At 39.0% G+C, this 112499-nt stretch overlaps 3 protein-coding genes and 2 long non-coding RNA genes across 5 annotated transcripts in view; 2 read left to right on the top strand and 3 right to left on the bottom strand.

Annotated features, from left to right (window-relative positions):
* LOC115419600 (interleukin-17 receptor D-like) overlaps positions 1-3568 on the bottom strand; it is a 92228-nt gene extending 88660 nt beyond the window's left edge. The window contains 1 exon segment of the mRNA XM_030134496.1: positions 3448-3568. Coding sequence (XP_029990356.1) covers positions 3448-3567 — 120 coding nt within the window. The 5' untranslated portion in view covers position 3568.
* LOC115419610 (uncharacterized) overlaps positions 1-17142 on the top strand; it is a 24864-nt gene extending 7722 nt beyond the window's left edge. The window contains exons 2-3 of the long non-coding RNA XR_003935448.1: positions 14722-14743; positions 17131-17142. This is a non-coding gene — a long non-coding RNA (uncharacterized LOC115419610). The remainder of the gene's footprint in view (positions 1-14721; positions 14744-17130) is intronic.
* A 6322-nt stretch (positions 17143-23464) lies between these two features.
* Positions 23465-85218, bottom strand: LOC115419588 (protein-glutamine gamma-glutamyltransferase E-like). Its single transcript, XM_030134474.1, has 17 exons — positions 85133-85218; positions 84125-84163; positions 80707-80745; positions 73831-74001; positions 65406-65660; positions 60095-60213; positions 58592-58720; positions 57819-57996; positions 54184-54316; positions 39289-39398; positions 39012-39127; positions 37416-37542; positions 37112-37320; positions 35708-35882; positions 32426-32589; positions 27282-27415; positions 23465-24121 (listed from the first exon to the last, which is right to left on the bottom strand). The coding sequence occupies exons 1-17, from the start codon at positions 85152-85154 to the stop codon at positions 23965-23967; spliced, it is 2277 nt and encodes a 758-aa protein (XP_029990334.1). The 5' UTR covers positions 85155-85218; the 3' UTR covers positions 23465-23964.
* A 4101-nt stretch (positions 85219-89319) lies between these two features.
* Positions 89320-112148, top strand: ccndbp1 (cyclin D-type binding-protein 1). Its single transcript, XM_030134484.1, has 11 exons — positions 89320-89495; positions 94067-94126; positions 94990-95069; positions 95232-95313; positions 96547-96643; positions 97068-97141; positions 98044-98120; positions 101151-101407; positions 103545-103605; positions 105241-105287; positions 111401-112148. The coding sequence occupies exons 1-11, from the start codon at positions 89408-89410 to the stop codon at positions 111507-111509; spliced, it is 1032 nt and encodes a 343-aa protein (XP_029990344.1). The 5' UTR covers positions 89320-89407; the 3' UTR covers positions 111510-112148.
* LOC115419613 (uncharacterized) lies at positions 90601-106001 on the bottom strand. The gene is made up of 4 exons (XR_003935451.1): positions 105989-106001; positions 99623-99632; positions 94272-94273; positions 90601-90725 (listed from the first exon to the last, which is right to left on the bottom strand). It is a non-coding gene; the product is annotated as an uncharacterized LOC115419613 (long non-coding RNA).
* Positions 112149-112499: the final 351 nt, after the last annotated feature.

Here is a 112499-nt window from a genome sequence, read left to right as displayed (position 1 = left end):
AACCTCTAAATAATGACAACTTTTTCTCTTTCTTTTAGTGCAATAAAAACATGAAATTACGAAATTATCTCCCCTAAGGTCTGATAAAGGTTCACATTGTCTTCCAAATACAACTGTCTGATAGATAAATGAATTACCTACACTGATGAAAATATTTCCATTTACAAACTTTTACAAAAAATGTGAATAACCTGAAAAAACTGAAATTTTGTAAGAAAAATAAGTGCAATTTTAACAATATTATGCCTCAATTTATGACTTATACATGTGCATTACACACAGTGTTACACAATCATGTGGTAACAGGCAGAATATTGTTAAAATTTTGCAGTTTGGAACTAAAATAAGAACAATTTCCACAATATTACATGGCATCTTATTTTTAACACAATTTACAGATTACAGTGGATATACAAATGCACAAAACATTTAATAACAGGCAGAATATTGTTAAAACTGCACATAATTCTCTTAAGACATTTCAGGTTCATATTTGTTCAGGTTACTCACATTTTATTGTTATAGGATAGTTTGTAAATGTAAATATTTTCATAGTGTAGTGTTATTTTTTTCCATATTAAATTAAGAAGAAAAATTGTAGTTGTCAGTTATTTATAGATTATGTTATTATTTTACTAGATCACATTGGTCTGTATGTGGAACCTGAACTAAAACAAGTTTGACACCTTTGATTGTTAATACCTTCAGTGTAATTTTTGCACTTCGCAAATTCATTCCACGGGCCGCATTGGAACCTTTGATGGGCCGGTTTTTGCCCACGGGCCACATGTTTGACACCCCTGATTTAAATGAGAGCATCAGACCAGTCTTTAGCTCAGTATAGTTTTTTGACACCTTTTCCTTTTTAACTTCCTCAAGCATGCCCATTATTCCACAGTGAGAGCAGCAGCAGAGCAGAGGATCCAGGCCTGTTTACCACATCAAATAGTTCTAACACAACACACAAAAGACAGGAAACCAGCTTTACTACCTGCACTTCAGCTAAACCACAAAGGCCTGTTTTCCCACATCGGCTCATCCAACACCAAGGCCAGCCAATAACACCTCTCACTTACAGCAGTAACAGAGATTAATAACACTGTTCTACATTTTCTTAGAAAATATCTGCTTCAGATATTAAATCTGCTAAATCTTACGTACTTTAATAGGATGAATCAGAAAACAAATGACAAAAGTGCTGGTTAACTCATGTTTTCAATTTATATGATGGTGTGTTATTACACATTATATGTTGGTTTATGTACATTTATACAATGGATTTATAAACGTTCCACTAGATAGAACCTGAAAAGTGAATGTATTGTAATGTGCAGACACTTTTTTGAGGTAGATCTGGTACCTCTGAGACAAACATTCCTTTTAAATAAAACCCATTCTCTCATTAATTCTCAGAATTTCACATTTCAGCCTAACACCGTGTCTTAGAAAATACAACCAACTCGCACTTTGACTTGATTTTTCTATAATAGTGACTCACATTTGGTAAAGTTGAGCTACTTTTATTCTGGAAGCATTTTACTAGTAGACCAGTATAGTTGATCCTGGGTATATTATCGCATAAATACTGTGAATGGACCCATAGCTATAGTGTGTCAGTCTTTGAAGTTTATTTTGAACATAAGTAGAAAAAATACAAAAGTAAAAGAAAGGCAAAGAGAAACCATAAATTTAAACAGAACATTGTAAAGTATTGAAGGCAATAACAAAGGTAATGCAAGGCAAAGAACACAGTGGTGAACTACCTCATTGTGGCTCCTCAACAACACTTTAAGTCTGAAATGGAGTAGGAAGAAGCCCAGTTTATAATTTCCGATCCCAATTTTACATAACACATACAGTCCATAAAAAAGAACAGGTCAGCACTAAGTTACTGAAAAAGAGCTAATGTTATAACAAACCATAGAAAACATAAGAGTACAAAACAATCCAGCAGGATTTCCTTCTTTAAACACTTCCATTACCATCCAGGGTTAAACTGTTGTTCCTCATTCTTATATTTCTTTAATAATTAGATTTTATTTTTTCCTTTAAACTGATTTATGCTTTTACTTTGCTTTATTTCATCTGATAAACTGTTCCATCATTTAACCCCTGTGATTCATTATGTGTGACACTGCATTTTTATCTTCAGTTTCCCTCTTAGATTATATCCTCCTTCTCTCACTGAAAACAATTTCTGTAGTTTATTTGACAGTCAGTTGTGTCTTGCTTTAAATGTTAGTTGTGCTGTTTTAAACTGAATCAAATCTGGAAATTTTAGAGTTTGTAATCTTAAAAAAGTTCATTTGTGTGGTCCCTACATCCTGCCTTATTTATCAGTCTAATGGTCTTTTGTTTGGATCGTATATATTGTTTGTATATTGGTTTTATATGTGTGTCCCCACAGTTCAATACAGTAACTCAAATATGGTCAAACTAATGAACAGTATACAGTGATTTATGATAGAGGATATGTTTTGTTCTTCCCAGGGTGCCAATACTCTGTGACTTTTAAAACATTTACATACACAGGTGGCATCAAATCCAGGCTCTGTTATGGAGTTGTTATAGGGGAGTCAGGAAATGGCACCAATGGTTTTATTTTATCTTATTTTTTTTTTAAACAGGTTAGGCAAGTGTGTCCTATGTGTGTTTAACATCTTTACATCAATTTGAATGGAATATGATGTAAAATGTGTTCATCCATTCACAAACACTGAGCTGTAAAACAACACAAGTATCAGAATTATTCAAAGGATTAAACTTAAACTGTCTTAAAAACGAGCTAAAAATATTCTTCTCCTCTATGAATCTTTAAAGACACTCCCATCCGACTGTGTAAACAATTTGTGAAGCTGCTGAAATATATTTATTATTTTAATACCTCTTTTTTCATGTTCTATCATTATGAATATTGCATTATCATTTTAATGCCTTGAGATTTTTTTTGTAAATGCTGATTTATGTAATGCCTTGCCATTTGTCTCTACGAAAAACTGTATTTTTGGAGCAATAATAATAAAAAAAAAAAAAAAAAAATAATAATAATAATAATAATAATAATAATAATAATTAAAAAAAAAAAATATTCACAGGTTTTCATCCCTTAGTGTGTCTGTTTAGGAAACACAGACAATGAGTCCTTTTTAAAGATTGGACTTAGTTCTGTTCAACTGAGCCGAACCACAGATGCAGACTCAGGTAAAGGTAAAGAAGGTAAAGCACCGCCGACAAAAACATTACAACTATTATCAGACAACGACTGAACCATGATCCCAGACACAGACAGACACAGAAAACAGACCGAACCGAACCGACTGAGAAAACTGGGCTAGATTTGAGACGCAGCAGCAGGTTTGAGGAAAAATAAGTCGAAAAAATACGGATGGAAATAAGTAGTAAGTGTTTGGGTTTTTTTTGTTTGTTTGTTTGTTTGTTTTTTTTTACCTTGAATCCACACCTGTCCTGGTTCGACCTCCTGCCGCCTGAAGTTGTGGATCCGAAATGTGAAAATAAAAGCAGAAGTAAAACACCGAGAGACGTGAAGAAAGTCCGAGACGCCGCCATTCCTGCATCTGAACCGACACTGACGGAGCCGGACGCACGAGCAGAACGCACGAGCAGCACGCATGTGCACGGCGCACGGATGGACGTGCACCCGCGCCTCTCTCACGTTAAGGCAGTGGTTCTCAGTCTTTTTCTGTCGGGCCCCCCTTTGGTGGACGAAAAATCTCCAGGCCCCCCTCAACCCCAACAACATTTTGACAGTGGTGTAATTACAACTTTATTGAAAGAAACATCAATATTGAAACAATATTCAAGCACTTTTCAGCACTTCTCATTTTCTAAATTTTCCAACACAGCACCTTATTGCTGGGGTCAAATCCACATCTACAGAATACATGCTACATAATACTCATGCTTACCTTTTCACTTTTTATCACATTGATGTCCATTGTATTATATTATAACATCTAAAACTATGTTTCATGAAAGCAAAAAGTTTAGAGAACACAAAGTTTTATCCAAAAAAGGGAAGCCACCTGGCGTTCTTCAGACACATTGGCACAGAGCCAAAGATTAACCGTCATGCATGAATGAAAAAAGGATCCAGATTTTTTTTTTTTTTCTAGATTGATTTTATTACGCAAAATTAGGCTAAATTTTAAATGCATTATGAATTTATTTATTTTCTTTATGGTTTTATGTTTAACCTCCTGAGACCCAGGAAAGCACAAGCTTTGTCTCTTTTAAATTAAATAATTGCCTATATTGGAAACCTCATGATGCAACAAGTGTTCTAGTTGCATTTTTTCTTATTTTTTTCTTATTATTATTTTTGAAGAACGTCCTTTGCGATGGACTTTTTTTTTTTTTTTTTTATATAAAGCAGTGAAACTCTTGTGCACAAACGTGGACAGAAACCCTTAACTGGGTCTTAGGAGGTTAAGTTTATCTGATCACAGAGCAGTCAAACTTCTAAAACTAAGATGATACTTTCTTTCATTGTATTGCATAGGGTCTATAGAGACTGCCCCCATTTGGTTTGGAGAATATTGCCTTTATAACCCTTTGGAAAGTGAGCTTAAACTATGTGTCCACAAATGTGGATGTCATGCATGAAAGAGTTTAGATAAAATTTGTTGGAACCTCTTATGTCCAAAACGGTTATTTTTCAAGAAACTGGAAAAACGATGTATCTTCTAAGTAAATCAATGGAGTTAAGATATGTGGCCACAAGCTGTTTTCAACACTTTTCATTGGCTAAATGTTTCTAAAACCATCAGGTAAATGTGAAGACTGAACAACAGAATCATTTTATGACAAAAAAAAAAAGACCAAAAAAGGACTTACAAGGTTTCTGCCCGACAGCAACAAAATTTAGCTGGAGTTGACCTGAGAGCACCCACTAATTTTCTTTCAATTAGTGGTCTGCAGTGTTTACATGTCACATTTTAGTATTTTTTTCCCCATTTTGGAACCTTGGCGGAGTAGATACTAAAAAAACTAGTACCGGGTACCAGATTTCAGGTCCTTTTACGTAATGGAAACGCAAAAAGGCCAAATTGAGTCAAGTTGCATTCTGTTGTGTAAATGGAAAGAACGATGTCTATTCTATCAAGCACAGTTGGAAATTTTAACTACTGAGAAAACAGGTTTTTTTGTGAATTTTTAGGAATATTTACAATAAATCATATATTCAGAATGCTCACCACAGACACGTCAGGGGTTAATGGGTTAACCTATGATAGTGTATTAGTGCTATGAAAAGCACTATATAGACAAAACGTTTGATTATTATTGTTGTTGCGTCTGATATGAGTGAACTCCCTCCATAAACTAAACTGTCTACATCCATGAAAACAGCCTGTGCACAAATGTCTATGCAGAGGTCTGGTTGGTTTTGGGGAGTCTCCTCTGGTCCTCTACAGCAGGAGTGTCAAACTCATTTTGGTTCAGGGGCCACATTTAGCCCAGTTTGATCACAAGTGGGCTGGAGCAGTGAAATAATGACATAATAACCTATAAATAATGACAACTCCAAGTTTTTCTCTTTGTGTTAGTACCAAAAAAACATTAAATCATGAAAATATTTACATTTTACAAAAGAGATGTGAATAACCTGAAAAAACTGAAATTTTATTCGAAAAATGTGTGGTGTTTTAACAATATTCTGCCTTGACTTATTATTTATACATGTACATTTACACACAATGTTGCACAAACATGTGGTAACAGGCAGGATATTATTAAAATTCTGAAGTTTGGAAGTAAAATAAGAACAATTTTTACAATATTACGTCACAACTTACAGATCACAGTGGCTTTATAAATGTACAAAACATTTCGTAATAGGCAGAATATTGTTAAAATTGCACATTTCAAGTTGTTCATATTTGTTTTTATTTATTTTTTATTTGCATTTTATTGTGAAAGGATAGTTTGTTGACGTAAATATTTTCACAGTGTAATGTTATTTTTCTCACTTGCATTTTTTCACATAATTTTTCAAGAAGAAAATTGGTAGTTGTCATTATTTCTAGGTTCTAATGTTACTATTAGGGACCGAGCCCACAGGGCAAGTCCCTCTCACAGAGTGAGAGGGACTTGCCTGAAAGTGTAAAACTATCTCTGTTTACTAAGAAATAGAGGAATCAAATGTGAGGAAAGCACCAGCACCCATACACACCATACAACACAAAGTAACTCTTCCATATTGTACCTTTAATATAAATGTTTCTATTAAAATATTTATATCACAAGGTCAAAAGTAGTGTTAAATGTTCAGTGTATTGCATTTAGTGATATCTAGTGGTGAGATTGCAAATTCCTGAAAAAAATACTGAAGACTTTTCAGAGAAAATGTTTGGTTTGTTTGTTCCTGGCTTTTTATTGAGTAGTTTAGGACATAGTAGGTGATGATAATACAGATGAACATGCTACTAACAACACAAACAATTTTTTATTTTGCCTGATTATAGATTAATTCTCATATAATGATGAACAAGGTTAAGGATATTTTACATTTCTACATCTAAATCCAAATCCTAAGTCTTATATATTTGACCTTTACAGCCTGGTGAGTAATAGAGTGAGAAGGTTGTTTTTTTAACTGTCATTATATATTATTTACATTACTGGTGTAATGTGCCTTATTCAGTTTAATTACTGTGGGAATAATTATCAAACCAAAGTCCTAATTCTGTAACTTTTAAACCATCACTACATAAACAGTTTTAACACTACCCTCATGTGAATAGTGACATTGGACTTTTGAGTCCTTTCAGATTATATGGAGAAACTACAATGTTTAGTTAATTTTTGTTGTGGAAAACATTGTTTTCCATGCACATTTCACTTCATAAGGAGGACTACTGAAGCATAATTATGTGCAAATGTGTGGTGCGCTTTCTTTTCCAAGTTGAATCTCTGCTGATGTGTAGCACCCTCCTGTGGCAAAAAGTAGAAACAGTATTTCCTATGCATTAACCTGACAATGTATGGAATGTGGACTGAAACAGTAGAACTATCGCCAAGTGTTGTATGTCACCACCAGTGCTGTGTGCAAGTTACTTCCAAACTGTAATCCATTACAGATTACTCGTAACTGTTATTTAAAAGTTATTCCTTACCTTACAATATTACTGTCTCAGAATTGTAATGTGTTACATGACTCCTGTATTAATTTTGAGTTACTTTCACCAAAATATACAGAGGTAGAATGTGACATTCTAAAATGACAAAATGTAGTTCAATGCATTTTACATTAGATAGATAGATAGATAGATAGATAGATAGATAGATAGATAGATAGATAGATAGATAGATAGATAGATAGATAGATAGATAGATAGATAGATAGATAGATAGATAGATACACTATAACAAGGATACTGTGAAATGTACAGTAACTTGCTGGCAACAATTAGCAAGTAAGTTGCTGAATTACATTCTACAGCATACTTACCGTATATTAAATTACAGTACCTGTAAAATACTGTAATTGTCATTACAGTACCAATCACAGTACTGTAATTGCTATTACAGTACCAATCACAGTACTGTGATATGTTGATATATTTTGCATCACAACAAATAGTGGACTCCTGTGACAGGCCTTACTGCATTCATTTTAATAATGTAAATTAATAACTGTAAAGTAATTACATACTCTAAAATAAAGACACTGTTTTTGTCATAAACCTTCTCATTTATTAAAACTTTCAACATTTAAACATTTCAACATACATACTAAATATATTTGATTCTGTAAACAACACTATATACCAGTTGAACCTCAAACAGTGAATCTTCTTTCATCTTCATCTTTATCTGCATTCTCAAACCTGAACTGGATACTGGATACTTCCCTGCAGTGGAAGGATAAAAAGGAATTAGTTACTGATGTAGAAATTTAGAGGCAAGATTGATGGCTCTGACCATTTTTGTTGACTCCTTGCTACCCATTAGAAATACCACAATATGCTTTTACTACTGAAGACATCATACATTACCCCAGCCAAGGAGAAAAACTTGGTTGAACTGATGGTTTGGATTCTTACCCATGTTGTGGTATGTGCTGTTTCATGCTAGTGTAATATATCCACTAAGTCTGGTTGATTAACTCCTTCCCTGTCATGAACTGTGTTTTTTTCTGGTCTTTACCTACTTCATTCATTTTGGAGCAGTACACTCCTGGTAAACCTCTCGTTCTTACAACAGTGAAGGAGTTAATGGACCAGACTTGGTGGATGTACACTATATTGCCAAAAGTATTGGCTCACCCATCCAAATATGAGAAAAAATAAAGGAAGGTCCGCACAACCAGTGAGCTCCCAAACCATTTAATGGTGATGTTTCAGGCCCTTCATCAGACTGAGGACAGAAACTTACACAGGTGTTCTATATGTGGCATCTAATCACAACACGTGACCCGCGTTACACGTCATAGCAGAAAAAAATTATTAAAACTCTTCAAACATATGACCAATTGTAAATGATCAAGAGTCTTACATTTCAAAGTATCCACAAATACAAAATACACAGGTGTTTTATATGCAGTGTCCGATCAAAATAGCACGTGACATGCAATATACGTCATCTTAGAAGATCAGAAAATAACTTGTAAAGCCTAATCATATGTACAATCAATCATAAATCATGAAGTGTTACAAACGTCTGCAAATATACATGATTTTTAATGATCAAATTGCTTTGCACTCATATTTGTAAACAGATAATCAAATTTCTACAGGTCTACGTAGTTATACTGTCCATCTGAATGTGGTGACAAGCACCACAGCATGTGTGCACGGTTCTTATTAACAAAAATACAAGAACAGATTTACAAGAGCAAAAACCAAAGAAAAATTCTTTTAAAAAAAAGTTTATATTGGGCAATATAAACTTATATAAATATAAATATAATATAAACTTTTTTTTAAAAGAATTTTTCTTTTGTTTTTGCTCTTGTAAATCTGTTCTTGTATTTTTAAATGGTTTGGGAGCTCACTGGTTGTGTGGACCTTCCTTTATTTTTTCTCACGTTCTACTTTTTTGGGATCCAGCACACCTCTAATTTTGGATGTGCGTGTCGTTCACCTTTTTTCACCCATCCAAATAATCAGAATCAGGTGTTCCAATCACTTCCATGGCCACAGGTGTATAAAATCAAGCACCTTGGCATGCAGACTGCTTTTACAAACATTTGTGAAAGAATGGGTCGCTCTCAGGAGCTCAGTGAATTCCAGCGTGGAACTGTGATAGGATGCCACCTGTGCAACAAATCCAGTGGTGAAATTTCCTCGCTCCTAAATATTCCAGTCAACTGTCAGCTGTATTATAAGAAAGTGGAAGTGTTTGGGAACGACAGCAACTCAGCCACGAAGTGGTAGGCCACGTAAACTGACGGAGCGGGGTCAATGGATGCTAAGGTGCAGAGTGCAAAGAGGTCGCCAACTTTCTGCAGAGTCAATCGCTACAGACCTCCAAACTTCATGTGGCCTTCAGATTAGCTCAAGAACAGTGTGCAGAGAGCTTCATGGAATGGGTTTCCATGGCTGAGAAGCTGCATCCAAGCCATTCATCACCAAGTGCAATGCAAAGCACTGGATGCAGTGGTGTAAAGCACGCCACCACTGGACTCTAGAGCAGTGGAGGTGCATTCTCTGGAGTGACGAATTGCACTTCTCCATCTGGCAATCTGATGGACGGGTCTGGGTTTGGCGGTTGCCAGGAGAACGATACTTGTCGGACCGCGTTGTGCCAAGTGTAAAGTTTGGTGGAGGGGGGATTATGGTGTGGGGTTGTTTTTCAGGAGCTGGGCTTGGCCCCTCAGTTCCAGTGAAAGGAACTGTGAATGCTTCAGCATACCAAGACATTTTGGACAATTCCATGCTCCCAGCTTTTTGGGAACAGTTTGGAGCTGGCCCCTTCCTCTTCCAACATGACTGTGCACCAGTGCACAAAGCAAGGTCCATAAAGACATGGATGACCGAGTCTGGTGTGGATGAACTTGACTGGCCTGCACAGAGTCCTGACCTCAAACCCCATAGAACACCTTTGGGATGAATTAGAGCAGAGACTGAGAGCCAGGCCTTCTCATCCAACATCAGTGTGTGACCTCACAAATGCGCTTCTGGAAAAATGGTCAAAAATTCCCATGAACACACTCCTAAACCTTGTGGACAGCCTTCCCAGGAGAGTTGAAGCTGTTACAGCTGCAAAGGGTGGACCCACGTCATATTGAACCCCATAGACTAGGAATGGGATGGCACTTAAATTCATATGCGAGTCAAGGCAGGTGAGCAAATACTTTTGGCAATATAGTGTATTTCACTCACATGGACCAGCAAATACCACTATATGGATAAGAATCTGAACTATCACTTAAAGTTTCCATGCACAGCTGTTATTACAGTATGTCTACTCTACAACAACATTTAGTAATGAAAATCATGAGACCTTATGTCAAAATATTTTTTTTAAAATGGGCCAAAAAGATTTAAGTGAGCACATTTATGACTGTGTGAAGAATAGGAATGGGAATTTGGGGTATTTTATTAAATACTCCAAAACAAAAACAAGCACTCAACTTTTTGTTTTAAAATGATGAAGTGAAAAAAGACATGTAGATATCTGATATACGCATAAATTTTAGACTTACATTTCTCATGGAAACAAAAAAAGCCATTCTTGCTTTTCTATCTTTTCCATGGTGAGTAAAAATAAAGAACTGCTGTTTAAGGTGATAGTTTGGATTTTTTGAAGTAATGCAGTTGAGAAAATGTTATGGCAAAGGAATGGGCTGTCTGATGGCGATGTAAAAAATGGGAATATCCTTTATTTAGCACAGTCTTGAACCAATATTGATTTATTTAGGTGGGCTTTGTTTTAGGTGGTTAAAATTCGCTTTGAGCTGAAAAGAAAGATTGAAAATACAGCTGAAAAAGTTGAAAGTGTGGCTTGTTGAAGATTTCTACAATTTTACAATTTCATTTAGCAGATGCTTTTGTCCAAAGCGACATACAACATAAGCAAGAATTTAGACTTGAGGGAAAAACCCTTAGTAAGTGCAAAAACTGCTTCAAGTTTGATTGGCCGCAGGCGCTGCCATCAAGTACTAGAAGAAGTGCTGATTTCTCCATAAGAAACCATTAAAAATTTTTGGCATAAAAAGCTGAATATTTAAAAAAATTGAAAAATATAAATACAAGCACTAATGTCCTGAAGAAGCTGAACAAGTTTGAACGGTGAAAATCAGTGAAAATCGGATACATTTTGAGTAGTATTTTACTTGTGGAGTAGGTGGTCACATAACAAATACTTGTTATGCCTAGTGAAGAATATTCAGAACAAATACGTGCTTACCTCTGGATAAATTCCAGGGATGTGGCTGCCTCCTCTGGATATTCAATGTTGAACACGTAGTATGACCCAAAGATGGCAGCTAAAAAAATAAATCCCGCTCAAAATTACTGTATTTTGATTTACAGTAAAATATATTTTACTGTAGAATTCACCCGCCAATTAATTTTGCCCATGATACTTTGCAGATCTACAGCAACATACTGTAAACAGGTTCTACAGTAAGCATTTGCTCATTTTACAGTAATAATGCTGTGAAAACTACAGAAACTTGTTACAGTGTAGATAGATAGATAGATAGATAGATAGATAGATAGATAGATAGATAGATAGATAGATAGATAGATAGGAATGAATAACTGAGTTTGTGCATCTGTTTGTTCTCCTCTGAGGTCCATTGTATCATCTTCCTGATGGCATTAAAGTAAGTTTATCTTTGAGGACATGGTCTGGTTGGTTTAGGATTCTCCTGTCTGTGTGCACCACCTGCTTCTTCCATAAAGAATTCACGTCTTTTTGTTGAACTGCTATAATTGTGGATCAGACACTAATGATGCTGCTGAAACTGTTTTTGTCTTTCACAAACAACCCATTATAAAAGCAAATAAAAGAAAAGGTTAAAAGACTTTCAATAAAAGAACAATAAAAACTACATAAAATTGGTTTAGAAACGTTAAGAGTTCACCTTCCACCGCAGATGGATTCTTTGCCAACCTCTTTTGAACAGTGACTCTGCGTTTTTGTCAAATTTGAGCTGAGAATCAAACAAAGTACCGAGGTATTTGTGCAAGTCCATAATATGGATGTCTTCACTATGAATACTACTAGGTTCAGACTCAGACTTCTCCTTTCTAAAATCAATGATTAGCTCCTTAGTCTTCATCACATTCAGGTCAAGAAGGTCCTCATCACACCACTGCACAAATGATGCCAGAGCAGGGCCATGACGTCTCAGTGATCCCTGAAGAAGTGACATCAGGGCAGTATCATCTGAGAATTTCACCAGGTAACTGTCCTGTTGAACTTTGTAAACAGAAGCATGCATGTGATGAACTGTGCAGGCATTGAACAGAAAAGTGAGGGGAAGGGTCATCAGAGACAACAGGTGTTGATGAAAATGAACATCCTATGCGACCATTGACCAAATGTCAGTGAGACTTTCAGTCTCCTCATTGCTCCATGTCTGTCCATGACTCATGGCTGCTATTAGCTCTGGCTACCCATGCAGTTCCGTTACTTCCAGTGTTGTTGATTACCCACAATGCCACATGACTACAGTGGCTCGTCAAGCACAAAAAGGAGCATGGTTCCTTGATTTGTTTCGGCTTGAGGCTGGTTTCATTCACACCAGAAGTGAACCGGCCCAGAGTCCATTTGGAAACAAGTGGACCCCTTGTTTGGTTCGAATCAGAGTTCGCATGTTTGTATTCACACCTAATAAAAGTTCAGACTTTCTGGGGAAACAAACTCTGGTCCATTTTAAATGGACCAAACAAAGTAGGTCTGAATACACTCTCTGCTACAGCTGCAAGACGAAGAGGAAGATCAAGCGGTTGCAGCTGCTGTTTTGGCCCGGAAGCAGCAGAAGAAGAGGGGCATTCTAAAATGCTTAAAAAGTTTAACATAGCTTGATGCCTGAGAACAGTGATCAAATCATCACCAAAGTTCATGTGGACATCAAATCAAATCAAATCAAATCAACCTTTATTTATAAAGCGCTTTTCATGCACAGATGCAACACAAAGTGCTTTACAGAATTAAAAACAATTACATAATAAAAACAGAAAAACAATTACAAAGAAAACCCCTCCCTCCCACCCTCCATACTAGACACGCACACACACACACACACACACACACACACACACGCACACACGCACACACACGCACACGCACACAACAGGGAGACATGGCATGGCACTGAGGATCAAGGAAACGCCACCTTTGGGGCCGTCCACACTGGGAGGAGCCGCAGGCCGTGCCATCGGGGGGACCAGCACCCAGGCCCCCCGACTCCGACAGACAGGTGGACCCCCACATCGAAGGGAGGACCCCCAGCCAGCCGGGCCAAAGGGACCCAAGGACAGTACCCCCACTAGCAGACCAGACACAGCTCCCAGTGTGGAGGACCCCCCTGAGGAAACACTGGCGTTAAAAGCTAAAGACTAAAAGCATAACATAGGACTAAGAGAATAAATAAAATAAAATAAATACAGTACCAAGAGTAAAATACGTAAGATTAGAAATAAAATAGAATAGATAAAGTATCAGTGATAAATAAAACAAAATAAGAACAAGAAGAGTTTAAAAAATTAGTTAAAAGCCTGATTAAAAAGGTGTGTCTTTAATCTTCTTTTAAAGATAACAACAGTCTCTGCAGTCCTGAGGCTCTCCGGCAGGCTGTTCCACAGGTGGGGGCCATAGTGGCTAAATGCTGCCTCACCGTGGGTTTTTGTTCTGGGTTTTGGTATGGTTAAAAGGCCAGTGCCGGAGGACCTCAGGGTCCGTGAGGGTTGATATGGTAAAAGCAGATCAGATAAATAGGAGGGCGCAAGGCCGTTAAGACATTTAAAAACCAGCAAGAGAATCTTAAAATCGATCCTGAAGCGTACGGGGAGCCAATGCAGCAGACATCTCTAGTCATGCCCAGTTTCACCTCTGCAAGAATCACGACAACTCCAATTTCATGGATGTTGTCCATGTTAAGCCTTTTCCTCTCCATAGACGCACGTTATAGAGCAGGGGTGGCCAACCCTGGTCCTGGAGAGCCACTATCCTGCATGTTTTAGATGTTTCCCTCTTCCAGCACACCTGACGGTCGTTATCAGGCTTCTGCAGAGCTTGATGATAGGCTTCTCTTTTGAATCAGGTGTGTTGGAAGAGGGATACATCTAAAACAGGGGTCACCAATCCTGGTCCTCGAGGGCCGGTATCCTGCATGTTTTAGATGTTTCCCTCTTCCAGCGCACCTGACGGTCATTATCAGGCGTCTGCAGAGCTTGAAGATAGGCTTATCATTTGAATCAGGTGTGTTGGAAGAGGGATACATCTAAAACATGCTGGATTCCGGCCCTCGAGGACCAGGATTGGTGACCCCTGATCTAAAACATGCAGGATAGTGGCTCTCCAGGACCAGGGTTGGCCACCCCTGTTACAGAGAAAAAGCTTAACGTAGCTTAATGTCCGAAAACAATGGTCAGTCATCAACAAATTATGTATGTGTACATAAATATTAAGTAACTGAAAACCTTTGGTCTATTGTCCATTTCAAGCAGCCATAGGCTTTTGGTTCTGTAGAAGCCTTTATTTTACTATTGACTGAGTTTTACAACTGACTTGAAATAAGATTTGAAGAATGGGAACTATTATTTGTTATGTATTATTTGTTATGGGTAATGAGAAGCAGGAAGTTATCTGGATCAGTTGTAAAAAACAGTTATCATCCATCCTAGTCAGAGGCAATGATGGTATCAGGAAACTGGCCTAGCAAACTTAAAACTGTATATTTTTATTGGTCTAACCAAGGGTTTAGATATTTAGGGATTATTCTTACACCTCATCCCACAAAACTGTATGATGCCAACTATAATAAACTAATTGAACAATTAAGGAATGATTTGATTCACTGGGAGGTCCTCCCCCTTTCCCTGTTTGGTAGAGTTGAGACTGAATGTGTCACGACTGAACAAGGAATGATCCCAAATGCACAACTGCCAGTCAATATGTTTAATTAACAGTCTTTATTAACAAAGTACAAAAAATAAGAATCACTCATTTGAGGCAAAAGGTCAAAAAACAGCAGATTACATGAAAACACAAACTCACTCAAAGGAGGAAAAAACTAGGGGAAAAAAGGAAGATGTTAAAAAAACCTCAAAATCACTCAATTAGGAGAAACTGCAATCTATTTGGTTAAAATAACAAAATAATATTAAACAAGCACATGGAACAAGAGATTTACAAAACCTGATGAGACAAGGTGACAAGACGCTGATTCTCCTGGTATAGAACAAGACCAACTGGCAGGAAACAAAGAGATTCATGGACAATGTATACACACACTAGGTAATGGGGAACAGGTGGAAGCAATCAGGTAGTGGAAAGGAAGTCATACAAACAGGAAGCGCAAGTTGACAGAAACAGAGGGACAAACCATTAACAAAATAAAAGTCATGAGACAAAAAACATTACTATAATCTCCTGGTCATGACAGTAAGAATGAATCTGCTCCCTAGTCTCCTCTTTTTTGTTTCAATCACTACCCATAAGAGTCCCAGTCTCTGTCTTAAACATGTTGAATAAATTAATCTCTCATTTCATTTGGCAACACAAGGGCTGTATTATACTTAGCCAACTATTTAAAGAAGCAGATTTTAAGTCTTTCTCTCAACTGCAGCAACAATTTGACTTCTCATCGACAGACTTATATAGGTATTTTCAAATCAGGCATTATATCATGAACCATTAGGAGAGGAAGAGAATTACCAAGAACCCAAACAGCATAGAAGAATAATTCATCACTATTACAGAGGAAAATCAGCCAACAAACAAAAAGCATGTTTCCCACATTTATAAGAGACTCTCATCTGACCCATCTCAGAATACTTGGTACATTAAGGGTAAATGGGAACTAGAGTTAAACATTACAACAGAAGACAAATTATGAGACAATCAGTGTTAAAGTTGTCATACAGGTATCATTAGCCAACAGTGGAAAGAATTTGATTGGAAACTCAAAATCAGATATTTTCATACACCTTTTGTAATTTCAAACTTTATTGAAGACCCTTCAATAGCACAATGTTGGAGAAAATGTGGGAAAATTGGGGATCACAGCTTTTGGGACTGCCCAGTGATCCTAGGGTACTGGGCAAATGTTGAACAGGAGATTGAAAACATTGCAAAAATGGAGATACCTCCAAATCCCTTGTTTCATCTACTTGGTGTTACATCAGTTGGGGCTTCAATGCTGATCTAAAATACATACCATGCATATTATTGTTGACTGCTAAAAAAAAAAAAAAAAAAAATCATTACTGTAAATTGGAAAAACATTAACCCACCAACCATAACCAAATAGAAACAAAAGGTAAAGCAAGTGTATATTATGGAACAAATGACTGCATCTCTTCATCTCTTCAAATGAGAACAGACCAGTTCACTCAAAGGTGGAACCCTGTAAAACTGGATTTGGATTCATAATTCTTGGATTGTTGAACTAGCTCTTTAATGAAAAATACAAAATTAGAAGTAAAAAAAACAAAACAAAACCAAAAAAAAACCACTGCAAAACACATTACTAGAACACTCCAAAACAGTACAATGACAATAATTATTTACAACAATTCACCACTAAACTAAAACCGCTGCCAACAGTAGTGCCTGCCTCTGACTGTACCTGCTGAAAGGACCATCATATATTACTGCTCAAATCGAGGTCACCTGTCAGTTCACCACACAGTAAACCTGAACCTCATTGACTCAGTTTCTTTCAAAAACTTGCTCATATCCACCTAATGATTTGCGATCATCTGTTCTTTTCCTTTTTATCACCAGGATAGCGATGGAAGGAGAGTTTTGGGCCCATCTCAGAGCAATTAACACAGAGCAGAACACAACACTGTGGTGGTGAACCAGGGTTATACAGCAGGGAAAGTTTGGTGCATTCTTTGTTTGGACCCAGAAACAGGAAAACATGTGACAGTTACGTCACACTGACCATCCTCATTCATTTAACATCGTGAAGACTGACCTGACAAGCAGTTCTATTGTACAGTGACCAGAGGCTCCCTCTGTGGTTTACTCAACACTGCTGAGGAAGAAACCAACACTTACACTTACAGTTTTTGTCTTGTCCTCCTCTCTCTCAGGAAGAAGCGACGGTGTGACCGCCTTCAATTTGGCCACACGTACTGGTTTTCCCTTGGCTAGCTCCTCTTCAACTTCCTCCTGTGTCTCTGAATTGAAACACAGAAGGTAAGTCCTTGACATCAAATATATATTTTAAGGTCTGTAGTATTATGAACAATGGCTGTGACTTTATACATAGTATATGAACTGTTTATTCTGTTGCAAAAAATAAAATCTAAACTTCTAGCGTAAATGTTACCTGTCATTTATCCTTGAAGTAAATGGCAGCAAATGGTTTTGGACTACTAGCGTACAGGCTAATTCTAGTTAAGTTCACTAACTGACAACATAATTTGAAATATCTCTGCTCAACTTTCACTAACAGTATTTGGCCCTAGAAGAAATCTTCTTGCCAATGTACCCAGTACATTTTTTTATGAAGTCTCTGATCAACATCCTTGATGTAAGTTGCTAGAACAATAACTACAGTGGTGTATGAGGGCCACATAAGAAAATAAAAACACTTGACACAATGAGAATAAAGTTGTAAAATATCGAGATAAAACCCGTAATGTTATGAGAATAAAGTCAATTACAAAAAGAGTCATAATTTTATGTGTGTAAAGTTGTAATATTTTGAGAATAAAGCCATAATATTATGAGAATAAGGTCGTAGTTTTAAAAAACAACCTAATAATTTAATAAAAATAATATCCTTTTATGAGATTATAGTCATCATATTTTGAGAATTAAGCCATAATATTACGACAATAATGTCAGAATTTAAAAACAGGCGGGAAAAATATAATTTACAACAATAAAGTTGTACACACTTGTTGCATAATGGAGAACTTGCAACATTTTGTGAGGTTATGCTTTCATTTGGGGTTTACACACAGTAAAATACTGAGCCTGTTAGCCCACAATCAAGACATTAGCATTAGTCGTCTAGTACTACAGAAGTGAAAGTTGCTGCTTCACTTGTTGTGTTCGCTCTAACCAGAAACTCTGTCATCAACAAGGCTTGAGGCTTACAATTTCTAAATTCTGAATTTTTTTCGCAGTACTGTGAATTTATTTTCAAAATACTACAACTTTAATCTCATAAAAGTACAAGATTATTATTGATAAATTATGAGGTTTTTTTTTTTAAACTACGACTTTATTCTCATAATATTATGACTCTTTTTGTATTTGACTTTATTCTCATGAAATGACAGGTTTTATCTAGATATTTTATGACTTTCTTGAAGTAACAAGTGTTTTTATTTTCTTATGTGGCCCCAATACGTCTTCATAAATATCCTCACATCCATTGTCAACATGTTTCACATATGCAAACTTTTTTCAGTCACGGAAAACTGTGAGAAAAATGCAAACCCAGTCAAGTTAGGAGGGACAAGGACAAGTAAAAGCAGGAAGCGCAAGCCTCACCAAAAGTGTGTTCAATGTATCTTGGAAATTTGGAAATCAGAAAAATGTGTTTAGTTACTGTGTGCTCATTTTGAGTGATTTAAAGAAAATGCTTAAAAAATGTTTGACTTTTAAAGAGAGATATTATGGTTGAAGATGTGAACAGTGATGAGGATGTCTTCAATACTCAGCTAAAGGTTGTCTGTCTTTCCCAACTGAAATCTCTTGGTCATGTACAATTACCCAGTTTGAATTTGGAATCCGAGCTGACACTGAACGCAGCATGTTTCTATGCCTTGTTGAATGTCTTGTTTATAATGGGAACAGCATATTGGGGTTCCTGACCTTTTTCCTTGGAATTATCTATCTGAGCTGATGAGACTGTTGGTCTGACTGCGGGGGTCACAAAGTTTCAGAGGTCAAGACGGTGGGGCGACTAAATAGCTGGATATTTTTTTCAATGCAGACAAAATATTCTCTGGAACTCCTTGCCACCGGAGCTCAGAAATATCACTTCACTCCCTCTCTTCAAATCCAAACTCAAAACTCATCTGTTTAGGACCGCTTTCTCTTTGTGATCACTATTGCATTGTCCAATTTTTTAACCTGCCTTTTACTTTTTACTCTATGTTTTATTGCTTGTTTTATACTCTCCTTGTTAATTGTACGGTGTCCTTGAGTGCCAAGAAAGACGCCTAAAATAAATAAAATGTATTATTATTATTATTATTATTATTATAAATATGTTTTGAGTGGGTTCATGCAGACTTTTGATGATCTTATATGGTCTGTAAGTATTTTTTCCTTTACATGCAGAAATATAATTTTCACAATTTGTAACCTCAATGAAGACAAAGCCTTGCCCCCCCGCCTCCCCCAAGGATCTCTGGCACCCCCTTGTGGGGATTGTACACCCTAGGTCAGTGGTTCTTAACCTTGTTGGAGGTACTGAACCCCACCAGTTTCATATGCGCATTCACCGAACCCTTCTTTATTAAAAATAAAATATGATTTTTTTTCAAATTCAAGACACAGGTATATGTTTTACTGGTGCACAAAATGAACCGTGGATTAACATCACTGTGTTAAAAGAATAAAACCAATACAGTGCATGAACTCACAACAAATTACATACCTTTTCACAAAGACATGACCTTTTTTAATACTACCACACTGAAATGTTTTTAATTTTTAACCTTATATATTCCAATAATGAACTTACTACCTCCACCAAGGAAGTTATGTTTTTGCCAGGGTTTGTTTGTTTGTTTGTTTGTTTGTTTGTCTGTCCGTTAGTGTGCAACATAACTCAAAAAGTTATGGACAGATTTGGATGAAATTTTCAGGGTTTGTTGGAAATGGGATAAGGAAGAAATGATTAAATTTTGGTGGTGATCGGGGGTGGGGGGGCCCACAGGGGGGGGCCACTGATCAGCCTTGGCAGAGGTCTGCGCTCTCCGAGTGCTTCTAGTTGTATTTATGCTATTTATCATTTTTAACATTTTAACACACACCCATCACCTAATTTCCATCAGGCTACAATAATAATCAATAATAATGAATATTTACTGCAAATCAGTGTGACTTCTGCTGTTGTCGAGTGTGTGTCTTGACCTCCGGTGAACCCCTGAGACTGACTCACCGAACCCCTAGGGTTCGATCGAACCCAGGTTAAGAACCACTGCCCTAGGTTAATAACCACTGGTCTACATTATTATGATTGCTAAGAATTGGATTTGGGAATTGTGACCTATTTACACATAGCTACATGTTTAGGAATTGAGTTTTTAACTATTTAGTCAGTAAACAAATCCTCATCCACATGTGCTTTAGCAGTACAATCGCATGTATTTACTTAAAGGTAGTTTTTCCTACCACTGTCAACAAGTGTTTGCTCCTGGAGGATTCTGTTGATGTCTGTGAATTGGTTTAAGAGTCTGGTTTAGACCAGCTCTAAATGGAAAGGGTCATCAGATAACTTTAGTTATAATGAGATTAGAGCCCTTAAAAATTAGAGCCCTCTGGAAATTGAGGTTCCAAAAGCAGCACAAACACAGAATATATACATAGGAAATACAACAACAAAAAAGCAATATAAAAGCAATACAATAACATAACTATATAAATATATAAATAAACTAGAAGCACTCGGAGAGCGCAGACCTCCGCCAAGGCTGATCAGTGGGCCCCCCCGTGGGCCCCCCCGCCCCCGAATACCACCAAAATTGAATCATTTCTTCCTTATCCCATTTCCAACAAACCCTGAAAATTTCATCCAAATCTGTCCATAACTTTTTGAGTTATGTTGCACACTAACGGACAGACAAACAAACAGACAGACAAACAAACAAACAAACAAACCCTGGCAAAAACATAACCTCCTTGGCGGAGGTAATAAATAAATAAATAAATAAATAAATATTGTATATATATGTATATGTGTGTGTGTGTGTGTGTATATATATATATATTTATATGTATATAAACAATAGTGAAAAACATCTGCAATTGTACATTGGAAGGTACTAGAGAAAACAAGTGGCAAAGTTGTAGTAATAATAATAATAATAATAATAATAATAATAATAATAACAATAATGATAATAATAATAATAATAATAATAATAATAATAATAATAATAAAAATAAAAATAATGATAAGCTTAATATAATAGTATGCACAAAATGTATATGTATGATGTGATGTGTGACTATTTAAATAAAATTTGATTGATCTAGACCACAGGACTCTAACATGGAGAGAGAAGCTGACAACCTCGCAAACTCAAATGGGGATTGATTCAGCTAGAACATGATGCTGAAATACAGGGACATTGGAACTATTGTTTTTTTGCTGTACACATTATTTTTTAAAACATGGCCAATATTAGATTATATTGTGACGACAGTCCTGAACTGAACCACAAGCACAAAACCAGCTTAGTTACAAGTATTCAGATCATTTGTTTTTGTAAAAATGTTATTTAAAAAGTGAAAATACTCCACATGGATTTCAAGAATGGCACAATACTCAGAGTTCAATAAGTCATTCTTAATGTAATAGTTGACAAATTCATGGGGTGCCCAAAACCTTTTTCCACCCCTGTATGCTCTGTTATTGTGTTTTTATTACAATGATCATTTGGTGACCTGCGTCCAAAGGTTGGAAATGTCATGTACATGAACACATCAACCCCCATTTAACACTAACGTGACTGAAGACACAAAAGGCTTCAGGGCTTGAAGGAAACATTTTATTTGCACATTCAATAAAGATAAGGTAAAGTACATAGAGTGTTTTATATGTACGACCTGCAAAAAATACATAGATTTCGACTTTTAGAGTGAATGTATTGAGTGGCATTTCTACAGTTATATCTGATTTTCATTATATTTATATACCTGAACTGTATGCTTTTAACTGTACCAACACAGAATAACAACAGAGGCTTTGACATGAACACAATAGCTCTGTTTCAAAAGATTGATTTTCAGTGAAATATAATTTTTTACATATCGATTTTTTGTCCATGTCTTTTTAGAGTTCCTATTTCTCAGCCAAAAAGGGAAAATAAAGAAGCACAGTTTACAACAGAAGAATAAAGAAGACAAGTCCTACAACTACATATAAAATAGGTATATTAACCCTTTAACCCCAGACCCGTCTGTGGTGAGCGTTCTGAATGTATGATTTATTTTAAATATTCATCAAATTTCAAGAACAGACCTTGTTCTTTCCATAGACAACTGAACATGCTCAGTCCCCCCCCCCCCATCGCCTGTGGAATGGGAGGTAAAACACAGAGCAGTGAGTGAGACCGACTCACAATAAAAATAGACGGTTTGGACTTACTTTTTTACACTGTTTTCCTTGTGTTTTTTTGTGTTTACTGTTGTTTGCAGTGGGGTGATTCTATTATTTTTTTTTACTGACTTTTTACCATGTAACTGCTTTTTGGAGTTCAACCAGGTGACAAAAAGCAGCTGGATTGATTTATATAAAAAAAGAGTCCTAAACAAAAACTCCTGGGCCCAAATTGAAATACTTGTTTATTTGCTTATTTTCTTTTTACTTCATTTTAGTTTTTTTTTGTTTTGTTTTTTTTGCATGTTTTCATCTTATTTATTATTTTGTAAATATTTTGTTTGCTTTTGCTAATTTAGTTGCTTATTTTGTTAATTTTTCTACTTTTTTTTCTTCAATTTTGTTGAGTTGGTGGCTTATTTTGTTTATGTTATTTATTATTTTGTTGGGTTATTCATTATTGTTCAGTTTATTGATCACTTTTTATTGAGGAATTGTTTTTATTCATTTGTTGCATATTTTATTTATTTATTTTTACGGTGTAACTGCTTTATGGAGTTCAACCAGGTGTCAAAGAGCAGCTGGACTGATTTATTAAAACAAGAGCCCAAAACAAAAACTACTGGGCTAAATTTCAAATCCATGTTGTTCTGTTCACAGTTAATGTTCAACATCCTAAATCTCTTAGGCTACCATCAGACTGCAGACAAATGTGACACATATACGATTTTTTTGCCCATATGTGACCTGTATCCGATCTGTTAAAGACAGTTTGAACAGCACAAATCTGATTTTTTCAAATCATACCCAGAGCACTTTCATATGTGGTCCTAAATCCAATATGTATCTGATATTTTGCAACACAACTTCCGTCTGAATGGCCAGGTCATATTTATGACTTTTACGTTATTAAAATGCAACAAAAGTCACAATTCTGCATCCCAGGAGGAGGAGAGGTGGGAAAAACATATTTACCTCTGTAAACACAGTGCATACCTGCGTGGTCACGTATTACATCAGGACCTCTTTTGCACATGTAGGTCACTTCAGGGTCATATTCAGTTCATACTCAAAACTGACAGAAGTCACATTTAATGTGTAATATGAATGAGCACACAAAAAAATCGGATTTCACCAAAAAATCTGAATTGTGTATTAAGACCTGTTGTCTGAACATAGTGTCACCCTGTTTTGACCCTAAAACACACAGTAAAGCAAAACCATCGAAAAAAAGGAACACAAGCACATACTCACAGCAACTTTTAAGACACTGAAACAGACGCAAATTCACAGCAGCACCTTTACCTGGAATCATGGCTCAGGGGTTAAAGGGTTAAACTAATTATTTTAGAAATCACTGTGCGTATCACATGGAAAAGACACACACACACATACACACATACACGGTCCAAAGCCCATATGTGACCCAGCAGGAGAGTAAACGCAAGTAAAACCCGACCCCACCAGTGAACCAGTAGAACAGTAGCTGTACATGAGTGAATGGAAGTGGAACCCTCTGGTCTGCACTCTCACTCTTCTGCTTTTTTGATGTGGATTGCAGTGCTGCCCTTGATGTCTCTGAACACAGAGCAGTCGAAGTCAGCCACCAGAGTCTTCTTTCCAGCTTTGTATGGAGTAAAAGTCTGCTTGATGCTGAAGGACTTAAATGGCAGCACATCTGAAAGACTGGCAGTGCCACAAAGACAGATCATCGGTTAATAAAAATCATATTCCACATGTCCTTGTGTCTGTTTGAGAGTTTGACACTGACATTTCCTTGTTCATCTCCTATTAAAAAATGCTAATCACTTTGAGAATAGAGTTGTAAAATATTGAGATAAAATCCGTAATTTTATGAGAATAAAGTCCAATACAAAAAGAGTCAAAACTTTATGAGACTGAAGTCGTAATATTTTGAGAATAAAGCCATAATATTATGAGACTAAAGTCGTAGTTTTTAAAAAACTCAATTTAACAAAAATGTCGTATTTTTATGAGATTGAAGTCATAATATTCCATCCATCCGCTGTCTTCCACTTATCCGGGTCCGGGTTGCGGGGGTAACAGTCTAAGCAGGGATGCCCAGACTTCCCTCTCCCCAGACACCTCCTCCAGCTCTTCCGGGGGGACCTTGAGGTGTTCCCGGGCCAGCCGAGAGACATAGTCTCTCCAGCGTGTCCTAGGTCTTCCCCAAGGTCTCCTCCTGGTGGGACATGCCCGGAACACCTCCCCAGGGAGGCGTCCAGGAGGCATCCTAAGCAGATGCCTGAGCCACCTCAGCTGGCCCCTCTCGAAGTGGAGGAGCAGCGGCTCTACTCCGAGCTCCTCCCTGGGGACTGAGCTCCTCACCCTATCCCTAAGGGTGCGCCCAGCCACCCTACGGAGGAAACTCATTTCGACCGCTTGTATCCGGGATCTTGTCCTTTTGGTCATGACCCAAAGCTCATGACCATAGGTGAGGGTAGGAACGTAGAATGAACAGTAAATCGAGAGCTTTGCCTTTCAGCTCAGTTCCTTCTTCACCACAACAGACCAATACAACGACCACATCACTGCAGACGCTGCACCAATCCATCTGTCAATCTCACGCTCCATCCTTCCCTCACTCGTGAACAAGACAACAAGACACTTGAACTCCTCCACTTGGGGCAAGGACTCTCCACCGACCTTTAGAGGGCAAACCACATTTTTCTGGTCGAGAACCATGGCCTCGGATTTGGAGTCATAATATTTTGAAAATAAATTAGCAATAGTGCGATAAAAAGTCATAATTTAGAAATTGTAACCCTCAAGCCTTGTTGATGACAGAGTTTCCGGTTACAGAGAATGCAACAAGTGAAGCAGCAACTTTCACTTCTGTTGAACCGGACGACTAATGCTAATGTGTTGATGGTGGGCTAATAAGCTCAGTATTTGGCCGTGCATAAACCCCAAATGAAAGTATAACCTCACAAAATATTCCAAGTTCTCCATTATGCAACAAGTGGGTACAACTTTATTGTCGTAAATTATGATATTTTTCCCACCTGTTTTCAAATTGTGATGTTATTCTCGTAATATTATGGCTTTATTCTCAAAATATGATAACTTTAATCTCATAAAAGTACAACATTATTTTGTTAAATTATGAGTCTTTTTAAAACTACGACTTTATTCTCATAATATTATGGCTTTATTCTCGAAATATTACAACTTTATTCTCGTAAAATTATGACTCTTTTTGTATTCAACTTTATTCTCATAAAATTACGAGTTTTATCTTGATATATTATGACTTTATTCTTGTAGTGACAAGTGTTTTAATTTCTATTTTCTGTGGCCCTAATACGCTGTTGTAATATGATATGGATGCTCCCTATTCAACTAAATCCTGACAGAGCAAACATTTATCTCACATCGCATCCATTTCAGATGACAACTAACACCAGAATCTTCTGCTTCTGCTCTGTTATTCAACACTGTTGTTAGAGTCACACGTGACATAGCTGACTCTGCCATTTATTGACAACACAATACAACCTACATAACACTGGTCTACAAGAAAAACACCTTCAAAATACAAGTGCAGCTTTACTAAGAATTAAGTAAAAAATGGTCGCCTGTAGTTTCCAAGATACAGTCCTGGGTCAAAATATGAAATTCTGAGAATTATTTTAAAAAGGAATGTTTGCCTCAGATGTTTGTTATACATCTTTATCAACTTTTCAGGTCCTTGTGGAAGATTTATAAATCTGTTGTATAAATGTACATAGACCAATATATATGTGTGCGTAATAACACTGTATAATATACGCTGAAAACATGAGCTAAACAGCACTTTTGTCATGGGTTTTCCATCTCAAAGTATATAAGATTTAGCACATCGTTAGCCTCATAGCATAAATAATTACCTAACTCATCCACTATGTGTCCAAAAGTATGTGGACCCGTTGAATTCAGGCGTTTCTTTTCTAACAGGGGTCTGGGATACAAAACAATAATGACAAATGTCATCATATAGTTTTATATTGGGATAAATAATATATTGATTATTAATCTTGATGTTTCTATGTCAGATCATCGTGAACAGGACATCTTACAGCTGTAGACATGATGTGTGCCAGTATTTATGCTAATATAGTTTAAAAACATCCATATTTCCTTTAAGTTTAATTGGAGATTTTTCTTCCTCAGTGAGATGTGAAGAAAGTAGATGATTACTTGTGGTAGAAAATTATTTTTTATAGTCAGAGCAGGAAAAATATTATAAAAATTTAGAGGTAGAACATTTAAAATCATAGTCATGGACAAAAAAATCAAAAATTTGAGAGAAATGAAGTCAAAACCACCTCTGAGGCATTTTGGAAGCAAAGATAAAGATAAACCAAACTAAGCAATGCAATATTTATCCCAATATAAAAGTATATTACAACATTTGTCATTATTGTTTTGTATCCCAGACCCCTGTTAGAAAAGAAACACCTGAATTCAACGGGTTCACATACTTTTGCCCATTTGTCTATGAGTCAGTTATGATATGAGAATAATGCTGTTTAATCTATGGCAGATGACCTCTAAAAATGATAGACCAGTGTAATTTGCTCTGAACCAGTTTATGGGAAGTACAATTTGTAATTTCAAAAGCTTCCTTAATATTTTCTTGCCATTTTATGGAACCAGCTCATGTGTTCTGTGTGTTGTGAGTGTGTTCACATCTTGCAAAACCTTAGACCTGATCCTATCATTCAGGATGTAAATTAATGTCAAGCCTCATTTTTATTATTATTATTATTATTATTATTATTATTATTATTATTATTATCATATTTAATAATCATTGTGCAACACACAAATGCTACACACTTACGTGATCATTAGTTCATCTTTCCACAGTCCACTTCCACTGAAGGTCAGTGTGCAGTCCTTCAGTGTGATGTCAACTGGGTTGTCAAACGCCACCTCAAACGATGACTCATGGCCCACTGTGGCTTCACCAAAAACCTGCGAACACACAAATACACAAAGAAAGTCAAAACTACAAATAAAGTGTTTTAATGTAGATTTTAGAGAGGAGCTTCCAGTGGACCAGCTGACACACGTTTCCTCTGAACAGTCTAAGAGTATGTTTACACATAGCCAGGAATTTCACTGCTCTACTTTTTCTTAGAAAATATCTGCTTCAGGCATTAAATGTGCTAAATCTTGCATACTTTAATTAGATGAATTAGACAACAAATTACAAAAGTGCTGGTTAACTCATGTTTTCAATATATATGATAGTGTCTTATTACACATATATGTTGATTTATGTAAATTTATACAATGAATTTTTAAATGTTCCACTAGAAAGAACCTGAAAAGGGAATGTATTGTAATGTGCAGACTAGGGATGCACCGATACCGATACGAGTATCGGCATCGGCTCCGATACTCAGTGTGTGTACTCATACTCGTACTCGTAAAAGATATCCGATACAAATGCACCGATACCACTTACGGCCGTGTGACATTCACAGTTCAGTGCAGCAGGTACATGACGGTGGAATAATGTGAGGGGAGTGTGAAGAGTGTGGAGATTTTTTAAAATAAATGATGGTGATAAAAGTAACATTGACTGCAAGTAACGTTAAAGACACAGGCAGATACAGACACAGCGTTCTGTCCGTCCTCTGCGCATATTCCATCCATTTTCCAGGTGCTGGTGGATGCGTACACAGAATGAGAATACCACAGGGAGTACGGAGTGGTAGAGACCACCGCCAGCGGAAGTGAAAACGAAACTTATCACTCATTTCTCTTTTCTCTACCTGCTGAAGCTAAGCTGTTAAACCTTACCAGTGAAAACGCTGCAATATTAGTATCACATTTGTGTTACCTCTGTCGTCTCCATGTTTGTTATTACTGACTTTCTTCTTCTTCTTCTCAAAAAACTTTATCTTCTTCGTGGTATTTGTCCAGTATGGTTAATTAAGAGTGGCGCCCCCTGGTGGATTAATTGAGAAACGCTCATTCCAACACATTAAATGTCAGTAGCAGCACTTTTTTCCAGTCAGACTAATGACGAAAATAAAGCACATTTACAAAAGGAACTAAGAACTGGAATGGGATTATTAAGTACTTGTATCGGTACTCTGTATCGGCAAGTACTCAAATGTAAGTACTCGTACTTGGTCTGGAAAAAGTGCTATCGGTGCATCCCTAGTGCAGACTAGAGCTGCAACCGATTAATTGATTAGGTGCTTGAAGCGAATGCAAAAATTCATGAATCGAATAATCGACTTGAATTGATTGAAGGGAAATATTCTATTGCAGTTTTCCTGAACTGAAGCTTCTTTGTGCATCACAATAACCATCCATGTGAAACACAACAGTGGAACCAATGTTTAACAGCAGTGAAATGAAGGAAATAAAGCTTTGATTCAGGAGAACTGTGGTAGAATGATTTTTTTGGATCACTTTGAGTCGATTAATCGGTTGCAGCTCTAGTGCAGACACTGTTTTGAGGTAGATCTAGAAGAGACAAACATTCCTTTTGAATAAAATCCATTCTCTCATTAATTCTTAGAATTTCACATTTCACATTAAACAGATGGAAACGGAGATCTCGGATGGACTTCACAGTTTGAAGACCACTCTGCAGAACAAATGAAGGACTGATAAACAAAATACGTAGTATGAAGATGTGGAAACACCTCATAAAAGCCTTATTCTATATCAAGTAAATACATGGAGATCCTGTTTAGCAGATGCAGTGGGCACTTAATAGCTAAGATGCTGACACTCGCTTGCACCAAACTTCTTTATTACCTCTGCCAAGGAGGTTATGTTTTCATCAGGATTTGTCTGTTTGTTTGGTTGTTAGCAAGAGAACTCAAAAAATTATGGAAGGGTTTTGATGAAATTTTCAGGAAATGTTGATACTGGCACAAGGAACAAATGATTACATTTTGGTGGTGATGGTGGTGGTGGTGGTGGTGGTGGGGGGGGTGGGGGGGGGGGGGGGGGGGGGGGGGGCTGATCTGCCTAGAGACCACTGGTGCCAACTGAGCACTTCTGATGCTAGATTAACCACTTTTCATTCTACCACAGCAACTTTTTTTCCCTCCAAAAAAGCATCTTTGCAACAAATGTATTTACTGTTGAAATTTATTTGTAAGCTTTTCTCATCTTTGGAAAGTGACTCAAACCCTAAAAATCACCAATTTTCTTTCAATTGACCCCAGATGATTTTCTGTGTTCCAGTCATATAAACCCACAGTCTGTCTGTAGCTGGAAAAGTCAGTGTTACACACTTAGACACTTTGTTGGTATATTTAGTGATTTTTCAGAGCCCTCTAGACTCTTTATCCAAAAAGCCACTAAGTGACAATTCCATCCCCTTTTTCTGGTGTTATTGGAGACTTTTGGAGACTGTGACGTGAAAACACATATCGTTTGTCTAAAACAAATCACTGAATATAAATCAGTCCCACTGACACTGACAGTTTTCTCTATTGTCTCTTTTTGATTCATTTCGATTGTTCATTTCGACTGAAAATTACAAATATTCTGGCTGTAAATGTTCCTGTTTTACTGTGACTTGTTGTTGTTTCCTAAGTGGACCATAAGGTTAAAAACCAAACCAAACCATTTTTTTTGTCCCAGGTGCTATTCATTAAATCTGTCCAATTTATTAGCATTCCCCTGGTCCTCCCATTTGTTTGTTTTCTATTGCACTGAGTTCAGCATGGTTTTGCTTGAATGAACACCGCCAACTTAAACATTACGGTAATACTCACAATTGTACACTTGAGGTGCTTATTTTTCTGGTCAAATTTTTACATTATTCAAGTCAACAGAAGCCAGAATGATGTTCTTTTCTTTGCTTGTTGTTTTTTTGATGTTTTGTGGATCTGTGCAATGTAATTGGGAAGCCACAGATGTGGCTAGAGCAGTTCAGCTCCTTAAAAACATCCTGAACTTTTTGTTTGTAGTGTATTTAGGCTGGTTTTATTCTCATTATTTTGTCTCTAACACAGTGTTACTCCTCTGTCCTACATCCTTTATTACAATTAGATGACCATTTACAATTATGCAGATTAGGTTATGATGTCATTTGGTAACTTCTAGCAACTTTTAGGACTGACAATATATAGATTTTGCTAATTTTGTTGATTATTTTGGACATTGTGTTGGTTATTTTGTTGATTTTTGCTCATTTTATTGATTCTGTTTATTTTTGTAGATTATTTTGTTGATTTTATTGATTATGTTGAGCATTTTGTTGATTATTTTGTTCATTTTGTTGATTATTATGCAAATTAGGTAATGATGTAATTTAGTAACTTCTAGTGACTTTTAGGACAGAAAACAGATACTTACAGTGTTTCATCTGCCCTGCATCCTGTGTCCTATACGCATAAAATTAGAAAAGAACGCAATAAAATATGAACAAATAAGTCCCAGGGGATGCAAAGATGAAACAAAATTTAAGATTGTTGTTTCCCCACAAGCGGTCAATAAACATGTCTGTTCACATTTTCCTATGAGCCAGCCATTTAGTACGCAGCTAGTGCGGTCTGTGTGTACCTTGGACCGCACATCCAACTATGGTTTGATAAGGTTCGGTACAACAGCCAGTGAACTGGTCTGTTTGGACGGTCACGGATCTTGCTCTTGTGATAACCCCTCCCTGGCCACCGCTGCTTCAGATCCTCACCCGGCAGAGAAACCGTATCAATATTAGGGTGACCAAATGTCCTCTTTTGCCTGGACATGTCCTCTCTTTTCACGTCCTGCCCAGAGCGTTTGGGCGGTTTTTATAAATTTGCAAAAATGTCCAGTTTTCATTGTTTTTCACAGGAAAAACTCTTTAAATGCATATGTATCTGTGCCAGTGCAATTTCGATGACTGTGACTCTGTCACTGTTCGCTCAATTGGAAAGATTCCACATTCCGCTGAAAGAAAGGACTTTGGTCTTTCCAGTGACATATGGGACATTAGGGCAGTGAAAGGCACTGATCCACACCAGCCTGTGGATGTGGGGATGGACAGACCTGTTCATAGATGCACTACAGCAAAACCGGCTCACCAAAGGGTCCAATCTGGTCCACAGTATGAATTTGCAAAGTGCAAAAACTATACTGAAATTATTAAAAGTCAAAGGTGTCAAACTTGTTTTAGTTCAGGTTCCACATACAGACCAATATGATCTGAAGTAAAATGATATAATAACCTATGAATAAGGACTGCAAATGTTCTTCTTGGTTTAATGTGGGAAAAAAAATCTAGATATTATGCCAATACATAACTGAAAAAAAACCTTCATTAAAGTACGAAAATATTTACGTTAACAAGCTATCCTTTAACAATAAAATGTGAATAACCTGAACAAATATGAAATGAAAAAAGGACAGCAGCTTTTATGACACTTCTACAGCTAGAATAATAAAATAGTTCTAAGCAGCCTGTTTCACTGAAATATTTATGGGGGCTTGCACAGAATACTATGGTAATTACATAGTGTGTGATGAAGTATCTCAAGGCGGAGCCGAGTGTCCTCTTTTTTTTTGGAAATCAAAATATGATCACCCTACTCAATATAGATACTCAGGACAAACTCATGTAAGTTGAAGTGGGGCCCAAACAAGTATTAGGGTGGCGTTGTCTTTATATCATTTCGGAGTTAATACTGAGATATCGGGTGACACTTCACCCCACGGCCATGACACCAACTTTGTCACTGAAAGGAGAAGTAAATGCAAATAAAACAGACAAGAATAAACCATTTGACTTTTCTGCTTATTTCATCTATGGTTGAAGGTATAAATGTCTGTGGTCCCAGTGTGGATAGACCTGCGGAGGATGGGGGTAAACCACACTGGAGTCAAAATCTATCAGTAAAACTGAAGGTGGTGAACCACCAACACAGTCTCAGACCATGGATGTAATAACTGACTCTGACCGGAGGGAGTCCACTGTCCTAATAATAACAGATACAGACACATGGAGGTGAATTTGGTTCTACTGACTGTGACTCTGAGTGGGGGGTTCTCCAGCACCACGTTGTCCTCACACATGTACTTTTTCTCTGGATTTTCTTTGTCTTTGACCAAGGCTGAAAGCTTCATAGTGTCACAGTCCACCATGGCTTCCCAGTAGTCTGAGAACTTGACCAGGACAGGGATGGACAGATCTGCAGAGGGAAGGAAGGACAGACCCAAGAAAACACCTGAACATCAAAACACAAAAGGAATCATGCTATTCTGTCTTCACTAGTGTTTAACAACTAGCTGTACACATAGCTAACAGTGCTCCAATAAACACCCCAGAAGCCTCTTGCTGTTTTGGATATTTACTGTGATGACTGTAAAACTGTACACACAAAAACAAAATGCATGTTACAATCATGTATAATGTATTTTGATGAACAAAACATGTGTAGAGCTACAAAACACAATGTATTATGTGAAGTATACACAACATTAACTTACAGTGAGCTACAGTTCCAAAAACACAAAAAACATCAGTTAATGATAGCGATTAGCACGATGCTAAAATACCCTGAAAGTCCCATATACATGCTAACGCTATTAGCGTCTTCTGTTTTTGCACAAAAATAAAGATTAAACAACATAAAGAGCCTCAGCTGAGTGTATAAGTTGAATTCATATCTTATTACATGACAGTACTCACAGACAGATATTTGTTTAGGGCCATAAAACAAGTAACTGGTCTTTTAACGATAATTAAACTGATACCAAGTGGATAGAGACAGAAGGTCAGCCGTGCTCTAACCGCTTGTAAACTGATAAGACACCAAGAGTAATATGAAAACTACAGCAGGTCTGAGCAGACAAAACGCATGAACCCAGACTGAAATATCTCTCCACCAGGGGGCATCACAATTACTGTATGTATATGTCACAGTAGAGATTGAAATCCAGTAGGATTCCTAATCCTACTAGGACAGATAGGAATTGTAGTTTGTCCTAGGACAAACTAAAATCCTACAAGAAATTAGGATTTGAAGATTGGAATTCCAATCTGTCCTAGGAGAATTTACAATCCTACTAGGACAGATTATTGTCACTTAACTAGTGAGTAGTATGCAGCACATTTAAGTCTTAGAAAAAGTCTTTGAAGCTTAGCTATAGAATATTAGATTCAAAGTCTGTGTAAATTCTGAATAAAATCATGGTTTGTAAGAATACTGTTGTTTCTTTTACTTTTAACCCTACCATCTAGACCAGGGGCAGCAAAATGCCAATGCCAACTTTAACATCGTACATTTTCTGAATGGCTTGGCAACAATTAAATAATAATAAAATTGTATGTTGCCATGGCAATGGGTTGTTTACAGGTACGTTTTTCAAATTCTACCGATTTCTGAATACAAATGTGTCTCATTTACATACCAATGACAGTTACAAACGGCCATTGAATAAGGTTGGACCAGATAGGACAGCTAGCATCCTGGTTACAATGTGTGTTGACCTAAGGGCCATATACTGTATCTAAGATATGAAAATAATTCAGCTGGAATGGTGATGGCGAAATCGTAGGACAGACTGAAATTCCAATCTTCAGATCCCACTTCCAAATAGAATTACAGTCTGTCCTAGTAGGATTGTAAATTCTCCTAGGACAGATTGGAATTCCAATCTTCAGATCCTAATTTCTTGTAGGATTTCAGTTTGTCCTAGGACAAACTAAAATTTCAATCTGTCCTAGTAGGATTAGGAATCCTACTGGATTTCAATCTCTACTGTGACACATACATTTATCCTGAAGTTCTCAAAGTCCTATAACATGACACTACTTTTTTATATTAGATGTTAAATAGGGAGACCAAACATCCTGTTTAGCCTGGACATGTGGGCGAGGTTTGTAAATCTGTGAAAATGTCCAGTTTTTCCCCCTCGAACAACTTCTGGGCGAGGGGGTATTGTAATAATTTTGTCATCTGTTTGTCTGTCAGGTGATGGCTCTTGGCATGGAGCAGAAGCCTATTGAAAATAGGTGACCTTGACCTACTTTTTCAAGGTCCAATGTCCTTGTGCAGTAATAATATCTGAGTACTTTCAAATATAAATATGTATGTAATGTGTGTAATAAGTTCCATACAAAGACAATCTAATCTAAATTATAGGGCAGAAACTTTCAACAGAATCTTACACTATATTTGGCCAAGGGGGATTAAAAGTTAGGTTTACATGTTACGTTTGATGACTGTCACTGTTAGTGCCATCAGAAAAGTTCAAAATCCCATTGGAAAAAAACCCCTGCACTTTCCAGTGATAAACAGGAAATTACAGTAGTTTTATTTCATTTATTTTTTTATTAAACCTTTATGTAACCAGGAGTCCCTTGGGATAAAATCTCTTTTTGGAGGGAGACCTTAGCAGTCAAAGGTACGGAGCCTCTGAACATCCAATGGGTCATATCTGATGACCATGAAAAGATATTAACCCATAAAAACCCAGCACTACTTTTGTGTTAGCTCCCAAATTACATTTTCTCTATATTTAACCGCTCTGAAGGGATTTATTATCATTTACTCTAATATTATCTTCTGTATTTTGCATTTCATCAGTATAAATCAGGTATTTTTCTATATTTAATTTACTGATTATGTGGATGTCCAAAAAAGCTCATATTAAAGTTGAGCGTTACTATATCAAAAACAGGGAAAACTGCAGAAAAAAAGTGTCTTTTCCAGTCAAATCTCTCATTAATTGAACATAAACCAGTGTCTCCATCCACTGTCACGGATCCAACTCCATTGGTTTTACTGGTGAATCAATGTTGTAGAAGATGACGGTGTTTCCACGTTCACTACAGAGCCTCTGAATGTCCAAATGGGTCATATCTGATGACCACGAAAAAATGACAAACTGCATTTTACACCATTTACATGGATTGATAGGATTAGTGGATCAACAGGTATTAAACAGTTCAGATCAGTGGAAGGTTTTGGTTGGTGATGGATGTTTGGGTATTTATGGGTTAAATATTACAGTTTGTCTGTTTAGGCCTAATTCTAAAACAGAGTAATTGTTAGAGTTCCCAGAGAAGAGTAAATGCTCTAGGTCAGGTGGGTCAACTCATTTTAGTTTAGAGGCCACATTCAGCCCAAAGTGATGTCAAGTGGGCTAGACCATTTAAATAGTAGGCATAATAACCTATAAATAATGAATTTTTGATTGGAGCAGGGTTAGGGTTAGATCTGCTGTGTGACACTGGGGACAAATTATTTTGTAAAAGTCAAGTAGAAAATGTTACCTTATAACAGGAGATGTTTTAATGTTTACCTTCTCCAGGCGGCAGGTCTTTCTCCTTCTCCTCAGACTGGATGTTTGTTCCTCGTGATCCGCTGTATGTCTTTGACTGGACACTGATGCTAATGGACAGAACCTGCAGATCTTTACTGTTACTGCGAATGACCAGGTTCATCTCCACATCTTTACCATTTAAAGGCTTGGACACCTATTGCAGCGGAACATGTCAATGAAGACACACAAGGACATAGAATGGAACAAACAATCACAACACACTTTTGATTCAAGTTTAGCCATTTCTTTATAGGTTAACCCTTTAACCCCTGACATGTCTGCGGTGATCATTCTGAATGTATGATTTATTTTAAATATTCATAAAAATTCAACAATTTACTCAATAGTTAAAATTTCCAAATGTGCTGATAAAATAGACTTTGTTCTTTCCATAGACATCTGAGCATGCTCAGTACACCCCCTGTCGTTTGTTTAATGGGGATTAAACAGAGCAGTGAGTGAGACCAACTCACTATAAAAACAGATGGTTTAAGCTTTTTTTAAAACACTGTTTTCCTTGTGATTTTTGTTTTTATTGCTGTTTTCAGTGTTGTGGTGATTTTCCTTTAATTATTTATTTTTTTTTTTACTGTGTTTTTACTGAGTTTTGACTGTGTAACTGCTTTTTGGAGTTCAACCAGGTGTCAAAAAGTAGCTGGACTGATTTCTAAAAAAAGAGCCCAGTACAAAAAGTACTGGGCCCAAATTCAGATCCTTGTTGTTGTTGTTCAGTGTGTTCCAGTTCACAGTTCATGTTCAACATCCTAAATCTCTAATTGATGTACATTCTGAGTGACTGATTTAGTCAAAATCTGTCAAACTTCAATTCCTCTCTTTGTCTTTTTCTGTTATTTCACCCTGTTTTGACCCTAAACACACAGTAAACCAAAACCACTGAAGAAAAGGAACATAAGCACATACTCACAGCAGCTTTTATGACACTGAAACAGACGACAATTCAAAGCAGCACCTTTACCTGGAATAATGACCTAGGGGTTAAAGGGTTAACAGCCCCAAATAGCACTAACTGTAAAGGTCAGGAGAATTTAGGAGATATGACACCACCAGTAGATGACCCAATGACCTGTTGGCATCAGTCAATGAATCAGGAATTAACTTGCATATTATTATAATTTAGAAATGGTTGACTATATGAGCTAAGAAAATATAAAATGTCACCCTGTTCGATATTTGAATATGGAAATGGTACATGCTGTGGCTTTGATTAATTCATTCCCACATTTTTACAAATTCCAGGTTCTGTCTAGACTTTTATCCATTACTTGATAGGAAACAGGAGATGGATGCTGAGAAATGAGCAGTCAAAATAATTGCAAGAATGTAAAACCAAATCTTTAAGAGATAAAAAATCAGGGATGGAACCTCTTCAAAGTGCATGGACAGTGGTTTCTGAGGTGGAGGCTCGTCCACAGTGTCTTCGGTTCCAGTTTCAGCCTCCACATCCAACTCCATTTCATCTGTCGGCTCATCCATCCCACTATCCTCCACTGCGTCATCTTTATTTTCATCCCGCTCTTTGGACTTGAGTTTACGCTTTGCCTTTTTGAAAATAGCCTTTGCCTTTTTTGAACCTGTAAAGGTTGGAGGATAATCACAACTTGCTTTGTGTTTTGAGCTCCAGATAGACAGATGGATGGATGGATGGATGATGGATGGATAAACCCACCCTCTTTGTACTTGTATTTGTTGGTGATGTCCATTCTTTCATCTTCACCAACAGTCTTGGTGGAGATTTTGTTTCCAACTGTTTTTGTGTCCCTGGAGAGCAGTACTGTCGAACCGTCTGGATTCATCTGACAGGACACACAAAACCAAAAATTAGCAAAAAAATGACCAAAACAATGTGACTTAACATGTATAGGGGAGTGTGCATTCTTCATGGTAGACTCAGCATCTGTGAACACATGTATGCACAGGCTCTAAATGGTATTCCTTGTTTCCAGTTTGTCATTGGTCAAGACACTAGTTGCTTTTCCACTGGACATAGGCACAAAACTTTATTGATATTTACTAAATGTCAAAAAAGCGGAAGTGTGTAATGTTGCTTGTTCCATTAAATCACAAATGCGATGATTTGTTTATTTATTATCAAGAGATGTAATGAGAAGTCATTCCATAAACATGGTGACGAACATAAATATCTGTTGTTTTGAATCTAGAATGTGTGTTACCCCTATATACCGTACTAAATTAAAAAATGATTCGGTTTCCTTTAGTCTCCACACATACCGCGCCCTGTTTTTTTTAAAACTCTTCTTCTTCACTTGTTGTAACATTCATCAACATCTGATTTTTTTGTTCATGTGACTCTAGTTGCGCAAAAAGGTCTTTCCATTGCAGTTTGCACTATATACCAATTTCGCTATGCCTGAATGCCCACCTCTTGGAAATGCATAACTTTTTCATTGAAAAACAAGAGTTTTGGAGCAATTGTTGTTTTTCCATTTGGCAAATTTTTATGCCCAAGTTGTACGCAATTTGAGGGTCAATGGAAAAGTGACAAGTGACTCCAGTCATTACTAATACAGACCCCCAGCTCAGACCACTGGGTGTACAGACTGTATACGATCTCAATGGTATGTATAGTATATAGACTCACATGTCTGATGTTTAAACCCGGTCAGAAACCTATTTACACTACTCACTTTAATGTCATTCATGCACCTGCTCCCCACTAAAAATGTCCACTTTAACTTTGCACATTACAGTTTATTGTTGCACCTTTTGGAAAATGTGCTCTGGACCTCATTCTATCCCAGAATAATGTGCTCTATCTGAAGCCAACTAAAGACAGTAAAGCTACAGCAGTTAAAGAATCTTGTTGAATAAATATATTTATTCATTTTGTGGAAAAAACAAAAACAAAAACAGTCTTCTTTGAGGTGTATAGCTTGAGTTGTGTCAAAATACAACAAATTTCGAACCCATCTGATGTTAAAACACCAGTCATAAACATATCCACTATGCATTTTACTGTTATTTATGCATCTCCATCTCACTAAAAAATTCCATTTCACTTTTCCACATTTCATTTATTGTTGTACCTTACTGTTTGATTGTCCAGATTTTGACCAGTTCTGTTTTTTATACTTGTAATTTATTATGTATAGTGTGTTTGCTCTTGGGTTCTAGTTCTTTTTTTATTCCATCCATCCATCCATCCATCCATCCATCCATCCATCCATCCATCCATCCATCCATCCATCCATCCATCCATCCATCCATCCATCCATCCATCCATCTTTAAACTCTGCATACTCACCAGCCAGTCAACACAGTCAGCATTGACCTCAGCAAAGACAAATGGAACATCATATTTCAGATCACTGTTTCCATCTTGTATGGATTTGACTGATGCTGGACCGCAGCAGTACAGACCTACAACACCACAAAATAAGAATATGTACATACAACGAACCTCATTGAACGGATACGTGGTATTCATTGACCATCCAAAATGAAATTAGCATTTATGTGGAGCTCATTTATGCTTTTTAAGACACCCAAAACGCCTTTTCTCTATAAGTGAGGGTAGATACCATCACTGAGCTCCTGTGGCGTTGGATCCACAACTTGCCATCCGTCAAATTTTCCATCTTCTGCCAGGTCTGGTCGTGTCATCCACGATTCTACCCACACATGGAAGTTCCTAAAACACACCACAAGGTTCAGATTTATTCTAAAGCAGGGCTGTCAAACTCAGTCTAGTTCCGGTTCCACATTAAGCCCAGTTTAATCTGAAGGGGGTCGGACCAGTAAAGTAAGAGTATAATAGTCTGTAAATAAAGAGAAATCCAACCTCTTCTCCTTGTTTTTACATTTGCAAAACTATCCTTTAAATAAATGTGAATAACCTTAACAACTTGGAATTTCATAAGAAAAGTAAGTCCAATTTTAACACTATTACGTCTCAATTAATCATTTATGCATCTGCATTACAGATCACAGCAGATACAAATACACAAATCCTTTAGTGTCAGGCACAATGGTGTTCCAATGTTAGAGTGTGGAATTTGGAGTTGTCATTATTTATAGGTCATTATTACACTGACAGACAAAGGTGCCATTTAATACATGTTTGTAAGTACTGCTTTTATATAATTTATAATGTATTTATTATTACACTGGTCATGGGATACACTTTTCATTCCTCCATGCATTTTTTAAATACATTTGAATGACAATAAGGTATCTGATTCTGAATTTTCATTTGTTTTCTACTCCTGTGTTTGTGTCACAAGAAAGAATATATAAACAGCATCAGGTATATTTCAACAAAGGTGGAAAAAGTGTTCAGATCCTTTACTTAACTAAAAGCATCAATGCAGTCATTTAAAACTGTCCTCCATAAAGGAAACATCTGCATGAAAAATCTTACCTGAGCAAAAATGCAAATACAAGATGTAGTTAAAAGTTTCAGTGAAATGACATTTTTTTTCCCCATTGAATGATATTCTTATTATAACTGTCACCAATACATTTTATAAATAAATAAATAAATAAATAGTTTTGCACCACTGACTTTGGGGCGGAAGGTTGCCGAATGAGCGTTACAATATGTAATAGAGTCATACCGGCTCGGACATTGCCCGGGATAACAAAGTCCGTGTCAGGTGTTGGGGAACCAGGACATCCTCATGTCAAATTGGCTACTGAAACAAGACATTCATGGAGCAGGGCAGAAAACATGGTACTGATGGAGTGTTACTACAGGAGTAACCCCAACGAGAGAGGGTAGATGCAAAGGATGTGGGAGAAATGGGTGCTTTGAAACCCCACATCCTCACTGACTAAGAAACGGCTCTTAGCTCAGTGTTCAAATATCTGCAATAAGAAGTTGCTATCACAGCTAGAGATTGATGAGGTACAGTGTTGTACCTCATCCATGGTACAAAGATGCTACGGCAAGGGGGAGCCAGGACAACAGGTCAGCTAGGGGGTGGTTTCACCATCACCCCCAAATATCAAGATTGGGTACCAAGCCCAAAGACAGACAGACTGAATACAAGGGCAGCTGACCTGAGAGAGAGAATCATGAAGTCCTGGGGGAACTCAACTACCTCCTTGCCAAGGCTAAACAACAAAGTACCAGACCAATCTCTACTGGAAGACTAGTACACTGCACTCCTAACTATCCCTACTGATACCATCACTGAGACCAATCGGCTGATGTATGCAGCAGCAACAGTCATCCTAGAGATGCTTGGCTACTAGAGGAACAGCATGAGTAGTAGCCAGAAGGAGCGAATTGCCCAATGGAGGAGAAGGCTAGAGGCAAAGATCGTGGCGGCACGGAGAGAAGTCAGCCTTCTAATAGAACTAAGCAGAGGTGTGAATCTAAGGAAAGAGCTGCCCAGGAAATATAACAAGCTGTCCACAGCTGAGGCACTGGAGACTGCTAAGCAAATGCTCACAGCCCTAGGTACCCGCCTAAAGAGGTATACAAGAGAAGTAGAGGCAAGGAGAACAAACAAAGTGTTCTCCACCAACCCAGCTAAGGTCTACTCTCAATGGCAGGATAACAAGGTGACAACAGACCCACCCAGGGATGAGACTGAGCAATACTGGAAGAGCATCTGGGAGAAAGAGGCAGCACATAACACTAACGCCCAATGGCTGATATCCTTAAAGGCAGAGCACAGCCAACTTCCAGAACAAGATCCAGTAGTCATCACCGTAGCCGACATCCAAACAAGAGTGTCCAAAATGAAGAGCTGGACAGCACCAGGGCCCGACATGATTCACGTCTACTGGCTTAAGAAGCTGACTGCACTGCATGAACGCCTAGCAGCACAGATGAACCAGCTGCTAAAGTTGGGAAACCACCCAGAGTGGCTAACCCAGGGCCAGATAGTCCTCATAATGAAGGACCCCCAGAAGGGAACAATACCATCCAACTACCGGCCTATAACCTGCCTCTGCACCAGATGGAAGCTCCTATCAGGCATCATAGCGGCTAAGATGAGTAGGCAAATGGAAGCAATACATGAGCAGAGCACAGAGAGGAATCAGCAATAACACCAGAGGAGCCAAACACCAGCTACTCGTTGACAGGGCAATTGCCCGAGACTGTAAGATGAGGAACACCAACCTGTGCACTGCCTGGATTGACGACAAGAAAGCCTATGACTGAATACCATACACATGGATACTGGAGTGCCTAAAGCTGTATAACATCAACAGGACACTAAGAGAGTTCATCCAGAACTTGATGACGCTATGGAACACGACTCTGGAGGCCAACTCAAAACCAATTACGCAGGTGAGCATAAGATGCGGTATATATCAAAGAGATGCTCTGTTGCCCCTGCTGTTCTGCATAGGCCTAAACCCCCTCAGCCAGATCATCTCAAAGAGTGGCTTTGGGTACTGGTTCCGAAGTGGAACAACCATCAACCACCTTCTCTTCATGGATGACATCAAGCTGTATACCAAGAATGGGCGTGACACTGACTCCCTGATCCACCTCACTCGGATCTACAGCAAAGACAATGGGATGTCATTCGGACTAGATAAATGTGGGCGGATGATATCTAGAAGAGGAAAGGTGATCACAACTGAAGGGGTTGAGCAACCTGAGGGAACATTACAGACATGCAGGACAGTTACAAATACCTGGGGATCCCACAGGGCGAGAAGAAGATTTATATATATATATATATATATATATATATATATATATATATATATATATATATATATATATATATATGTATATACAGGGTGGGGAAGCAAAATTTACAATATTTTGAGGCAGGGATTGAAAGGCAGTGTATGACCAATTAGTTTCTTGAAAGTCATGACAATTTATTTGCCACAAGAAAATTTACATAATAGAAAATGTTTTTATTCTATGTGTCCTCCTTCTTTCTCAATAACTGCCTTCACACGCTTCCTGAAACTTGTGCAAGTGTTCCTCAAATATTCGGGTGACAACTTCTCCCATTCTTCTTTAATAGTATCTTCCAGAGTTTGTCGTAATAGTTTTGCTCATAGTCATTCTCTTCTTTACATTATAAACAGTCTTTATGGACACTCCAACTATTTTTGAAATCTCCTTTGGTGTGACGAGTGCATTCAGCAAATCACACACTCTTTGACGTTTGCTTTCCTGATTACTCATATGGGCAAAAGTTTCTGAAAAGGTATGGATAATAGTGTTAGATGTATGATTATGACATCAATATATGTTTGGTTTCAAAACAATTGACATAGTGCCTGCTGAGAAAAAACAACTAAATGTTCATTGTAAATTTTGCTTCCCCACCCTGTATATATATATATATATATATATATATATATATATATATGTATACACATACATATTTTTATTTATTTATTTATTTATTTATTTATTTATTTATATTAGGGCTGGGAAAGTTAATGCGTTATTACCACGTTAATGCATTCATTAAATAACGCTGACAATTTTTAAAATCTCCTCTTAATGCCGTTCTGTCTTAGTCTTAGTTCATTTATACATACGGACTCTTATTTTGAAACTCATGCTTTTATTTTGGCGCTCCACACGCACTTCAGAACCAAACGTCGGTGCCGGTGTAGCTGAGAGGAGAAAAACCAGCAAACTTTTTGAGTAATGCTGAATCAAACTTTGTGTAACCCCTGCAGAAGCAATGCTTGTATGTATCAATCATTCTGTTGTTTGCTAAATAATTTCACATGCAAACGTGCTGTTAGGAACATGTTTATGACGTTATTTTGGATGTGTTTATTACAATGTGTTATTAACACGTTTAAGCTAATTCGTTTATGCTAGCAGTCAGAGATGGGTTGCTAATTCTTTATGCAGGCTCATGTTAAGTTTATGTAAATTCATTGGTTGTGTTTAGGTATAATATGCCAGCCTTTGAACTAACCTTTACTTATTTAAGATGTGATTAGCTCGATGCTAACTTGAATGGGAAAATCCATAGACATGCTAACGATTAGCATTTACAGATTAATTTAAGATAAACGTCTTTTTATCCAGCAACAAAGGTTCACATCAGAGATATTTTCTGCTATTCATTCTTACAACAACTGAACATAAAATACTCACAGGCAAATGTTTTTGGGGCCATACAAACAGAGTGAAAGAAACGTGTCTTTTTATGTCCAAACTGACTACGGTAACACCGAAAGGACAAAACATACGTTAGTGCAACTTATTCTGACCACTAGAGGGCCCCCTCTGCTTGCTTTTACAACTGAACATCACATATTATTGGGCTTATTAGTATTAGTACTTATTAGTGGGCTTAAGACTCCTGCCAGTCACTCACAAGCAGAAATAAACTGGTGTGGACATAAACATGGAGAAAAATAGCAGTCTGTTCCATGGACATTTTCATTTGAAATGTCTTCAGATGGTGGGGTTGAGAAGGACAAAGTTGTTTGGAAGCACTGCAATGTGGAATTTTTTTTTTTTAATCACCGGAGTACTTCAAGTCTGAAATATGACTTAAAGGCACTACATGCTGTTGATGCCAGCAACCCCCCCCCCCCCCCCCCCCCCCCCCATATAACTATGCGATTAATCGCAGAAATCCACGCGATTAATTGTGATTAAAAATTTTAATCGCTGCCCAGCACTAATATATATATATACACACACACACACGCACACACACGTATGCACACACACACACACACACACACACACACACACACACACACACACACACACACACAGTGGATGTAAAAAGTCTACACACCCCTGTTCAGTTGCCAGGTTTTTGAAAATAGAAAAACAAACTGAAATCTTTTAAGGGGAAAAATAAAAAAAACTTACAATAACTTGGTTACATAAATATACACACCCTCAAACTAAAAGTTTGTTGCATCACCTTTGGCTTTTGTTACTGCACTCTTTTGGTTAGGAGTCTATCAGCGTGGCACATCTTGATGTGGCCATATTTGCCCACTTTTCTTTAGTGTCAGACTGTGAGGGCATCTCCTGTGTACAGCCCTCTTCAGATCACTCCACAGATGTTACATCAGACTCAGGTCTGGACTCTGGCTGGGCCATTCCAAAATGTTGGGTTACAGTGTAACCCTGGTTCTCTGAGAATAGAGAATATCTCTCCACTACATATAGAATATATGTTATGGGATTTACTGACATCCCCGCAGCTGACGTGAAAACTTCTTTAAGACACACCACGCCTACAGTGGCTTCCTCTGCACCTTATAAATAGACCCAGCTGCACAGGGAACAGCTGATTCACTCAGATTTGAACGGATCCCGAGCGGCCTCGATGTGGAGAGATATTCTCTATTCTCAGAGAACCAGGGTTACACTGTAACCCAACGTTCTCTGTCGTATGAGAATATCTCTCCACTACATATAGAATATATGTTATGGGCTCTGTAAGACACACCGTGAGGGTCCCAAGGAGACAGAGCAGATGCCGCTCCAATAGCAACCCCATGAGGTAGTATCGAATTAGACGTCACCACCCCAAGTGCACAAGATTTACAGTGTGTACAAAATCACCACAGAACTATATACAAAACGTACACATATAAGGTGGCGACACCGCAAGATGCTATGTGCCACCACCAGCTGTACGTGATCCTTGCATACCCAATCCTGCCAGACGCAAGGACTGGGTACAAGGAAGAGGTCACTCAGATGGCTCGCACTCTGCAAGGCCACTGACTTGGATCTTGACATCACCCTGGCCAGGCCCGAGGTCAACTGGCCAGGGTTACAGTGAATCAGTGTTTAGGTTGACATGGCCCCCAGCACATGTTCCCCAAAGGAGGTACTGGTGGACACATTCAAACTAGAAAATCTGGCGAAAGCATGTGGCGTGGCCCATGTGGCTGCTGTGCACACGTCTGAGAGGGCAGCTCCCCGGCACAAGGCCCAGGAGGTGGATACGCCTCGTGTAGAGTGCGCTTTCACTCCCTCTGGTGCCAGCTCACCTGTCTCACTGTGGATAGCCTCCACCACCCAGTGAGAAAGCCTAGCCTTAGACACCGGCTCTCCCCGATGCTAAGGCTGGAAACAGATGAACAGCTGATCGGTTTTCCTGAATGCAGCTGTCCGTTGAACATAAATCTTGAGTGCCCTAACCGGGCACAGCGCTGACCATTGTGGACCCCTGCCTGCCCCCTGGGAAGGCCTAAGGGCTTGCAGTTTCACTGATTGATTTATGTGAAAATCAGTGAGCACCTTAGGTAAGAATGCTGGGTTCGGATGGAGGATAACCCCTGCATCCTCTGGAAGGAAGTGGCAGCAACTCTCCTGACAGAGAGAGCATGCAGTTCCCCTATCCTCCTAGCAGATGTGATAGCAAGGAGGATAGCCAGCTTGAGTGACAGCCACTGAAGGCTCACAGTTCCCAGGGGCTCAAAGGGCGCCTGTCCCAAAGCTGACAGGACCCTGCCCAGGTCCCATGTTGGGATGGTTGGCCTATGGCGAGGCACCAGCCTCTGTGCCCCCTTGAGGAATTGCACTATGAGGCTAGCATCCTGTGCCATCTTAGCCTCACCAACACGAGAGGCTTTTATGGCTGCTATTACACCCCTCAGGGTGGAGCTAGATTTACCTGACTCAAGGAGACCTTGCAGGTATTTGAGTACCTCCGGAGCCAAGCATGACATTGCGTCGACCTGGTTGGCCTTGCACCATGACACAAACAACTCCCACCGATAGGAGTATGCCACCCTAGTCGATGGAGCTCGAGCATTCTGCAGGGTATGAACCACTGAACCAGATAGTCCCATCTCTAACAAGCCGGCCCTCTCAGTGACCAGGCCCATAGATTCAGCCCCTGCGGAAAGGGGTGGAACAGGGTCCCTTGTGCCTGGATCAGCAAGTCCCGGCGAACTGGGAGCTTCCATGGTGTCCCGTGCAACAGCGGTGTCACCCATGAGAACCATGTCATGTGTGGCAATCCGGTGTCACCAGAATCACATGAACTTCCTCCTGACTGATCCTCTGCAGCAGGTTTGGCAGGAGGCTGAATGGGGGAAAAGCATAGAGCAGCCCCTGAGGCCACTGGTGCGCCATGGCATCGCAGCCCAGGGGAGGCGGATCTCTCTCGATGGAGTAATACAGTGGGCAGTAAGCATTCTCCTTCGAGTTAAACAGGTCGGCCACCGCTCTTCCAAAGGAGTGCCAGATCTCCTCCACCACTGCTGGATGGAGCCTCCAGTTCCCTGGATGCAGTCCCCTCCTGGAAAGGAGGTCCGCCGCCACATTCACCACACCAGGCACATGCATTGCCCTGAGTGACAGGAACTGCTTGTATGCCCACGTCCACAGTCTTTGTGCTATCCTGCTCAGGCGAAGAGAGCCTGTGCCTCCCTGCCTGTACATGCGGCTCTCCTGCACATGCAGGAGAGCCTGTGGCACCATCTGCACAGCAGTGGTCAGGAGACCTAACAGGCGAAGACACAGCTTCCATGTGACCCTGGTCCCCAGCGGAAACTGCTCCAGACATTCCCTGAGGGAATCCTGTCTGGCCGGAGTCAATGTCACCAACCCAATCCTGGTATCCAGCCATATACCGAGGAACTGAATGGCCTGAGATGGCTGCAGATTGCCCTTCTTTTCATTGATGTGCAGACCCAGATACTGGATGTGCATCAACAACATCTGGACATGGCAATGACACTGCTCCTCTGTCTGAGCACATACAAGCCAATCGTCCAGGTAATTCCTTATCCTGAGACCCTGCCACTGCAGAGGCCCTAGGGTCGCATCCATGCATCTGGTAAATGAGCGGGGAGCCAGCGATATTCCAAAGGGGAGGACACAGAATTAGAAGAGTTTGCCCTCGAAGACAAACCTGAGGAATCTTCTGTGGTCTTCCCATACTGTAATTTGGAAATATGCATCCTTGAGGTCGACTGTTGTGAACCAGTCTCCCACAAGGGCCGCTTGATTCACCCATGGTATGGACAATGTCTTGCACCCCAGGGGCTGTAGAAACTTGTCCAGGCCCCTGAGGTCCAAAATGGGCCGGAGTGTCCCATCGCGTTTTGGGATCAGAAAATAACACGAATTGAACCCCGCCCGCCTGTCTTCATGCCCCACTTCTCTGATGGCCCTTTTGGCCAGGAGACTGGACACCTCTGAGCGCAAGATCTCTCTGTGTTGGTGATCTGCTTCCCTGATGGTAAAAGCAGGTACTGAAGACACAGGGGGGGGCGCTCAAAAACTGAAGACGATACCCCTGAGTCATTCTTGAAACCACCCAGGGGTCCACCCCCAGGGACTCCCATGCTGTATGAGGCATCTGAGGGTTTGGGTGGGCAGGGGGAAAAACAGCGTCAGGACTGGGACTTGGGGCCCTGGGGTGCTTTGCCCCCACGCCCTCTTTGTCCTCTCCTGCCTCGCCGCCCTGTCTCCAGCCGGACCCTCAGATCTGGCTGGGCCTGGCTAGCTTGATGCTGCTGTCGGTGCACCTGCTGTGGCTGATGCACCTCTTGCCAGCCCGTGGTCTGCGTCAGGGCATTTGACATTTCTCGAGCCGTACAATGAGCCTCCTGCGCCTGCTGGATCATTACTGTTGCATCTGGCCCAAACATAGCTGTCGGCTCTACAGGCAGCCTGAGCAGACATGCCCTATCGTCAGGCTGCAACTGGGACTGCGACAACCACAGATGACAACGCGCTTGCCAGAAACCTGACAAGACCTTGCCAGCAGCCTCCTCTTGCTCTCTCATAAGCTTGGGGAGAAGTGAGGAGACCTGTTGCAGCTCCTCTATGAGCTGCCCCCCATACTCCTCTGAAAGCTGCTGGACTAAGTGCTGCTGATACAGGGACAATATGGCCGCCGTGTTAGCCAGTTTTGTCTGGACTGCCATAGCCCCATGCATTTTTTCCAGCATGCCGTCCATCACCTTGCAGTTCTTGCTCTGGCTCTTCCCTTTCCCCAGAACTGACAGTGAGGGAGCCACCAGAGCTGCCAATGCTGCATCCACAGAGGGTGGCGGCCCACAGCCGATCCTCTCTGGAGTGTGAACTGCAGTCATGGCCCGACAGACCCCAGACCAGTGACCCATTGCCTGTGGGGTCCTAAATTGCTTCCTGACCACCTCCTCAAAGTCTGAGAGGAGGGGCACCAAGAAGTGCGTTGAAGGTTGAGACCCCCCTTTATCATCATCAAAACGTGATGGGCCCAGCCCTTGTATAGGTGGCAGTTTCAACCCAGAGCCGCTGTTGCCCTACTAATAAGACCTTGAAGAGGGGAGACCGCTTCTCATCGAGCTCCCCCTCCTCTTCCTGGTCCACAGCGAACGTATCCTCCCCTTCCGAAGGAAACAGGTTACCATCCTTGTCATCCCCCTCCACATCTATAAATGGGGATGCGGGGCGTTCCTCATATGAGGGCCCTAGAGGAGAATGTACCACCTCGGCTGGGCCAGACCTGGACACAGACCGCACCCCCCCCACTGTATACACAGTCAGGGGGCCAGGACTGGAGCCCATGCCAGCCTGTCCAGTTTCTACAGCCATAGGCTTGAACCGCTTGGTAGCTTGTAGGCCTACAGTAGGGGTCTCCCATATTGTGCCCTGTTTCTGAAACAATGGGCAACGTGCTTCCCTTTGCCTTGCTGACATGCAAAAGCAACTCATACATGCAGCAGGATCCTCCCTTGCTGCCAATGCATGCTCCTCTCCCAAGCAATAAACACATAAGTCATGGGGATCATCTATGGGGATCTTCCCCCCACAGCCCAGGCACAATGGACTCTCCCGGCTCGTCACTGGGGTGACGTCACCGTCACGTGACCCGGAAAAGTTTATGGCGTTTTGTTTTGCTAAGTTTGTTAGCTTCAAGTTTGTTTCCTGTGAGTCTTTGCTTTTTCACACAAATCGACTCATGGAATGGGGGTGGGGAGAGAAGCGTTTTCTTTTGGACGCTGTTGTGCCACTGCCGACACAACACACAATATACGAGGAAGCGTTTGTCTCTCTTTTTTTTTTTTATATATATATGGCAAGAAAGCCATCCCGGAGGAAAGTGCTGGCCGTGCCCGCGACTTGTCGCATCTCTGGCCAGCTGCACCTATATGGCACAATCCTCCTAATGGACAACTTCCCCACGCTAAAAAGAAAAAAGGGGGAGATATGAGAGAGGATGCTGGCTGCACCCGCGACTTCATCACTTCCTCAGACCAACTGTACGCTCAGTACCCTCAGCTCAACTTCTCCAAAGAAATAAAAGGGAGCAAAAAAGGCAACTTTTCACCCTGAGAGGAGTCTAACGCAGACCAGCTCTCTACCTGAAGGTATGTGGATCGCAGAAAAAGTCACCGTTCGTCTCCATCTTTCTCGCTCTGACGTTGTCTGATCTGCAGTGAAAATCAGAGAATCAGCTGTTCCCTGTGCAGCTGGGTCTATTTATAGGGCGCAGAGGAAGCCATGGTAGGTGTGGTGTGTCTTAAAGAAGTTTTCACGTCAGCTGCAGGGATGTCAGTAAATCCCATAACATATATTCTATATGTAATGGAGAGATATTCTCATATGATAGAGAACCTTCATCTTCATCTGGTGAAGCCCTTCTTTTGTTGATTTGGATGTGGGCTTTGGATCACCGCTAAAAGATGAAGTTCCTCTTCATCTTCAGCTTTCTAGCAGAAGCCTGAAGGTTTTGTGCAAACATTGGTATACTGGTATTTGGAACTGTTCAAAATTCCCTCCACCTTGACTAAGGCCCCAGTTCCAGCTGAAGAAAAACAGCCCCAAAGCATGATGCTGCCATCACTGTGCTTCACTGTAGGTATGGTGTTCTTTTGGTGATGAGCAGTGTTGTGTTTACGCCACATATACCTTTTGGAATTATGGTCAAAAAATTCAACCTTGGTTTCATCCGACCATAACAAATTTCCCCACGTATTTGGGAGGCTTAAAATGTGTTTTTTAAAAAATGTAACCAGGCTTGGGTACTTTTCTTCACAAGATAAGATTGGGTATTTTTATCCCTTATTTGCATGCTTGTTGTGCGATTACCCTAGTTATTATTTTTGCTGTGATTTATTTCATTTGAATTCTGTCGCATGTGTTTGGTTTGTTCTCTTTGCTTTGTTGTGTAAAAATCTATATTCTAACCTAAGGTATTGAGTGTAGACCACACCCACTACCTGGGAGTAAATGAGAGGGAGAGACTGGACAACTGGTTGAGCGCCCCTGCTGCCAATTAATGCAGCAGCATGGGAACGAAAGCAGGTCATGCAAAAGAACAAAAAGACAATGGGTGGAGCGTAATGAGACGGTGTGGTCCTACTGAGGCCACTGATGGGAGCTTCCTGGATTGACTGACGCAGAAGTTGGAGAGCTTAAAACAGGGGTCACCAACACGGTGCCCGCGGGCACCAGGTCGCCCGCAGGGACCACGCGAGTCGCCCGCAGGCCTGCTCTAAAAATAGAACGAGTTCAGGGTTCTCCAACACGTTGCTCGCGATCTACCAGTGGTTTGCCAAGGGTCACTAATATAAGAACACAAAGTTGATTCGTCATTTGGTAGAACAGGTCTAAATTTCCACCCAATCAAACTTACAAGTGTCCCCCTCCCGAGATGAGACAGTCAACTAGCTGTCAATCAAACTTTAGCGCTGTTTTGCTGCCTGTCATTGGAGAGGGGCGGGGCCCAGGATGAGCCAGATGCCAGGCAGGTAGTGGGTTTAGCCCCGCAACGATGTTGGCCAAATATAGTCAGGGAGTTATTTTCACCAACAATGAGACACGGACTTCTGTTTGACAAATGTGAAAGACGAGTGTGTGTGTGTGTGTGATCTGTGGCGTGTTCTGGAAGTCAGTAAAAGATGCAACGTGGAGTGGAATTTCACCAAAGTTCACAGCAACTTTTCTGGAGATTCTCCAGTGGGAATCAGCCTCCGTGAAGAGAAGGTAAAAGAGCTGAAAACTAAAGTCCAAAAACAACAGTCCATGTTCTCTAAACTGACCAAGGCCAGCGCTTCAACAGAGGCATCAGTAAAGAGGTTCACAACCTGGACCAGTGCAAACCTATGTGCACTATCTGCACATGCGCTCAGACAGCTGGAGTCGGACCTGAACAGGTGCCTCTGCGTTTTACTCCAGTGTGACGACTCAGTAGAAGTGACAGGGCGATGGTGGATTTATGTGCACAAAGTTCTGGTTTTAATTAATATGTTTTGACAAAATATGTGAATTTAGAAAAGGTCAAATCCTTCAGAAATACAGCAGCACATGCTGGTGAAGTTTTATTGTGTGAGTGACAACGTTCCTTTTCACAATTTCAAATTATTAAAAATGCACAGACAGGTGTGGTATTATTTGTTTTTAGTAATTCTACAAAAATATGCAGGATTGTTCCATTTCATAATGTTTGACATAGTATTAAAATATTTAGGAATACAGTACAGCATGCAAATGCTTGTATTTGTTTTTTTCTACTTTTGATTTTCTTAAAGTAAAATAATAGTTTCATATTAACACTTTTTAAGTATTGTAAATGTTAAAACAAAGATACATAAATAAATAAAATAAATGAAGAGCACAATGTTTCAAATGTATGATACAAAATATGTGTATGTATGAAAAATAGCTATGTAAATAAATGTTGCTAAATTAGAGTAGCCCTACAGCAACTTCATTAGGTAAAAGTAGCTCACAGAAGAGAAAAGGTTGGTGACCCCTGGTGTACAGACATGTATTTCTTTCAGTGTACAGACATGTGGGCTGTATTCTACCTTTGTATATTTATTCTTCTGTTTTATCATATGCTTTGGTTCTGTTCTTTCTATCTTTTACTGTCACTGTGTGACTTCAGTTTTAAAGGAGCTGATGGTTTTACTTGCTTTGATTGATCCTTATTCAATAAAGGAACATCATGTTACTCTTTGCGTATTTCTATTTATATGACGTATATAGTCTATGGGAAACTGTCAGTTATCTAAGTATAAATATTACACAGACTGAAAGGGTCAATGTAATCAGATTCCTTGGAATAACTATATTGTTGTATGTTGTAGTGCATGGAGGTGTGGGGGAATACTGACAGAACTAATACAAATCCAATCAACATGATTCAGAAAAGATGATCAATCAAGTGTCCTATAGGGAACACACACATCAGTTTATGATCAAATTAAAACTTTTAAAGTTTAGTGACTTAGTCCACTTTAAAACAACCCAGTTTATGTTCCAAAAAAAAAAATCGGTTGCCTGTTCATATTCAGAGCTTGATTAAAATATGGGAAATTATTTCTAATTTCAGAGGAAGTCATGCGTTCAATAAACCTTCTGTTAGAACAAATATGAAGACATTTAGTCTGTGTGTTGGAAGAAATGTTTGGAATAAGTTCAATCCTGAGTTCAAAGACTGTACAACACTATTTATGTTTAAAACTAGGTTCAAATGTCATGAAAATATATGAAGAATGTGAATGTTCATTTTTTCACTCAGACTATTGAATTGTTTAGTTTTTTGTTGTTTCTGTTGTTACTAAGCTAAAGGCATTGGTATCTATTTTATTTCATTTTGTTTGGTGATATGAATGGGGGGTCAGCAGAATGATCTTAGGCTTCAACCTATTCCTTTACAGACTCTTTTGTTTTTAAACATTGCATCTGCATAAATGTCTAATGTTTGAAATGTCTGAATAAACACAATTGAACTGAACTGATCTAATGATTGCAAAATCATCTAAAATCATCATTTATGTAAAATTACTGAAATTAATAATCACAAATGTTTATATACTGACAGTGGGTCTAGTTCCTGTGGTTCCATTGTTTAATGGGCAGTGGAATAACTATTGGTTTCCATTTGTGGTGTCTGTTGTCTGAAATGAGGGATGAGATAAAATAAATCCTGGAACTTAGCCTGGTCTGGACCAGGCTAGCTCCACAGACTAAATCTCCATGATAACTTATATCAAAATATATCCTGGTTTCCCCTATCCTGCTTTTGTGAAACCGGATCATGGATAAATTGAGCCAGGATAGCCAACATATCCCGGCTTAATCCCTTATCCTAGTTTTGTGAAACAGGCCCCTGATACTGAACCATCAGTCTTATTGTTGTTGTATTCAGTCCTGATACTGAACCATCAGTCTTATTGTTGTTGTATTCAGTCCTGATACTGAACCATCAGTCTTATTGTTGTTGTATTCAGTCCTGATACTGAACCATCAGTCTTATTGTTGTTGTATTCAGTCCTGATACTGAACCATCAGTCTTATTGTTGTTGTAGTCAGTCCTGATACTGAACCATCAGTCTTATTGTTGTTGTAGTCAGTCCTGATACTGAACCATCAGTCTTATTGTTGTTGTATTCAGTCCTGATACTGAACCATCAGTCTTATTGTTGTTGTAGTCAGTCCTGATACTGAACCATCAGTCCTATTGTTGTTGTAGTCAGTCCTGATACTGAACCATCAGTCCGATTGTCACTGTTGTATTCAGTGCTGATGGGTGTGACTGTCTCACCAGATGCTGTCCATTGAGTCGATATAAAGTCCTTCCTCCGTGTAGTAGGTATCGATGACCAGGTTCTCATTGGTGTCATGCGCTGAGTCGAAATTTGTTACTACACGAGTAGGAATACCCAGCAGACGCATCACTGGACATAAAGGAAGTAACAGCATAGTTTGTTAGCTTGATGAAGCCTCATGAATGAGGAGTATAACAATAATAAAAAATGTTTGAGAGGAAAGTAAATCCAGAAAAGATGCAGTATGTAAGATTTTGGGTGGCAGTTATTCAACTAGATATAAGATTTGTCATATGGTCATTACTGTATAGCTACAATCAAAAATGAGTTTTCAGATGGTGGCAAAGTGTCCCAATTAGGCCCAGATTTACTGATGATTTGTACCAGCGCAAGAAAAAAAAAAACATGATTGGTGAAGATTTACTAAAAGGAGGGCAGTTCAAAGTCTGCAGTGGGAAGACGCAGGGATAGAATAACTTATGTGTCTGATCTGACACATCTGATCTCTTACAGACAAATTTGAAGTTTAGTTTTGGGAGGGAGAGTGTTCAGATGAGTCGTGTAACTTGATTTACCAAAGTTTACTACTAATTACAAGCATGTCTTAACCCATTTACAGATTGTATGACTATGACGGTTCTGCACAGAAGAAGAGGGAACAATATGGACTGATTTGTAAATATACAGTTAGTGTGGAAAGGCATTAATAAAAATAAATATCCATATATTTGTTAAACATAGACTCTTAATAAACCATATTATCTTATCTTAACTAATTATTAGCCCTAAATTGTCCCTGTCACAACTTTAAGCCAGAGTGTGTGGAACTGATGTCTTCTTCTTCCTCTTTTCCTTTGGGCTATTCCCTTCAGGCATCACCACAGCCAATCATCTTCCTCCATTTAACCCTTATGCCTCCCTCAGAAAAATACCTCTGGTTACCCTTGTGGACAAAAATGTACCAACACACACGAAGACTACTATAAAATCATCATATGTCAACATTTGTTCTTGCTTTTTAAAAAATAAATCTCTTAAACAACTTCCCCCCTGCTCAAAACTATCAACAGTTTTCAGGATTTTAACCCTTTAAATGCCAGTTTAATGATTTGAATTCTGAGTGAATTACTACAAAAAACACACAAAAAATTTAATATTTTCCATAAAATAAATGGTAGGTGGATGAAACATTGGTGGTTATTAGAGCCTTGGATAGGTCAAAGATTATCAACAACATTGATCTGATTGCATTAATATTTTTTCTGTAATGTCAAATACTCCCTCTGGTCACCCTTGTGGACAAAAATGCCCCATTGACTTTCACTGCCGCTGCTCCTCCATGTTGAGAGGAGTCAGTTGAGGTGGTTCGGGCATCTATTGAGGATGCCTCCCTGGGGAGGTGTTTGGGCATGTCCGTCTGGGAGGACACCTCGGGGCCAACCCAGGACACTCTGGAGGGATTATATCTCTCACCTGGCCTAAGAGTGCTTCGGGATTCCCCCGGGAGAGCTGGTGGAAGTGGCTGGGGAGAGTGCTGTCTGGGCTTCTTTGCTGAGGCTGCTGCCCCCGTGACCCAAACCTACACTCAAAAAAATAATTAAGCCAAAAATACTGACTTTATGTATTTTAATTACATGTAAATTTTCCATGTAATTTTATTACATAAGTTTAATGTAAAGAGTTGCATTTAATACAATGTTTTTTCTATCATATTGAGTCAATATGAATAAATTAAATACCTTCAGTCAGATTTGCTTTAGTTAATGCAAACTTTTACATAAACTGTGTTTGACTGTGATGCTCAGCCTTTTTATGTGATCTAGTAAATAAAGTTTACTTTATTTGTTTAGATTCACTTTATACTAAGCATATTCACATTATGTTTGACTTTTTCAGATAAATAAACTTCAAATTTCATATATTTCAGTTACACTATACTTTAAAATATTACTTCATGTTTATTAGAACCAAGAATTATTTTTTTGAGTGTAGATAAGTGGATGAAGACGGTATGGTGCCACCTCCTCGCCACAACTGTAGCCAATTTTGCATGAAGGTGTGCCACTTAAAACTTGCCTTTCAGATGTGCTAAATATAGACACAAAATCAGCCAGTTTCAGGTTTCGTAAATCCTATATCGCTCTCTAAATAAATAATCCTCCCAAATAATTTGGCGCCTTCTAGCAGAAATGCCCATATTTCATTTAACATGCTAAATGGGTTGCGCAAGCTATTTTGCCCATTTGAGAGATGCAACCCTTGGTGTGTCCTGTTAATAGATAAGCTTCAACGTGTTTTTGTGTGCGCAGTCAAGTTTGCACACATTTTTACACATGCAAACCTTTAGTAAATCAGGCCCTTAGAAGTCACCCTTTGTTCCTCCCTATTCTGGAACTAAGAGTTCACTATAGCCATTTTTAGAAATAGATGTAAATTTACAAATGAAAATGTAAATATCTGTACTGTAAATTTTAGCATTTAGCAATGGAAAAGGGTGTGGGCAACTTAGAACACAAAAGATCTATTGAGGTGTGACAGAATTACAGTTTTTCTCAGTAGCTTTGGTACATTTCTCAGATCAGAATTGAAATTCTCAAAACTACTTGTTCAGTCTTCACATCATCATGTCACTTGTGCACATCAAAAAAGCAGTTTCTCATTTCTTTGAATAAGTTGCAAATGCTTTGGTACATCCATGCAAATTATTATGTACAATTCTCTGCTTATCAATCGGTTATGTTATGTTGATCAAAATGTATTACAATGAATCTCTGTTGAATAGTCTCACCCCCCACAACATTTAGGCATTGGTTCGTCGCATAAGTCTTTTACATGCAAAACGGTTGAATAATATGTTAAGCACATTTCTATACATTTCCTTAGACTTTTTTTTTTTCCTAAATCTGTCCTGAATTGGTAAATTTCTCCCAGGTGAATCTTGACTATCTCAAACAAAGACAAGATTTTTGCTGTGATGTGGATGAGAATTTGTGGCCAGCAGACAGGAATGTCAGGAGCTGTAGGAAGACTGCACTGGAATTCCTACAGCACTGCATGGACAGTTTTCTCTAAGGAGACTGTCCTATGTTCACATTTCTACTTTTGTTTTTTTTTGTTTTTCTCTTTGTGCTATGCAGTGCTGTCTTTTCCTTTCTATATCACAATGACATGGTCTGGCAACAAATTACAGTACAAACAGTAAGAGTGTAAATGTGAATCTTGTCCAGTCTCTTGCAATCAATCTCCCACATACACTAAGGTGTAATTTACAATAATTGTCATCAAAACTTTAGCCATAGCTTACATCAGAACATCCTTCAAAGTACACTGTTATATTGACAACATGACTAAGCAATTTGACTGTCTCATCCGTACACAATAACACAAGGACTTGTCATTCTGATGGCACCCGCATGTCCATTGACACAGACTTTTGAGAGATGAACTGAGGATTTTGAGCAAAACACTAGCTTTTCCAGGTAATCCATGGTGTTTTGCTATTTGTACGAACTGCTATAAGAAATGCACTTACTGTTTTTGCAAATGTCAAGGATGGTTTGAGAAGTGTACCAAAGCAACAGAGAAAAACTGTAATGTATGTTTACATGTTGTGGGTCTGAGAAGCTGGTACCTGAACACATCACAGAAGCGAAAACCCAACACTGTCCGTATTTGACGGGTTTGCAGCCGCTCTCCAACCAGTGTTTAAGGATGGTGTGGCTCTCACTCCAGTGGGTGGGGCAATACCCATCTGAATAAGGTGCCTCCCACCGGCCCTCCAGGACCCCATGGTCATCTTCACTGTTAATCTGACACAGGAATCAGGTGAGGAAAATAAAACCACACAAGTAAGGATATTTTCATAGTATGATTATGGAGAACTCTATGTGTGTTTAACTTTTCATGATGGACCAAACTGTGAATGAACAGAAAACCATGAAATTCTACAAACTCCAACAAGACAAGGGGAAAAGTTCACGTCTGGTGCAAAATTTTATGAGTGCACTTGTGTCAGGACATAATTATAAAAGAAAATATTTGGTGAATAGGTCCTTAAAGAGGTGCAGATTTTAATCAAACTCACAGTTCTATTGTGGCTAATGTTCATTCCTACATGTTAAAATAATATTTATCCTTTTGTTATGCGTGGTAGGCATCTGTTATATCTGTAGGAAACCTAGAGTACTGCTTGATACATATATACTGGATATAGACAGACAGACAGACAGACAGACAGATAGATAGATAGATAGATAGATAGATAGATTTCATCTTTCTTCTTTTCCTATTTATTTTAAAGTTAATTTTACTTGTGTAAAACTCCAGAAAAACTACTTCAAAGCTGATGAATTCTGGAGGATGTTGAACAAAAACGCTGTAATGAGGTGTAGAGGTGTGTCTGACCATGGCGCTAACGACCCGGCTGACGTAGATGGGGTCAGCACGAGATGAAACATCTTTGTCTGGGTCGTTCTCATGCGAGTAGCTTTTATCCAGGATCATCATGCAGATCTTCACCATGTCATCTTCAAACTAGACAAGAAGGCCAGGAAAAGAAAGTTCACATCAGGTTTTCTGTTCTGCCTGCTTTCTCTGCCTCCTTACAGATGACCAATCAGGTAGCTCGGTCTCTCCTGGTTACCTGGCTGTGGGCGTAGCCACAGTGTTTCTCTGTTCAGCCTGACCTGCATCCACTTATTTGTTTCTCATTTGGTTTAATTATACTTAGTTTCCATCCAGCGCTTTCACTTATTCATACACATACCACACCACTAGTAATACTGATTACCTTCAGGCTTTATCCCTTATTAGCTGGATTCATCCTATTTGCACACAATTTTCTGAATAGTTAGGTTAGATGAGACTGAGGTTCCAGTATCTGCACACACACTGAATATACACACAAGAAATACCACAAGAAAACATAAAAATAACTATAAAAAAAACAGTAGTGAAACAACAGGCAATTGCACAGTAGAAACAACAACAAGCAACAGAGTAGTAATAATGAAGTTGGAGTAATAATAGATAATAATTAATAAGTAATTATGTTATAATATTATACCACTACATATTACAGGGTGGGGAAGCAAAATTTACAATATTTTGAGGCAGGGATTGAAGGACAGTGTATGACCAATTAGTTTATTGAAAGTCATGAGAATTTATTTGCCACAAGAAAATTACATCATAGAAAATGTTTTTATTCTATGTGTCCTCCTTCTTTCTCAATAACTGCCTTCACACACTTCCTGAAACTTGCGCAAGTGTTCCTCAAATATTCGGGTGACATCTTCTCCCATTCTTCTTTAATAGTATCTTCCAGACTTTGTCGTAATAGTTTTGCTCATAGTCATTCTCTTCTTTACATTATAAACAGTCTTTATGGACACTCCAACTATTTTTGAAATCTCCTTTGGTGTGATGAGCGCATTCAGCAAATCACACACTCTTTGACTTTTGCTCTCCTGATTACTCATATGGGCAAAAGTTTCTGAAAAGGTGTGGATAATAGTGTTAGGTATGATTATGACATCAATATATGTTTGGTTTCAAAACAATTGACGTAGTGCCTGCTGAGAAAAAACAACTAAATGTTCATTGTAAATTTTGCTTCCCCACCCTGTATATGGAAGTAATAATAATAATAATTAGCGATAAGAAAAAAAAATTCTAACAATCAAAAACATTGCACACTGGATATAATAAACTATATTGCACAACTCAAAATGCACAGTCCCATTGGTGGAACAGTAGACATGTGCTCTCCCTCAGTCTATCAGTATTGTTTTCCCAGCATCCTCCTGTGTTTGTGTGTTTTGTCGACCCTATATGAGCCACTTGACACAGTTGTTAGTATTAGTGGTGGTAGTGACATTGTCAGGTGCTTGTATGGGTGAAACGCACCTGTCCAAAGTCCCATTTTACGCGACTGATGTAGTCAGAGCTCCCTACGAAGACCAGTCCTTCTTCGTTCATCACATACTCCTGTCGCTCTGCCTCATCAGACAGAAACACTGGATCGTCTGCAGAGGAATGGACACAGAACAACATTCAGTCTGCAGAAAAAGGGTTTTATTTCAGAACATTGTGAACAGCACAAACCACATGGAATCACACAAGTACTACGTAATTAATAACAGCATTAGACAGGCATCAGCGACACTACATCTGGTTTGATTGTGTCTGTTAGACAGAAGCTTTACCACTGGTGTACCACAACGTTCTATTTTAGGTCTGATTTTATTTTCAATCAGTATGCTCCCACTAGGCCACATTATTCAACAGCATAATGTGTCCTTTCTAAAGCTGAGATGATTAATCTACTCCATCCATCCATCCATCCATCCAGGCCCAGGTCATAAGGATATCAGCCTAAGTAGAGAGGCCCAGACTTCCCTCTCCCTGGCCACCTCTTCTAGTTCCTCCAGGGGGATTCTGAGGTGTTCCCAGGCCAGCCGAGAGATGTAAACCTTCCAGCATGTCCTGGGTCTGCCCTGCCCTGGGGTCTCCTCCCAGGGTGGATGGAATCTGCCCTGAGTTACCCAGAGCTCTGGATTTGTGGGGCTGTCTTGGTCGACACACCTCTTCAACATTGCATTGGGGACAGGGACAGTTCCTCTGGACTGGCAGGTGGGTGGTGGTTCCCCTTTTTAAGAAGAGGGACTGGAGGGTGTGTTCCAACTATAGAGAGGATCACACTCCTCAGCCTCCCCTGGGAGGCCTATGCCAGAGTACTGGGGTGGTCATGGCTCAGGAGGTAGAGCGAGTAGTCCAATAACTGTAGGGTTGGCAGTTTGTATCCCACTCTGTCCTAGTCATGTGCCGTTGTGTCCTTGGGCAAGACACTTCACCCACCTTGCTTCCAGTGTCACTCACACTGGTGAATGAATGCCTATGAATGTTTGGTGGTGGTCGGAGGAGCTGTTTGATGTGAATTGGCAGCCATGCTTCCATCAGCCTTCCCCAGGGCAGCTGTGGCTACAAACATAGTTTACCACCACCAGAGGGGGAATGTGAGAGTGAATGAAAAATGGATCAGTAATGTAAAGCACTTTGGGTGCCTTGAAAAGTGCTATAGAAATGTAATTTATTATTATGACGATGATGATGATTATTATTATTACAATTATTATTATTATTACAAATGGAGAGGAGAGTTGAACCCCAGATTCAGGACAAACAATGCGATCCTCGACCTGGTCGTGGAGCACTGGACCAGCTCTTTACCCTCCAAAGGCTCCTAGGGAGTTCATGGGAGTTTGCTCATCCAATCCACATGTGTTTTGTGGATCTGGAGAAGTGTGAAGAGTGTCCCTGTTGCGGTGAACTGCCCATCACCCCGCCTTCCCCCTGCTTGACACGGGTGGAACTAATCGACAAACAGTTGCGTGTGCCGGACTCCTTTTAAATGATGGTCGCTTCACTTGTTTACAAGTAGCCTATGCACCTTGAGATGAGGCAAGAATGCAAGCCAAAGATTGTTGCAAATATGACACGAACTGATCACTAAGTGCTGTGCAGAAGCAGGTGTTCACTTAAACCCTGAAGAGACAGCCGGTAAGCTTCAAAGCACTACTGATCATGAGCTGTTGTTGATTGTTGTATCCTGCATTACCTGTAGCTCTACCACTGTTGCGCTAATGCTGCATTCATGGACACTCGTAGATTTTTAAATAGAGTTTAATATCTGTGCTCTATTGATAATTATTTTTGATACATGGGAAATTTAGAGAGTTGTTAGTGTGTTTACTTTGGGTTAAAGTGTTAATAGTCAATCCATTAATTTAATAAGTAAGAATAAAGAATTAAAATTCAGTTCTAAATTAAATGTTTAATTTGATTCCATTAAATGGTTAAAATGGTCATCTAAAATCTAATAAAAGTACATAGTAAATTCATTATTGTATTTGCAAGGAATTTAAAATAAACCTAATCCTAAAATTAACATAAATGAAGCAAAAGGTAAATATCTTGGGTTTAGTAAAGTTGTTCCACTGTGAAATACTTATCAGTCTTTTTCAGTCTGTACTACAATTCAAATGTAAATACAATGTTTAGCATGTGTGTGTATATATATTACTTATGCTGTGTTCCAGGCCATTTTTGAGCCCGTAAGTCATGACTTCAAATCACGACTCACAACATTATAACGTTCCAGGCAAGTCACGTCCAACTGCCTGGGCACAAGGAATTGTAGTAGCTAGATGTAAACGAACCAGCATGGCGGACCGTACTTTATGCTCATTTACAATCATTTCTATCGCCAAAGGTGCTTGCTCTTTGCTTATTTGAGGGAAACAAAGGAGTAAAAATGGCACATAAGGCAAGAGAAGCTGTTCTACCTTTTCTGTGATGGTATTTGTATATTTGGATACGTATTTGGAATTAATTTATTCTTGCACTCAATGGACTGAAAACTAGCTAATGCTTGAGCAGCTGCTGATTATGCACAACATTTGCAGACAAATAATGTCAGAGCAATACCTTGTTTTAATAAACAATTTGCAAAAACACCACATCCATGGGGGCCGCCATTACTACGTGATGTCAGAACTCGGAACTGGGAATACATCGATCTAGTACGAGTCCACGGGTAGGAAGTCACGGGCTTGACTGCCATTCCAGGGCCTTTTCACCGGTAGAAGGTTGGAAAAACACAAGTTATGGGTTGCCTGGAACGCAGCATAACACTGGGTTTGTTTTCTCTTTTACTCCAAGGTTTTTCACCTATCTCATCACATGTATACACCTGTTCAAGCTATCCTGAGAACTAAAATAAACTTGATAAAAGGAAAACCAGCCTGATAATTTTGAGTGGACTCTAGTTCAATACTTCACTGTAAGCCTGTCGCTTTTCAAGTGTGGGAGAACTGCACAAGAGCTAAATACACTTGACAGTCCCTCAGGATATCCTGTGGGATAGGAGTTTAAGTACCTCGGGGTCTTGTTTATGAGTGAGGGAAGGATGAAACAAGAGACTGACAGGTGGATTGGGGAAGCATTGGCAGTATTGCAGACGCTGTACCGGTCTGTTGTAGTGAAGAAAGAGCTGAACCAAAAGGCAAAGCTCTGCATTTACCGGTGAATCTCCATTCCTACCCTTACCTATATTCACCAGCTGTGGGAAGTGACCGAAAGGACAAGATTGCAGATCCAAGCGGTGGAAATGGGTTTCCTCCACAGGGTGTCTGAGTTCTCCCTAAGAGATAGGGTGAGGAGTTCATCCATCTAGGAGGACCTCAGAGTAGAACCACTGCTCCTCCACATCCAGAGGAGTCAGCTGAGGTAGTTCATCTGGTCAGGATGATCCTGGACACCTCTCTGAGGAGGTGTTCCAGCCATGTCCAACTTGAATCAATTTTTTAAAAATTATTTGATTACAATTTTCCTGAATCAAAGTTTCGTTTCCTTAATTTCTCTGCTGTTAAACATTGGTTCCACTGTTGTGTTTCACATGGACGATTATTGTGGTGCACATGACGCCAGGATCAACACGAACAACAGAAGGGACGAGGACAGAAAAGGCAGAAAATGTCTATATGTTGACTTTTCTCCATTGGAACCATCACTTACTCCTTTAAACTTTGAATCTTTCACAGAAACGTTACAAAATGAGTGGGTATTTGTTTCAGTTGGATGTTAGTTCCATGTTCAGTTGGTATAAGTTAGTAAGTTGGATCCAAATGTGTTGAAGACTGCACTGACAGATTGTTTACAGATGTCATTGGACTGGATTGATGTTGTTTATATCTATAGATATTTTTGTATGTACTTTAATACTGTTGTTGTTGTCAATAGATTAATTAATTACAAAAATAATCAATTGTGGACCAACCTGCCTGAGGAGATAAGATGTGCAGACACATTAACCTCTTTTAAATCACTTCTTAAAACATACTTTTGTAGCCTTGTTTTCATGTGATTTTAGCATCATACTCCTTTTTTGTCATGTCTGCTCCCAGACTGTGTCTGGATTTTGTCTGTCTTTTCTGTTTTGTCTGTCATTTCCTGTTTTATTTTGTTAAGTTTCCCTCATGTGTCATGTCTGGTGTCTTTACTTCCCCTCCTTGATTGTTTCACCTGTGTCTGATTACCTGTCTCCACCCTGATGTGTTCCACCTGTGCCTAATTGTCTTCCCTCCCTCTTGTGTATTTAAACCATGTGTCTTCCCCTGTTTCTCTGCCAGTTTGTTTGCTACACTCGTTGTGCTTACTCACCAGCATTTTTGGATCCTGTCAGTCTGTCTGCCTGTTGTGACCTGTTTTTGTCTTCCGACCACCGATTCTGCCTGTTCCTCATCTACCTGCTCATCTGGTTCTGACCTGGTTCGTTCATCCGACTTCCGATTCTGCCTTTCCCCTGATTACCTCAGCCTCCAATGTTTTACCTGTGTTTTGACCCTCGCCTGGACCTTGACCGTTAGTAAGCCTTCTCCTCATGACCTGTTGCCACCTGATTTGCTCTCCTGTGTATGACCTGGCCTGTTTTTTTAACTATCCTCTGTTTTGCTCTAGTCGGGTTGCTGTCGGGATTTCTCTGGCTCGGCCGTGCTGACCACCTGCTGTCCCCACTCACAGCCCGGACGTCGAGTCCTGAATCACAGCACATGCTGTGTTTTTTTTTTTTTTTTTTTTTTTTTTTTTTCCTCTTGTGATTGGGTTTAATAAACACACTCAACTTTTCATCTGCGTACTGGTCTTCATTTGGGTTCAGGCTTTGTACTCTGTCCGTTACATTTTTAGTTTAGTTTTAATTTTACTTAGCTCTTTGTGTTCAAATTATTTTACTTACCTAGTGTCATATTTATCATATCACTTCTTTTAGTAACTTTGGTCTTTGTACCTTCCATCACCTGTATGATTTTTAGCTCCTTGGCTTAGGTTAGGATTATAAATAGTTAGTTTAGAAATGTAAATATTTTCATAATTTATTGTTTTGGTTTTTTTCACACTGTAACAATGAGGAAAATTTGTATTTGTCATTATTTATAGGTTATTGTGTTATTATTTTACTGATCTGATCCACTGGAGCTCAAATTAGGCTGAATGTGGAACCTGAATTATGACTAACTTTATTGGCTCCAGACAAATTCTTTTTTTTTTATTTTAAAGTTTCTGTCCAAAAAATGGTTCTTTTGATAGTAAAGGTTGGCGAGCCGTGGTCTGATCCATTGTGTTGTACCTGAATGTGAATCAGGCTTTATGACAGACCTACCGGGACACCAGGGGTTAAAGAGCACCACCAGGTTGGTCAGTAGAGTCTCCTCTTCTCTGTAGACCATGGTCACCTGGTACATCCCTATGGGGGCATTGGCTGGGGGGGTGATGATCACAGACAACTTGCCCCTTTCTGGAGAAGAGCACTGACAGAGCTCCGCCTTCCACACCACCATCGCATCTGGAGAACACTGAGTACCTGGGGGGATACTGAAGCATGACATGGTCCCCAGCTGCTCAGATGCATTTAATCCTAAAAAAAATAGAAAGTCAAGCACAACCATGTTTAAAAGGATAAGTACTCTGTATAAAAAGAACTTCAACCAGCAGTATGCACATATGCACAAATGATTTTCATTGTATCTGGAGCCTGATTTAGCAGATTTAAAGGGGAACTATGTCAGAGTTGTTCCTTAATTAAACATCTTGCTAGTAATAGTGATGGTTAAACATCTTGTTAAGGGGTTGAATGGAGACTTGCCTCCTTCCCATTAGTATCTCTAGGGTTGAATACGCCATTTGGCTGTTCTCTGACACCGTCCCAGTACTGAAATGTCATGGTTTACGTCACTACGCAGACTGATCTCAATATATGGCGTTGTATGTCATGCCAGTTCTTACGGCATTTGGCATGCTATACCTACGCATTTTTGACCTTTTGCGTATTATTCAACGCCATTTGATTGCGTGTCAATTTACGCCAAGATCTCTGGTTCACATAACCCTAACCCCTGTCCCTAACCCTCAGTGCATGGTATTTGATACATCGATTCATGTTGGACAGGGAGCTAATAACAGCGTGAACATACCTTATAATGTATACAGACAACACGCCAATTATAAGTGGTGTGTATAGTTACGCGAGTCATGATATCACGTTGCACTATGACACAAACACGCACCCAGCCAGGTACCACCTCTTAGATATAAACACAAGCCACAGCTTCATTTCACAGGCATTTACCATGGTGGAGCTGCAAAATGAAAGAGGTGGGCATGGTCAGAGGAAGAAAAGAGTGAGTGACCAAATCAGGAACAAGACAAGAGTCTACCTTGGTCCAGCTTTAGCAGAGTGGAGAGAGATGAAAGAAACAGAAGCATCTAAATGGATGCAGACTTGGCGTTGTTGCTGTTGTACTTGTAAGTATGGCTCCGATAAAGTCTCTATACTATGAGGGGTTGAAAAAAACATAATTCATTCTTACTCTCATACACATGTATTCTCACTCTCACATACATATGCTCTGACTCACACACACATACACACATATTCTCCTCTCATATTTTCAAGTATTATAATGCAAGAGAAGAATAAATGTGTATGAGTGACAATATGTGTGTGTGTGTGTGTGTGTGTGTGAGAGAGAGAGAGAGAGAGAGAGAGAGAGAGAGAGAGAGAGAGAGAATGAGAATATATGTGTGAGAGAGAAAGAATGGTGGAAATGGAAGTGGTGTAGTGGAATTGGAAGGCAGATCTTTTGTCGCGCTGTGATTGGCTGAGAAGGAGCGGTTGGTCACGTTCAGGTCCTGACCATTGACATTAAAAAAACTACGGCCCTGACTGAGCATGGAAAGAGGTAATGAGGCGCTAGTACTGCAGCAAGCAATAGGAGTATTATAAAAATATCCTCTCATTTCCTGAAACTGTCACATCTCTGTCATCATAACTTGCGCAGCCCTCGACCCATGCAGATGCAGCAGAAGTTATGCACAGCTCAGAGGAAAGTGAAATGAGAGATCTTTTCAGACCTGCTAGCTCACAGGTCAGTTTAGCAGGAGCAGTGGGGACACATGCACATGCAGATTGCAGCAGTCTTTGCGATGCCAAACCCTGAGACATTTTGGCAATTGGAGCAACAGGTCGAGGAAAAGGTAAGAACAGCCTACATGTTAGCAGAATGGTAAATTGACCAGTTAAATGCTAACTAGCCTACTTTTGCTAATTTAGTGACTCCTGTTGCTGCTGAGCTGGGCAGAAATGAGGAAGCCACTTGGGGGAGTGGCAAAATGTTTTCAAAAATAGCCCAACTCCAGTTAGCTCGATTTAAAAACGCACAGAATAAACATGACCTGGATGAATGCGAGCATTGAGACAATTCAATGCATGTGTTCCCGCTGCTCCTGCAAATCCGACCTGGGAGCTAGCAGGTGTGAAACGGTCTCTCATTTCACTTTCCTCTGAGCTGTGCGTAACTTCTGCTGTATCTGCATGGGTTGAGTGCTGGTGGAGTGCAGTACTAGCGCCTTGTTACCTCCTTTCATGCTCAGTCAGGACTGTCGTCTTTTACTGTCAAGGGTCAGGACCTGAACGTGACCTACCGTTCCTTGTCAGCCAATCACAGTGTGACAAAAGTTCTGCTTTCCGTTTCCACTATTCTTTCTCTCTCACACACATATATTGTCACTCACACACACACAGCTCTGGAAAAAATCAAGATGTATGACAGCCATTCCATTCCTGTGTCTGTTGAATTCCAACACAAGCACACCTTATTCTACTTAATAAACACCTGATCCATGTCTTATTTAAGAAGTATAAAAGCCACTATTGTGGCCATCGCTATCTTCTTGCAATAGGACTAGCTGGGTGACAAAAATAGTGCTATTAGTAGCGCAAAAGTAACTGGAATCAAAAAATAATTATTGAAAACTACTCGACTTCTGCTCTGACAATGTTCCCAAACTCTGAGGACTGGTTTTTCTCTCAGGACAATGCTCCTGGCCTCAGCTTGGTCAATAAAGGTGTGGATGACGGACCACCAGATGAAGACCCTGTCATGGCTAGGCATGGGCACCGAATTCGGTACTTTTAGAGGTACTGACCGAATTCTGTCGGTAATATCGAGGACCGATTCACGTGAAATCCAACGGTACCATGGTGCGTTACCTAAACGCATTTTTGTGACTGTCAGGGCATGGAAGGGTGAGAGGCATAGCCTACTATTGGGAGTAGGCAATCTTACATACCGGTCTTGAACACAGCATAGCGCGAGCATATTGACGTCACTCGCCTGGGTCTAGTCAATGAAGCAGCATGGCAGACAGAAAGCGATCTAAAGTATGGCTGCACTTCACCAAATGTGATACAGATTATGCTCGCTGCAATATCTGTGACATGAAGTGTAAGGCAAACAGCGGAAATACCTCAAATCTGAGGAAGCGCCTGGTGAAGCACAAAATTTTTCTCAAAGCGGAAGAGTGCACGATTTTCGATTGCCTCAGAACTTCGGCCACAACGGCTGTATCTGGCACCGTTAGCACGCTTGCATCTTTTCCCGAGTCTTCTGCAGCCAGCAACACAAGAAAAGAAATGACTTGAGCATTTGGGGTTGCCAGCAACAGCGACAATGATGATGCAAGTGAAGCATCATCCTCATCGTCTGCTCCAGGTAAATTAGCCTAGTGTTACAATAGTGATTAGCTTGGCATTTTAACTTGCATAAGTTAGCCTATCACTTATCATTATCATTTTGGGTCCTCGTACTTTGTAAATGTAAATGCTTGTTTTAATTTACAGCTCTGTCATGGTCACCCCCCCGAAGTTAAAGTGAGAGCTGCAACGGTCACTCCCTTTACAAAAGCCAAGGAGTCAGCCTTTTCCCGTCAGAGGGCAGATGAGTGTCACAGGGCTGTGAATGTGGAGCGGGCTCGACTCTTGCCAGAGAAAGTTGATATGTTGGTGTTTTTGAAAAAGAACTGCAGATAAATAGTTTTTTTATTTTGAAAATATTTTTTGAAACAACTGCGATGTTATAGTACACAGTTGAATGTTGTTTTTTATATGTCTGTTCAAGGCAATATATTGAGAAATAAATGTTAAATTAAAAAAAAAAAAAATTGAGATCTTATCATTAAACAAATTCACATTTATTACCATATTAAAAACACACAAAAGTACAGAAAATTGGTACCGATGAGCACTGGTACCGATTCCCAGGTACAGGGAATCAGTAAAGTATTGGTTCAAATGTGAAAGGTACCCATCCCTAGTCATGGCCAGCCCAATCTACCGACCTGAACCCACTTTGAAAACTTCTTTAATATAATCAAGAGGGAGATGGATGGTCACAAGCCATCGAACAGTGCTGTGCTTCTTGAATTTCTATGCCAGGAGCTGCATAAAGTCCTCCAACAGCAATGGTGGAGAGCCAAGACATGTGAAAGCTGTCATTGAAAATCAGGGTTATTCCACCAAATACTGATCTCTGAACTTTTCCCAAGTTACCACATTCATATTGTGTTGCTTAGAAATGAATATGAACTTGTTTTCTCTGCATTATTTGAGGTCTGCATCTTTTTGTTGTTTTGACCATGTGTCATGTTCTGTAAATACATGCTCTAAATCAGCGGTCCCCAACTTTTTTTGTACTATGGACCAGTTTCATGCATGAAAATTTTCCGCAGACTGGGTAGAGGGTTCCAATAACAAAAACTTTGTCAGTTCAGAGCATGTAATCTGAAACACACTGTGTATCAGGCAATTACAATGATTCTACAGTATAATATCAACTCACCCTAATGCAGAATAAGTTGGAACCCTGGACTTGTTTCCCTGCAACTAGACGGTCCCATCTGGGGCTGATGGGAGACACACACTCCAATTGTATTCCGTAGATCCAGACTACTCTGGATTCTTGTCTTGGTAACTGTCATCACAGAAAACCCAGCCTCACAAAGATATATGGTTGGAAACAGAAGAAGGACTTTCAGGGCTTTTGTGGTGACATCCACATATTCTGCTTTGACTTTAATCCAGAATGCAAAAAGGTTTGAAGTTGTCTCAAACATGGATTGATGTACCGGAGCAGTTTTGAGGCGCTAGTGTGTCACCTGTTCTGATGAACCTGTAACTTAGGCAGGAACCATGATATTTCCTTTTAAATGCAGCTTTCTGGTTGCAGGCAGTCTGTGACCCTTCTGTAGCCCTTGTTTCTTCCCGAAAAAGTTCTCCAGTGAATTTTGTTTTTGGCTCATTTCTTTAGCTTGTGTTACTACTGATTCATTAAATGGCACACCAGAGGTAAGAGCGGTTGTGAGGTGAGGGCGGAAATGGTTGCTTTTCAGAATAAAATGTCTGTAAGACTAATGGAAAAAATTGCTTTAATATTAACCAGGGACGTGCACAGGTAGACCTGAGGTGTCCCTCAAGACCTGCCCCGCTGGCCTCGGTGCCCTTCTGGTGATGTTTTTTTTTTTTTTTTTTTTAATTATTTATTTTTTTCCTTATTCAAAGAAGACAATAGAGTCCGCATGGACATGATATTATAATCATATTTTAATATTCAGTTAAATCCAAATAATTCCCAGTGCCTCCTGTCCTTCCCCCAGTCCTCCTCCTGTCTCTGCCTCTTATCTCCTGCTCTGCATGTGTTCCACTCATGCTACTCAGTAGCTCTGCTGTTGCTGATCACACATCGCATGGCCTCGACTTTTTGCAAGAGACAGACTGGTAAGAATAGCGGTGCCTTTGACTTACAACTGTTTATTTATTTATTTCTTTTTTTCTTTTTTTTTTTTTTGGGCTCAGCTGGCTGACAGGCAGCTGTCTGTACCGATAAGGCAGCAGCCAGCACCAGCTGTACTTAAAACTGTTTAAGCAAATCTTTGTCCCGTTCCCCACAAGTTTGGCTGGTTAGTGTAGCCAGTAGCCCAATACTAGCATGTGTCGGCTGATTAGCTGTCACAAGCGGAGAGGTCACAGAGGTCACTGCCCACGGCCCGGTGATGCTAATTCAGTGCATTTGATAATGTGAGGAGAGATGGAGGGGCGAACCAGCAAATCGACGAAAATCCTCTAGTACTTATTTGCGTGAAAAGTTGTGAGTACCCGGTATATTTCCAGAGTCTCAAATCTATAATAGCCTATGAATCCAAACTGTGTCTAAAAGTGTGTGTTGTTGTGGTGTCAGGCTGAACAGAGGCAGTGTAGTTTGTAGTTTCTGGGGAGTCGACCAGAGGAGCAGATCAGAGGTGAGCACCCAGACGATAGGCTTCATGTTACATTCGCATTGATTGGAGTATTACACACAATATTAAAGTTAAATCAAATCCCCTTTTTTGGAAATTCTTGGGATATGAAGTTTCAGATTATTAAATTATTGTCAAAGTCGTTGTTTGTCATTATAATAAGTTACACAAGCATGAAAAAAAAATCTGTATGTCTACAACACAGGTGTCCAACATGTGGCCTGGGGGCCTGGCCCACCAAAAGGTCCAATCCAACCCCCGGGATGAATTTGTGAAATGCAAAAATTACACTGAAGATATTAACAATCAAGGGTGTTCAAATCATTTTAGGTCATTTCAGTCTAAAGTGGATCAGACCAGTAAAATACTATCATAATAACCTATAAATAATTAAAACTGTAAATTTGTCTCTTTGTTTTAGCGTAAAAAAGTAAAATTACACAAAAATGTTTACATTTACAACAAGTGTTTTATAAAAAATGTGAATATCTGAAATGTCTTAAGAGAAGTATGTGGAATTTTAATAATATTCTCCCTGTTAATTAATGTTTTGTGTATTTGTAGATCCACTGTGATCTCTAAGTTGTGATTCACTTGCATAAATGATAAACTGAGGTGTAATATTGCTAACATTGCACTTATTTTACTAACAAATTTTCAGGTTGTTCATATTTGTTCATGTTATGTTCAAGTACAATTTGTAGATGTAAACATTTTCATTACAGAATTTCCTTTTTCACTCAAAAGTTCTTATCCTATTATTTATATTATTTTACTGGTTTGGCCCACTTTAGATCATAATAAGCGTATGTGGCCCCTGAACTAAAATGAGTTTGACACCCCTGGTCTACAATGTTCATTGTAGTGCGCAATTTGATGTTTCTTATTCATCAATTGTAGCAAAATTCCAAGAAAGGAAAGAGTAAAGAAACAGAGGGACAGAGACTTGCAGCAGGCAGCCCAGAGAACCAGCTCTGTTCTGTCCTGAATCAAGCCAAATGTCAGTCCTTATGCACAGTTATGTCAGTGCGCAGTCCTAGATTGGTTATTTGATATTGGTTTGTTCAGGTTGATAGAGGTTGTTCAGTAAATTAGTGATTGTCATGGTTATGTGACTCAATTTTGGCTTTGTAGATTTTTACACGGTTGGGTGGTTCATAATCCTCCTCTAGTCATTTTTTTTGCTCCTGGACTCTTAAGGCCTAATGCTCATTGTACTTTACAAGTAGAATGTTTTTTGTTTGTTTTTTTCTAGTTATTTGGTGTGAAAAGGGTAAGGGCATTGCAGTAGCAGTACATTGTTTTGTAGAACGCTAACATATGTGTAATACTGAATAAACAGTGATGGTGAGTTATTGCGGACCAATATTTATGAAAACGCTGCAGATCAGGATTGTCGGACTCGGGAGAGGGGTGCCCTTTTTCGTTGGCTGAGGACCTGCCCCTCTAAATGTCTGTGCACGCCACTGATACGATTTTTTTTTCTTTGCGACCCAGAACCAAATGATCCACGGACCAATACCGGTCCGGGGACTGGGGGTTGGGGACCACTGCTCTAAATGACAATATTTTTATTTGGAATTTGGGAGAAATGTTGTTGGTAGTTTAGAGAATAAAGCAAAACTGTTCATTTTACTCAAACACAAACCTATAAATGGTAAAATCAGAGAAACAGATAATTTTGCAGTGGTCTTTTTTTTTTTTTTTTTTTTTTTTTTTACAGAGTTGTATATTCTCATTCTAACACAGACACACATACACACACGCTCATATATATATATATATATATATGTATATATTGTCACTCTCACACACATTTATTTTTCTCCTACAGTACTTGACTTGAGAATATATGTATATGAGAGGAAAATGTATGTGTGTGAGAGAGTAAGAATGAACTATGTTTTGTACAGCCCCTCATACTATACTCCATGTATTTCAGTGGATTTGTGCTCTTGATGATTCTATTGGTTGTAATGGTGTTTACTTGTTTATGAACTCAGTTTATGGATGATGCCCAGATCCTTGCTAGCTAGTGCAGATGTTAGCATACTCACTAGCAGTCACAGTTGTTTGTGTCACGTAGGTGTATGTTTGTTTCATTTACTAGATCGCCCTTGGTCTGCCTCAGAAGTGTGTTTTTACTACCAGCCACTGAATTTTGTCAGTTGAATCTAGTTTTTGTCAGATGTTTGTAGTTCATTATATGACCTATGTCTAGAAGAATTACCTTCATTAAAAACAAATGCACATGGTCAGAGGGGAGGGTTAGGGGTGGGTTTTACCACACTGAATATAGACTTTCAAACTGTAGGGGGAGCTCCAAAATGATACAAAAACTGTGAAGAACCAAAACTGTCAAACCTTGCATAGTTCCTCTTTACCTCTAAGCCAAAGGTGGCCAGGAGCTCCTCTGGTCTGAAAACTACTAAAAACCAAACCTGTAACAGACCCACCACTCTTTGCACAGAAGTTGAGCTTGTAGAGATCAGGGTTGAAAGACTCCATTAGTTCAACAGCCACAGTGAATTTCTGGCCTCGCCTTACGATCAGCTCCGTTTCTGAAATCTCTAAGGTGCGATGTTCATCGTTGTTGGTCTTGACCTTTAGCTCCTCACTCTTAAAGTCTGCACGTTAAAAAAAATCACAATGAGACACAGAATCTTTGTACAGCAAACTATATCTACATTTATGGCAAATATGTGACACATTTCTTTACTTCTACCACTCAATACCAACACATTATTATCATCAGCAGTCCTTGTTTTTTTCATCAACATGTAGATAATGTAGATGTTGTTAGGTAGGAGTTAGCTGACGTTTTTTCTAGCTATGAAACATTCCAGGTGGTTCAGTCAACCTCTGTCTTCTGTTTGAATTAGACTGAGACAAGCTGCTGTTGTGTTGTGTGTGTGTTAATAATAAAGCAAAGACAGACAGACATCCAGCCTCACCATGGATATAAAAGTGATTTAAAAAAAAAAAAAAAAAAAAAGGTAGGTTCAGGTACGAGTGGAAGATCAAATGGTGTGACTTCATTTTCCACAGCAACCAAATATTCTATTAGTTATTATTATCTATTATAAGTTGGATAAATGTGTCAGTTTATATGTCTTATTAGATAGAAAACATATTGTTTGGTTATTTGCTTTTTGGTTAACAGTACAAAGAGAGAGGGGGGCAGAGAGAGGGCTTTATTTATTAATAATTTATTGTTTTTAGTGTTGTTGTAGTGCTTCGAGCGTATGGGGTCTGGGGCACTCTGTTAAGTGCAGTCCGGTCCTTGTATGACCGAAGCAGGAGCTTGGTTCGCATTGCCGGCAGTAAGTCAGACCTGTTCCAGGTGCATGTTGGACTCCGGCAGGGCTGCCCTTTGTCACCGGTTCTGTTCATAATTTTTATGGACAGAATTTCTAGGCGCAGCCAGGGGCTGGAGGGGTCCAGTTTGGGGACCACAGGATTTCATCTCTGCTTTTTGCGGATGATGTTGTCCTGTTGGCCTCATCGAGCCTCGACCTCCAGCATGCCCTGGGGCGGTTTGCAGCCAAGTGTGAAGTAAGCGGGATGAGGATCAGCACCTCCAAATCCGAGGCCATGGTTCTCGACCGGAAAAAGGTGGTCTGCCCTCTCCGGGTAAGTGGGGAGCCCCTGCCCCAAGTGGAGGAGTTTAAGTATCTTGGGGTCTTGTTCATGAGTGAGGGAAGGATGGAGCGTGAGATTGACAGACGGATCGGTGCAGCGTCTGCAGTGATGTGGTCGCTGTACCGGTCTGTCGTGGTGAAGAAGGAGCTGAGCCAAGAGGCGAAGCTCTCGATTTACTGGTCAATCTACGTTCCCACCCTCACCTATGGTCATGAGCTTTGGGTCATGACCGAAAGGACAAGATCCCGGATACAAGCGGTCGAAATGAGCTTCCTTCATAAGGTGGCTGGGCGCACCCTTAGAGATAGGGTGAGGAGCTCAGTCACCAGGGAGGAGCTTGGAGTAGAACCGCTGCTCCTCCACATCGAGAGGGGCCAGCTGAGGTGGCTCGGGCATCTGTTTCGGATGCCTCCTGGACGCCTCCCTGGGGAGGTGTTCCGGGCATGTCCCGCTGGGAGGAGGCCTCGGGGAAGACCCAGGACACGCTGGAGGGACTATGCCTCTCGGCTGGCCTGGGAACGCCTCGGGGTCCCCCTGGAAGAGCTGGAGGAGGTGTCTGGGGAGAGGGAAGTCTGGGCATCCCTGCTTAGACTGTTACCCCTGTGACCCGGCCCCGGATAAAGCAGAAGATAATGGATGGATGGATGGTGTTTTCTCATACTTATGTCATTTTTCATCTAGTTGAATACAATATATTTGTGTATGATTGTCAGTGAAAAGGGAGGGATGAAAGAAAGGAAGGAGAGGAAATAGTGCAAGATCAGGAAGAAGCAGGTAAGAAAAAGGATGGGGAATAATGGCAAAACAGTAACTGTTAAGCTGAGAAAGAAAAACATTCCATTCACAATCTAATTTTATATATACATCATGGAAGTTGTGTGTTCTCCCTACATTAAATGCTTTCTAGAAGCACACGTACACTTAACATATATCAGTGGACTTCATTCTAAACAGGAAACAACTTTATTTTTATTTATGTATTTGTATTATATAATGCAGACAAGAAGGAAAAAGGCAGAGACAAACATTGAAAAAGTCAATTTCTGTTGTAAATATTGTGTCTTTTCATATTTTCTGTCTATTTTTTATTCTACTTAGCTCTATTCTTATCTTACTTTTGTAAAACTTCTATTCTATTCTATTCTATTCTATTCTATTCTATTCTATTCTATTCTATTCTATTCTATTCTATTCCCAAAATCAAAACACCCATTGGAATTCACCTTAAATGTCCTGAGGACAACGTCCATGCACTGATTATGTTTGCAGAAAAAGTTTTATAAAGATAATGTGTTAGTGCTACTTTTCTCAATACTTCTTTGCTTCTTGACAGCATTGTGGTAGAATGAGAGTGTGCTTCGTACACCAGGATTATTATATGAGGGAAAACTAAACATGATCCAACAGGTTCCCTCTATCATCACTTCCCCCCTGAGGCACAAAGGACCAAACCTTAGAATGAAATGAACACCCAAAACCTCACATACCTGTGGTAAATCCAGTCTGTATCACACTTTCTTTCCCTTCTTTTCTTTAAACTAATGGTGATTTCAAAGTGAGATCACAAGTGTCTGACTTTTTATTTGATCTGAGAGAAAATATGAAGGTGGAAACTGCTGAATTCCTACATTTGTGACGTGGTTTGTCTTTTAGCCATCATCACATAATTTTAACATTTGTCCCAGTTTAACCTCAACATCCGGGAGTCCTTTCATCTGCAGACGCTTCATATTCTTAGATCCAAACAAAAGACATGTTTAATGCCGGGTCACACCTCTGTAAACCAGTAGCAGTTCTAAAGTTACTGTGTTTATTACAGAGTTACTTATAATAGAAAGGAGGACACCTTTGGAATTAATGGAATATGACAGAGAAACACATGTGAAACCAGAACACCATAAAAGGATGGAGTTTAGAAAATAAGACAGAATATGGCCGTACTTTATACACAGAAAATAGAGCTTCCTGATTAGACCTAACCATTATTTTTCTAATCAATTAATCTAATTATTAATCAGTAATTTTCTTCAATTTGATTCAGTTAAACAAGTATTTAAATAGATGAAAAAAATATATAAACGTGAAGTAGACAAATGTGAAAATGACAAACAACTGAAACAACAACCACAAGAAGTATAAAAGTAAAAGGATATATAAAAATATCTTTATAGAAATAACAACAACAGTATAAAAAAATTATGCAAACATATCTGTGTCAAAATAACATCAACAATAACAACAGTATAAAAGTATATAAAAATATCTATATAGAAATAACAACAACAATAACAACTGTGTAAAAGTATACAGTGTTATTCAAAAAGAATTAACCGATTTCATGACGTATTGCTTCAGTTCTCAAGCATTGTCATGGATTGAGTCAGTGACCATTTGAAAGAGGACTTTTCTTAGTTCTGAACGGCCGCCTCGATGACCTTAAACATCGAATAACAACAGTGATCAGCTCAGTGGATTGTGATATGCTGATACGCGTCAATTCTCTTATCGCATTGTTGTTGCCCATGCTGCAGGTGGTGGCCACATTAGAACACTTGTAAGACAGGAAATAAAAGGTGATTGTGTGTTGAATACTTGTGACTTGGCTGGAGTTTTCTATTGCTTTTCCTTATTAAAATATTGCATAATGAAATCGGTTCATTCTTTTTGAATAACCCTGTATATAAAAATATCTATAGGTATAAACAACACCAATCCAGTCCAATGATATCTATAAACATTATGTCAGTGCAGTCTTCCACATGTTTGGATCCAATTTACTATCTCAGACCAACTGAACATGGAACTAACATAGAACTGTGTGTTGATCCTGGTGTCATCTGCGTCACAATAAGCGTCCATGTCAAACGCAACAGTGGAACCAATGTTTATCAGCCGAGACATTAAGGAAACAAAGCTTTGATTCAGAGAAATTGGAATTAAATAATGTTTTTTAATCGATTCAAGTGGATTAATTGTTTCAGCCCTAATCCTAGCACTGTGTTAATAATAATACCTTGTAACATGTGTGTAAAGAATGAACATTTCTCTCATTAAATGTTTGATTTTCATTTGCCTCTAAATGTTTGTTTATGTGTGTCTTTGAATGACATGTACTGTATGTAAGCCCCACCTCCTCAGCTCAGTGGTTTTAACAGATGTGACAGATGACGTGCCTCTCAGAACACGGCAGTGAAATTCTTTCTTTCTTTCTTTCTTTCTTTCTTTCTTTCTTTCTTTCTTTCTTTCTTTCTTTCTTTCTGTCTGTCTGTCTGTCTTTCTTTCTTTCTTTCTTTCTTTCTTTCTTTCTTTCTGTCTGTCTGTCTGTCTGTCTGTCTGTCTGTCTGTCTGTCTGTCTGCTAGACTCTATCCCCCATGGATGAAGGTGGGGTTCATCCTGGATGTGTCACCAGTTCACCACAGGTTTCACACATACAGATGAACAACCAAACACTGTCACATTCACATGTAACAGATGATTTAGACCAGACGTGTCAAACATAGATCAGAACTGGCCCACCAAAGGGTCCAGTCCAGCCCACAGGATGAATGTGTGAAATACAAAAATTACACTGAAGACATGAACAATCAGTGATGTTAAAATCATTTTAGGTCAGGTTCCACATTCAGACCAATATGATCTAAAGCGGATCAGACCAGTAAAATGATATCATAATAAACTATAAATAATGACAAATACAGATTATTCTCTTTGTTTAGTGTAAATTACATGAAATGTTTAAATTAAGAAACTATCCTTTAAAGTAAAGTGTGAATAATCTGACCAAATATGAACAATGAAATGTTGTATTGCAAATCATGTAATCAATGTAATTCTACCAATCTTCTGTCTGTTATTAAATGTTTTGTATATTTGTAGATCCACTGTGATCTGTAAGTTATAATATTCATGTAGAAATGATAAACTGAGACAGAATATTAGTACAATTACAGTTATCTTTGTTAATAAATTTGAGGTTGTTGATGTTATTCACATTTTTAAAGGACAGTTTGTAAATGTAAACATTTTCATGATGTAATTTTAACTTTTTTCACTGTTATTATTTTACTGGTCAGATCATATTGGACTGAATGTGGAACCTGAACTAACATGAGTTTGATTTAGATTGACCTGTGAATGCATGTCTCTGTGGATCTCCATGTCCTCTGGCTTCCTCCCAACATCCAGAGACAGGACAGCCCTGAGGTGAGGCAGCAGTTGAACCACTCTAACAGGTGTTCTCTAAGTAACTACTACTGCTTCAGTCAGCTGCATTTAGGAGACCAGTAAGATCGCACCAACTTCAGAACCACTAATCCTGTCAATCCATGTAAATAAGTGGTGTAAAACACAGTTTGTCGTCTTTTGTAGTCATCAGATATGACCCATTTGGACGTTCAGAGGCTCCATAGTGAACGTAGGAACACTGTCATCTTCTACAACATTGATTCACCAGTAAAACCCATGGAGTTGGATCAATGACAGTGGATGGACACACTGGGTTTTCTGTTTAGTTAATGAGAGATTTGACTGAAAAAGTAACTTTTTCTTCATTTTTTTCTGTTTTGATATAATAACAGTTGAATTTGAAGCAACACAGTGGTGCAGTGGTTAGCACTCGTGCCTCACAGCAAGAAGGTCCTGGATTCGATTCCAACACCAGTCGATAGGGGTGGGACCTTTCTGTGTGGAGTTTGCATGTTCTCCCCGTGTCTGCGTGGGTTCTCTCTGGGTACTCCGGCTTCCTCCCACCATCCAAAGACATGCACTGATAGGTTAATTGGTTAATCTAAATTGTCCATAGGTGTGAATGTGAGAGTGATTGTTTGTCTCTATATGTCAGCCCTGCAATGAACTGGCGAAATGTCCAGGGTGTACCCCGCCTTTGCCCGTAAGTGGCTGGGATAGGCTCCAAGTGACCCCCATGACCCTAGTGAGGATAAAGTGGGTTCAGAAAATAAATGAATGAATGAATGAATGAATAAATGAATGAATGAATGAATGAATTTGAAGCTTTGGGGTGCCTCAGGGCTCTATTCTGGATCCTGTTTTCTATGTATGTGCTGTCTGTGGGTTCCATATTATACATCATACTAGCGTGTTGACCCATGGGGAACCACTGGTACTAGATGTGGTAGTTTATATGCTGGAAAGAGCTGACTTTTGGGAAAAGATCTTCCACCTCCTGGACTTCATCATTGTCAATACTGAGGGTGGGATGCGAAAAGGGGGAGTATTTTTAAATCCACATCCCAACCCTGAGGGGCAACATCCTGGTCCCCTAGCACAGATATTTGTTGTATATTCATGCATGCTGTACTGCATATGTCCACCAGTTACAGCCAAAGCATTACATTACCCCATTGTTCTAATGCTGTGTTTCCACTACGTGGTACCAACTGGACTTGACTTGGCCTTTTTGCGTTTCCATTATGTAAAAGAACCTGGAATCTGGTACCTGGTACTAGTTTCTTGGTATCTGCTTGGCCAAGGTTTGGCTCTGTTACTACCTCCAGAGGTGTTACAAAGTAGTGATAAAGGTGGGACCAAATGATCCCACCATTTCGTTTACAAAGACTTCGTTCTGGAATAAAGGTGAAATATTCCCATAACAGAAGTGTTGTGTAAAAGGGGCTGATGACTTTATCCTCCTGTTGTAAAACTGTGTGTGTAAGAGCTTTGTTCTACTCACAGGAACTTTTAGGCTTCTTTGGCATCTTTTCACCGTCGTCTGTAACAATAGTAAAAAACAGTCAAATTCTGCTGTACCTGATGGTACCACACCCAGCCCCAGTCAACCCAGGTCCTTTAAGGCCATGCCGCTGAAAGCTGAGCTGCTGCTGTATGGATTCAAAGTAACGCTGTGCAGACGCTCATCCTCCTGCCACAGAGCAGGTCCTATTTTCTCATCTTGTGTTTTCTCTGAAGCCTCATTTATATATTTGAACTAGTACTGCCTAGTGACTTTCGATCATTTGTTATAATTTCTGAGGTTTTCTGATCTTAATCCCATGCAAATTGGCCACATCTGTAATTTGTAAAGTAAATTACATTGCAGTCGACCTACACTATTTCCACAGACAGAAGTTCTGTGACTATTGGACCAGAGTGAATACACATCTCTCTGATATCTGGGAAATACACTGAATAAAAGTTTTATAAGTGTTTTAGGTGGAAATTCAGGGGGCTTATGTACAGTATAGTATGGATATTCACTGACAAAGCAAACTGAAATTAAATGTAGTGACATCTCCAGAGATAGTGAGATGGATGATATGATACAGATACAGCACTTTTTCTGTCTTTCAGCAGTTATCATTGAGTGGTGAACTCTTACCCATGCAGTTTCCAAACCCCCACAAGTTCTACTGGTCACAATCTAGACTTTAGTTGAATATTTTATAAACATTTCAGACTCATTGCATTTGTCCCCAATTTTTTTTTTCTTTTTCTTTTTTAAATAGTGTTGCATCAATATAAAAATTTCTCTAAAATTAATAAATAAAATATAGTTTGTTATAGTGAAAACACTTAAAGTCTTGTTCTTGTACCTGTTTGACCCTGAAAGACCCAGTAATTCACATTCGACTGTTTACACCTGGAGAGCTTTGGAATAGTTTACTGACTGACTGTGAGTTAATCCCCATGTTTAGATAGACAGATGAAACTGTTGTGGGTGTGGTTTGTTTGAAATGGTAATGAGTATCTGGCATATGCACATATGTACGTTAGACTTAAGCACAAGCAAATGATGGTTTTGATTTTTCATTTAAACCCACATAATCTCTCATCATTCTAGATGCTAACTCAGGGGTGTCAAACATATGGCCCGTGTACCAAAAACGCCAGTGGGTCCAATGTGGCCCACAGGATGAATTTGTGAAATGCAAAAATTACACTGAAGATATTAACAAGATATTAACGATGGATGTCATAAATCATTTTAGTTCAGGGGTCTATGACAGACAAATATGATCACAGGTGGATCAAACCCTTAACATAGTATCATAATAACCTATAAATAATCCCAACGCCAAATGTTTCTCATTGTTTTAGTGTCAAAAAGTAAAATGACATAAAAATGTTTACATTTACAAACTAACCTTTTATAAAAAGTGTGAAAAACCTGAACAACTACAAACAACATGAAGTGTCTTAAGAGAACTAAATACAATTTTAACAACATTCTGCCTGTTAAGAATATATTATGAATAAATAAAAATATGAGGCATAATACTGTTAAAATTGCACTTATTTATCTTAAGAAATTTCAGGTTGTTCATGGTTGCTCATATTATTCAGATTTTTAAAGGATAGTTTGTAGATGTAAACATTTTGATAATAAATAATAATAAAAAATAATTATGATGCTTTTTTTTTTTTTTTTTTTTTTTATCTGTTATTGTTACAGGTCCAGCCCATTTGAGATCATGTTGGGCTGAATGTGGAACCTGAACTGAAATGAGTTTGACAGCCCTGCTGTAACTATTATCTCGTTTGTGTGCCAAAATTTGGAAGAGCTGGAGAAGATATAAAAAAGGTCTTCAAAACCCCAATAAAAAAAGGTTCTTTACTATATTCAATTGTTGCTCAGTCCGGTTGGGTATTCAAGTCTGTACTTCTTGCATCCTTTTTTGACCCAGTTCATGTGTAAGCAGGATATGAAAGCAGACGTGGGTTGTCTCACTAAGATGGTTCACAGCACGAACACAAAAACCACAACACCACTGCCAAAGCAGAAGTCACTTCCTTTATAAATGAAGTGACATTATTTTACATAAATGTAAAATCATAATTTAAAAAAAGAACAACACAGACAACACCATCAGGCTTCTGTTTTGTCTGTTTAATTTTTTTCATGTAATAGCTTTGGGTTTTTATATTAATGTGTTAATGTTATCATGAATCTAACTGTTTTACAGGCGCTGCTCTTTCATGTAATTGCATGATTTCTTCAGTCCACCTGTTCTTTCCCTCTGATTTCAACATTGTAGCTTTAGCTTCGTTAGCTGGCTTCATTACTGCGGTGGCCCAGAGGGGCAATAGCCCAAAAAATTATCCACTATAAGAAAAAAAAAAGGAGATTGTGATTTGTTGTATTTGTGTGTGTGTGTGTGTATATATCTTTATATATATATATATATATATATATATATATATATATATATATGTATGTATGTATATAGGGTGTCCCATAAGTCTCCATATATAGCAATAGGAGACATAATACATATGGTTCTAACATGTATTTCTTTATATTTCTTCTTTATAGTTCTTCAGCAGTGGAGGACACGCATTGAAATGTGTTCCCAACAAAATGGCAGTCATATAGAGCATATTATATAAATAAAAATGGTTTATGTTAAGAAACGTTCCTATGTATGGAGACTTGTGGGACACCCTGTGTGTGTATGTATATATATATATATATATATATATATATATATATATATATATATATATGTATGTGTGTGTGTGTGCTGCTGTGTATTCATGCATGCTGTACTGCATTTATCCAGCAATCACTGCCAAAGTGTTCTTGGTATAGCAACATTCGTAAGGTTATTGTATTCCAAAATTACAAATATCTCCCAAAATATTGGTCCTATCAACTTGCTGTTTTCACTAGTCTCTTCCTGGATCAAAAATATATAATTATGCCAAACTGCAGCAGTCAGCTCTTTCTGGATTTTGTGTGAATCCCCGGACACACACACACACGCACACACACACACACACACACACACACACACACACACACACACACACACACACACACACACACACAGAGGCCACTTGGCTTTTATAATATTGATAAAAAAACATAATTGTTGTTTATTATCATTTACTACTACTACTACTTATTATTACTACTCTGTTATTAGTAATGGTACTTTCCAATGTGCAATGGTCTGTTTTTTCACTACTGTTTTTTTTTTTTAATGGTTATTGTATTATTATTTTCTTATAATATTTCAAATCTAATTGTGGCGTCCATGTTCACTGGATCAATGAGGGTTTATAGGACAAAATAAATTCATTACAGACAGACTGTGTTTGATGATGTTCTGTGTTGTAGAATCTGTGTATAAAAGCTGTGTTCTACTTACTGGACTCCTCAGGTTCCTCTGCCATTATTCGTGGTTTCTCTGTAACAACAGCAGAAAACTCAGATTAGCCCTAAAGCACTTTAATGTGTCGGACAAACTCAGAAGGTTAAGAGGTGGAGGTGAAGGTGGAGGCGAAGTTAAAGGTGAAGGTGGAGGTAAATCCAGACCAGTTCAGGTCCAGCTTTTGTCTTTAAAGTTCGGCCTGATGAGCTAATGCCATCTGTGTAATGTTGTGTTTAATTTCAGTCACACACAACAACTGGAACACAAGAAAAACCCAGAATGTGTTCATGGCCCATTGAGATGGTGATGGTACCATAGACTGGATCAGACCAGATCCTGGTCCAGGGGAGGGGCCATAAAGTCCACCACATGTGAGCCATGAAAGCATCCTAATCTTAAAGTCCCATTGTCATATGATATGCAAATATGTCAATAATATGTACAGAACAGGTAATATGAATAGAAGGTTGTCTTAGATTTCCTGTTCACTCTGTCATTTAGTTTTTTGTGTTTTGCTTCTGTAAAACACTGCAGTTTCCCCACGGTGGGATCAATAAAATCATAACTTATATGATCTTATGAATTATTTTTGTGGTTAAAATGAACAAATTCACCATAAGCATCAGATTATTGTTATTGAAGACGATCAGTGCCAGTATGTGTTCATTCAGAATGACATGTTTGTGGTTTCATTCACTGAACCAGGAACTGCCTTTGTAGAAACAGGAAAAACAGATCCTAGAGTCCTGATTAGGTGTCAAAGGACGAGGTCGTATGAGGTCGAACTACTACTTAGTGCATCTGTCTGTACTAAATTAATGATTCAACCTTCATGTCCCTCATGAATCCATTTTCCTACAGTGTGTGCAAATGTGGTTTGCATGAGTGGATCCTGAAAGATGAACTGGATGGAGCAGATAAATGCATGTGAGCCACTGGGGTTTGGTGACTGGATCCTGACGTGTTCTGCTGATGTCTGTGTGTGTGTGTCTGGGTTTTACTTACTGGACACTGCAGTCTCCGTCATCGCTGTGAATGTGTCTGGAACAAAAGAAGAAAACAGGAAACCTGTGGCAGGTGGTGGCACACTGACAGAGTTTAGAACCTTTATAAGCACCTGACAAGCCCTGCCCCCTCAGTTTACTGATGTCATCTAAGGGGAGGACTGTTAAGGACCGGCCCCCTCAGTTTACTGATGCCATCCAGAGCCATAGAGAGAGAGAGTAGTGACATGCTTTGATGTCGCTGCTGTGGGGAATAACGTGGTTGATGTAAGCCTGAATAGTTCCAAACTTTGAAAAATGTTAAATTTTGCAGTAGGTTTACAAAACAAGCGCAGGACAAATACAACTACTTAAAGGCATCACATGCCATTATGAAACATAAATAAATTACAAATAAAATGAAATAACTGGCAAAGTGGACCCATATTTCTACCCACAGTAAATGACACTAATTAGCATGTGACCTTAGCTGACAAACTTAACCAAACACCACCAGGTTCAGCTAAACAACTAAAATAAAACCCACTGATAACCGCATTTGTACTCACGTTACCTTAACTTAGAAACTCCATAATTTTTAGTTATAGTGGTTAAATCTCAACAGCTAGAGAAGTCAAGCGAGCTAACTATTGGGCTACAGCTGAAAATCAAACAAAATGGTGGTATAATATCTAAATTTACACAAACGCTACCACATACCAAAGGAAACATAATTTACAATGAAAATGTTGACTAATAAAGGAAATACACTTGATAATTTGAAAGATGACAATATCATATTAACTTATGGCTGGAGTTGCTAGATCAGCAGCAATAGAAATGAATGTGTTCAGACACCACCATACTCTGTTGGAACTATTGGTGTCTCCATAACCCGTAAGTAGGTCCATATTTCGTCCGCCATTTTTTTTTACAATGGGAGTCTATGGAAGTGTCGCCACTCTGTCTTCTCTACCACTCTCATCTAAGATGAGCACTGTTAAGACCCTGCCCCCTCTGATTACTGATGTCATGTAAGACACTGTTAACCATTTCCTGGTTGGTACTTTATTCAGATGGAACATAACGCTCAGTTGTTCTGTTAGTGGGAACTGTACAAGGTTTAAAAATCCTTATTGTTTATCAATGTGCAATCTTGATTTGTTTACACGCGCACGCACGCACACACACACACACACACACACACACACACACACAATGACAATCACAAAGCCTAATTAAAAGTAGCCTGAGCACAGCCATTGTATTAATATTTGATTTACTATATTAAAGGGTATTATTTCAGAGGCATAAGGTTTGCTTATCTGGAGTCCTGGGAGAGACAAAAATTACTGTACCCCAATTTTTATAATCTTGTGTTTTTGTACATGCTGGCATCTTCTCTACCATGTGAAAGGGTTTTTTCAAAGGCAAGAGAGGTTGTATAAAAAAAAAAAAAAAAAGAATCGCTTAAAACCAAAAGCTGTTGAGAAACTTATTTCTGAGTAAAAATGAATAAATTCTCCCCTGTCCTGTACATCATTGTCCAAATTACACAAGCATATCCAGTGCCCTTTTCCTAGTTTCACAAGCACTTTCACTGTCTTCTGCCTGCTTAAGCCCATGCCATTTTCCTAAAGTGACAGAAAAACATTATTACACAACTTGCTATGTCATATGATCATATCATTTTGGGAAAATTTACACACAGAATAATTTCAAGAACATTTTATTATACACATATGTGATAATTTATGTAGAGAAATTATTTGCTCATAGATTTTTTGTAATTCATAGTTATGCCCAAGAGCCATTACAGACACAAAAATTCAATGCATCACATACTCTGTGGTTAAGATACAGCTGCCTATGATTATACACCTGGCCAGTAGGTGGTTTTGTGTCCACATGAAGCTCCGAGAAATGAACCCTTTCTCAAACCAATCGGCTCAAGTGGTTTGATGCCCCATGACGCTTCATCTCACTCAGGGGCATGGCTGGAGGGGGTCAAGCTCTGCCCCCCTGTGAAATGCCCTGTCTAGCCTGCCAGAGCTGAACGGAATCCCCCCCCCCCCCAATCCTTGACGGATCAATTACGGATGCTCCCCCAGACAATCATGGATGCCTGCACCCCCAATCCAACAATCACGGACACCCCCACCCCCCACCCCCTTGGGCCGACATTATTTTTCTGCTCCCCCGAAAAGGCAAAATGTCACATGACATTCTGGTACACCGCTGATCTCACCTGTTATTGTGTTCTGCTCACTTCTGTTCTCTATGATTTTAATAGTTTTTCTACATGCACAGACGTAAAAGAACGATATAAATCAGATTAACCTGTATACATGGGTATTAGAAATTAATTTAGAAATTATCTGCCTCAGAGATTAAATGTGCAAAATGTTACATATTTTAATAAGAATAATTAGAAAACAAATGACAAAAGTGCTGGTTACCTCCGCCAAGGAGGTTATGTTTTTGCCAGGGTTTGTTTGTTTGTCTGTCTGTTAGTGTGCAACATAACTCAAAAAGTTATGGACGGATTTGGATGAAATTTTCAGGGTTTGTTGGAAATGGGATAAGGAAGAAATGATTAAATTTTGGTGGTGATCGGGCGTGGGGGGGCCCACGGGGGGGGTGTGTGTGTGTGGGGGGGGGGGGGTGGGCACTGATCGGTAGTGTGCAACATAACTCAAAAAGTTATGGACAGATTTGGATGAAATTTTCAGGGTTTGTTGGAAATGGGATAAGGAAGAAATTATTACATTTTGGTGGTGATCGGGGGGGGGGGGGGCACTGATCAGCCTTGGCGGAGGTCTGTGCTCTCCGAGTGCTTCTAGTTTGCTGATGTTTTTAAGGTATATGATGGTGTTATTACACATATATGTTGGTTTAAGTACATTTTTACCATAGATTTACAAATCTTCCACTAGATAGAACCTGTAAAGTGAATATATTGTAATGTGCAGATGGTGTTTTGAAGTAGATTTGGTATCTCTGAGACAAATATTCCTTTGGAGTAAAACCCATTTTCTCATTAATTCTCGAATTTCACATTTTGACCCAAGACTGTATCTTGAAAACTTCAGCCAACCAGCATTTTTGACTGGATTTTTCTTTATCAGTGACTCACACGTGGTAAAATTTCACTACTTTTATTCTGGAAGCATTTTACTTGTAGACCAGTGTAATCAGATCACTGCCGTTATCGGATAAAGTCTATCAGATTATCCTGTTTACATGATCACTTGAATAATCTGATAACTCCAGAAATCGGATAACCATCTGAGTATTGGTGCACATGTAAACAGGCTCAATGACAGTGTTCTATTAACCTAAGCTAAGCTAAGCTACAATAAGATAAGATAAGATAAGATAAGATAAGATATTTTTATTATTTATTAGTCCCGCAAGGGAAAATTCCAGGTTCACAGCAGTAAAGTACAAAAGCACACAAGAGTAACAGAAGTGCAAAATCAAGATAAACACAAATCAAGAAAACTACTGCTGCTTGTCCTTTGAACCACTGGGCCAACTTCTATCTACCCAACAACAGTGGTGGAATCAGATTTTACGACAACATAATTTTTTTTAAAAAATGCCAGTAGCTGTTGTTTTGTGACCAACTGATGTACATCAACAGACGCCATCTCTTTGTGTCAGAAACTAACTGTAGGGTCATGTGAATTTTTAATGGGACATGAAAGTAAATGCTGCAATAGCCTTCTATTTCTGCAGTTTACTAGACTTTTTCCATAAGTAACTGCAACTATGTTTAAGGATTTTCCACATCTCAGATTTTATGCTATTTAAAATTCCAAGTATTTATGCCTCATTTATGCTACTTTCTACTTTTTACTTAGTAAAAAAATAAAATAAAGAAGTAGCTTATACAATTATCTCTCATTATTTCTTAGGTGGTTCATTTCACTCTGTTTTTTTTCAGTAGCATACTATCCATGCAAGTCACATTTCTTAGGCAAAATGAAGTGGCCTTTTTAAGTTCCAGTCATTAACTGGCTCCGCATTACCAAGCTAAGATAACAAAATGCTGTCATATATCCTATAAGATTCTTTAATGAATTAACATTTTATTATGTTAGGCCAATGATGCAAATTTGCTTCTAAGTACATTATTCTGCTAAATACTTCTGCCATCTCTATTAGCGGTCACTCTGTGGTCTACTTCCGGTTGTGGTGCCTCCCTTGTAGATGTCCCTTTTTCAACTTCCAGCCTCTGTTTTGGTTCCACAACACGCATGGTGACAGCAGGTTCTCCACGAATTTTGGAGACATGAGCGGTGACAACAGCGCTGGAGATGTTTATGTGACTTTACGGAATTTACTCAACTCCATCCAGTGTATTAGAGACAGAGTCAGAGGTAAAATGTGCCATATTTCAAACGTGACGTAGGAGAAATAGTTAGCCAACTAGCTAGCTACGTTATGCTAGCTGAACGTACTAACGATAGCAGATCTACCTCGACTTAAATTCTGAAATGTTAGACTGCATTTCTGTTCTGATATTACTTTTTACATTACACAAAGTCATTCTTGTACGATAACTAATTTATATTCCTGCGTTGCCATTTCATATAGATTTAGGCCGATAGATTAGCTAGCTAATGGTTGTTTATCCTCCCAAGACCCACTGTCCACATTTGTGGACAAGAGTTTCACAACTTTACATATGTTAAAAAAAAGGAAAAAAAAAGAGAGAGAAAGAAAAGAAAACTGTCCACCACAAAGGACATTTCATAAAAAATTAAAAACTGCATCCGAAAAAACTGTTGCATCATGATGTTTCCAATATAGGCACTTATTAATAAAAAAACATAAAAAGCTTGTACTTTGCTGACATGTCCTGAGTCTTAGGAGGTTAAATATTCAGTTTTTGTAACGTTAATGGATTTAAGTTCTTTTGTTGTCGGTTTGCCAAAACTACAACACCTTTTAGATTACACTTAAGTAAAATTGGCCATTTTTCTCGAAATACTAGTGTGTAACGACTGTGAAATTAATGCAAAATAACCGATTATAATCACTCCGTGTAAAATAGTGGAACAGACCGTTACCACAATGTTTAAGGAGAGTTTGGACAATATTACTAACATTATGAAGAAGAAACAATGGAAGTAAACACATCACAACAAACAGACAGAGGTATGTTTGAGGAAAAGCCTACGGGATGGCCAAGGGAAGGCTAACATCAAGATTAAAAAAAAAAAAAAAGAAATTAAATCACCTTTTGAAGACATATTTTGACAGTACAATACTTCTAGTGTCCAGCAAAAGTTTTACTTTTTAGAAAAATGTTTTAAAAATACTTATATGGCATTATATTTACCTTAAATTTATGTATACATTCTTGATCCTCTTCTGTTGGATCTATATTATACTTATAATAAGTTGTAAGGTCAATTTAAAAACCTTTTGCTACTCTTTCTACAGTGGTTACAAATGTCAAATAAACAGAGATAAATACAGTGGATATAAAAAGTCTATACACCCTTGTTAAAATGCCAGGTTTTTGTGATGCAAAAAAATTAGACCAACATAAATCATTTTAAAACTATTTTCCACCATTAATGAAACATATAGCCTCTACAACTCTATTGAAAAACAAACTGAAATCTTTTAGGGAGGAGAAGTAAAAATAAACGGAGATAATGTGGTTGCACAAGTGTGCGCACTCTCTTATATCTGGGGATGTGGCTGTGTTCAGAATTAACCAATCACACTTAAACTCATGTTAAATGGTAGTCAGTGCACACCTGCCACCATTTTAAGTGCCTCTGATTAACTCCAAATAAAGTTGGACTGTTCTAGTAGGCTTTTCCTGACATTTTTGTAGTCACATCTTACAGTACAAGCCATGGTCCTCAGAGAGATTCCAAAGCATCAGTGGGGTCTAATTTTTCGAAGGTATCAGTCAGAAGAAGGGTACATTAAATATACCATGGAACACAGTGAAGACAGTCATCATCAAATGGAGAAAATATGGCACAACAGTGACATTACTGAGAACTGGACATCCCTCCAAAACTGATGAAAAGAAAACTGGTCAGGCTAATTTTTTTAAAAAGACATTTAAATCTCCCAAACATATGGGAAAATATGTTATGGTCGGACGAAACCAAGGTTGAATTTTTTGGTCATAATTTCAAAAGGTATATTTGGCACAAACACAACACTGCTCATCACCAAAAGAACACCATACCTACAGTGAAGCACGGTGGTGGCAGCACCTTGTTTTGGGACTGTTTTTCTTCAGCTAGAACTGGAGCCTTAGTCAAGGTGGAGGGAATTTTGAACAATTCCAAATACTAGTCAGTGTTTGCACAAAACCTTCAGGCTTCTGCTAGAAAGATGAAGAGGAACTTCATCTTTTAGCATGACAGTGATTCAAAGCCCACATCCAAATCAACAAAAGAATGGCTTCACCTATAGATGATGATTTTGATCATGATTTTGGTCAAAAATAAAATCCCAGTTTTTTCCTCTAAAAACTTGATTTTCGGTTGCAATTTTGATGTTTGGGTAAAACTACACAAGACAGCAGAGGTCAGCATGTCGTTTTTGTGAGCAGCCTTTAATGCAAGGCACTGCTCCCTACTTCAAATCTGTGATGGTATCACAGAATCCCTGAAATTTCCATGATGGGCCCACAGAAGTGATACCAATGTAAGTCAGTGACAGGCATCAGTCATGCGTGCGTGCGTGCATGGACCATGTAATACGAGTGATCCCCATGTGATTATATTTAAATTGGGGGATCCATGCATGGAAGAGACTGACCCAGGACACGCTGGAGGGATTATATCCCTGGAGCTGGTGGAGGTGTGGTAGGGGAGAGGGCTGTCTGGGCTCCTCTGCTAAGGCTGCTGCCCTTGCGACCCAGATCCGGACCCAGATTGGAAGATGGTATGGATCTGTGCAGGACAACGTAAGATGAGTGATCCCCATCCAGCTATATTTGAATTAGGGGATCTGTGCGTGGACCACGGCTTACATTGGTATCACTACTGCAGGCCCATCACAGGTTTAAGGTCCGTGGTCATTACACAGACTTCTGTGAAAGACCGCTCTCACAGTTAGGAGGAGGAGCCTACGGTAGCCCTGAGGTGCACAGCCCAGAAGTGTGTGGCTTGGAGGCACAAGAGAGATTAAGTCGATTTGATGATCTACCTTTTTAAAAAAAAATCGTCCAAATTAAAAAATCCTATTTTAAAATAGAATAATCGCACAGCCCTAGGTTCACCAGAAGAAGATGAAGGTATCGGAATGGCCCAGCCAGAGTCCAGACCTGAGTCCGATGTAACATCTGTGGGGTGATCTGAAGAGGGCTGTACACTGGAGATGCCCTCGCAGTTTGACAGATTTGGAGCATTTTTAGAAAGAGTGGGCAAATATGACCACATCAAGATGTGCCACACTGACAGACTCCTACCCAAAAAGACTTAGTGCCGTATTAAAAGCCAAAGGTGATGCAATAAAGTATTAGCTCAAAGGGGTGCACATTTATGCAACCAAGTTATAGCACATTTTTAATTTTTGTTTTTCCCTTTAAAATATTTTTGTTTGTTTTTCAGTTGACTCGCACAGGTTATAGGTCTCATTAATGGTGGAAAAAGTTTTGAAATGATTCATCTTGGTCTCATTATTTTACATCACAAAAACCTGGCATTTGAACAGGGCTGTGTAGTCTTTTTATGTCCACTGCATATGTTAAAATGTATTAAATTAGTTTATTAAGGTATTTGACTTTGTAGATAGTATATATACAGTGTTCATACTAATGAATATGGTGAATAAACAATTGAAACTTGTAATTATTCTCCCCTCTCAACTTGAACACTTAGCAAAACTCTTGCTATTTTCTGCCCTTACATATTGAAAAAAGAAATACAAACTTTTTGCTGTTTTTGCAAAATAGGCACCCTAGAGGACAAACAGTAAAGATTTTATAGTTTTATGAAAATTGGAACTGCACTTAAAGGCAGATTTTATAAAGTGGCCAAAAACAGATGTTAATTTTCTGTTCATCCATTACTGAGGGTTTTTTTTTTTTTTTTTTTTAAACTATTTTTAAGCTGGAAAATTAGGTTAAAACATTTTTTCTCAATCACACATCTAAAAGTGCTCATTATTCCCTGCAAAATGAGGTATCATTCATCTTTCTACCAAAAACAGTTGTGAAAGGGCAAACAAAAATGTAGTATGGCTGTCCATCCAGCACTGCTTGGCCAGGTCCATACACATAAACATGTTATTTAATTCTTGTGCCACATACTTGGCTAATCTGTTGTTGGGTTTGAACATCTGTAGCTGATGGTTTAGTTGAAGCTGCACCAGTAGTTGTCACAAAAATGAAAGGCATAAAAGTTCTAATGTCTAATTGTAGTATGTAGTTGTATCAATTGACCAGTGTCAATACAGTTGGAAGAGGAAGAACAAACATATTGCGTCATTATTTCCACATAACACCATAATTTGTCAAGGGCTTTTAATAGCATCATCTTGTTGTATCCCATTATTCTTCCTCGTGTGTTCAGTAGAGAACTAATGCTGCATTTACTTTGATAAATTTTGTCAATGTCAATAGATTGTTCTATTCCTCATCTTCTTCATAAGCTCTATGTGTATTACAAAATTATAATTAAACTTACACTACAGTGGTTGCATAAACAACAGATTATAATATTGTGAACTACTATGACCTGCATGATCATTAATTGTCAACTCAGGTTTCAGTTTTGTGATAGCCCAAAGTATGCATTGATTCAGCATATTTCATGTTTGGGTGCTCTTGAATTGTACTCGAAAATGTTTTTATACTGAGTAGGTCTTTTAGTTTTGCACAGTTGTCTTCATCTGTGGTGACTTCATCTGTGAGGTTTAAAACTGTTTCACCCAAACAGATGCATTGTGTTGTTTGTTCTTTCCAACATAGATGGAGAGTCAAATACATCAGATGGAGCATTCAACCTGTCCAACTTCTGGGGCACGCTGAGTTGAGTATTGTTTATCATCATCATTAACATTTCAGCCTTTTTCTCATGACATATGTAAGTTACCCATTTTTATATTTTAACCCTTAAAGACTCACACAGCCGCTGGCTAGCAAAATCATTTACTGATCTGAAATGTATATTAACTTCTGTTCCACTAATCTTATCAATCCATGTAAATTATTGGTGTAAAATACAGTTTGTCATCTTCTCATGGTCATCAGATATGACCTATTTGGACGTTCAGAGGCTCCGTAGTGAACATGGAAACACTGTCATCTTCTACAAAATTGTTTCACCAGTAAAACCCATGGAGTTTGATCAGTGACAGTGGATGGAGAAACTGGGCTTGTGTTCAGTTAATGAAATCTTTGCTGAAAAAGTCACTTTTTTTTCTTCAGTTTTCTCTTTTTCTAATATAATAACCCTTAATTTTAATCTGAGCTTTTATGAACATCTACATGATCCGTGAAAATACTCGATTATCATTTAAAAAACACAAAATACAGAGGATAAGGGAATAACTTAAGTAAGATTAAATATAGAGAAAAATTTATTTAGGAGCTGCCACCAAAGTAGCATGGGTTAATAAAATGAACCCTCCTTCTGCTCCAAATACAATCATCAGTCAACTATCATGTGAAACATTGTCATAAATAGCTTTTATATTCTGTGACATCTACAACATTTTGAGACTAATGTCTAGGTGTAATCTGTGTAGAGTCCTATGAGACTCTAAATCTACTGACATGTTGGAGACAAATGTGGATTCACAGTCACTGCATTTACAGTTGATGTTAAATTTCAAGCTGCCAAAACCCAGAATGTGCCTTGATTGTTGAGTATGTTTCTCCTCTGCATTCAGATCAGGCAGTGAAATCTGTGTCTCAGGAAGTGACTAAAATCAGCCTGGCCTTCTCCAAACCACCGCTGCCATCACTACAGGTCAGAGAGTCTCCATAATTATCTGCTCAGATTAGGTGTGTTACAACAGTAATGCAGCAGGGGTGTCAGACTGTAGTCCTACTTGTTTGGACTTTAAATTGAATACTTAATTACTTGCTTTTTCATGAATTTTATCTCCTTATTTCTTTAAATGTACTGCAGGATGGAGAGAAGTTGGCTGACTCCATCCTGAAGAGTGTCCTGACCCTGTCTACTGTTTATTACTGGTTACCAAAGAGCCAAGGTAACGTCTCTGTGTAACATCTTGTATCTTGGTGTATAGCAATAACTGTGATATGATCAGTACAAATACACCTGATACATTTTCTTTATCACTGCTTGTGGCACAGAAACTATCTTTCGCAAAATACCAGCATTGATTGTGAAATAAATGAGAAATAAACAAGATATATGAGTGTTTGGTGGTGGGAGGGGCTGTTGGCTCTGATTGACAGCCACACTTTCGTCTGTCCCAGGTAGAGCTGTGGATGCAGGTGTAGTTTTACTTAGTGATGTCCCGATCTGGATTTCTTTACTTCCCATCCAATTTTTTTAAGGGTTAGTTTTGCCGATACCGATCTGATACCGATCCAATACTGACTTTTTACAATAAAATTTTGATTTCAATTTGGAGTTATTATTTATAGGTTTTTATGCTATTATTTTACTTGAGATCACAATTGGGCTGAATGTGGAACCTGAACTAAAGCAAGTATGACACCTTTAACTCTTAATAACTTTAGTATAATTTTTGCACTTTCCAAATTCATACTATAGGACAAATTAGAACCTTTGGCGGGCTGGTTTTGACCCGCGTGCTGTATGTTTGCCACTGCTGTAGTGCGTCTATGGACAGGTCCATCCAGGTATTATATGGGGGTGTGTTCTGCACCTTTACGTTAGTGATGTGCGCATCAGTGGGTTACTCGCGGGTCGGGCCAAAAGAATATCAGTTTATTTGTGGGGTGGGTTGGGTAGGGTCAAATAATTCCACAAAAGCCCTGCGGGTTGAAAAAAACCTGACTCGTGCATCACTACCGGACCTTAAAGTGAAAATGAAACCTATAGATGTTTTACTAATTCCTCTAAGCCTCCTGCTTTTGTGCAGCTAATTTTTCTTTTCCCTACCTTCATAAACTTTAATTTGAAGGAGCAGGACGTGCGTTTACTCCCTCCCTCTGCCCCAAAACCGGGTCCGGATTGGCCTGATCTCTTTACTAAATCCGATCCAATCTTCTAAAAAATGCCAGATCGGCAGCTGATACCGATCTCAAGATCGGATCGGGACATCCCTGGTTTTACCTCCACCAGTGTAGAAATGTGAGAGTGAATGAATAATGCATTGAAAATGAAAAGTGCTTGGTGTGCCTTTAAAAATGCTATAGAAATTCAATCCATTATTATTATTATAATAACATATAAACTCAACTGACAAACAGCTCTGGTAAAGGTTTGAAGTTTGTCTCTACTTTCTTAGGTGTTACTCTACGGCGGCAGATCAGAGATGCCACCGTGGAGGTTCTGGAGGGCGTCTCTCAGCTGGTGGAGGTCATACTGAGCTCACCGCTGCAGAGGTACCTGTTTGGACTCACGGTTAGGGTTGGATACCAGTACTTTATCGTTCTGACTGAAGTGCATATGGTTCTAGATTTCAGTAACAAAAGAGTAAATATTGACAATGTCATTGAATGCACATGTGTTTATTTTGTATGTAGTATGTAGAAAATACAAGTTAGTCAACTACAGAGTTGAACCATGGTGTGTATTGTGGTTTTGTTTTATCATAATAGAGAATTTTTGTTTGTATCCAACACAAGATTGTTCAGGAACCAGTATTAAACCAATTGTGTCAGTGTCAGTTCCAGTAACAAACCTTTCTGAACCTACCCAACCCGACAGATGGTTATTAAAACATGTAAAAACAGTTTCAGATTTACTGCTGCATCACTGTTCTGGCTTTCTTCTCTTATTGTGGTTGTTTCTTTTGTTCCTCTGTAGTCTGACCCAGGACCAGCTCACATCCACAGGGACTGTTTGGTCTGCATGTGACCAGTTCACCCAGTTACCACAAGGTTAGTCAGGACCAAATATTGTTCCCCCTCATGGGAATATTTACTTTTGTTGAATAACCCGTGAACTAGCAGACTGTGGCGACCAATGCTCCTGTCCAGACTTAATTCCACTCGGCGTTGACTGTTTGTACCAGTCACTGCTGTTGATGGGATGTTTGGTGGATTCAGTTTGGTTTGATAAGATGACATTTACATCTTCAACCCCAGTATTGGCTTGTTTCTGATTAATGTGGTCAAAATCATCACTGAAACTCACACTGAAGGAGTTTTTGATTGCCAGATGAGAAAAAATAAATAAATACGGAGCAACATATGTAATAAATCAACCTTTATGGAACAGACAAATTTGATTCTAAAACTTTCCCATTGTTTTCGAAGTCTAATACCGTCCATTAAAATAATTAAAATTAAACAACTGTACTTAAACTTTTAAATCACAAGTGACAATAACTATGTTCCAATATTTTCCAATATTATGTCATGAATTAATATGAGTTTAATTCAGCACCTGATTCAACATCCTATATGAACCTGATCTGTTTGGGTTTAGGTCTGTTCAGTTGCATGCAAATGTATTAGGGTCTAAACCTACCAGTAACACTGACAATCATCTTTGTAAATGGAAAATAAACTGAGACTCTCATAAAAACACTTTTTAAAACTATTGTGGGGATTTTTTACTTCAGTTTAAAAGAAATTGGCATCTAATGATTCTGTGGAATCTCATCCTGAACACTTATTCTGCACATTTTTGATTTTGTTCCGTGTTTTGCAAGTTACATAACAGATGTTTGATTTTTGGATAAAATAACTGTAACAGCTACACAACTTCCAAATATTTGCACACATGTCAAGTTTAAGATATTAAGTCAAAACACAACGTTGATCATGTTTTTCCACAGATAATAAAGCTGCAGTGCTGGTGGTTTTGTCTGCTCAGACTGGAGTGGTGAAAGACGCCTTAGAGGAAATTGAACAGGTAAACTCTGCCCAGGTGAGGATAGCCATGAACATTATGCATAATGCATCGTCTGGCCCTGTCTGTTCTCTTCAAAGCCATTTGACTTCACAGTACACAGGAGTTACTTGTGTATTGCAGCTTTGACTGGTTACTTCACTAATCATAAAATAATCCAACCGAACCAACTATTAGGGAAACAGTTGACAAAGCAACTCTGGGTTTTGGTGAGGTAAAATTACTGTCTTTCTAAAACACACTGAAGCAAAGAAAGAAAACTGGTTTGCTGTTTTAAAACAACACCATGGAACTTTTGCTCGTGGGGTCCCCCTAAAGTCAAGAAGCGGTATTGTCTGTAACAAATATCGTAAAATCTGTATCTTGGTAATACTTGCGCATTTGTTGACAAGCCATTGGTGCCAGCAAACGTCCTGAAGCAAGACGGTAAATGTGCGTTCAACCGTGTCTTCAGGCCAGGTAAAGTAGCCTTATAGCATTTTATACAAACATTACTGTTTTATTTTTAAAAATATCGGAAAAGAAAAAAATGTTTAGCATGTTGGCTACTGGCTTGATAAAACAGCAGAAGGCTACTGCTTGAATAACTTGATGTATGGGCATAAATGGAAGGCTGTGATTTCAATAACACAACCTGAAACATAATGAGCTTAAATGCAGAAGATTTTATAGAAGAATGTATCCTTCCTAGTCCAACAGTAACAGGTCCAGGTCTCCATGGGTGGGATATCGCTCCTCCTCTTTCAGGTCATGCCAGCCAGTTAAAGCTGGGCCAATATTCACCCTAGTCTGGCTGGCCTCTTATTTTATCACTCTCACGCTTTCTTTTCTTTGTTTCTTCAGAAAACACTTTTACCCTCTTTGCTTTTCTTGCTGCTTCAGCCATGAAGCCATTAGCCTATTTGTAGCTTTCCTTGACTTACAACTTCACTATCCTGCCTTGTATTTTGAAGGTGGAGGGGGGATGTAATGTATGCCATAAAGCAGTCAAATTTTGTAGTTCTTTTTGTGTACGTGTTACAACACAAAACCAGAAATTGCATAGTGCCAGTGCAGAAGATGATGCAGATGCTCTGGAGCAATGACGAAACTGTAACTGAACCTTTTGTGAGTTGTACCATCAAAATAACCTTGAAAATATAAGCCACTTTTACACAGAGATCCCGGGAAAAATGTGAGATGGTGATCCCACCTTTTTGCCACCACTGACCGATTTAGTTAGCCAAGGCAAAGGAGCAACAGAGGTGAGACAGGCTGGACTTTTACACAGCAGACCTGTGTTCCGGAATCAAAGGGGTGGTGACGTAGCACAGCATACAGTGTGACGTATAACTTGTGCGTCGGAAATACCCTGAGCATAGCGGTGTTGGCTCTCAAAACAACAATGGAGGATGAACAGAGCGCAGTAATGTTTTTTTTAGCTTTGCAGATTTGATCAGATCAGTGCAGATCTCAGCGTCTCCCCAGTTTAACATCTTTCTGGTTGTGTTGATATGTTTGTTTACTGTACCTGTTCTCTCAGTGGACATCCTGGAATCTGTTGTAGAAAGCTCCCAGTCTAATCCTGAACCCTGACATGGTGAAGTCTGAGTGTTTGGTTCTAATCAGTGAGTTCAGTCAGCTCTGCGGATGTACACAAGTACCATGGAAAAGGAATGGAAACAGTAACAGAATAAAGACATCTGCCTTGTCTATATGGATGCGGAAACACTAGTGGTGGATCAGAGAGGTCTGCAACACATCAGGAGGGAGGACACACTCAGAATGTTGAGGTTGGCTGAAGAAGAACATCTACAAACAAACTGGTTAGGTTGACAGCAGATGTTACTGCATTAACCGACTCAGTTGGAAATGCCCATACTTCACCAACCACGAAGGCGGAGTCGCCCTCAACTCAGGTCGTCACATTCCCTTCATGTGTGGTCTTCACAGGTTTATACTCCCACTCAGTCATCGTGGGTAATATACAGTAACACAAGAGAGTCTTGTCTCTGTCCCAGATTCCACAAAGATGATTCACCTGATTCTTTTCAAATTCAACACACAGTTTCTTTACCACCAGTAGAGGTGAAGTGCATAGTTTAATTGGCTGAATTAAACATTTTTGATTTTGCAAAAATGTTTGAAAATTTTGACTTTTACATTTTGTCCAACCAATTCCTGGAACACGATATTTTTGAGGGATACAAGCAAGAATGATTTTTGATATATTGATTGGTATCCTAAAACTGGTTTTGTTTTGAATGTAAGCAAGGCGTAAATAAGCATTTAGCTTCTGCCTAAGCCTGTTTGGTCTCAACAGAATTCGCAGTTGGTTGATTTAAAATCAACCTCATTGATTGTATGTTCTGTATTATGGAAGATGACTGAATAAACTTAAACTTTAAACCTATTCACCCAATTCATCAGACAAAGTGTGATCAGATTGAAAGTTAGGACTTGGGCAGAAGGGTGCAGGTCATGGTTTGACTGAAAGACCCAAAAAGGACAGTAATTGTGTTTAATCTAATTTATAATTACCTTTAATTTCAAATTCAGCATTAATCCCTGGGTAGGCAGGATATCAGTGAGCAGGAGGGGCCGGATATTAATAAGCTCCGCCAACAGTTTCACTTCAGTTTTGATGTTTTAGCACATTTAAATTATAAAAGCATATTTCACAGTCAGTTTAAGGTGTGGATGGTTGGTTGTATATGGTGACACATCCAGGGTGGTTGGGATGCCACCACCCCAGTGACTAAGTGGTTTTGAAAAGGAATAAATGAATATTACAGTCTATAAGTACCGAGTGTCACATTTTATTTGACTAGGTTTACATCACTGTAGATAAAGCACCTTTAATACAAACCTGCAGTGGTTAAAAGGTGAGGTGATTTTCTACTCTATTCTAACTGTGAGATTCTATTGAAGACTAACAGTAGAGATTACTAGTTAATTTAACCACATTTAGCATTCAGAATAAACCTTTATTTATCATAACGCTGAACCTTTACAACTGCAAGGTTTATAAATAGAATGCCACCCCCTCCTCAGGCGCTCTCCGACGCTCAGGACCCATTCAGCGATGTCCTCGATGATGACGAAGGGGAGGAGCCACGAGGCAACCAGGACACCTATTGGTCAGACAAGGACCGGCAGGTGATTGGTCCGTGTCAGGGCCTGATGAAGGCATCGACAGCGTGCCTGCGGAAGCTAACGTCAGCTGTAAAAGCTAACGGTGATGTGACCTCAGCTCAGACCCTGGCCCAACTGGATGACCTGGCTGACATGGGCAAGGGCGTCAGCCCCAGGTAGGAGACCAATCACATCCCTGCACAGGGTCACATTCACAGCCTGTGAGGATACAGAAGCACATTTACAAAGCTTCTCAAGTCAACACTGGCAAATTTTACAATTTTTTTTTTTTTATCTAGCTGAGAACTACCTCTGAGAAAAATTTGGTTATGTGCACATAATGACAATAAACATTCTTGAATCTTGGAAAAGGCATATCATCACTTTGAAAAGCCAGTGAGCCTGAAGTAAATCTGGTCCCGTTTGTTAGAGGTCCAATCCAAATCTAATCTGTCAGAATCCTGTTTTCTAGTCACTGTTTATCCAATTCAATTCATGATTTGGCCTTGTCTGTAAATTGCAGGAAGAACACATTTGTGCATAAATGAATGATTGTGAATATTTGTAATGTTTCCACAGTGCCTTCGTATATTATATTTAAATGTGTGTAGTGCTTTACTTTTAAATGGATGATTTGACACCAGTGATTGATGCAGCCTTATTCCTGTGCTGCCTACATCTTAAGAGCAGCCCTTACCTATTTTTAGTCATGAGAATCCAAAACCCAGCCTGTAATTGACTCCCTGGGTTTATTTGATGAAATAAGACCATCAGTCCTGAAAACATACTGGTCGATCCACACTAAAGATAGAGAACTTTAAATAGTTGAAATTGGCACCTAATGAATGCATTGACTAAATGCATGACTTATTTCCTTGCATTATTAAAACCATATGCACACACACATATAAATGATACACAAATGTGTAAATGACACAAAGGTAGAGTTGTTAAATTAAAGAAAGGGGAAAAAAATCTCAGTTTGTTTTATGTTTCAATGATCCATCATTTTCCTACCTCTTTGATGAAGTAGACATAAGAAATGGACTGAAGAGTGGTTTTGGGTTCATGGTGTAAATTCCCATAAACCCCTTGTTCCTCTGAAGCATGCACGGGTGGCTTTGAACTGTTTGTCCCCTTGTCTGTGGGTTTTTTATGTTTTTAGTCAAATCATCTCAGATTGTATTGACTAGTCAGCTAATGTAAAGTTTTTCAGTCTGATGTTTTACAAGTAGTTGCAAAAGTAATTTCATCTCATGATGAATCTTTTGTTTGAACCTGGACTTGGCTTCTGTTCTGCTTTTATAAATAAGTTATTTATTATATCCCTGAAGCAACATTTCAGGGAAAAAATGGTTTTACCCCGATGGCTGCCACCAACAAATATCCTTGGTGTTTTGGTGATAACTAGGAAAGATTTGGTTGGACTTCTTATCCCTCGATAACCATCATAGGGGACCCCTTGTGGAAGAACCCTGTCGATTTCAGCTATGGTATGAGTATTATAAGTCATCCAAATGTTAGCTGAAGATCAGTTTTTTGGACATAAATCAAGTAATAATAGGCCAATCAAGATAAGATTTGGTTCATATTGATCGTCTTATGAATGTCCATTTTCTGGCTACCATCCAGAGTTCCTATGGTGTCATTTTCATTCACTAGGTGGAGTTTTGTAGGGAAAAATTGGATCTCTGACTGTTATTCTATCACCATCAGGTCGATGTAGTTCAAACTGAGTTCATATTGATTGTCTCTTTCTTCAGGCCACTACCTTGAGTTTACATGATGTCATACTTTGACACCAGGTGGTATGTTTTTTCCAAATGGTTGGGGGAGCTTCTGTTGAAAAATCAGTTTTGTTTTTTTTTTTTTTGTTTTTTTTTTACACTATTTAGGAAGTAGTTGGCCAATCAAGCTCAAACTTGGTTCACATTGATTGTCTAACAAATATCTAATATCTTTTCTGACATTATTCAGCAAAGTATTGTTGCTTATGGAGGTGCATTCCATGATAATAAGGATCATCTCATGATCATTTCATTGATAATGTTCTGAAAATGTCAAATGAATAGTTATGGGTATTTCTGTACAATGCCACATTTCATATTCAATCTATCCACGATCTTCTTTCTGAATAACAATAAGTTGGTGTCTTTTGTGCATTATGTCATTTATTTACTTTATTATAGCAGAGGAGGAGTGGAGGGATTTCAGGGATATACCCTTGCTGTTTCCCCCAACAGCATAAGCCTCATTTTTCAAGAGGCCACACAAGAAAAGATCTTCTCTAATGTATGTTTGTTTCCTCCCCAGTGTTGATGACCTGGCTCTCTCTCTCTACCCACCCATGGACTACAGTAGTGTGGAAAACAATGTAAGACGCACGCACGCGCGCATACACACACACACACACACACACACACACACACCCAGAGGGGGAAAAACTACTGATCGGGACAAACATTTGTCCATAAGATTCAAAGACAACACATTGGACAATTAAACACTTGTGTTGGGTATGATGGTTAAGGCTGGGTATGATGGTTAGTGTTGGGTATGATGGTTAGTGTTGGGTATTATGTCTAGGGTTGGGTACGATGGTTAGTGTTGGGTATGATGGTTAGTGTTGGGTATGATGTCTAGGGTTGGGTACGATGGTTAGTGCTGGGTATGATGGTTAGAGTTGGGTATGAGGGTTGGGTATGATGTCCAGGGTTGGGTATGATGGTTAGTGTTGGGTATGATGTCTGGGGTTGGGTATGATGGTTAGTGTTGGGTATGAGGGTTGGGTATGATGTCTAGAGTTGGGTATGATGGTTAGTGTTGGGTATGATGTCTGGGGTTGGGTATGATGGTTAGTGTTGGGTATGATGTCTAGGGTTGGGTATGATGGTTGGGGTTGGGTATGATGTCTAGGGTTGGGTATGATGGTTAGTGTTGGGTATGATGGTTAGCGTTGGGTATGATGTTAGCGTTGGGTATGATGGTTGGGGTTGGGTATGATGTCTAGGGTTGGGTGTGCTGTCTAGGGTTGGGTATGATGGTTAGTGTTGGGTATGATGGTTGGGGTTGGGTATGATGTCTAGGGTTGGGTGTGATGGTTGGAGTTGGGTATGATGTCTAGGGTTGGGTATGATGGTTGGGGTTGGGTATGATGTCTAGGGTTGGGTATGATGGTTGGGGTTGGGTATGATGTCTAGGGTTGGGTATGAAGGTTGGGGTTGAGTGTGATGGTTAGTGTTAGGTATGATGGTTGGGGATGGGTATGATGGTTAGTGTTAGGTATGATGGTTAGGGGTAGGTATGATGGTTAGTGTTGGGTGTGATGTCTAGGGTTGGGTATGATGGTTAGTGTTAGGTATGATGGTTAGGGGTAGGTATGATGGTTAATGTTAGGCTGTGTGATTGGGTTGAATGTACATTGTCTATTTCACTCATTAAGTAAATATTCCAGTTAAAGTGTATAAAAACAGGACTCATGATATTTGTTAAGTTCAGAGGAACCATCTGCATGTTTCATGAACATTATGGAATTAAATCATGTTTTGGAGGCACAAATGTCCTGTTTCCTGATTTGTACTTGAAATGAATCCCAGTTTCACCAAATCTGTCCGGCTGATTCAGACAGACTGTCATAAAAACATCAAAAACATGAATGGACTCTGACTTGCTTGTCCTAGTCAGAGGTATGAGTAAACTGACAAACATGTTGTTGCCTGTTGAATTGAACACAAACTACTGGAGAACAGGCACAGATTCAGACAGAATATTTTTAGATTTAGAACAACCCCACACTTCTATGTGTTCTTCTGTTGTTCACATCACACTGAAATATGTACATAGAAGTTAGACTGTTATTGTTATTTTTATTTTATTTTATTGTATTGTCTTTTGCAGTATCTTTATGCTGTACCTTTTTTTTTTTGTACACTTTCTTCTGCTGCTTCCTTGACCACTGTGGGATCAGTCACGTCTGGTCTGATCTAAATAAACGGGTTTGTTTCTACAGGTTTCTAAACTGGCAGCGCTCCTAAAGAAACTTCTACAGATTATCAGGTGAGACTTCCATGGTCCTTCCCCTTTTACATCATGTTCACCACACCCCCTAATTCCACTGTGGGAACCTTTCATGGAGACAGGATTTAAGTAATGTAATATTATTGCCATTTTAAAAATGTATGAAATGTTAAAAAATAATGAAGAACCTCTGCCGTTAAATATGGACACACTTACTGTTTATGACAATGAGTCAAATGTGGAAGTTACATGTGTGATTACTACTGTCAAAGTACTTGTATTTATCCCAATACTAGTATTTGTCCCAGTACTAGTATTTGTCCCAGTACTTGTATTTGTCATAGTACTAGTATTTGCCCCAGTACTAGTATTTGTCCCAATACTAGTATTTGTCCCGATACTTGTATTTGTCCCAGTACTAGTATTTGTCCCAGTACTTGTATTTGTCATGGTACAGGTACATGTTTTGGTGCCACATAGGGATGCTGGTACGGCCATGATGAATATGTCAAATCCCTGTCATTCATCCTGACGTTCGGGTTAGGGTTTAGGGTTATAGGGATGCAACAGCACTTGGGAAAATACTTTTCAGTCCACCCTGCACGGGACAATGCTCCCTTATGGACTGCGGTTTTTCGGTTTTGCAATTGATTCTGTGTTGGCACTTTATATACTGCTTTATAGGCCGCTGAGTGTGTGTCTCTGTCTGTCTCTCTCTCTCTCTCTCTCTGGTAGATAACCGTGGCATTTTTGTACCACCGTTTTCGTTTACATCCCTATGCAGAACAGGAATTTATTTATTAAAAATAAAAGGGCACTTTTTTTCAACGAGGCAAAAAGGGCAGGGGCGCAAGCACCCTTTGGGCCCTGTGTGTGCACGTGCCTGTTTTATACGACTGTATACAAGTAGTCAAGGAATAAGAAAGGGTTCTATTGTTCAGTACAGAAAGTGTTATTTTATTCAGTACAGTGATATAATTTGTTACTACTGTGAAATTCAGTTTTTGCTGACAAGCAAAATAAAAATATAATTTTGGGAGAAAAAAAGCAGTTCTCTTTATGCACGAAACACGTACCGAAACCGTGTCCCAAAAACCAAGATGCAGACCATACCTTGGGCTACCTGTACCGTTGCACCCCCCATTAGGGTGTTGATGCTAATGTTGCTGTTCTACGACAGTTGGGCAGATGTAGTGACACTGTAATCAAATCAGAAGTCACTACTGCTTTAAACCAGGTAACCAAAGACTAGACAAACACTGTGGTAGAAGTTCACTGTTGTGGATCATATCCAAGCATCACTAAGGTCACCTCAGGTACTGGTTTCCAAAAATACCCACAGGTATCCTTTACAACAGGAGTGTCAAACATATGGCCCGTGGGCCAGATCCGGCTTGCCAACGGGTTCAGTCCGAACTGTGGGATGAATTAGTGAAATGTAAAAATTACACTGAACATATTAAAAATAAAGGATGTTAAAATCATTTTAGTTCAGGTTTCACATTCAGACCAATATGATCTAATACAGATCAGAACCAGTAAAATAATAACAGAACAACTTAAAAATAATGACATACAGATTTTTATCTTTTTTTACTGTAAAAAAAAAAAGTAAATAAAAATTACATGAAAATGTTGACATTTAGAAACTATCTTTTCACAAAATTTGTGAATCTGAACAAATAACAAAAATTAAATGTCTTAATATAAATGAGTATAATTGTACCAATATTCTGCCTGTTTTTAAATGTTTTGTGTATTTATAGATCCACTGTGATCTGTAAGTTATAATGAACACGTGGAAATGATAAACTGAGGCAGAATATTAGTAAAATTACACTTTCCTTAGTTAGATAGTTTGTAGATATAATTAAATTTTACTTTTTCACTGTAAAACATGGAGACAAGTTTGGAGTTGACATGATTTCTAGGTTATTGTGTGATTTTGTACTGATCCAGTCCATTTGAGGTCAGATTGGGCTGAATGTGGACCCATCCTGCTTTACTGTGTGTTGTGTTACTGCATGTGTCCACGTAAGTCATGGATATTCAGAAGAACCAGGCACTGGGTCAGGGTTTGGGAGGCTGTGTGTTGTCGACAGTCACCTGTAATTACATCCTGTCAGGGTCAGATAGTGAAGTTTACAAAGGAACAAACTGGACCACATTGAAAGGACCAGGTAAACCACAGCGTTCATGTCTGTGGCCTCTGTGCACTTATGTAGCATTAACCCTCCAGTATCCAGGTGAGCATATTATGCACACTTTGCAGTTCATGTTACAAAAGTTCATATTATTTTTAACAATTTGTACTAGGTTATAATTCAAAAGTTGGTCATTTTTGCATGATTTTTAAAATTCTGGCCAGTAACTAAAATTTGCACATTGTAAACAATAGAAATTTGCAGCACTCACACATTTCACTGAAGTGTGCCAAAAATGCACATATACTCCCATTATAACCATTGTTTTTGATCCATAAGCCTTTGAGGCATAAATCATGCTTTTACTGATATCTGGGCTTCATTTTAGAGGTGTGGCTCTAAATTTGTACATGAACAATTTTTTCTACCCTGTGACGTCACTTTTTGTTATTTGGAAGTGGGAAAAATTGAACTTTTTTTTGTCCCACTAGATGGCAGTGTACTGCTCCTGCTCCCCTCTTCACCAAGGCTCTGAGAGGGTGCGTTTATGTAGCTGTGGGTGTGTGAGGCTGCAAAAATGAAAACAAATAAGTAATCTAATTTTTACTTTGCCCCCTCACCCCCCGAAGGGGAGGCAACGGATATTTTTGGTTCAGTTTGTTTGTTTGTTTGTTAACACTCTACCAGCAAACTGTTGGTTGAATTCATACCAAATTGGGTTTATAGGTTGCCAGCGACCCAGAATAGATCTGATAACATTTTGGGAAAAGCAGGTCAAAGTTCAATGTTTTTCTGAATTTTTAAAATCTTTTTTCCCCCCTTTTACTTATAATGGGTGAAATTTCAAATGTCTGTAGCAGCAAAACTATTGGTTAAATTCATACCAAATTGGGTTTATAGATCGCCAGTGACCCAGAATAGATGTCATTACATTTTGGGAAAAGTAGGTCAAAGTTCAAACTTTTTCTGAATTACAAAAAAAAAAAAATCCCATTTACTTATAATGGGCAAAAATTCACATGTCTGTAGCAGCAAAACTGTTGGTTAAATTCATACCAAATTGGGTTTATAGATTGCCAGTGACCCAGAATAGATGTGGTTACATTTTGGGAGAAGTACGTCAAAGTTCAAATTTGTTATGAATGTTTTACATCTTTTTTTCGCTCCCATTTACTTATAATGGGCGAAATTTCAAATGTCTTTTAAGTCAGCAATTTTGTTTCAATTTACTTCAGACTTGGCACATATATAGATGCAACTGATATACTGGCATCAGCACACGCATAGACATGATGACATCAGCTGGATCGATGCCAAAATAAGCTACAATATGTGGGGGGGCGGGGTTTGTTGTGCCTAGCACCACTTGTTATGTAGTATGTTGAAAAAAAAAATGTTATCGGGTTTGTTTACATGATAAACATGGTTTTTAAAGGGTTAAAAATATGACAGCTGTTGAGTAGTTGGTATTTTTGTTTATGGCTCAAGTTGATGAAATATGAAAAATTTAAGAGAGTTAAAAACAAACTGTATGAATTTTTTATTTTACTTTGTGCAAGTGTACCTGTTATGCACACGAGGTGGTTAGGAAGGGCCTGTCTGGGTGGGATACCACAGGGTTAAGGAGGGACTGGTGTGAATGAACAGTGACTCCACAGACACTGTACTGGCTCTGATGGTGGAATGTGTGGGAGCTGAGTGATGCAGGTGTCAGTTGAAATTACCTGAAGTGAAACTGGCACAAAGTTAATGTCAGTATTTAGGTGTGTTTGGTAGAGCGTTGGTGACATGTTTGAACAAGTCGATCTGTCATCAGTTCATCTGTGAATGGCAGGAGTTCAACCAAGCCTTTTATCATGACCTGCAGTAAACAGGTCTGTGAACACTAAGATTCCACATTTAAAGTGTTTGTATTGTCATGTGTTCAGTAGAAACAGGTCTATCTGGTTTTTTTTTTTTCGGAAAACAGTATCTCGTAAACTCAGAAAAACAGAGCTTTTTTTTTTTTTTTTCCGGAAAACAGTATCTCGTAAACTCAGAAAAACAGAGCTTTTTTTTTTTTTTTTTCGGAAAACAGTATCTCGTAAACTCAGAAAAACAGAGCTTTTTTTTTTTTTTTTTTCCGGGAAAACAGTATCTCGTAAACTCAGAAAAACAGAGCTTTTTTTTTTTTTTTTTCAGGAAACAGTATCTCATAAACTCAGAAAAACAGAGCTTTTTTTTTTTTTTTTCAGGAAACAGTATCTCATAAACTCAGAAAAACAGCGCCGATTTTTTTTTAAACTTATTTTTTCTCGTAATTATGAGATAATTATCTCATTAATTCAGAAAAACAGAGCCGAAATTATTTTTTTTTGTGAATGCAATACGCTTCCGTAGTAATGTATGAGTAATTGCGCAAACTTTCAGAAGTCGCTTTTCCATTGACCCTTAAATTGCATGAATATACCTATAAAAATACAACAATACAACAATTTTGGCAAAACTCTTGTTTTTTGATGAAAAGTTTTTGCACTTGCAAGAGGTGGTTTTTCGGTAGCTAACTTGGTATATCGCACACAACTGCAATGGAAAGATCTTTTTGCGCAACTAGAGTAGGGGTGCAATGGTACACGTCACACCATTCAGTACGACCCTAGTGGTTCAGTATGAGCATGTATTGCGGTAGGGCTCATTTCTCATTTGCAAATGACATTTCCAGACAACTCGCATTATATTGGAGCTTTGCAAGACTTCTGACGTACGGAATTCTACTGTCATTTGGTTGGAGCTGGACGTGGAGCCCAGCTGGGTGCAGCGGCCAGAGCCCTGGCTGTGCGCTGCACCCAGACCGTTTGACTTAAACAGAACTCGGATCCAGTTCTGAGTAAGGACTCCTTTATGCTCTATGTTAGAAACAGATGATTACGGACAGAGCATTCTGCCTGTCGCCTGCGTACATTACGTACATAATTCTTTCTGTTTTCCGTGAGTTTGCAGATCCATACCCAGACGGAGAATAGTGGCACTTTTCAAAGAGCAACTGTGTGAGCTGCCGACATATTTATGACAACTACCCTTCTCAATGTCAACATTAGTATCCATATTAGTAAAACGTCCTCTGTTGTTGCCATGTTTGTTATTATTGACTTTCTTCTCAAAAAACTTCACTCTTCTGTATGGTATTTGACCAGTACGTTAAACAAGAGCAGCGCCCTCTGGTGGATTGATTAAGAAAAGCTCATTCCAATGTATAGGACGCATGGAAGTATGAAGGCAGTGACGCATAACAATGTTGAAAATGGACGTACCAATTTTTGTACGTAAAGTGAACATAAATGAGCCTTAAGGCTCTCCATCAGCTCCCAGTTATGTTTCAGTGTACAGTCGGTCTCTGCATCCGAACCATACCGTGAACTGTGACTCAAGAACCGCAGTACGTACTGAACCGTGGATAACTTGTACCGTTGCATCCCTAAACTAGAGTCAGGTGAACAAAAAAAATAACGGATGTTGATGGATGTTACAACAAGCAAAGAAGAAGAGTTTTAAAACAAACATGGCACAGTATGTGTGGACATACGACAAAACCAAATCATTCTTGAATTTAGAACGGGATAGAGGGGTAACAAGCATTCTAGATTCAAAACAATAGAGAAATGCAGGCATTATCCAGGACCAAGAGGGTGCTATGAGAGAAAAATGAATATATCTGTAAATCGGTGTGATATTTATGTTTGTTACCATGTTTACGGAATGACTTCCCGTGACATCTCGCAATAATAAATAAACAAATCATCACATTTGCGATTTAATGGAAAAACTGGCATTACCCACTACTGTTTTTTCGACATTTAGTAAATATTGGTAAAGTTTTGCGCATATTGTTATGTCTGCTTACTCTTTCAGCTTCATAACAATTATGATATGGATGCTGAGTCTGGTTGTCTACATGTAGATGTAAAAACACACATTCAAATGAACTAAAGCATTGTGTTTTTTTTTTTTTTGTGTTTTCTCCTCCTGCAGGTCCAGTCATGTGTGTGGGGAGGCAGAGCTGGTCTGGGTCCAGTTCTTAGATGGAGCAGTGGACCACAACCTCCACAAGGCCCGAGACCTCATCCAGCAGGGCAGCTGAGTGTGTGTGTGTGTGTGTGTATGGGTGTGTGCGTGCGTGCATGTGGGTGTGTGACCTTAGATGTGCTTTCAGCGCTGCTCAGTGAGAATTAAAGTTCATTTGTATCTCACGTGAACTGTATTCAGTGTTTTACTCCGAACACAAACCTGTATGAACCTGCTCCTGAACCAGGTGTGTCAAATATATGCAAATACGCATGAAATCACAGGGTTAATCTGTGCACACAGTGTGTGTCAGCACAACCACAGCAGAACCACAGACTCCTCTGCGGGTCAACATGCATGGACTCACTCATCTGAGCAAAACCAGATCAAAATACATAAATGAAGATACTTTTCACTAGGATTTCTGTTCTAAATCCTCTTTTTTTGTATTTGTATTGATATGAAATATTTAAAGGGTGAGATGGTTTATTAGTGGTTTTGATGAGCTGTAGCTGAAATAACTACTGCAGATATTTACAAAGTCTGTGCTCTGTTTAGAAGACCTGAACCTGATGGTGTATCGTCCTCATCAGTCACAGGAGTTACTGATCAGTTGTCGTCTTCACTGGTTTGCTGATGTTATTGTGTGACATTGTTTTGTAGAGGGTTTTTTTTTTTGTTAAAAATAAAGAGAAGTGTTGGTTTGTGTTTGAGACCTTTTTGAAAACGTCTCAAATGATGCAACATGAGCTGGACCGTTCACAGTGCACAGCTCGCATTTCCCCTGCAGAGCACCAGAGGCCAGTGTTCATTCATGTCACTGTTGAGTTATGAGTTAGATTTCCTTCACCTAACACAGGTGTCAAACCTATGGCCTGTGTACCAAAACCGGCACACCAACGGGATGAAAACATCAGATTTGAACAATCAGGGATGTTTAACTCATTTTAGTTTAGGTTCCACATTCAGACCAGTTCTGAAGAGGGTCACACCAGGAAAATATAATTATGAATATAATAACCAGAAGAGAAGATATGACTTTATTCATACAGCAGCAACAATCAAC

The sequence above is a fragment of the Sphaeramia orbicularis genome, chromosome 5 (genome assembly GCF_902148855.1).
Source record: "Sphaeramia orbicularis chromosome 5, fSphaOr1.1, whole genome shotgun sequence".
NCBI classification, from domain to species: domain Eukaryota; kingdom Metazoa; phylum Chordata; class Actinopteri; order Kurtiformes; family Apogonidae; genus Sphaeramia; species Sphaeramia orbicularis.
The sequence above is the reverse complement of the archived record's forward strand: the minus strand, read 5'-3'. Positions and strand labels throughout refer to the sequence as shown.

Bases quoted from the DNA above. Each gene is read 5' to 3' on its own strand.
- LOC115419588 (XM_030134474.1), bottom strand. From the start codon at position 85,154: ATGACGGAGACTGCAGTGTCCA. The intron at 54,317-57,818 runs GTACCAGCTTCT...CTTTATGTCCAG, and splicing joins CGCTTCTGTGATGTGTTCAG to TGATGCGTCTGCTGGGTATT. The intron at 27,416-32,425 runs GTCAGTAGAACC...GTGTGTTCGCAG, and splicing joins ACCCCCCACTCAGAGTCACA to GTTTTTGGTGAAGCCACAGT.
- ccndbp1 (XM_030134484.1), top strand. From the start codon at position 89,408: ATGAGCGGTGACAACAGCGCTGGAGATGTTTATGTGACTTTACGGAAT. The intron at 89,496-94,066 runs GTAAAATGTGCC...TTTCCAACATAG, and splicing joins TATTAGAGACAGAGTCAGAG to ATGGAGAGTCAAATACATCA. The intron at 98,121-101,150 runs GTAAACTCTGCC...CCCCCTCCTCAG, and splicing joins CCTTAGAGGAAATTGAACAG to GCGCTCTCCGACGCTCAGGA.